The sequence below is a fragment of the Oncorhynchus mykiss genome, chromosome 3 (assembly GCF_013265735.2).
Source record: "Oncorhynchus mykiss isolate Arlee chromosome 3, USDA_OmykA_1.1, whole genome shotgun sequence".
Taxonomy (NCBI): Eukaryota; Metazoa; Chordata; class Actinopteri; order Salmoniformes; family Salmonidae; genus Oncorhynchus; species Oncorhynchus mykiss.
Window position 1 is genome coordinate 36,169,337 of NC_048567.1, and position 144,179 is coordinate 36,313,515.

Consider the following 144,179-nt stretch of genomic DNA (forward strand, 5'->3'; position numbering starts at 1 on the left):
AATCCATTTTAGAATAAGGCTGTTTGGTAAAAAAAAAAAAAAAAGTCAAGGGGTCTGAACACTTTCCAAATATACTGTAAATGTCATAGTTAAACTAAAGGCACTCTATTAGCTTCCAAAATGTATGTAGGCATTATCTAATGCATTCTGATTAAATGGCTTGTCCTGCACTTTGTAAAAACCCAGACTGCGTGTTGGGAAAAATATTGGTTCCTTTCTAAACATAGTATAGAACAAGAAGGCTTCTGTTAAAGCTCCCAATTCACTGCTTATTGACAATGTTTCGATCCAAAACGGATCTTCGTCAGGTCAAACACACATGTGTTCACATCCCAAAATATATACATTTCACCTCACATGACCATTGCGGACATGATGCATAGTGGGTGCAAAAAAAACATTTGTATATCTCTAATAATAATAGAGATTTAGAAATTATTTTGTACATTGAGACTTATGGAGTTATTTTGTCCCATAAATGATAAGACTCCAAATGTGGATTTGTCAAGTATGGGTGAGACGAGTGTTCAGACTATGGGTGACACAATGTAGAATGACATTTTCCATAGAACGAAAACCCTTTTTGAGCTAAATCCACTGTTCAAAGAGATTCACTGCAAGCTGATGTCTCTTATGGAAAGTGGAAAGAATATGAGTTCATGAAAGTAGACTATCCAATCAGGAGTATCATTCATACCTTACCAAAAATCCACAAACGACTGGATAAGCCACCAGAGAGACCTATTGTGGCCTCAATTGGCTCATTGACTGAAAATAGTTCTGCTTTTATAGATTTATTTTTAAAAACCAGTGTGGTGTGACTCCTTGCACATGTACGTGATTCTATGGACATGATTAACACCCTCAAGACAATGCACAATATCAATGGGGAGATGTTTATGGCTTGTTTTGATGTTGAATAACTGTATACTAACATCCCCCACCAGGGAGGCCTAGAAGCCATGACACACTACCTCAGTCAACGACCCACTGGCAAACTGCTATGGGTAGTAAAATGTCACAGAATTATGCCAATCTGTATGTGTTTTTTTTTTCTTTTTTAGAAGAAGAATGTGATTTTCAGCCCTAATAATCCATTCTTGCGACATATTAGACTCTGAAATGCTTAATTGATGACGTATTCGTTCTATTTCAGGGCACAGCAGAGGAACTTCATTGATTCCACTCCTTCATCAATTACAAGCAGTTAACATTTGAAATTCACCCTCACATTTGATGAAATACGTTTTCTTGACATTTTGAATAAGAGGGATGGGGTGGGGGGGTGGGGGGGGGGGGGGTAGTACGGATCTACACAGGAAGCCGACGGACAGGAATTCCCTGTTACTTGACGACAGCTTCCACCCTACTCCGCTAAAAAAGTGCCTCCCCATTAGCCAATACAGTCGCATATGTAGGATTTGTAGTACACTATGTCAAACAAACTGACCATCTGGATTAGCGTTTCAGACAGCAGGGTTACCTAGAGGAATGACACGTTTTGTATACATATTATTATTTTCTGGAACCATTACATGCACCCATCTCATTGTTTTTTTTTAACTATTAGAGATATACAAATGTTTTTTGCACCCACCATGCGTCATGTCTTCAATGGTCATGTGAGGTGAAATGTGTATATTTTGGGATGTGAACACTATGTGCTTGACCTGACAAAGATCCATTTCGGATCGAAATGTTGTCAATAAGTGGTGAATTGGGAGCTTTAACTTGTTCTATACTAGTATTCTTTATTAGCCCAGCACCTATGTTTTTAAGGATGTGCGTATGACCACAAACTTTCCTAGCAATGCGAATGCAAAGAGGACTTGGTCCACAAAATAGTTGACGTGAACTGGCAAAAGAGTTGAGTCAATGTGAATACAAAGAGAACTGAGTTATTTTGCTCTCTTTTTTTTACCCCAGAGTTCACTCTAAATAGGACTGAGATCGGTTCTTTTAAAGAGAACTATATGTGAAAACACCCTTAAGTAGCTGAGAAGTATACCAATGTGTTATACCCTCTAAAGTTCTGGGAAAGTGGTGAAAATGTCAGTTTGTAAAGGTTGAGACAAAAAGTAGTTGATGTGGTAACTAAGCTGTCTTTTTTATTGGTAGCAGATAATTATGTTCCGATTCCTGATTTGAATAGCAGATAAGTAGACCAATATGTCACACCCTAAGTTTTTGTCTAAAGTTCTGTGACAGTTGTAAAAATGTAAATTGTTTGGAAGTAGAGGTTAGATTTCATATGCTTTCTGTTTAACTTCAGTGTGGCATATTTTTGTCAAAAGTTGTGTTGTTCACAGTGAATGGTATGTTGGAAGTCTGGGAGTTGATTATATCACAACAGGGCCTTTAGACCGGTCTGCACATTTTAAAGTTTGAATGAGGTGTTTAGCTTAAAGCTGCAATATGTAACTTTTTGGGCGACCCAATTCACATAGAAATATCAATTGTAGATCTGTCATTCTCATTGACAGCAAGTCTAAGAAGAGATTGTAGATATGTTCTATGTGCTATTGCTATTGCTATGATTCACGTGATTAAGTTTCATTTTTGCATCTTTTGGTTTTATACACCAGCTTGAAATACGGAATATAGGGAAATATATTTCACAGCAGTTTAGATTGTACATTGATTTTCTACACTATACTTGCTTTTTTTTGTCACATAAACTGAAATTGGGTAAAAGTGTAAGAGGAATCGTTTTCCAGGTAGTAATTATAAGAAGTATGACGAATATTTAAAGTGGGGACTCTTGCCTTGCAAACCCCATTAATAAGAAGTATGAAGAAGATTTAAAGTTGGAACTTTTGCTTCACAAGTCCCATCTATTTAAAATGTCCTAGCAAGCCAGGCCAATGGGAGACGAGGAAAGGGGGCGGAATCGTTTTGACGTCTCGTGCGGCGGCGGCGCTGAGTGTTTGTGTAGCGCGAGATTGTGTTTTTGTTGTTCTAATCAGCTGAATGTGGTTTCGTAGTTCCAGTTTGACAAGGCGTAGGGAAAGCCCCCCCCCCCAGTTTGTTTAGTGCAAGATCTGCACTGCACACACCGCTAAGGAAATGCGGACTTCTGGCCCTTTCGCTACGGGTTACATTGCTACAGTACCCACACCGTAGCAAGCTGGTAAGTAGTGCTAAACGGTGTAACTTCACGCTATGTATTTTAGTCTTTCGAATGCTTGAGTTCGTGAATAATTTGATGCCATTATGTCCAAGCTCTATGAAATATGAAGAAATATGGTAGTTGTAGGCTAATGCTGTGAAGTATATTTTTCCAATATTTGAGCTGCTCAAGATTCAAGTTGCCTAATCTCAGTGTAAAGTGGACAGTATTATATTGTTACTGTAACGGTATTGGAACTGTGGTACATGCCGTGAATTGAATTGCACTTCCTGACTGTCAAGTCACAGAGTTTCTAAACCCAGAGTCACAACATCGCAAGACTTTCGGCAACGCTTGCGAAACAGACCAACAGACCAGTTCCAGGTTTGGTGTTTGACAACTCAATGAGAGTAATTCTTCCTTAGTTAATGTTCTTGAAATGTAAGGGCACAACCTTGATTCGAGCCAATGTCTTAAGTAGTTGAACACTCCAGCCTCTTGAAGGTGACAAACGGACGTTTTCATTTAATTCAGAAACGACTTCATTATCGAAGGAGGGCCTTTATCTGACGGCTTGCACATGCGCAATTTGGCGCGAGACGACCGTTAGACGCATTTACGTGTTTCTGCGCATGAGTTTCGCGAGCTAACATCGCCATGACATCGCTAAGTGTGATCGTGGATCTCTACTGAAGAAGCAGTTTCTGCCTATCTTCATACTGTACTGTCTTTGATCAAATTCTGAATATGTTATGTTATTATTGATAGGAATGTTGTATTTTGACATAGGATAAAACAAGAATATGCTATATATTTGACATGCGCGCAACTGTCTGTTTGCAATGTGAAAGCAAAGAATACATTCAACCAGTTTTGATTTACTGTTGATAATGAATTCTGGAGAGCGCCCAGTGCCCAGAATGAAATTACGCATAGCCTAGTGATGGGCTGCTTTGTTGGGAAACTTGAGTCGGTTCACTGTAGTGGGTCGCCTGGCTGAAAACACACATTACAATAATTTTTGATCGTGTGAGATCTCCTTATTCTGGTGATATGACATTTTCTGTGCATTGGTCATAGGACATGGTCAATACATTTTTGTTATTGTCTGCGTTTGGTGCGATGCATTCGTGGTTCCTTTTTACACACGCTAAAAGGTACTGCCACCAGGGGCATTTTAGGACAAAAAGTTAGACTATAAAAATATGTTTTGAATGAAATCCTGAAGCGTTTGCTTTGCATCTATTCCTCATTTCCTTTTATATTTTCTATTACCTAATATAGTAATGGGTCATTACTTATTAGTGTGTGTCATTTTAAAATCTGCATACATTTCTTACATTTTTTATACTGTCCTTCATTCAGAGAGAAGTAGCTCGCTCTTTTGGAAGTTTCGAATTTTCACTGTGTACATTCCTAATAATCTCATTCACAACCCATCAGTGTTTCATTACAAATAAATCTACCCATTTCAATAATCTGTTTCCTCCCTCTTTATTATTTTCCCTGTACAAGTGTCATTACAGTTTAAGTGTAATACTGACTAGCACCACCAAGACATTTTCTGACAGAATGTGTCCAAGATGCTCTCCTCTGCAATTGGTTGGTTGGTCGCTTCATTTTGTTCTTCGATTTGATTTATAATTGATTTCTGCCTCCTCTCCTAACAGCTAAGTAGAGGATGTCACTTCAATAATGTGTTGAAATATATTATTTCACTTACAATGTGTACTGTATTGAAACATAAACATTGTATTTTAATGGTATTGGTCGCATACACATACTGTATTTAGTAGATGTTATTGCGGGTGTAGTGAAATGCTTGTGTTCCTAGCTCCAACAGTGCAGTAATATCTAAGACGCACACACAAAAAAAAGTCAAATAATGGAATTTAGACATTTTAGGAGGAGGTGTGTGTGTGTGTGTGTGTGTGTGTGTGTGTGTGTGTGTGTGTGTGGTGCATTCGGAAAGTATTCAGACCCCTTGACCTTTTTCACATTTTGTTACATTACAGGCTTACTCTAAAATTGATTAAATAAATAAAAATCCTCAACAATCTACACACACTACACCATGATGACAAAGCAAAAACTGGTATTTAGAAATTGTTGCAAATATATAAAATGTAAAAAATGGATCACATTTACATAAGTGTTCAGACCTTTTACTCAGTACTTTGTATGATGCTATAAGCTTGGCACACCTGTATTTGAGGAGTTTCTCACATTCTTCTTCTCTGCAAATCCTCTCAGGCTCTTTCAGGATGGATGGGGAGTGTCGCTGCACAGCTATTTTAAGGTCTCTCCAGAGATGTTCAATCAGGTTCAAGTCCGGGCTCTGGCTGGGCCACTCAAGGACATTCAGAAACTTGTCCCGAAGTCACTGCTGCGTTATCTTAGCTGTGTGCTTAGGCTCGTTGTCCTGCTGAAAGGTGAAAGGTGAACCTTTGCCCAAGTCTGAGGCCCTGAGTGCTCTGGAGCAGGTTTTCATCAAGGATCTCTCTGTACTTTTCTCCGTTCATCTTCATCTTTCCCTCAATCCTGCCTCTGAAAAACAGATTGGGGTCCATTATGAGGATCCGGTTGGCGAGTGGCTAATCTGCCTTTGCCATCGGTACTATTGGCCAACGTACAATCGCTGGAGAATAAAGTGGACAAACTAAAAGCACGTACATCCTACCAATGGGACATTAACTGTAATATCTTATTTCACTGAGTCGTAGCTGAACGACAACATGAATAACATACAGCTGTATCGGCAGATTAGAACAGCAGCCTCTGGTAAAACACGGGGCGGGGGCCTATGCATTTATCTAAACAACAGCTGGTGCACGATATCTTAGGAAGTCTCGAGGTTTTGCTCACCTGAGGTAGTGTGGTCTACAGCTTATGAGATACTCTATCTACCTAGAGTTTTCATCTGCATTTTTTTGGTAGCTGTCTACATACCACCACAGACCGATGATGGCACTAAGACCGCACTCAATGAGCTGTATACGGTCATAAGCAAACAGGAAAACGCCCATCCAGAGGCAGCCAGGGACTTTAATGCAGGGAAACTTAAATCTGTTTTACCTCATTTCTACCAGCATGTTAAATGTGCAACCAGAGGGAAAATAACTCTAGACCATCTTTACTCCATACACAGAGACGCGTACAAAGGTCTCCCTCGCTCTCCATTTGGCAAATCTGACCATAATTCTATCCTCCTTAAATTAAAGCAGGAAGCACCAGTGACTCTAAATAAAAAAGTGGTCAGATGAAGCAGTTGCTAAACTACAGGACTGTTTTGCTAGCACAGACTGGAATATGTTCTGGGATTCTTCCGATGGCATTGAGGAGTACACCACATCAGTCACTGGCTTTGTCAGTAAGTGCATCGGTGACTTCGTCCCCACAGTGACAACGTACATAACCCAAACAGAAGCCATGGATTACAGGCAACATCTGCACTGAGCTAAAGGCTAGAGCTGCCACTTTCAAGGACCGGGACTCTAACCCGGAAGCTTATAAGAAATCCTGCTATGCCCTCAGAAGAACCATCATACAGGCAAAGCGTGGATACAGGACTAAGATCAATTTGTACTACACTGGCTCCGACGCTCGTCGGATGTGGCAGGGCTTGCAAACTATTACAGACTACAAACAGAAGCACCGCCGCGAGCTGCCCAGTGACACGAGCCTACTAGATGGGCTGAATTACTTCTATGCTTGCATCGAGGCAAATAACACTGGTGCGTGCATTAGGGCATCAGCTGTTCCGGATGACTGTGATCATGCTCTCCACAGGCGATGAGAGTAAGACCTTTTTAAACAGGCCAACATTCACAAGGCCACAGTGCCAGACGGATTACCAGGACGTGTACTCCAAGCATGCGCTGATCAACTGGCAAGTGTCTTCACTGACATTTTCAACCTCTCCCTGTCTGAGTCTGTAATACCAACATCATCTTTCAAGCAGACCACCATAGTCCCTGTGCCCAAGAAGACTAATTCAACCTCCCTAAATGACTACAGACCCATAATACTCACGTCTGTAGCCATGAAGTGCTTTGAAAGGCTGATCATGGCTCACAACACCATTATCCCAGAAACCCTAGACCCACTGGAATTTTCATACCGGCCCAACAGATCCACAGATGATGGAATCTCTATTGCACTTCACACTGCCCTTTCACACCTGGACAAAAGGAACACCTATGTGAGAATGCTATTCACTGACTACAGTTTAGCATTCAACACCATAGCTTATTGATGAGCTTTTGAGAACACTAAGGTCCCTGGAACTAAACACCTCCCTCTGCAACTGGATCCTGGAATTCCTAACGTGCCGCCCCCAGGTGGTAAGAGTAGGTAACAACACATTCGCCATGTTGATCATCGACACGGGACCCCTCGGGTGCGTGCTCAGTCCCCTCTTGTAATCCCTGTTCACTCATGACCGCACAGTCAGGCATGACTCCAACACCATTAAGTTTGACGATGACACAACAGTGGTAGGCCTGATCACCGACAATGATGAGACAGCCTATAGGGGGGAGGTCAGAGACCGGACAGTGTGCTGCAAGGACAACAACCTCTCCCTCAACATGATCAAGACAGAGGAGATGATTGTGGACTACAGGAAAAGGAGGACCGAGCACGCCCCCATTCTCATAGATGTAGCTGTAGTGGAGCAGGTTGAGCGCTTCAAGTTCCTTGCCGTCCACCTCAACAACAAACTAGAATGGTCCAAACACACCAAAACAGTCATAAAGAGGGCATGGCATAGCCTATTCCCCCTCAGGAGACTGAAATGATTTGGCATAGATCCTCAAAAAGTTCTACAGCTGCACCATTGAGCGCATCCTGACGGGTTGCATCCCTGCCTGGTATGGCAACTGCTCGGCCTCCGACCGCAAGGCACTACAGAGGGTAGTGCTTACGGCCCAGTACGTCACTGGGGCCAAGCTTCCTGCCATCCAGGACCTCTATACCAGGCGGTGTCAGAGGAAGGCCCTAGTCATAGACTGCTCTCTTTATCGCACAGCAACTGGTACCGGAGCGCCAAGTCTAGGTCCAAGAGGCTTCTGAACAGCTTCTACCCCCAAGCCATAAGACACTTGAACATCTAGACTATTTGCATTGCCCCCCCTTCTTTTACGCTGCATGTACATATTACCTCGACGAACCGGTGTCCCCACACATTGACTCTGTACCGGTACCCCCTGTACATAGCCTCGCTTTTGTTATTTTACTGCTGCTCTTTAACCTCTCTGTGCAAGTGTTCCGCTAGCGACCCACCTCGACAACATCCGGTGAAATTGCAGGGCGCCAAATTCAAAATACAGAAAGAGTCATAATAAACGTTCATAAAAATTGTTATACATCGGCTTAAAGATGAACTTCTTGTTAATCCAGCCGCTTTGTCAGAATTCAAAAAGGCTTTACGGCGAAAGCATAAGAAGCTATTATCTGATTATAGCACAACCAGTAAACAAAGAGGGTAGCATATTTCAACCCTGCAGGCGCTACACAAAATGCAGAAATAAAATATAAAACATGCATTACCTTTGACGAGCTTCTTTTGTTGGCACTCCAATATGTTCCATAAACATCACAATTGGTCCTTTTTGTTCGATTAATTCCGTCCATATATATCCAAAATTTCCATTTATTTGGCGCGTTTGATCCAGAAAAAAACAGCTTCCAAATTGCGCAACATCACTACAAAATATTTCAAAAGTTGCCTGTAAACTTTGCCAAAACATTTCAAACTACTATGGTAATACAACTTTAGGTATTTTTAAATGTTAATAATCGATCAAATTGAAGACGGGTCTATCTGTGTTCAATACAGGAAAACAACAAACCAAGCTACTTTTCAAGTCTTGCGCAACTCTCAACAGTGTTACGAAGTTCCTAGATGGCCGTACTTCTTCATTGCACAAAGGAATAACCTCAACCAAATTCCAAAGACTGGTGACATCCAGTGGAAGTGGTAGGAACTGAAAACAAGTTCCTAAGAAATATATTTTCCCAATGAGAAATAACTGAACAGACAGAGACCTAAAAAAAGAAAAAAATCTGAACGGTTAGTCCTCGGGTTTTGCCTGCTACATAAGTTCTGTTATACTCACAGACATGATTCAAACAGTTTTAGAAACTTCAGAGTTTTCTATCAAAATCTACTAATAATATGCATATCTTATATTCTTGGCATGAGTAGCAGGAAGTTGAAATTGGGCACGCTATTTATCCAAAAGTGAAAATGCTGCCCCCTACCTTAAGAAGTTAATTATTTGTTACTTTTATGTCTTTTTCCTTGGTATTTTTCTTAACTGCATTGTTGGTTAAGGGCTTGTAAGTAAGCATTTCACTGTAAGGTCTACACCGGTTGTATTCGGTGCATGTGACAAATAAGATTTGTTTTGATAAACTATACACAACAGCCGTGATGCAACATTCAAGAAGACACTCATTGTTTGACATGTGTTGATGTTGGTCGCATACACATACTGTATTTAGTGGTGCAGCAGTCTCTCTCAGTGTTAGAGGCGTCAGTACAAGCCCTGGTTCGATTCCAGGCTGTATCAAAACCGGCTGTGATTGGGAGTCCCATAGGGCGGCGCATAATTGGCCCAGTGTCGTCCAGGTTAGGGCTTGGCCGGGGTAGTCAGTCATTGTAAATAAGAATTTGTTTTTAACTGATTTGCTTAGATAAAAAAATATATATATGTTGGACATATGTTGGCCTTTTGTAGTGAAAGTGGAAATAATTGGTGATCTGACAGGATCTGGCAGCACCACTTGTTGGATATCTGGCCATGGTCTCATTTTAAGAGAGGCAGTGCTGAGTCAGACATGGGCCTTACAGCCCTGAACTAACAGGCAGATTAAGAACATACTGTGGAGTGATGTATACACTAGCTGTTTTAGTTTAGCTCTCCCTCAGCACATGCTACCTACAAATCTTATATCTGGCCTGTCTTAACAGTTGGCTGCCCGCAATCACTGCTGGATTGTGGCGGTCTTACTTTGCTGAAAAATAACACGCAGGGGTTATCATTAGGACATGCTTGGAAAAGCAGGCAAAATAAAATATAGGTGGATTTATGACTATTTAATTGCACCCCGGGTAAGGTGGCACTTTGCTGGTAATACCAGTTTAAGCTAATGAACAGAAGAAGATAAATGCACTATTAAAGGGATAGTTCTGTATTTTGGCAATGAAACCCTTTTTCTACTTCCTCAGAGTAGTGGATTCCTCAGAGTGGATACCTTTTTTTATGTATCTGTGTCCAGTATGATGGAATTTAGAGGTAGTTTTGTGAGCCAATTGCGATAATGCTAGTTAGAAACATCCTTCATACTGGACGCAGAGACATACAAATGGTATCCATGAGTTAATCTGACTCTGGGGAGGTAGATAAAGAGCCTCATTGCCAAAATCCCAAGAATAATTTAGTGGTTAAGTTTCCAACCTTCCACGATGAAGCAGCCAGTTTTCTTAAGAGAAATGATCTGGTTATGATATCATTGCCATGCTCTGATCTAGGTTGCCTATACTGCACCAACAAAACACCACCTCTAAACTTCATAGAGACAACAGTTAACCTCTAGGGGCCAGTTTCCCTGATACAAATTAAGCCTAGTTCTGAACTAAAAAGCATGGTCAATGGCCCCTAGTCTAAATGCCTAGATCCAGACCTTGCTACACAGTCTTTCCTCTGGGGCTGCAGTGAAGTCAGTGAAGTACAGTTATGCTCTTGTGCTGAGGGGGGATCAGTGTAGAGAGGCCAATATGAAATTATTTCCTCAGAGAATGGTGTTTGAGCCACTTGTGCTGGTGGGGGACAGCAGCACTAGCTCAGCATGGAGCCTGGGAGGTTTTGGGTTTGTTTCTTCGGGAAGGTCAATTGTTTGAAGTCATTGTAAAGTAAACCACTTGATCATTAAAACCATTTAGTGCTTACTCCGATAAGCACTAAATGGTTGTGGTGAAAATGGTCAAAAGTTATAGGTTGAGTTTTTATAAGTTGGCAGAAGAGGGACACCTGCTTGTGTAACCTTTTATTTTACTAGACTTGTTAAGTATGATTACTTTGATATAAAACTTCAACTGAATGTTATTGTAGAACCTCTCATAACTTTACCAGTGGGTGATTTTTTTTATAGGGGTGAATGCTAAATATACTAGCTATTCAAGATTTTGGCATTCACTGTTTGATAGGAATTTGAATAGTCCCAATATATCAGCACGCAGGCTGTGCAGCACGCAGGCTGTGCAGCACGCAGGCTGTGCAGCACGCAGGCTGTGCAGCACGCAGGCTGTGCAGCACGCAGGCTGTGCAGCACGCAGGTACATGTATTGTGTGTGTGGGTGGGTGCGTGCATCATGTGTAGCTTGTGTTTATGTTCGTGTCTGAGTAACTGTGACCATGACTCTGTGGCTGCTATTGTAGTTGTACATTTCCCTTGCTTTGGCCTGCCTGTGTTCATTAAAAGTACACACACACACACAACCTTTTCATGTCCCTGCTGCTGGTCATTAATCCTGTTCTCTGAAACACAAGGGAATAATAGAACCACTGTGGCCCTCAGAGAAGAGGGAGCCAGGAACAAGGCCCTGGACACACAGATTTTCGTGGGGGGGGCTGAAAACAAGAGACCTGGAGCACTGTTCAGGAAGCCAACTGGCCCACTAGCCTGATTATTTCAGTAAGGTCATTAATTAATTGTGAAGGCACAACATGCATCCTTAAAATGTAGACCAGAGATCATCAATTAGATTCAATTGCGGGCCAAACATTTCTAAAAACCTGTATTCACTTTGCCATTATGGGGTATTGTGTGTAGATTGATGAGGAAAGCATTTTATTTAATCCATTTTAGAATAATGCTGTAACGTAACAAAATGGGAAGGTGTCTGAATACTTTCCGAATGCCTTGTATATCCATGGCCCAGACCCATCCTAGTGTGTTGGCTACCTCAACGAATGAGTCTTCGGTAGCAGACTCGACTGATGTTATTGTGGTTGGTTCTGCAGTAAGCGTAGATGGGGAGGATGTTGTTACTGTAACCCTCCTTACTCCCACAGTAGTTAATCATTACATGTGCTCATATCTACCAACAGAACATGGGCTCATATGAGGGCTTTTGCATGGCTCAGTTGTCAAATAGCTCCCTACATGAAATGGTCTAATGGTACCCAATGCCTGTAACCACACAAGGCCTTTAGGTAACAGCTCTCCCACTGAGGTTTAGTGTGTGGAGAAAATATTGTCTGTTCTACTTCTGCCTGGGTGATATCTTTGTGTAAACTGAAGTTGGCTGTGACAATCCCTCATGTTATAGGCTCCTTTTGGGAGAGGGAATGCAGAGAAAGTATGTGTGTCTGCTTAGTCTCTTGTGCAACAGTGGCAGTGTGACTGCAGTGTCATACACCACACTTACTGTATGTCTGTAGTGGCAGGCTATTATTGGTAAGAACAGTGTTTTGGAGGGGTGTCTTGTTTTAGGAATGGATAAGAAAGCTACTGCCCATGCAGTGTCTGCTGTCCAGAGCTGGTAACTGGTCTCTTTCATCTCATTGACATGGGATACCATTGAAATGGAGGCTTACCTGTAACCTTCACACATTAACATTTTTCATGTGGATGCAGGGTCCAAATGACCAGCGCTAGATAGTGCTGTGTGGTTGGTGACAGAATCACCAGATACTCAGCAAACAGTAGACATTTGACTTCAGTTTCTTGTAGGGTGAGGCCTACAAGAATTCCCCTGGCCAATTCGTTGATATACACTACCGGTTAAAAGTTTTAGAACACCTACTCATTCAAGTTTTTTGTTATTTTTACTATTTTCTACATTGTAGAATAATAATGACAACATCAAAACTATGAAATAACACATGTAGAATCATGTAGTAACCAAAAAAGTCTTAAACAAAACTAAATATATTTTATTTTTGAGATTCTTCAAATAACCACCCTTTGCCTTGATGACAGCTTTGCACACTATTGGCGTTCTCTCAACCAGCTTCACCTGGAATGCTTTTCAACAGGAGGAGTTGCCACATATGCTGAGCACTTGTTGGCTGCTTTTTCTTCACTCTGCGGTCCGACTCATCCCAAACCATCTCAATTTGGTTGAGGTCGGGTGATTGTGAAGGCCAGGTCATCTGTTACAGCACTCCTCACTCTCCTTCTTAGTAAAATTGTCCTTACACAGCTTGGAGGTGTGTTGGGTCATTGTCCTGTTGAAAAACAAATGATAAGCCCAAACCAGATGGGATGGCATATCTCTGCAGAATACTGTGGTAGCCATGCTGGTTAAGTGCCTTGATTTTTTAAAAATTTGTTAAAATCCGACAGTGTCACCAGCAAAGCACCATCACACCACCTCCTCCGTGCTTTACGGTGGGAAATACATGCGGAGATCATCCGTTCATCCACACTGCGTCTCACAAAGACACGGCGGTTGGAACCAAAAATCTCCAATTTGGACTCTAGACCAAAGGACATATTTCCACTGGTCTAATGTCCATTGCTCATGTTTCTTGGCCCAAACAAGTCTCTTCTTCTTATTTGTGTACCTTTTTAGTAGTGGTTTCTTTGCAGCAATTTGACCATGACGGCCCGATTCACACAGTCTCCTCTGAACAGTTGATGTTGAAATGTGTTAGTTGAACTCTGTGAAGCATTTATTTGGGCTGCAATTTCTGAGGCTGGTAACTCTAATGAACGTATCCTCTACAGAATAGGTAATTCTGGGTCTTCCTTCCCTATGGTGGTCCTCATGAGAGCAAGTTTTTTTTGCCAATTTTTAACCTCACACTTGTTGTTTGTGTACATGGATTTTATAATGTATGTTTTTATTTCCCCCAACACCACTTTCCATACATCTGTATAGCAGGCCCTCATGGCAAATTGAGTCTCAAGCTTTAAAAAAAATCAACACAGCATGAGAAGACTTTGCCTTTGTTTGTTTGTTTGTCAATTAGGGTGTGCAGGGTGAATGTGGTCTGTTGTATGGTAATTTGGTAAAAAGCGTATTTGACACTTGCTCAGGTTTCTGTTGATGCATACCCCCACGGTAGTTATTTTGGTCAAATTTGTCTCCATTTTTGTGGATTGGGGTGATCAGTCCTGGGTTCCAAATATTGGGGAATATGCCAGAGCTGAGGATGCTGTTGAAGTAAAGTTGAATTTGTGGTCTGTATATTTTATAATTTAATTTAGGATACCATCAACCCCACAGGCCTTTTTGGGATGGGGGGTTTGTATTTTGTCCTGTAGTTCATTACATGTAATTGGATAATCCAGTGTGTTCTGGTAGTCTTTAATAGTTGATTCTAAGGTTTGTATTTGATCATGTATATATTTTTCTGTTTGTTCTTTGTTATAGAGCCAAAAAGATTGGAGAAGTGGTTTATCCATACATCTCTGTTTTGGTTGGATAACTCATCTTTGTTTAGTTTTACAATTTTCCCAGAAGTGGTTAGATTCTATGGATTCTTCAATTACATTGAGATTATTTCTGATGTGCTGTACCTTCTTTTTCCGTGGTGTATTTCTGTGTTATAGTGATGGCGTATTCTCAGATTTTCTGGGTCTCTGTTTTTGGTTGGATAGGTTTCTCAATTTCTTTCATAGGTTTTTGCATTCTTCATTTGTCATGGTTAATTTTCTTACGTTGTTTGCTTGACAATTGTAGATTTGCTAGGGAAGCTGAGGTCAAATATACTGTTTAGGTTTCCTACTGCCAAGTCTACACCTTCACTATTACAGTGAAACATATTGTCTAGAAGGGATTGAATTTGTTGTTGCCTAATTGTTTTTTGGTAGATTTCCACACTACTTTCCTTCTACCTATAGCATTTCTTAAAATGATTCAGTTCTTTTGGCTTTGATGCCTTATGATTGACCATAGCTCTGTTCAAGTAGTGTGATTTTTGCTGTGATCTGATACGGGTGTCAGTGGACTGACTGTGAATGCTCTAAGAGACTGGGTTGAGGTCAGTGATAAAGTAGTCTACAGTACTACTGCCAAGATATGAGCTAAAGGTGTACCTACCATTGAGTATGTACATACTGTCAAGACGTTGCCCTGTTTGGTGAGGTTTATGACCCCCCCCCCCCCCCCCAGTAAATACCATGGTAACATCAAAAGTTTTGGGAATTGAACAATATTTTCCCTTCACAACCAGTTGAAAGTGTCCGTTGGTACTTAAAGAATATGATGTCAGATCAGTTTGTTTCTGGGACATTATATCTGATGATAAGACAACATAAATTGTATCTTGGAAAGTCTACACGTTCTAATTATCAGATTCACATGGAATTGGTGTTCAATTTAAATGTTTAAATATGAAACTATTTGTGAAAAGATTAAATGTAATTTTAGCCTCCTAAATAAGATAATTGTTTCATAGTAAAACGTAGGCCCAAGTGAACAGACTTTGGTTGAGAACTATAAAACACGCCCTTCTCTCCCCCGGTACAAAAGCCTGTTGGTGGAAGTCAAACTTCGTTCCCGACGACATGAGGACTGGTGTCCATATGTTTAAAAGGGCTAATTTCAACGTGGAGGTGATGATCACCACGTTGAAATGGAGAATTTCGACAAGACTAGCCAGAATACAGCGCGAGCTGATTATGGCAACTTGGTATGAACTTTGAATGATTATTCACTGAAGAAGAAGTGATACCTCCCAGACGTTGAGATATCAGCTGTAAACGTACGTGGCCTAGGAAAGGACAGACAATCTTAAGAACGACAGGGTACTTTAACCTATCCGCTCTACAACACTACGGCCAGAAAGATTCTTCAAAAGACAATGGTGATCTCTGCTGGGTAAACCAGTCTTCCATCTTTGACCCATCTATCGAAGCACAGCTCAGAGGGAATGGGCTTATTCGAATGCGTAAGTATTATTAGTAAGTATTTACTGTAGCATAGCTTCTCAAGATCTGATAGATTCAATCCCTTTGTTCCTCAGTCTTCCCTCTCTTTCATTCAAACCCAACCCCCTTCCTTTGTGTAGCCAGCCGTCATATCGGGTTAGTCCACTAGGGGCTTTTCATGACATTATTAGTAGTGTGTGTGTGTGTGTGTGTGTGGTTATTTAGCTTATTAGCTAGGGTTTGTGCAGATAACCAAGTAATTACGACAATCAGAATGAGATCGATCGAGGTGACGATTAATAATTCACTGCTATTGATATAAAAGATCTTCAGATCTTTAAGAGTGGATTCGGGAGATAACAGCTCTATGTAAATGAATGATTCCATGGTACCCCAGGTTATTAATAGTTTAATTCAATCAAGTAATCAATTAAACATTATGTAATTGATTTGATAAAATAGCATGTCATATAATTTAATCATACTAGAGTCACGACAATACCCAGCGTCCGACAGAGCTGCAGGAGTTGTGACCCTTTTTTTGTTGGTTATGTTGATGTGTCTAGGGGGCATATGGGGGAGGGAATGCTGTCACCTCCAGGTAGGGGGTTGTCCCCCTGTGTGCTGAGAGGGTGTCAGGTTCTGGCATTTAGGTTGCTACAGAATAGTAAATCCCTGGGCCTGAACATTGATCTCCCCTTCTAGGATGGAGAAGCTGTCATCGTTAAAGTATGGAGATTCTATTGTGGGGATATAGGTAGCATACATGAGGACATTTTTCTCTGAGATTATTTCCTTATTCATTTCTAGCCAGATGTAAAATGTTCCTGTTTTGACTAATTTATTAGGTCTGATCTATACCAAATGAGCATGCCCCCTGTCTCTTCCCTGTTTCACATCTGCTCCTGTGTGAGGTGCTGGGGCTACTCTGTTGCATTGAGATCAGGCCAGATGCATTACTTGCAAATTTATTGATTGGTCTTGCAGGCAAGGCATTGCATTTCAGTGTGGGACAGACAGAGGTTTTATAGGTCCCAGGATACACAGGCCCTCAGCTGAGTGTGTTGGAGGGTACACCCTGTTTTCACAACTTCCCAGAACTTAACTTTAACAAGTCTTCATTGTTAATCTTAATTGTACCATTTAACTTCCCGACTAGTGACACGCTATTCAATGAAGATAATGGCTGAAAATCAAGTAAAGCTATTTTTTGCACAAAACATTAACTAAAAAAAGCTTGTTTCGAAGCCAAAACTTGGACACAATATGTCAGCTGTCTTGTACTTTACCTCCCTAATCTGTTCATCTCAAATGTGTTCTCGCTTTCTCTTGCTCGCTCTTCTCTTTGCCACACTCTCTCCCTCTACCCTTCTTCCCCACACCCCCTTTTCTGTCCATGTGTAGTATCTACATGTCCTCTTTAGGCTCAGCCTGGTCACACCTCAGTGGTTAAGTGAGGGAGGTATGTGTCTGTCTGTGCCTGTGCATGCCAGAGAAAAAAGGAGAAATTACCAAAACATACAGGAGCCAAGCAGACTAGGCTACACCTCCTCAGTATCTCTTTCCCGATCAAGCTTTCCACTCCTCTGTAACCTGTCTCCCCTGTGAGAGTAGCAGTGCTCTGAGCAAGGCTGTCTCTGTGTTCCTTTGTGCTTGTGTGGAAGCCGTCTAGGTCAGTGGTCCCCAACCACTGGGCCGCGTGCCGGTCCCCGGCAAATTCGCTACCGGGCCGCACGGAAAGGATAAATAATGTATTTTAAAAAATCTGTAAAATAATATTTATAGGCTATTTGTGCAGTAATTACATTGAACTTGATGCAGTCTGTTGGTCCTTTTTTTTTTACCACTAATATCTCTGTCACGTCCACAACAGTTTACAGATTTTGAACTTGAGTAATGCGGCTGGTAACCTAGTGGTTAGAGTGTTGGGCCAGTAAATCTCAAAAATCTGTCGTTCTGTCCCTGAACAAGCAGCTAACCCACTGTTCCTAGGTCGTCATTATAAATAAGAATTTGTTCTTAACTGACTTGCCTAGTTAAATAAAATGTAAAAAATGCATGCGCCGCGAGTTCATCACGGTCTGTGTGCGCTGTGTTGCCCACTGACTTTGTACTAGCTAACTTCGTTTGCTGACATGAATAAAAACAAACAATGTTGCTGGAGAGCTTCTTCGGAAGGGGTAAGGGAGATAAAAGGCCCAACAATTATGTTTACAATGCAGAGCCCGAGACTGCAAAAAAAGAGAGCCTCATTCAATAGAAAATGAGTCCTACCTAAAATATGGCTTTATTGCAACAGGTGACTCACATGCTCCACGCCCCCTGTGCATAGTATGTGGAGATCTCTTGCCAGAGTGTTTGTGTTATGAGAGACACTGCAGAGATTTCTTTCAGGAAAAAAAGTCACCACTGGCAGCACATTTCAATGACGATGAATGGGTCGCAGAAACTTGCTTACCTGTGCGACCTATTCAACCTGCTCAACAAACTCAATCTGTCACTTCAGGGGAGAATGACAACTGTCTTTAAGTTGGCAGATAAAGTGGCTGCATTCAAAGCCAAACTGGAAATGTGGGGACGGCGAGTGGACAGGGGCATATTTGACATGTTTCAAACATTAGCAGGATTTTGGGAGAGATTGAGACTGAGCCGTCTTTCTCCCAGCTGGTGCGTGATCACCTAGCTTCGCTGTCAACGGCCTTCGAGCGTTATTTCCCAACCGCCAAAGACCCACGAAGTGCGAAGGAATGGATCTGCAACCCATTTGTGAATGTCCCAGGTGAATCGTCCATGTCCGTGCAGGAAGAAGAAACTCCTTGAGGTTCCAAATGACGGTGGCCTTAAGTATGTTTGAGAACTTCTTCATCTCTGCCAACCTGGATTAAAATCAAGGCTGAATATCCCGAGAGAGCCACAAAAGCACTGAAAACGTTGCTTCCATTTCCAACATCCTATCTCTGTGAAGCAGAGTTTTCCGCAATGATGGCAACAAAAACGAAATTACTGGACTGGACATAAGGAACACCTGTGTCACTGTCTCCCATCACCCCTAGATGGAACCGTCTTGTTGCCCGGGAAACAAGCTCCCACTGATTCGGCGACATGGTGAGTTGCAATGTTTTTATTATATGGTCATTAGAGAAAAATATGCACTTAGTTTTTTTTATAGTTAGACCTACTTAAACTAAAATGTTATGAAAAAGTGTCTATACTAAACTTATAGGCCTAATCGATATTCCGGTCATGTCGGGATCTGCTGAGTGAATCTTGCTGACGGGAGACGCTCCAGAAAAGCCCCCACAGCGGATAGATGTACTTTACCATTGCCACCAATGCTCCTTATAGGACACATCACTGCACTCTATACTCCTCTGTAAACTGGTCATCTCTGTATACCTGTCGCAAGACCCACTGGTTGATGCTTATTTATAAAACTCTCTTAGGCCTCACTCTACTGCAGCCCTCATTCTCCACATACAACACCTGTTCTGCCAGTCACATTCTGTTAAAGGTCCCGAAAGCACACACATCCCTGGGTCGCTCGTCTTTTCAGTTCGCTGCAGCTAGTGACTGGAACGAGCTGCAACAAACACTCAGACAGACAGGACAGTTTCATCTCAATTTCTTCATTCAAAGATCATGGACATTATTATTGACAGTTGTGGCTGATTCTACCTTCTTGCCCTTTGTGCTGTTATCTGTGCCAAATAATGTTTGCACCATGTTTTGTGCTGCTACCATGTTGTTGTCATGTTGTGCTGCTACCATGCTGTGTTGCTGCCTTGCTATGTTGTCTTAGGTCTCTCTCTATGTAGTGTTGTCGCTCTTGTTGTGATGTGTGTTTTGTCCTATATTTATATATTTAAACATTTTAATCGCAGGATGCCTTTTGGTAGGCCGTCATTGTAAATAAGAATTTGTTCTTAACTGCCTTGCCTAGTTAAATGAAATCTCTCCAACACTACTGTCTGTGGTGCACCTTGTTCAGCCCACGGCAATGCTGTCTGTCTTGCCTGGTGTGCTTGTATGACATAAACACACGCATTCACTTTTAATTGTTGCCCCCAGGTGTGTTGGTGTGTGTGTGTGCAGCATAGGGTGGGCTGCACCAAAATGGTTTAAATTAATCTTAGATTAGACTTAGATTAATAGATTAATCTAGACTTTGTAAATGTAGGTTTATAATTAATCAGAGATGTGTTGCACAATTTAATGTTAAGCCTAATCTAAGGTTAAATCAATACACGTCATAAGGGTTCAGCATAGCAATTTGTTCTAATTATTTTTCCTATGGAAAAAAAACAGCCTTGCTCGCTTGCTTGCTTGCTAGCAAGGTGAGTTTTCACTTTGTACTAAATTCTGAAATTAATTGCACTTTTTTTGTCAAAGTAGTTAGCTAGCTCGTTGAGTTTTACAAACATAAGCTAAAGGAAATAGCATTTCAATCACACCAAAAACAGCACCTACACTGACATTTGATTAATTTAAACCCCCCATTCAGTCTTTGTAATTGTATTTTTAAATCACCACTGTATGTCTAGTAAATCTGTGTTTATTTAATGAAAATAACACCAATACACTACCGGTCAAAAGTTTTAGGACACCTACTCATTCAAGGGTTTTTCTTTATTTTAAAAATGTTCTACATCTGTGAATGATAGGCTGTTTCTCTTTGCTTATTTCAGCTGTTCATGCCATAATATGGACTTGGTATTTTACCAAATAGGGATATCTTCTGTCCCCCCCCCCCACCTTTTCACAACACAACTGATTGGCTCAAACACATTACATTTAACAAGGCACACCTTTTATAATTTAAATGCATTCCAGGTGACCTCATGAAGCTGGATGAGAGGATGCCAAGAGTGTGCAAAGCTGCCATCAAGGCAGAGGGTGGCTACTTTGAAGTATCTCAAATATAAAATATATTTAGATTTATTTTACACCTTTTTTTTGGTTTTACATGATCACGTGTTATTTCATAGTTTTGATGTCTGCACGCCGCCATGTTTGTTTTTCCGCAACCATCAAAGATAAGCAGTTACAAGAGGAGATGGGTCTGTGTGCAGTATGCATGTTGAAGGGGGTGTGTCGTCTACCATCAATAACTTACGGAAGTTTACTTGAAAGACGAGTGAACCATCCCTTCATCTCATTTTGCCAACATCTTTAGTCTGACTGATATTTGTGACAACCAGAATGCATGGCGCCACACATAGCTGGCAATCAAATCAAATTTATTTTTAAATACCTTTTTACATGAGCAGATTATGCTTACACAGAAACTCAGCCTAAAATGCCAAACAGCAAGCAATGCAGATGTAGAAGCACTGTGGCTACAAAAAACCTCCCTAGGAAGGCAGAAACCTAGAGGAACCAGGCTCTGAGGGGTGGCCAGTCTTCTTTTGGCTATGCTGGGTGGAGATAAGAGTACATTGCCATTAAATTAAGTCTACCCCCTCCTTTTTCGAACATTCTGTTAAAAATCGCGCAACTTTTCAGCGTCCTGCTACTATATAGTATATGCATATGATTAGTATGTGTGGATAGAAAACACTCTGAAGTTTCTAAAACTGGTTAAATCACGGCTGTGACTATAACAGATTGTGTGTTTCATCGAAAAGCGCAAGAAAAACTGCTCTCTGAAAGCTAAAAATAATTTCCATGCGTCACTTTCATGGGTTGTTAAAAGGGCACAAAATTAATTATGGACCTGCATGCAATTCCTACAGATTCCACACGATGTCGTGTGACCATTGTCGTCATTTTCCAGGGACTTTTTTGTTGGTGAATCCAACTAACTGGATTCAATTTCTTCCGGTCTCAGCCAGGATGTTGTGAGGTGCACATTTTCAGCCATTGATTTGAAGACGAGGAGCTATTGAATACACATCGCCCTGTAATCATTTTGATAGATTATAAACGTTTACTAATACCTAAAGTTGGATTACAAAAGTATTTCGAAGTGTTTTGTGAAAGTTTATCGTCTACTTTTTTAATTTAAAAAAATGACGCTGCGTTTTAAAACAATGTTTTTTTCTGAATCACACAGCTTCCATAGAAAGCTATTTTGGGTATATATGGACCGATTTTAAACGACAAAAAGACCCAATAGTGATGTTTATGGGGCATATAGGAGTGCCAAGAAAGAAGCTCGTCAAAGGTAATGAATGTTTTATATTTTATTTCTGCGTTTTGTGTAGCGCCGGCTAAGCTAAATCTTTGTTTACGTCGCATTCAGGCATTTTGGGGTGTTGCATGCTATCAGATAATAGCTTCTCATGCTTTCGCCGAAAAGCATTTTAAAAATCTGACTTGTTGGCTAGGTTCACAACGAGTGTAGCTTTAATTCAATACCCTGCATGTGCATTTTGATGAACGTTTGAGTTTTAACGAGTACATTTAGCATTTAGCGTAGCGCATTTGCATTTCCAGGTGTCTACTTGAGACATCTGCGTCTCAAGTAGGAGCAAGAAGTTAAGGCCATATCGTTGCGTTAGCTCATCATAATCAGTACAACCTTCAAAAAAGTATTTGCAAATCATATGAGGAGGTGGAACACACCTCAATTCAAACTGTTAGAAAATAAAACTTAGTCAGAAAATAATTTGAAATTGACAAGTTGAAACAGCCTATAAATAATTAGCAGGCAGCATGCCTTGGTTTGAGGGCAGTGGGGGTTAACTGTCCTGTTGCGTAACAATCACATTTTGGAACAGACTGCATTCTGACATCATGCGCATTAAAAAAAAACTCATGCAGGGGTGACTGTTAGAGATATTTAGAGCTCAAGCTTGAATAAGGTAAAAAATAAAACCCTGCGGAATCTCATTTAACTGCAATGACCCTTTGAACCTCCAGTGGCAGTTTTAGATTTCATCTCTAAATTATTATTTTTTAAGTTATTTTAAAACAATGGCTCAAAAAATATTACATTTGATCCTGGTTTGGATTAAATAAAATTTATTTTAGAAGTATTACATTGAACAATGATTATTTTACAACTAGGTCTATTGTTTTTCACAACATGATTGATAGCTCAACCTTGATTTAACACAGTTTAAGAGTTAATCCATGTTGGTTCTACACAATCACACATTTGTAGGGTGGGTGTGGAAGGGGGCGTGGCAATGGGCTTGGTCAGCCAATCGTCATGGCTACATTTCTTACACCCTCATCTTGGCGTTAGAGAGATGTTTGCATTTTTAAGCCATTTTCCTGCAATGCTACAATTTTCTCCATGGAACTGAGAGAATTGTTTTAAACTAAACACTAATGTCCTTTTGCTCAGTCGTGCACTGGGGCCTCCCACTACTCTTCTATTCTGGTTAGGGCCAGTTTGCGCTGTTCTGTGAAGGGAGTAGTACACAGCGTTGTACGAGATCTTCAGTCTCTTGGTCATTTCTGGCATGGAATAGCCTTCATTTCTTTGAACAAGAATAGACTGACGAGTTTCAGAAGTAAGGTCTTTATTTCTGGCCATTTTGAGCCTGTAATTGAACCCACAAATGCTGATGCTCTAGATACTCAACTTGTCTAAAGAAGGCCAGTTTTATTGCTTCTTTAATTAGAACAACAGTTTTCAGCTGTGCTAACATACTGTAATTGCAAAAGGGCTTTCTAGTGATTAATTTGCCTTTTTAAAATTATAAACTTGGATTAGCTAACACAACGTGTCATTGGAACACAGGAGTGATGGTTGCTGATATTGGGCTTCTGTACACCTATGTAGATATTCCATTTTTAAAAACTAATCTGTTTCAGGCTACAATTGTCATTTACAACATTAACCATGTCTACACTGTATTTCTGATCAATTTGATGTTATTTTAATGGACAAAACATACATTGTCTTTCTTTCAAAAACAAGGACATTTCTAAGTGACCCTAAACTTTTGAATGGTAGTGTACTTTATATTTCACACCCAAGGATTACAATGGCAGGAAAATCCCTTCATTTGCATGCCACCAATATACCTCTACCTGTAAGGCTGAAGGTTTCTAACACTGCATCTCAGTGCAAGAGGCGTCACTACAGTCCCTGGTTCGAATCCAGGCTCTATCACATCCAGCCGTGATTGTAAGTACCATAGGGCGGCGCGTTATTGGCCCAGTTTCTTACGGGTTTGGTCAGGGTAGGTAGTCAATGTAAATAAGAGTGTGTTCTTAACTGAGTTAAATAAAGGGAAAAAAATGTAACAGAACAAAAAGCAGACATTGTGGGTAGGTTAGGAATGCTGATGTGCGCAAAATTTTACGTGACGTCATACCTACGTTTATATAGGTATGCACAGCAACTTTGACATCGGTTTTTAACATTACCGTTAAACTAGACATATGGCCGATACCGATGTTGGCATTTTTAGCTAATATCAGCCGATTCCGATATGTTCACCGATATATCATGCATCCGTACTTTTAGGGGTGCCAGCTTGTCCAGTGCTGAGAAATCTACCCTGGAAGAGTTCCTATGCTCTATCGACATCAGACCAGTCTACCTGTCCTAGCAGTTTATTCAATTGTTCTATGACAGTTTGAGTGATCTGGTCCTGATGGTATTGTGACAATTTACCAGGTTTTTATTCTTACTTTCCTAGTGCAGTTTATTCCCTTATGCAATTACACCACTTAGGGATATCTTGTGATTATTGGATACCATAATGAGATCAATGGCAGTAAGACTGGTTACACAGATTCTTGTGGGCTCATTTATCAACTGAGTCAGTTTTGCAAAAGTTAGATGAGGCCTTATACAGGGAACAGCTCATTTTCAGTACATCAGATTGGTTTGCTCTTTGGTAATAATATATCCAACCAAACTGCTTCCATGTGATCCTGGTTTAAAACATATGTCCACTTTGAAATAGATGCACAACCCCCCTCTCCAGTTTCTGTCCTTTCGGTTAATTGGGATGTTTTTCACAGAAGGATCTAGCCAAGTTTCACAGAAACTTAACACCCCTGCATGCCTCTTTCTGGCGAGCAAGCAAATCATATCTATTTTTGGCAGTAGACTGAGTAAATGAACATTTTAAACAAAGCAAACCTCTGGAGGCGAGAGGCTAGAAAGAGCACCTCAAGATCAGTTTGGGGCACTTGGTTGATTATCCCGCAAGTTCTCTTCACCAAGGAAGTCTGCTGACTAAATTGATTGGTCCTCTGTCCGCTCTCCCACAAAGGGTTCAACTCTAGCCATCTTCACGCAACATTGTGCCTCTTCCTCAGATGGTGGAGCGACCACCCCCTCCACATGGCAACTGCCAGTGTTGGTCGCAGTGAGTCTCTAGCCTCACTCCCCCTCGCTCCCTTGGCTTTCCTATACAAACATGGGCTTGCTGGTGTGACTTAGAATTGATGTCTCAGAGCAGGTATTCCCAAACTGGGTTACAATGCCGTCGGTGGTATGCCAAAAAATAAAATAATATTAGCCACATTTTTCCCCTTCATTTTCAAACGGTATATTTATATTTTACAAACGAGGCTATACATTTGGGTGAGTTCCCCCCCCCCCCCCCCCCCCCCCCCCCCCCCTTCGCTTGAGTTGCCTCGTTTCACTACCAAAAATGTAATTAAACCATCTAGTGTTCAGCAAAATAACACTGTCAAGTACAGGATGCCTAGTTAAATAATTAACATCCAATCACATTAACCGTTACTCTCTCACGGGAAACCTTTACTCTTGCGCAAACATTTAGAAATGAAACATGATATGAAAAATAAGCCACAGGAGCTTTTTGAGCGAGAATATAGATGCATTTAGAGTAGTAACATGTATAAAAGCAACAGATACCATTAATAAGAAGGGGCTAGAAGCGTCTTATATAGTGAGCTACTGAGTGGCAGGACAGGCAAGCCCCATACTATTGTGGAGGACTTAATTCTTCCTGCTGCCGTGCATATGGCTGGGATAATGCTGAGGGAAAAGACCAAAAAACTACAGACAATGCCTCCATCAAACACTTTCACGACGCATAAGTGACATGGCAAGAGATGTTTTGAAACAATTACTGCTTCGCATACAAGCCAGTGAATTCTATGCGTTACAGCTGGATGAGTCAACAGACGTGGCGGGCCTGGCACAGCTCCTTGTTTATGTCCGTTATGTTTATGGGTGGTGGTCAATTAAGGAAAGTATCCTCTTCTGGAAAACAGAAAACAAATATTTGTGCCCTGGTCCTATAAGAGATCTGTCACAACCCAGCTTGTAGGACGTGACACTCACTCTTATGTTTAGATGTAGAGTGTTTGTGGCAGGCTCTCAAGTGTGCTGACCCTGGTGCTAAAGGGTGTACGCAGCTGGAGGTTGAATGTTTGAAGGGGTACAGGACTATAAAAAGTTTAGGAACCACTGTTTTAAAGGAAGTAGGCTTTCCCGTGTGTACCGTTATCTAGTTGCAACTTTAGTTCCCATGGTTCCCATAGGTGAGAAGCACATCAAAAGCAGCGAAAAATGTCTGAGTCCTTCTCATTAAATTTAGGCAACAACCGTAAGTTCCCAACAATATCAAATGTGTCCGGGGCACGACCAAAAGAGGAACGACCCCTAGGTAAATCTGGGTCACCTTCCCAGAACAAACTCCCTCCTGAGAGCTTTCCTTCCCTAACCAGCTCTAGCCACTCTTGTTGCAGCTTGATTTTAGCAAGCTCCAAATCCTGTTTAAATTCCCAATTCCTTTTCATATTTTACACAATCATGCTCTAGCTGTTCAAAAAGAAGACTACTAGGACTAACAGATGGAGCGGCCATTTGTGCCCGTTACCTGGAGACGGCGAGTCCTCAGTAGAGGCTGCCCCAGTGGTAACTTCAAGAATACCACTCTCCAGCAGATTGGCCTTCATTATTAACCTATTAGAATTGACGTTTATCACTAATTTCAACCTTGTAGTGTTCAGCAATCTGCAACAGCTGTTCTTTAGTACATCATTCTAATGGTTCCTCTTATGGAAAGCAAATGAACTCGTCTACATTAGACACCACAGTCAGAAGTAAATACAAAAAAAAATTATAATCTCACTCGTCACTGCTGAACTCACCAGACCACAAGAGAAGTGACAATCACACTGGGCACCACAGGAGGTGAGATATATATGGAGCTTCCCCAAAACCTACAGTAACTCAACCCTAGTCTTCGTGCAGATTTGCAGTGTGTAATTACACACTGGAGGAAATAAAACCACCCAGCACGCTAGCAGATTCCCCCAAGCCACAGATGTGCCCTGTCTGCTCAGTCTACAGACACCACACAAAAAAAGAAAACAAAATAACCATGCCCAATGTATTCCAAAATGAAACGCGTCGCTAAGCCTAACGGGGAAAAAGGCTATAGCGCCGGGTAGTAAGTGTCACTACCATACCCAAATATCCCACTGAGGTACACAGCCGACTGTACTCACCTCCTCGGACCGATGCCCAACAGCAAGTAGATCAAGAGTCTCCAGCCTGGGCAAGGGCTTGGAAACAAACCAATGTACTCTCTCCAATGCAGCACACAACCAACTATCCACTGCAGTGCAAATTTACCAAACAAACAAAGGTAACCAATAGTGGGCACCAAACATTACAACTCAAACAAGCTGTAACAAAAAATGCAAACAAAGAAGCTACAGAGTTTAACATTAACTCCACATTTTCTGTGCATTTATCCTGGGACACACCCGAGCCCAGAAGGCAGAATTGTCTTTCTCCAAAACGAAATATACAGTGCCTTGCGAAAGTATTCGGCCCCCTTGAACTTTGCGACCTTTTGCCACATTTCAGGCTTCAAACATAAAGATATAAAACTGTATTTTTTGTGAAGAATCAACAACAAGTGGGACACAATCATGAAGTGGAACGACATTTATTGGATATTTCAAACTTTTTTAACAAATCAAAAACTGAAAAATTGGGCGTGCAAAATTATTCAGCCCCCTTAAGTTAATACTTTGTAGCGCCACCTTTTGCTGCGATTACAGCTGTAAGTTGCTTGGGGTATGTCTATCAGTTTTGCACATCGAGAGACTGAATTTTTTTCCCATTCCTCCTTGCAAAACAGCTCGAGCTCAGTGACGTTGGATGGAGAGCATTTGTGAACAGCAGTTTTCAGTTCTTTCCACAGATTCTCGATTGGATTCAGGTCTGGACTTTGACTTGGCCATTCTAACACCTGGATATGTTTATTTTTGAACCATTCCATTGTAGATTTTGCTTTATGTTTTGGATCATTGTCTTGTTGGAAGACAAATCTCCGTCCCAGTCTCAGGTCTTTTGCAGACTCCATCAGGTTTTCTTCCAGAATGGTCCTGTATTTGGCTCCATCCATCTTCCCATCAATTTTAACCATCTTCCCTGTCCCTGCTGAAGAAAAGCAGGCCCAAACCATGATGCTGCCACCACCATGTTTGACAGTGGGGATGGTGTGTTCAGCTGTGTTGCTTTTACGCCAAACATAACGTTTTGCATTGTTGCCAAAAAGTTCAATTTTGGTTTCATCTGACCAGAGCACCTTCTTCCACATGTTTGGTGTGTCTCCCAGGTGGCTTGTGGCAAACTTTAAACGACACTTTTTATGGATATCTTTAAGAAATGGCTTTCTTCTTGCCACTCTTCCATAAAGGCCAGATTTGTGCAAAATACGACTGATTGTTGTCCTATGGACAGAGTCTCCCACCTCAGCTGTAGATCTCTGCAGTTCATCCAGAGTGATCATGGGCCTCTTGGCTGCATCTCTGATCAGTCTTCTCCTTGTATGAGCTGAAAGTTTAGAGGGACGGCCAGGTCTTGGTAGATTTGCAGTGGTCTGATACTCCTTCCATTTCAATATTATCGCTTGCACAGTGCTCCTTAGGATGTTTAAAGCTTGGGAAATCTTTTTGTATCCAAATCCGGCTTTAACCTTCTTCACAACAGTATCTCGGACCTGCCTGGTGTGTTCCTTGTTCTTCATGATGCTCTCTGCGCTTTTAACGGACCTCTGAGACTATCACAGTGCAGGTGCATTTATACGGAGACTTGATTACACACAGGTGGATTGTATTTATCATCATTAGTCATTTAGGTCAACATTGGATCATTCAGAGATCCTCACTGAACTTCTGGAGAGAGTTTGCTGCACTGAAAGTAAAGGGGCTGAATAATTTTGCACGCCCAATTTTTCAGTTTTTGATTTGTTAATAAAGTTTGAAATATCCAATAAATGTCGTTCCACTTCATGATTGTGTCCCACTTGTTGTTGATTCTTCACAAAAAAATACAGTTTTATATATTTATGTTTGAAGCCTGAAATGTGGCAAAAGGTCGCAAAGTTCAAGGGGGCCGAATACTTTCGCAAGGCACTGTAAGTGTTAATAATAGTTGGCAGGGTTCTTGTTTTTGATGTATTTCTGAAATGTAAGACTTTTTCTGGTAGACCAGAAATCAAAGCCTTTGAAAAATTGTTGAAAAATTTGTATTTGCCTTTTATTAAAAAAAAATAAATAATAATATATACATTCCACTTTCATTTGACACCCAATTTGATATGCTCCTATGAACTTCCCATGTTGGTTTTCATGGGTCCTTTTACATGGAAATTACCTACTGTTCTTAACACACCATTTTTTTTTACTGTATCCTTGTTAGCAGGTTAGCCCCAGCTAGCTCCGGCTAGCTAAGCTACCTGGCTGTCACCAGCAAAGCTTGTTTCATGTCGCGGTTGGCTCTTGTAGTTGGGACCGCTGTTTCTGACCCGAGTATATGCAGCTCGGACTCCTCTGATTTGGAATCGGATCCTGGGATGGATGGTGAAACCATGAAATGTGAGACCTCTTCACCCTAGTAAACAAGGAAGAATTTACTGATTTATACACTTGTTTATTTGCAAAAAAAATTGTACAATGGCTCAAGACTGATTCATTGAACTACTAGAGGAGTACAGGGTCCTAAGAGAATGTATTGCTTTTGCTAAGGAGATTTCAAGATTGCGTTCCGTTTTGAACGGGACAATTCTAAATTACTGAGGGGATAATCTAGGGTGCTCTATGAGATTGGGCCACTGAGGATACTATCTTGGACCACTTTCCAGTATTAACACATCCCCACCAATGAGAACCGGAGGACTACTGCGTCTTGCTCTACATCATCGGAGGCAATTTTGCATCCAATTAGAGGTAGGAATATTCCAACGTGTCCTTTCTCTGATGTCTCGTCCAGACCTGCAACTCTCTAATCGTTTTACGGCTCTGAGCCCCTTGACTTCACCAGGGCTCTCCGAGGCCGCCCTCCCGTCCTTCCCAATCCACTTCAGCACCCAGCGCTAGCTTCTCTGGATCTGGTCCTGGGTTACTGAGCCGGCCATCCGCTGGAACAGCCACAATAGCACGTCCGACAGGCTCGCAGTGACCCTCTCTTTTTCCTCCAGTGGTGGTTGTTATAGGAAGCTCCATATTAAGGATATGGTGGTCATGGGAGGTCCTTGCTGTGATGAAGAAGAACCCAAGTGCTCACACAGTAGTCATTAGTGTTGGTACAAACGACATCAATCTTCGTAAATCGTAGCAATAGCCTAGAGGTTAAGAGCTTTGTGCTAGTAACCAAAAGGTCGCTGGTTCAAATCTGGGAATCGATCCTATTTCCATGCACAAAACCATTCAAACAAAGTACGTTGGGGTTTTCCCTAAATATTTGCATAATGTCACAAACCGTGCAGCAGTGGCATCAAAATATTTTCTTTAAATAGTGGATGACTTAATAAGATATGTATCCTGAGCTACTGAAAACAGTATTTTTACCAGATGAAATCATGACGGGGAGCGTTTGATTCTTGTTAAAGAGATGGAGTCCAGACAGGGTAATTTAGGAAACTTTTTCAATGGACATATAGGCCTATTGAGAGAATCCTTTAACTCACACATGCACACCCCCGTAAAAGCACCCGTCAATCAAAGCCACCAGTGTATATCAGACACACCAGCAAATTCTTAAAAACATAGGCCTACGTTATGCTTCTCTGAAAGTAGGCTATAAGATAATGAATTGACGATTAAAGTATGAAAGCTACAGCTATGCTATAGTATGAAGATGAAATTGACACAAATGAAAATTATGTCCATAGCCCATTTGTCAGTAATGCTGATTATCTAGGGGGAGTGTGTTGGAAAATATTTTTAAATACTGTGAAACTATTATAATTTGAATGGATGTAGAAAATAAAAAATAAATACTTTGTGTGAGGTGAAGAAAAAAATGAATTAGTCCCATCTGAGTTTTGCAATGGAGGCCTTTTTGTCTGGAGAAGTACTACGCTTTTTTTGGGACAAACTGGATCACTCGAAGTTCCAATGCAGCAATTGTTTGTTTGCTGAGGTTATAGGCTTGAGATGGCTTCCTTGATCATGCAGGTCGCCAGTCTATGTAAGAAACTGGGGAAAACAAATGTTTACCATCTCTACACCGGTGGCTGGATGGCGTTCGGGCTTGTTGGATGCATCTCTGTCTTGCTTTTTGTCGTTGTCTGACTGGCCTGGAGTTCATTCACCAGGGGAGCCATCTCCTTCCTCTCCTCCCCCATCTGATAGCGGAATTGAAGGAGTACAGCAATAGGAGCATGGCAATCAATGATGGTCGCATGTCTTCAGCTCGTGACAGCGGCCTCCAGCAAAACAGGCTACACTCCCAACCAGAGGCCCGGAGTGGATACAAACAACGAATAGTTTTGCCTCCCTGTAGCCTGATCTTCCTGCACCTTCATCGCTTGGGGTACCTGTGTCTGCGGCCGCTGTGCCTACTCCTTCCCCTACGATTCCCAAGTCAACGTCGGCAACCTTCCGTCCCTGCTCGATCCCATCTGTCGGCAGCCTGCACCAGACGCCAGGAGCTATGGGCTCAAGTTATCCTGCTTCTCGTCGTCCTTAAAGGGTTCTCCGAATCCTGTGAAGCATGGGAGTGGGCGGATTTCCTCATCCTCCTTGCCAGCTTTGATTTTGGGTAACTCCATGGTAAGAAATGTCACTGTTCCTGGTGCAAAAGCACTTATCCTGGAGCTGAGTAAATTACATTCCTAAACTGCTCCCAAATGTTCTATGCCAGGACATGGAAATCGTTTTTATTGTAGTCCATGTGGGATTTAATGACATTATGAAGGGCAACTCTGAACAGTTTGAACTGGATTTTAAAGAGCTGATTGACTATCTGCTACACACTAATAAAGACCCATCAAGACCCTGTGCCCTCTCTGAATCATGGCATTGAACGCTTTAGCAGGATTATTTCTCTTCAACTGGCTACGTGATTATTGCAGCTCAATGGGTGTAACTTTTTATAAGGAGGATGGGATCCACCCAAATAATTTGGGTTGATTTCACAGCATTCCAATGCTGCGTTGACTTATCAATGACCCAAGACAATTACTTATTGACCCAAGCCCAGCTCAGTTAATCCCTTCCATTGTTTTTCTGAGTTGTGATAATGCTTGCGCAAATGTACATTATCCCAGAGGCGTTGGCAGACACAATGTAAGTAACCAAATTTACAGTGGTTCCTCAATTTAAAAGTTATGAGCTTATGCTGTGACTGTTTGTGGTAAATGGTGGCATTCTGTCATTGCACCACACTATCACAAGGGGGAGTTAGAATGATGATCTATCAGTAGTCTCAACTGCGGCAATTAATGGAGACGTTTTCAGTCTGAGTCTCTCCTCTGGCACTAGAGTCCCGCATCAAGTAAAAATAACAAACTGTCGGTGGTCCAGGAGTTATACAGTTAGCACTGAAGTGGTGTGCCCTAGTAGGAAGTCCACTGTGTGCAGCTCACCCTGCAGTAACATAAACAACCCAAGCTTGTCTACTTCTGCTAAGCTTCCCAGTAAAGCATTGAAAATGATCAAGCATCACAGAAAAGTGCTAAAAATAACCCACATTAACATATATAGCTTAAGAAACAAGGTTCATGAAATCCATAACTTGCTTGTAACAGATGACATTCATATTCTGACTATCTCTGAAACTCACTTAGATAATAGCTTTGATACAGTGGTAACAATACATGGTTATAACATCTACAGGAAAATCAGATCTGCCAATGGTGTTGTTGCTGTTTGTATTCAGAACTACATTCCTGGAAAGCTTAGAGAGGGTGTCATGTTAAATACTGCTGAAGTAATATTGCTACAGGTTTGTCTGCCTCACATAAAGCCAATTCTTGTGGGAAGCTGCTTCAGACCACCAAGTGCTAACAGTCAATATCTGGATAACGTGTGAAATGCTTGACAATGTATCTGATATCAATAGGTTTTATTTTCTGGGTGATTTTAAATATTGACTGGCTTTCATCAAGCTGCCCACTCAAGAAAAAGCTTCAAACTGTAACCAGTGCCTGCAATTTGGTTCAGGTTGTCAGTCAACCTACCAGGGTAGTTACAAACAGCACATGAATGAAATCATCAACATGTATTGATCACATCTTTACTACTGCTGTCGAAATTTGCTTTAAAGCAGTATCCAAATCCATTGGATGTAGTGATCACAATATAGTAGCCATATCAAGGGAAACCAAAGTTCCAAGAGGTCATACAAGAAGTTTTGTAGTGATGCCTATGTTGACGATGTAAAGAATATTTGCTGGTGTGTAATGAGGACCAAACAGACATTGCACTTGACACATTTATGAAATTGTTTATTCCAGTTACTAATAAGCTTGCACCCATTAAGTAAATGATTGTGAAAACTGATACATTTCTGTGGATTGATGAGGAATTGATAAATTGTATGGTTGAGAGGGATGAGGGAAAAGGAATGGCAAATACGTCTGGCTGCACAACCGATTTGGCATATGTACTGCAAATTGAGAAATCATGTGACAAAACTGAATTCAAACAATAAACTATACTATGAAACAAATATGAATGATAGTAAAAAGCTTTGGAGCACCTTAAATTAAATGTTGGGAAAAAAGGCAAATTAGTTGGCTCATTCATCGCAAAATAATGCCACCACTGGTCATGCCAATTACTTAAATGTTCATGGGCAAGATTAGCAAACTTAGGAATGACGTGCCTGCAACAAGCGCTGACACTACACATCCATGTATAACTGATCAAGTTCTGAAAGAGAAGCTTTGAAATTTTGAATTCCGTAAAGTGAGTGTGGAAGAGGTGACTTTTTGTTGTCTATCAAAAATGACAAGCCACCGGGGTCTGACAATGTGGATGGAAAATGACTGAGAATAATAACGGACGATATTGCCACTTCTTCTATTTGCCATATCTTCAATCTAAGCCTAGTAGAAAGTGTACCCTCAGGCCTGGAGAGAAGCAAAAGGCATTCCGCTACCCAAGAATAGCCCCCTTTTACTGGCTCAAATAGCCAACTAATCATCCTGTTACCAACCCTTAGTAAACTTTTGAAAAAAATGCTATTTTACAGTAAATAAATTGATAAGACTTTCAAGCATGCTTATAGGGAAGGACATTCAACAATCACAGCACTTAAAACAAATTACTGGTTGGCTGAGAGAAATTGATAATAAAAAGATTGTGGGGGCTGTTTTGTTAGATTTCAGTGCGGCTTTTGACATTGTCAATCATAGTCTGCTGCTGGAAACACTTATAACATAGGTGTTATGGCTTTACACCCCCTGCTATATTGTGGATAAATAGTTACCTGTCTAACAGAACACAGAGTGTGTTCTTTAGTGGAAGCCTCTCCAACATAATCCAGGTATAATCAGGAATTCCTCAGGGTAGCTGTCTAGGCCCCTTGCTTTTTTCAGTCTTTACTAATGACATGCCACTGGCTTAGAGTAAAGCCATGCGGATGACTCTACTCTATGCATGTTAGCTACTACAGTGAATGAAATCACTGCAAAACTTAACAAAGAGCTGCAGTTTGTTTCAGAATGGGTGGCAAGGAATATGTTAGTCCTAAATATTTCTAAAACTAAACTAACATTGTATTTGGGACAAATTGTTAACTAAATCCTAAACCTCAACTAAATATTGTAATAAATCATGTTGAAATTGAGAAAGTTGATATGACTAAACTGTCATGGTCAAAACATATTGATACAACCGTAGCTAGGATGGGGAGAAGTCTGTCCATAATAAAGCACTGCTCTGCCTTCTTAACAACACTATCAACAAGGCAGGTCCTACAGGCTCTTATTTTGTTGCACCTGGACTACTGTTTAGTCGTGTGTGCAGTTGCCACAAAGAGGGACCTATGGAAATTATAATTGGCTCAGAATAGGGCAACACGGCTGGCCCTTAAAATGTACACGGTGAGCTAGCATTAAAAATATGCATGTAAATCTCTCATTGCTCGAAGTGGAAGAGAGGTTGATCTCATCACTACTTGTTTTTTAAATAATTTTTTACAAGCTGAATATACCGAGCTGTCTGTTTAAACTACTAGCACACAGCTCGGACACCCATGCATACCCCACAAGACATGCCACCTGTAACGGGATTCTTCCTGGGAAGGAGAGGCGGACCACAATGCAGCGTGGTTATAATTCATGGTTCTTTAATAATAAAACTATACATGAATAAACTACAGAACAAGAAACGTGAAAACCCGAAACAGTATGGTACAAACACTGACACAGGAGACAACCACCCACATAACCCAACACAAAACAGGCTTCCTAAATATGGCTCCCAATCAGAGACGATGACTAACACCTGCCTCTGATTGAGAAGCATATCAGGCCCAAACACAGAAACAGACAAACAAGACATCCAACATAGAATGCCCACTCAGATCACACCCTGACCAAACAAAACATAGAAACATACAAAGCAAACTATGGTCAGGGTGTGACCCCCCCCCCCCCCCCCCCCCCAAGGTGCGGACTCCGGCCGCAAAACCTGAACCTATTGGGGAGGGTCTGGGTGGGCATCTGTCCGCGGTGGCGGCTCTGGTGCTGGACGTGGCCCCCACTTCACCATAGTCTTAGTCCGCCTCATTGTCCGCTTCCGTGGCCTCCTAACCACGGCGACCCTTCTAAATGACCCCACTGGACAGAGGGGCAGCTCGGGACAGAGGGGCAGCTCCGTACTGGCTGACGACTGGCAGATCCTGGCTGACTGGCGGCTCTGGCGGATCCTGGCTGAATGGCGGCTCTGGCGGATCCTGGCTGAATGGCGGCTCTGGCGGATCCTGGCTGACTGGCGGCACTGGCGGATCCTGGCTGACTGTCGGATCCTGGCTGACTGGCGGCACTGGCGGATCCTTGCTGACTGGCGGATCCTGGCTGACTGGCGGCACTGGCGGCTCCTTGCAGACTGGCGGCACTGGCGGCTCCTTGCAGACTGGCGGCACTGGCGGTTCCTTGCAGACTGGCGGCTCTGGTGACGCTGGGCAGACGGGCAGCTCAGGCGGCGCTGGACAGGTGGGAGACTCCGACAGCGCTGGACAGGCGGGAGATTCCGGCAGCGCTGGACAGGCGGGAGACTGGCAGCGCTGGACAGACGAGGCGCACTGTAGGCGTGGTGCCGGCACTGGTGGTACTGGGCCGAGGACACGCACCTCAGGCCGAGTGCGGGGAGCTGCCACCGGAGGGCTGATGCGTGGAGGTGGTACTGGATAGACCGGACCGTGCAGGCGCACTGGAGCTCTTGAGCACCGAGCCTGCCCAACCTTACCTGGTTGAATGCTCCCGGTCGCCCTGCCAGTGTGACGAGGTGGAATAGCCCGCACTGGGCTATGCAGGCGAACCGGGGACACCATGCGCAAGGCTGGTGCCATGTAGGCCCAAGGAGATGCACTGGAGACCAGATGCGTAGAGCCGGCTTCATGGCACTTGGCTCGATGCCCACTCTAGCCCGGCCGATACGCGGAGCTGGTATATACCGCACCGGGCTATTCACCCGCACTGGGGACACCGTGTGCTCCACAGCATAACACGGTGCCTGCCTGGTCTCTCTCGCCCTTCGGTAAGCACAGGAAGTTGGCGCAGGTCTCCTACCTGGCTTCACCATACTTCCTGTGTGCCTCCTCCCAATACATTTTTGGGGCTGACTCTCGGGCTTCCATCCACGCCGCCGTGCTGCCTCCTCATACCAGCGCCTCTCTGCCTTCGCTGCCTCCAGCTCTTTTTGGGGGCGGCGATATTCTCCTGTCTGTGCCCAGGGTCCTTTTCCGTCCAACTCTTCCTCCCATGTCCAGTCCTCCTTGCGCTGCTCCTGCTGCCGCTGCCTGTCACCACGCCGCTTGGTCCTGTTTTGGTGGGTGGTTCTGTAACGGGATTCTTCCTGGGAAGGAGACCACAATGCAGCGTGGTTATAATTCATGGTTCTTTAATAATAAAACTATACATGAATAAACTACAGAACAAGAACCGTGAAAACCTGAAACAGTCCCGTGTGGTACTGACACAGGAGACAACCACCCACATAACCCAACACAAAACAGGCTACCTAAATATGGCTCCCAATCAGAGACAATGACTAACACCTGCCTCTGATTGAGAACCATATCAGGCCCAAACACAGAAACAGACAAACAAGACATCCAACATAGAATGCCCACTCAGATCACACCCTGACCAAACAAAATATAGAAACATACAAAGCAAACTATGGTCAGGGTTTGACACCACCAGAGGTCTGATCCCAAGTCAAATACAGACTGAGGGAGGCGCACAGTACTACATAGACCCATGACTACATGGAACTCTCTTTGACATCAGGTAACTGCAATCAGTAGAATCAAATTTAAAAAACATAAAAATACACCTTATTGAACATATACACAAGTACAGACACGCATATGCGGGTGCTAGCCCACGCACTCTACACACACGTTCATTGTAATATTGTTGGAAATTGGTATTGTACATTTTCTATTGTTGATATTTAGTGGTGTAATAATGTTACATGATGTACTGTTTTTGTTTTATGTGTGATCTAAGTGCCTTAATGTTTTTGGACCCCAGGAAGAATAGCTGCTGCCCTGACCGCCTCTAATGGGTATCCCTAATAAATACAAATGCATTATCTGCTTTCCCTCGCTCATCAACCCACCCATTCTCCCGTTTTCTCCCACATTATACTTTACTTCATGTTTTTCATCTGTTGTTATGTGTGAAATTAGTTTCGGTTTAGGTTCTGTTTCGAGGCAATTATTGGGGTGATTATCAACTGGCCACTTTATCCTTCCAATGTCGGGAGAAAGAGCGGCTGCCTGGCTGTGAGCTGTGTGCACTGTGATTGAAATGAAGATACATTTGTAGAAGAGCTGCGCACAGGCATAAAAGTTGGTCTAATTTACTTAAGTTTACTAATGTGAATCTTTGTCCTTTGTGTTTCTTGGCTATTTACATTGTTTTGTTCACAATATATTTTTTTCAATGTTTGAGTGTATGCTTCAGCGACGACACATCAGCTACTGATCAGATTCTCATATGTCACTGGCCGGGACACTAACTGGCGACTCCAGCGGCTCAAGTGCCCTCATTGTCACTGTAACCTCCTGCCCTTAAAGGGGCAGCTGAAGATTTGTCTCATCTGTGATATTTTAGTTACTCTGATCACAAAAAAATGTAATAAATTGTTGCAATATATCAGGTCACTTCTTACTAGTAATACACATATTGTTTTAGAAAAATTAAAAAGCATGCTCAACCCTTTTTGTTTTTTGGTGTAATAATGGAAAAACAATATTTTGGCTGGTTGTTAGATTTTAAAATCTACCTGCCACAGTTGCTGGTGGACTAAAAAGTTTGTTTCGGTCCCTGAACTGATCTATTTTGTTACCAAAGCTTGAGTTTTGAAATATAATATGGTCTGAGAAGAACAATATTGGCAGGCCAGGCATATAGCCAATATTCTGTGATAATGTATAACACCTGCCTTCTGCATGAACCTCATTCCTTACAGAACAGTTTTTTGGTTGGTAATGTAACATTTTTTTAAGTCAGCGATAAATCTTTATTTTTGACTGCAAAAGTGATCTTTGCTCGGAAAAGATTGGTGATCCCAATGTTAAAAGAACAAAGAGTTCTACAAGCAGTTGTTACAACAAGAAAAGTGTTGTCCAAATGCTGGTGGAGACAACTAACAAAAGAATGGACGATCTGACCAGAGAGGTCCAGGACCTGAAGAACAGCTTGCAGTTCTCCCAGGGGCAGCTTGATGAGTTTAAACAGGAGCAAGATGACTGCAATATGCAAGTCATTGAGAGAAGACATCAGTTCTCTGTGAACCCATGATGACAATGACAGATTATCTCAAGAAACAATCAAGGTGGAACAGCATTCTTGTGGATGGATTTGCAGAATCTCCATATGAGATTGAGGTGAGGGAAATGATCACTGAGAAACCAAAGGAGGATTGTGGTGGAGTGCGCACACAGGACTGGAAAACCCAGCACTACCCCATAGTGGTCAAGTTCTTGAGGTTCAACGACAAGGTAGCTGTTCTCAAAAGAGCCAAGAACTTGAGAGGAATGTACATCTTCCTCAACAAGGACTATCCTGAAACTGTGCGCCAGAAGAGGAAATAACTTATCCCAGCTATGAAAGCTGCCAGAGCGCGTGAGGACATTGCTTACATCCGCTATGACAGGCTCATTGTCCAAAAGCCTGGAAGGGATGAGAAAGCCAAGCCTGTGGGTTTGTAGCGTCAACCCTGCAGCGCACACACACACACACTTACACACACCAACTGGTTGCTGAATATTTTTTTTCTTCTCTTGCTTTGTTTGTTCTTTTCCATATTATGTCTATCTCTGATAAGCTATCCAGGAAAGGGCAAAAAATAGCCCACATGAATATATATATCCTTAGAAATAAGGTTAATGAAATCAATAACGTGCTAACATCAGATAATGTTTATATATTAGCCTTTTCTGAAACTCGGTTAAATAATTCCTTTGATAAAGCAGTAGCTTGAATTCGAAATTCGGCATGTCGCCCCGGGCCTCTGCAAATACTACTGCTGCACCATCAAGAGTGTCCTGACCGGTTGCATCATGGCCTGGTACGGGAATTGCTCCGTCCAGGACTGTAAAGCACTACAGTGGGTGGTGAAGACAACCCAGTACATTATTGGGACCATGCTCCCATCCATCCAGGACATCTACACTAAATGATGCCTGAGGAAAACACACAACATCATCAAGGACCCCACAAACCCCAGCCACAAGCTGTTCTCTCCCTTAACGTCGGGCAGATGGTATCGGAGCATGAGGTTTGATACCAACAGCTCAGAGACAGTGTCTATCTGCAAGCCATCAGACTGCTGAACACTTAAACTGGACTGACCACCTGCTTTGATTCTCTGCACCTTAGCACACATGCACTCGCTCATGCACACACCCACATACACGGAGTAAACCAAACATTAGGAGTTTTGAGTTTAACCCCTCCCCCTTTGCTCTCAAAACAGCCTCAGTTTGTCGGGGCATGGACTCTACAAGGTGTCGAGAGTGTGTTCCAAAGGGATGCTGGCTTATGTTGACTCCAAAGCTTCCCACAGTTCATTCGAGTTAGCTGGATGTTCTTTAGGTGGTGGACCATTCTTGATACACACGGGAAACTGTTGAGCATTAAAAAAAAAGCAGCAGCACCTAGTACCATACCCCATTCAAAGGCACTTCCATATTGTTTCTTGCTCATTCACCCCCTTAATGGCACACATACACAATATACAGTGGGGAGAACAAGTATTTGATACACTGCCGATTTTGCAGGTTTTCCTACTTACAAAACATGTAGAGGTCTGTAATTTTTATCATAGGTACACTTCAACTGTGAGAGACGAAATCTAAAACAAAAATCCAGAAAATCACATTGTATGATTTTTAAGTAATTCATTTGCATTTTATTGCATGACATAAGTATTTGATTCATCAGAAAAGCATAACTTAATATTATTTGGTACAGAAACCTCTGTTTGCAATTACAGAGATCATACGTTTCCTGTAGTTCTTGACCAGGTCTGCACACACTGCAGCAGGGATTTTGGCCCACTCCTCCATACAGACCTTCTCAGGTTTTTCAGGTTTTGGTGGCTGTCGCTGGGCAATACGGACTTTCAGCTCCCTCCAAAGATTTTCTATTAGGGTTCAGGTCTGGAGACTGGCTAGGCAACTCCAGGACCTTGAGCTGCTTCTTAAGAAGCCACTCCTTAGTTGCCCTGGCTGTGTGTTTCGGGTCGTTGTCATGCTGGAAGACCCAGCCACGACCCATCTTCAATGGTCTTACTGAGGGAAGGAGGTTGTTGGCCAAGATCTCGCGATATTTGGCCCCATCCATTGTCCCCTCAATATGGTGCAGTCGTCTAGTCCCCTTTGCAGAAAAGCATCCCCAAAGAATTATGTTTACACCTCCATGCTTCACGGTTGGAATGGTGTTCTTGGGGTTGTACTCATCCTTCTTCCTCCAAACACAGTGAGTGGAGTTTAGACCAAAAAGCTCTATTTTTGTTTCTCTCATTCCTCCTCTGGATCATCCAGATGGTCATTGGCAAACTTCAGATGGGCCTGGACATCCACTGGCTTGAGCAGGGAGACCTTGCGTGCGCTGCAGAATTTTAATCCATGACGGCGTAGTGTGTTACTAATGGTTTTCTTTGAGACCGTGGTCCCAGTTCTCTTCAGGTCATTGACCAGGTCCTGCCGTGTAGTTCTGGGCTGATCCCTCACCTTCCTCATGATCATTGATGCCCCACAAGGTGAGATCTTGCATGGAGCCCCAGACCGAGGGTGATTTTAACTGTCGTCTTGAACTTCTTCCATTTTCTAATAATTGCGCCAACAGTTGTTGCCTTCTCACCAAGCTGCTTGCCTATTGTCCTGTAGCCCATCCCAGCCTTGTGCAGGTCTACAATTTTATCCCTAATGTCCTTACACAGCTCTCTGGTCTTGGCCATTGTGGAGAGGTTGGAGTCTGTTTGATTGAGTGTGTGGACAGGTGTCTTTTATACAGGTAATGAGTTCAAACAGGTGCAGTTAATACAGGTAATGAGTGGAGAACAGGCAGGCTTCTTAAAGAAAAACTCACAGGTCTGTGAGAGCAAGAATTGGTTGGTAGGTGATCAAATACTTATGTCATGCAATAAAATGCAAATTAATTACTTAAAAATCATACAATGTGATTTTCTGGATTTTTGTTTTAGATTCCGTCTCTCACAGTTGAAGTGTACCTATGATTTTAAAAAATGACAGACTTCTACATGCTTTGTAAGTAGGAAAACCTGCAAAATTGGCAGTGTATCGAATACTTGTTCTCCCCACTGTATGTCTCAATTGTCTAAAAGGTTAAATAATTATTTTTAAGCCACCTCCTCCCCTTCATCTACAATGATTTTTAAATGGAATTTAACTAGTGAATAAGGGATCATAGCTTTCACTTGGATTCACCTGGTCAGTCCATCTCATGCAGGTGCTGCTGCTACCAGACTCTTATTATACTGCTCAATTTATACACTTGCACCCTATCCCCCTACTTTAACGTAATGCTTTTAAAAAGTTAATCAGGGGAGCTCAATTGAGACCAGGGTCTTCATTTTCAATGGTGCCCTGAGACCATGAAGTAAAATATTAAAATGTGTTTTGTGTACTTATGACTAAGAAAACTTCAACTAGCAATACAAGGATAGAACTTCAAGGAAACAATACAAAGATATATATATACGAGAAGGTGTTTCTGTATGTATTCAGAGCCATCTGCATAGTTGTGGTTGCAGGTTGACCTGCCTCACCTAAAGTCTTCTTTTAGGGTGTTGCTATAGGCCACCAAGTGCAAACAGTTTGTAACTTTTTTTACACTTTTTCCACATCTTGTTACATTACAGCCTTATTCTAAAATGTTTCCCCCCCTCGTCAATCTACACACAATACCCCATAGTGACAAAGCAAAAACAGGTTTAAATTATATTTTTTCAATTTCAAATGAATTTATAATCATGAAATATGACATTTACATAAGTATTCAGACCCTTTCCTCAGTACTTTGATGAAGCACTATTTGCAGCGATTACAGCCTTGAGTCTTCTTGGGTATGACGCTACAAGCTTGGCACACCTGTCTTTGGGGAGTTTCTCCCATTCTACTCTGCAGATCCTCGCAAGCTCTGTCAGCTATTTTTAGCCTCCAGAGATGTTCGATCAGGTTCATGTCCTTCTTCCTGGCTGGGCCACTCAAGGACATTCAGAAACTTGTCCCGAAGCCACTCCTGCGCTGTTTTGGCTGTGTACTTAGGGTCGTTGTCCTGTTGGAAGGTGAACCTTCGCCCCAGTCTAAGGTCCTGAGCGCTCTGGAGCAGGTTTTTATCCAGGATCTCTCTGTACTTTGCTCTGTTAATTTGCAGCGATTACAGACTAGTCTCCCAGTCCCTGCCACTGAAAAATCCCCACAGCATGATGCTGCCACCACCATGCTTCACGGTAGGGATGGTGCCAGGTTTCTTCCAGACGTAATGCTTGACATGGGAAAATCTTCCAGAAGCACAACCAGAGTGACCATCGGGTTCTTGGTCACCTCCCTGACCAAGGCCCTTCTCTCCCGATTGCTCAGTTTGGCCAGGTACCCTTCCCCAGATCTGTGTCTCGATACAATCCTGTCTCGAAGCTCTACGGACAATTCCTTTGACCTCATGCACAGTCAACTTTGGGACATTATATAGACAGGCCTTTCCAAATCATGTCCAATCAATTTAATTTACCACAGGTGGACTCCTAACAAGTTATAGAAACATCTCAAGGAGCTCGATTTCGAGTCTCATAGCAAAGGGTCTGAATACTTATATAAATAAGTTTGTATATTTTATATATATTTTTTATATATACATTTGTAAAAAAAAATCTAAACCTGATTTTACTCTTCTCGTTATGGGGTATTGTGTGTAGATTGATGAGGAAAAACATTTATTTAATCAATTTTAGAATAAGGCTGTAACTTAATAAAATGTGGAAAAAGACAAGGGGTCTGAATACTTTCTGAATAAACTGTATACTTGCATGGTCATTCAGTGACCTGGTATTACCATAGAAATCATAATATGACAGGAGACCTCTAATAATATCTGTTTTCTATGCCCCCTGGTGTAGTTAAACTCTGCAGGCTCAGTTTCATATAAGCTGATAGATATGACCTCGGAGATAGCTCAGTGAGCATATGCAGTGTAGGTTTGAGGGATGCAGTAGCCCAGAAGGCTGGGGTTCAGTTCAATCTGCTTACTGCCTCAGATTAAGCCTCCAGCTCACAGTCGGTCAGTATTGGGTGGCAGATCAGCCGTGCATTCCTTGGAAAGAGCTAACAGAAAATCAATGCTTGTAACATCTCTTCTACTTCGATACAGTGCCTCACCTTCCCTACATCTCTCCCTCTCCATTTCGCTCTATCACTCAAAATGTCTTTCTCTGCAACTCAGAACTCCTTTAATGCTTAACAGAAAGAGTAACATTACAGGAAACAGTGTGTGTGTGTATGCATTTGTAAGCCCTCCATGTGTACTTGAGTATACTCAAACAACAATTGCACATGTGCAGCCTGTTGCTCTGTCAAATTCTATTTGTCAAATGTGCCGAATACAACAGGTGTAGAATTCACCGTGAAAAGCTTTATACAAGCCCTTTCCCAACAATGCAGAGCAAAAAATAAAATAATACAATAAAATAACAATTATGTGACTATATACAAGGAGTACCAGTACAGTGTCAATGCGAGGTAGTTGTGGTAATATGTAGGGGTAAAAATTACTAGGCAATCAGGATCGATAAACAGAGTAGCAGCAGCATATGTGAACAGTGTGAAAGTGTTCCTATGTGGGTGGGTGTGTGTGACGTTAAAATGTGTGGGTGTGTTTGTTGCGTCAGTCTAGAATGTTTGAGTGTGTGGGTAGAGTCCAGTGAGTATGCATAGAGCCGGTGCAAGAGAGCTAATAAAAAAAGGGTAAATGCAAATAGTAATGTTAGCCATTTATTAACTGTTCAGCAGTCTTATGGCTTGGGGTAGCAGCTATTCAGGAACCTTTTGGTCGCTCCGGTACACATGTTGCAAACACTGTCAAGAATCAATATGTGCAAGAACATTCATATCAACCTTACAGTTGCGCAATACAGGCACATGTTTATATCTTGTGATCTGTTTGACTCCGAAGATTAAATTTGGCACACATGCTCAGGGATATGAGTTTAGCTAATCCACACGATAGCTCAGACACCACTGGCCCAATTTTGACGAAACATATGTGAATGATGCGTCTTGCCATAGAAATCTGGCATTTCCAAAATTACACTGATGGTGGCCTACAACGAGATACAGTTTGAGGAGCGTGATCTTTCAAAGGTAGCATTTTCAAACTTTGAAAGGTCACGCCCCTTACCCCATTTGACCTAAAGTCATGCAATTAGGGACATGTGTTCCTCTCCTCACAAGGAACAAATTTGACTCGGGACCCATGTCTTCCATGATGGATTTTCCACCATTTTGAATTTTGTTAAAAAACAAACACTTAAAACACTACTCTTCTGGCATGGAATGGTTGATCTGCACAAAACTTCATATGTGGCATATATTTACAAAGGTCTCTCAACTCAATATTTGTCAGACTTGTACCTAAAACAACATGGCTGCTATTGAGCAATAAACATTAATGTGGGCGTGGTCTGGCACTTAAATGCATATCAAAAAATCTAATGAAATTGTATTTGTCACATGCGCCGAATACAACCTTACCGTGAAATGCTTGCTTACAAGCCCGTAACCAACAGTGCAGTTAAAGAAATAGAGTTAAGAAAATATTTGCTAAATAAACTAAAGTTAAAAAATGTAATAAAAAGTAACACAAGATTACATTACAATAACGAGGCTATAAACAGGGGGTACCGGTACTGAGTCAATGTGCGGGGGTACAGGTTAGTCGAGGTAATTTGTGCCTTTTAGGTAGGGGTAAAGTGACTATGCATAGATAATAAACAGCAAGTAGCAGCAGTGTAAAAACAAAGAGGGGTGTCAATGCAAGGTGGCGCTCCGATTCCACTTGCCGTGCGGTGGCAGGCAGAACAGTCTGACTTGGGCGACTGGAGTATTTGACAATTTTTTGGTCTTTCCTCTGACACTGCCTAGTATATATTTTCAATTACGGCCTAGGAACAGTGGGTGTTCAGCCTGTTCAGGGGCAGAACGACAGATTTGTACCTTGTCAGCTCGGGGGTTTGAACTTGCAACCTTCCGGTTACTAGTCCAACACTCAAACCACTAGGCTACGCACGTTTTGGCACGTGCACTGTAGAAAAACAGCTCGCAGTAGGCTGTGCGGGTAGGCAAGTCTGCATTATGAGAATATTATGGATAAGAGAATATTTGTATTTGTCAAATGGCAGTCAAGCATCGATTATCATGTCACCAGAATAAGACACTCAATATTTATAGGAACAGAGCATCAAGCTCATCACCATGCACTTTCAGCCCCCTGTGAAGCATCATAACTTATTTAATCTGTAACATAATAAACTGGATGTCTCGAGTTGTAGTGGGGGGACCACACACCATATCATCACGTGACATGATGGTTATTATATCAATATTTGCTCGTAAAGAAATTTCCACTGTAATTTCTTACGTAATTAAGTGGATGGCAGGAAGCTTGGCCCCAGTGATGTATTGGGCCGTACGCACTTCCCTCTGTAGCGCTTTACGGTCGGATGCCGAGCAAGTGCCATACTAGGCGGTGATGCAACCGGTCAGGCTGTATAACTTTTTGAGGATCTGGGGACCCATGCCAAATCTTCTCTCCTGAGGGGAACATTTTTTGTCGTGCCCTCTTCACAACTGTCTTGGTGTGTTTGGACCATGATAGTTTGTTGGTGATGTGGACACCAAGGAACTTGAAACTCTCGACCCGCTCAACTACAGCCCTGTCGATGTTAATGGGGGCATGTTCTGCCCTCCTTTTCCGGTAGTCCACGATCATCTCTTTTGTCTTGCTCACATTGAGGAAGAGGTTGTTGTCTCTGACCTCCCTATAGGCTGTCTCATCGTTGTCGGTGATCAGGCCTACCGCTGTTGTATCGTCAGCAAACTTAATGATGGTGTTGGAATTGTGCTTGGCCACGCAGTCATGGGTCAACGGGGAGTACAGGAGGGGACTAAGCACGCACCCCTGAGGGTCCTCAGTGTTGAGGATTAGCGTAGCAGATGTGTTGTTGCCTACCCTTACCACCTGGGGGCGGCTCTTCAGGAAATCCAGGATCCAGTTGCAGAGGGAGGTGTTAAGTCCCAGGGTCCTTAGGCTATATGGTGTTGAACACTGAGCTGTATTCAATGAACAGCATTCTCACCTAGGTGTTCCTTTTGTCCAGGTGGGAAAGGGCAGTGTGGAGTTTGATTGAGATTGCATCATCTGTGGATCTGTTGCGGTGGTATGCAAATTGGAGTGGGTCTAGTGTTTCCAGGATGATAGTGTTGATGTGAGCCCATGACCAGCCTTTCAAAGCACTTCAGGGACACCAATGTGAGTGTTACGGGTCGGTAGTCATTTAGGCAGGTTACCTTCACATTCTTGGGTACAGGGACAATGGTTGTCTGCTTGAAACATGTAGGTATTAGACTCGGCCAGGGAGAGGTTGAAAATGTCAGTGAAGACACTTGCCAGTTGGTCCATGCAAGATCTGAGTACACGCCCTGGTAATCCATCTGCGGCCTTGTGAATGTTTAAAGGTCTTGCTCACATCGGCTACGGAAAGCTTGATCACACAGTCGTCCGGAACAGCTGGTGCTCTCTTGCATGCTTCAGTGTTGCTTGCCTCAAAGCGATCATAAAAGGCATTGAGCTCGTCTGTTAGGCTTGCGTCACTGGGCAGCTCGTGGCTAGGTTTCCCTTTGTAATCTGTTATAGTTTGCAAGCCCTGCCACATCCAACGAGCATCAGAGCCGGTAGGATTCAATAGTAGGATTCAATCTTAGCCCTGTATTGAAGCTTTGCCTGTTTGTTCGTTCGTCTGAGGGCATAGCGGGATTTCTTATTAGCGTCCGGCCTTCACCTCTCCCTAGTCCGTAGGAGAGTTGCAGCAATAAGACTAACTACCAATTTGATGTCACGAAATTGGAGAGAAAATGGGGTACAAGTTCTTTTTTTAAATCTATATATAAAATAATGTAATAATCAATGTGTGAGGACGTGGTGCACACAAAATGTACTTTTTTTGCTTAAGTTTTCATGTACCGAATAAAGATCTAAGTTCAATGTTTCTCCATCACTTTTTCAACTCTACCGATAGTTTAGTCACAAAAACTTTTGCGTTAAATAGCAAATGTGCCTACTATGTTACCTTTATTTAACTAACCAGTTAAGAACAAATTCTTATTTTCAATGACGGCCTAGGAACAGTGGGTTAACTGCCTGTTCAGGGGCAGAACGACAGATTTGTACCTTGTCAGCTCGGGGGTTTGAACTTGCAACCTTCCGGTTACTAGTCCAACACTCAAACCACTAGGCTACGCACGTTTTGGCACGTGCACTGTAGAAAAACAGCTCGCAGTAGGCTGTGCGGGTAGGCAAGTCTGCATTATGAGAATATTATGGATAAGAGAATATTTGTATTTGTCAAATGGCAGTCAAGCATCGATTATCATGTCACCAGAATAAGACACTCAATATTTATAGGAACAGAGCATCAAGCTCATCACCATGCACTTTCAGCACCCTGTGAAGCATCATAACTTATTTAATCTGTAACATAATAAACTGGATGTCTCGAGTTGTAGTGGGGGGGCCACACACCATATCATCACGTGACATGATGGTTATTATATCAATATTTGCTCGTAAAGAAATTTCCACTGTCATTTCTTACGTAATTAAGTTTACAGACACAAAAACATCCCACCATGTCGAACAAAAACATTATCTGTCTGCATTTATAAAATTGTACTGAAACTTCCAGTTTCCATCACAGCTGTCATAAAAAAATGTTTTATACGATATGACTTTTGTGGATGGAAACGTGGTTATGAGTAAGACATGGAATCCAAACAAATGGACAAAACCCACCCACGGACACTCCACTCCAATCCGAACCCAATAAGTATGCAGTGTCAGTTCTCTATGTCTGACAAGTAGTATGGAGCTGCGGCTCGGAGTATTGTTTATTTATCCTATGTAATGTATTCTCATTGAATTTCGGGATAGTTTTTTTATCCATGTTCAGAGTTGTTAGGTTTATATCCCATCAAGCATCCTGGTATTACCAGGTTCTGACCACTAGATTGTACTGTTAAGGACATAGGAGAATATCTCTCCCTAACACTATTTCTGCATTATGGCAATGCAGTGTACTGGCCTGGGCAGAGCGGGAACAGAGGGGAGGCTTTTGTCAACTGTAAACCAACTCTGGGTCTGAATGGAGGTGTTTGTCGCTATGGGCAGAGAGTTATTACTTAGATTGGCTGGGCGGTGGTGTGGGTAAACTCCTTCCTCAGCAGGCTGCCTGCCGTGGCAGACTGGGAGGGCTGTTTACCACCGGAAGACCCCTGACATCCAGCAACCTGTTGCCCTAGTTTGAACACATTTAAACGCAGCTCCCACCTGTTGACTCTCCCCTGAGCCTATGTTTGTGCCCAACGGGTTAGACTTCATTAGCATAGTTTAACATAGTCACAGCGGTTACAAAGATCCGTTGATATGGTGCCTGGTTACACTCCAATAGTGATGGCAGGCCTGGGATTTTGCTATACGAGGGTAGCTCTGGAGGGAATTTGAATGGGTCTTTCCCTGCCTTTCATAGTGTTGCTTCAACCACTCGGTTCCTGATGTCTTGTCGGGTTTTGGATTTTAGTTGTGGGATGTGATGGGATGTCTTTGCTCAGTTGTTGAGTTGTACTGTGAGTTATTCCATTTTTCATATGACTCCCTCTCTATTTTCAAATTCCCATTCACCTCAGATTATGGTGACTTTAGAAGGACTTTATTGGCTCTGTGGGACTATAGGCTGAGTGTGAGTTTTCTCTAGACTGAGAGAGTGTAAGTAGAGGAGTGTGAAAGATGGGGTGAAAGTGTACAAATATTTGCATGCTGTCCAGACGCCTACGCAACAGCAGCGAAACCTGTGGGTGGAGGGGGGGCGGCGGTGTCTATAAATGACACTTCCTCTTTCTATTTTTGTGTTCTGTTTTTCCCTCATGCCATGATGCGTCACATTTTCTTTCTTTCCTTTGTGTATCTCTTTTGTCAGTTCTATGTCTCTGGGTTGTTTTGGGTTGGTTTCAGACAGCTACTGTGGCAGTTGAAAAGACTTAGACCGACACTAAGTGTTTGGTTTACTTCTGTTTGCTTTCAGTGTGGGCCTTCTTTGGTTGTCTGCCAGTGCATGGGTCACAGCTGGGTCGTTTCACCAATTCAGTGCCTTTTGAGAAGTGTAATTTGGTCAAATTCTGTCATAAAGAGCACATGTTCAACTTCATAAAAAAGGCATGTTTTCCCAAATAAAGAGGTTAAATAAATAAATGTGGCTATTAAGTGGCAAATATAGTAACAGGATTGACAGTAAAGGGGTTGACTATTTCTTCTTAAATCAGTCATAAATTCCCTTGTAACAAGGGGAATGGAATCTTGTTGAGGTCATACAATAAGTTTTGTAGTGATTCTTATGTTGATGATGTAAAGAATATTTGCTGGTCGGTGGTGTGTAATGAGGAGCAACCAGACACTGCACTTGACACATTTCTGAAATTGCTTATTCCAGTTACTAATAAGCAATAATGACTGTAAAAACTGTAAAATCCCCTTTGATTGATGAGGAATTGAAAATGGTATGGTTGAGAGGGATGAGGCAAAAGGTATGGCAAATAAGTCTGGAAGCCCAATTGATTGGCAAACGTACTGAAAATTAAGAAATCATGTGACTAAACTAAATAAAAAATAAACTATACTATGAAACAAAAATAAATAATATAAAGAATGATAGTAAAAAGCTTAGGGGCACCTTAAATTACATTTTGGGGAAAAGGCAAACTCGGCTCCATCATTCATTGAATCAGATGGCTCATTAATCACAAAACCCACTGATATTGCCAACTATTTTAATTATTTTTTCATTGGCAAGATTAGCAAATTTAGGCATGACATGCCAGCAACAAATGCTTACACTACACATCCAAGTATACCTGACCTAATTATGAAAAATAAGCATTGTACTTTTAAATTCCGTAAAGTGTGTGTGGAGAGGTGAAAAAGTATTGTTGTCTATCAACAATGACAAGCCCCCGGGGTCTGACAATCTGGATGGAAAATTACTAATAGCGTGCGATATTGCCACTCCTATTTGCCACATCTTCAATTTAAGCCTACTAGAAAGTATATGCCCTTAGCTTCCCTCCAGGCCTAAAGTCATTCTGCTACCCAAGAATAGTAAAGCCCCCTTTATTGGCTCAAATAGCCGACTAATCACCCTGTTACCAACCCTTAGTAAACTTCTTGTGTTTTGTGTGTTCTTGAGTCAATGCTATTTTACAGTAAACAAATTGATAACAGACTTTCAGCACGCTTATACTGTAGGGAAGGACATTCAACAATCACAGCACTTACACAAATAACTGATGATTGGCTGAGAGAAATTTATAAGAAAAAGTTTGGGGGCTGTTTTGTTAGACTCCAGTGTGGCTTTTGACATTATTGATCATAATCTGCTGCTGGAAAAACATAGGTGTTATGGCTTTATACCCCCTGCTATATTGTGGATAAAGAGTTACTTGTCTAACAGAACACAGAGGGTGTTCTTTAATGGAAGCCTCTCCAACATAATCCAGGTAAAATCAGGAATTCCCCAGGGTAGCTGTCTAGGCCCCTTACATTTTTCAATTTTTACTAGCGACATGCTTTGAGTAAAGCCAGTGTGTCTATGTATGCAAATGACTCAACACTATACACGTCAGCTACTACAGCAGCTGAAATGACTCCAACACTTAACAAAGAGCTGCAGTTAGTTTCAGAATGGTTGGCAAGGAGTAAGTTAGTCCTAAATATGGGACAAATAATTCACTAAACCCTAAACCTCAACTACATCTCGTAATGAATAATGTTGAAATTAAGCAAGTTGTCATGGTCAAAACATATTGATACATTAGCTAAACGGGGGAGAAGTCTGTCCAAAATAAAGTGCTGTTCTGCCTTCTTAACAACACGATCAACAAGGCAGGTCCTACAGGCCCTAGTTTTGTCACACCTCGACTACTGTTCAGTAGTGTGGTCAGGTGCCACAAAGAGGACTTAGAAAATTGCAGTTTGCTCAGAACAGGGCAGGACGGCTGGCCCTTAAAAGTACACGGAGAGCTAACATTAATGACATGCATGTCAATCTCTCATGGTTCAGTGGAAGTGGAAGAGAGATTGACGTCTACACTACTTGTTTTTGTAATAAGTTTTGACAAGCTGAATGTACCTAGCTGTCGGTTTAAACTACACAGGTCGGACATCCATGCATACCCCACAAGACATGCCACCAGAGGTAACTTCACCCCAGGAAGAGTAGCTGCTGCCTTGGCAGCAACTAATGGGGATTCCTAATAAATACAAATACAAACTGGGAGTGGCAATTGAATGCAAGCTCCACAAAAAAATGAAATTGCTAAAACAATTTTAGCCTGTCTATCTATGCTCGACCCGCTCAGTTTCCCACCAGAAACACCAGAAAATTGCCAAAAACAGTAGAACCAGCTCACCTGCTTTTATTTAGAAAAAAAGAATTGTATTGTTTTATATTGTGGTGGTACAACAATACATAATGTGTAGTGCATTTAATGTTTTATTTCGAAACCCTTTTTTTTTTACAGAACCGATCTCAAAAGCACTAATTAGCCAGCACTAGGGAGTTTTAAATACTATTATTAGTCTATTTCTCCCTATTTCTGTTTGTCATTCTGTAGGAGTGTAGGAATCCTCTGCAGCATAGAACTGCCCCAGTGAGATGGAAATGAGAGTGGGGTCCCCAGAGGGTGATAATGATAGTGAGAGAAGGGGAGAGAGAGAGAGGCAGGGTGGTCAATCTGTGTTTTACCAGATCAGATGTCAGATCTGGCTGAGAATAAGTATCGATTGGAATTAATAACAAAAGACTCACATGCAGGACTCCATTAGTTGCCAGAGAAGCTAGTCAGCTTGAACCTCTCTTTCCTTCTCACTGGAGTGGAGCTGTGTGTTTGTGTGTATTCATAGGTGTGTGTTTACTTTTGTGCTTTCTACCTACTTAGTTAAAGCAATACTTTGCCCTGTAGGCCTATGTGTTATGAAAAGCTATGACATCCCTCAGTGGCAGTTCCTTGAGGATAGTCTATCTGCAGCGTTGAGGTAGGCCTTCTTGTAAGGGGTATCTGTTTTTCACCCCCAGCCTACACAAATACAAAGAACAGGCAGAAAATGGGACAGACCCAGGCAGTGGCCCTCATGTAAATGTAAACTAGGTGGGCACAGTCTAAATGGATCCTGTTTTTATCATAACACAGAGAGGGTCGGTTTAACGTAAACACACACATCTTAAATAGGCTGCCTTCTGGATTGGAGGAATTCTTCAGTCTGCTCCTTTTTGGCCCTTTTTACGGTCTATGTCTCCAGTTTACGGGGTGCAAGTCCGAAAATATGCCATCTGTATTGCTGTCTGTCAACAGACAACAGGATAAACAGTAATAGCAGCAGCATAAGTGATGAGTCAAAATAGTTAGTTCAAAAAGGGTAAATCCAGATAGCTACCTGGACTGTTGGTTAACTATTTAACTAACCATTTTGCAGTCTTATGGCTTGGGTGTAGAAGCTGTTCAGGGTCCTGTTGGTTCCAGACGAGGTGCATCATTACCACTTGCCAAGCGGTAGCAGAGAGAACAGACTATGACTTCGGTGGCTGGAGTCTTTGACACACCGCCTGGTATGGACGTCCTGGATGGCAGGGAGCTCGGCCCCAGTGATGTACTGGGCTTGTACGCATAACCCTCTGTAGCTTTTTCCGGTCAGATGCCTAGCAGTTGCCATACCAAACGGTGATACAGCCATTCAAGATGCTCTCAATGGTGCAGCTGTATAACTATTTGAGGGACCATGCCAAATCCTTTCAGCATCCTGAGGGGGAATAGGCGGTGTTGTGCCCTCTTCGCAACTGTGTTGGTGTGTGTATGGACCATGATAATTCCATAGTGATGTGGACACAGAAGAACTTGAAGCTCTCAACCTGTAGGCTGTCTCATCATCGTTGGTGATCAGGCCTACCACTGTTGTGTTGTCGGCAAACTTAATTATGGTAATGGAGTTGTGCGTGGCCACGTAGTCATGAGTGAACAGGGAGTACAGGAGGGGACTAAACACGGACCCCTGAGGGACTCCCGTGTTCAGCGTGGTGGATGTGTTATTGCCTGCCCTCACAATCTGGGGGTGGCCTGTCAGGAAGTCCAGGATCCAGTTGCAGAGGGAGGTGTTTAGTCTCAGGGTCCTTAGTTTAGTGATGAGTTTGGAGGGTGCTGTGGTGTTGAATGCTGAGCTGTAGTCAATGAACAGCATTCTCACGTAGGTGTTCCTTTTGTCCAGATGGGAAAGGGCAGTGTGGAGTGCAATGGAGATTGCGTCATCTGTGGATCTGTTTCACTAGCACCCCAACAGTCTTGTAGCTTAGCATCCCATTCATCAGACAACTTCCGTATTGAGCATGTAACTGGTACATTCTGTTTAGAGTTTTTGCTTGTAAGCAAGAATCAGGAGGATAGACTTACGGTCAGATTTGCAAAATGAAGGGTGAGGGAGAGCTTTATATGCATATCTGTAACATGCTGGTAGAAATGAGGTACAATGGATTTCAGTTTTTTCTGATCCACTAGGATCGCCGCCTCTGGGTGAGCATTGTCTTGTTTGCTTATGGCCCTTTTCAGCTCATTGAGTGCGGTCTTAATGCCAACATCAGTTTGTGTTGGTAAATAGACAGCTACGAAAAATATAGACGAAACCTCTCTTGGTAAATATACTGGACAAAAATATAAATGCAACATGCAGCAATTTCAGAGATTTTTACTGAGTTACAGATCATGTAAGGAAATCCTTCAATTGAAATTAATTAATTAGGCTGTAATACAGTGCCTTGCGAAAGTATTCGGCCCCCTTGAACTTTGCGACCTTTTGCCACATTTCAGGCTTCAAACATAAAGATATAAAACTGTATTTTTTTGTGAAGAATCAACAACAAGTGGGACACAATCATGAAGTGGAACGACATTTATTGGATATTTCAAACTTTTTTAACAAATCAAAAACTGAAAAATTGGACGTGCAAAATTATTCAGCCCCTTTACTTTCAGTGCAGCAAACTCTCTCCAGAAGTTCAGTGAGGATCTCTGAATGATCCAATGTTGACCTAAATGACTAATGATGATAAATACAATCCACCTGTGTGTAATCAAGTCTCTGTATAAATGCACCTGCACTGTGATAGTCTCAGAGGTCCGTTAAAAGCGCAGAGAGCATCATGAAGAACAAGGAACACACCAGGCAGGTCCGAGATACTGTTGTGAAGAAGTTTAAAGCCGGATTTGGATACAAAAAGATTTCCCAAGCTTTAAACATCCCAAGGAGCACTGTGCAAGCGATAATATTGAAATGGAAGGAGTATCAGACCACTGCAAATCTACCAAGACCTGGCCGTCCCTCTAAACTTTCAGTTCATACAAGGAGAAGACTGATCAGAGATGCAGCCAAGAGGCCCATGATCACTCTGGATGAACTGCAGAGATCTACAGCTGAGGTGGGAGACTCTGTCCATAGGACAACAATCAGTCGTATATTGCACAAATCTGGCCTTTATGGAAGAGTGGCAAGAAGAAAGACATTTCTTAAAGATATGTTGTTTAAAGTTAGCCACAAGCCACCTGGGAGACACACCAAACATGTGGAAGAAGGTGCTCTGGTCAGATGAAACCAAAATTGAACTTTTTGGCAACAATGCAAAACGTTATGTTTGGCGTAAAAGCAACACAGCTCACACCATCCCCACTGTCAAACATGGTGGTGGCAGCATCATGGTTTGGGCCTGCTTTTCTTCAGCAGGGACAGGGAAGATGGTTAAAATTGATGGGAAGATGGATGGAGCCAAATACAGGACCATTCTGGAAGAAAACCTGATGGAGTCTGCAAAAGACCTGAGACTGGGACGGAGATTTGTCTTCCAACAAGACTGATCCAAAACATAAAGCAAAATCTACAATGGAATGGTTCAAAAATAAACATATCCAGGTGTTAGAATGGCCAAGTCAAAGTCCAGACCTGAATCCAATCGAGAATCTGTGGAAAGAACTGAAAACTGCTGTTCACAAATGCTCTCCATCCAACGTCACTGAGCTCGAGCTGTTTTGCAAGGAGGAATGGGAAAAAAATTCAGTCTCTCGATGTGCAAAACTGATAGAGACATACCCCAAGCGACTTACAGCTGTAATCGCAGCAAAAGGTGGCGCTACAAAGTATTAACTTAAGGGGGCTGAATAATTTTGCACGGGCAATTTTTCAGTTTTTGATTTGTTAAAAAAGTTTGAAATATCCAATAAATGTCGTTCCACTTCATGATTGTGTCCCACTTGTTGTTGATTCTTCACAAAAAAATACAGTTTTATATCTTTATGTTTGAAGCCTGAAATGTGGCAAAAGGTCGCAAAGTTCAAGGGGGCCGAATACTTTCGCAAGGCACTGTATGTGGATTTCACATGACTGGGCAGGGGCACAGCCATGGGTGGGCCTGGGAGGACATACGGCCACCCACTTGGGAGCCAGGCACACCCAATCAGAGTGAGTTTTTCCCCACAGTAGGGCTTTATTACAGAAATAAATACTCTTCAGTTTCATCAGCTGTCCGGGTGGCTGGTCTCAGATGATCCCGCAGGTGAAGTACCTGGATGTGGAGGTCCTGGGCCTGCGTGGTTACACGTGGTATGCGGTTGTGAAGCCGGTTGGACGTACTGCCAAATTCCCTAAAACGATATTGGATGCGGTATATGTTAAAGAAATTAACATTCAATTCTCTGGTAACAGCTCTGCTAGACCTTCCTGCAGTCAGCATGCCAATTGCATGCTCCCTCAAAACATGAGACATCTGTGGCATTGTGTTGTGTGACAAAACTGCACATTTTATTGTGCCATTTTATCGTCCCCAGAAAAAGGTGCACCTGTGTAATGATCATGCTGTTTTAATCAGCTTCTTGATATGCCACACCTGTCAGGGGGACCGATTGGTCCACTCTCCAATGTAATCTCGTCAGGTATCCTGCACGCCGGCTTCTATAGCTCCGTCTCCTCCTTCGAGTGTCTGGTGATTTGGGCCTGGTCCAGGATAATCCATGTCTTTTGCCTCCGATTCATTGTCCTCGGCCAAATTCCTTTGTCATTTGTGGCATTATTGAATTTCCTACTTTCCAGAGTGTCACTGAGCTTGCAGCCTGGTCCCCAGCCCTTCTCATCATCATGCCAATGTGTTGCAGCTTCCCTGTCAACAGAGGCTGTATTGTACCTACCTACCGCCCATCCACTGTAAGCCCCACTCCTTCCCCAGTTTGAAGAACAGAGGACAAAAGGATGGGTGAAACCCCCTCTCTGGGAAGTACAGTATGGGAGGTGTGTGCTGGGGCTGCCGTACGTCGGCCACAAAGATCACATTCATCTCAAACACAATACAGTACAATACTATAGAGGCCCTTCGGCCAGGACAGGACAGGACCGGCCCCAGGCCACCACAGCACCACAACGCCTGCCTGCTACACAAGAGTTTGGGGTTAGGGTTGGCATTGAATGGGACTAAAAATAGAGAGTGGGACAACGAAAGGGTTGAGGGGAATGTGAATAAAAAGAGGAGAGTAAGAGAGAGGGACAAAGATGGGTGAAGAAAAGGTGGATAATGGAAAACTAGCAAGGGGACAAAGGATATAGAGAGAGAGGAAAATTTGTTTTTTCCAAGGATGAGAGACTGTAGAAACAACCGTAGTGACCTGCACTGTCTTTCACTGTATCTCATGCCTGCCGCCCAATAAGGAGAATGGCAATGGTCCCACTGGGTAATAATTAGCCGACAGCGCTCCCTCCCTTGTCTGTATGTGTGTCGGTTGGGCTCGCGGCTCGCTTTGTGCGACTGTTTATGTTCGAGTGTGACTCACATTTCCTGTGCCTTGCCAGTAAGGCAATCCTCAATGGATCAGCAGGGCCTCCTCTCATTCTCAATTCCACACGGAAAAACTGTGCGGGGGCTTGAATGGATGAGGTGGCTCTGTAATTCATTTACTAGTGCACAGGCACCGCAGTGGATTTCTTTGGAAGGTACATTTTTTTATATGTTAAAGGAGAGGGCACAGTCTTATGACTGATGTTTTGTTAGCAGGAAAAGACTGCCGTTAGACGCAGTCATTGTACGTTCCAGTGTTTCTTGAGTGAAATCTTCTGGGAATTCATCATGCCTTCATCACTTCATCGCTTACTTAGTCAATAATGGTAGGCGATGATGACGGGTTGCTAGGTTTTTCCCCAGAATCTGTCTCCCTTCGGTGTCCTGCTTGTGCTCTGCTCCGGGGAAAATACCTTTTTGAGACCTGTTTGTAATGGAGTCCACAGCCGACTGAGCCACTGTGCCAGTCTGTTTATTAAAGGTGAAAAGAGGAGTAATTGTGAGGAGAGGTCTCAGACCTGGTTTGAATGAGTGTGTGTGTTTTCATTCATAGTCCTGGCACAATATTTATTTTCCTCATAAAGTCTGACCACAAACGTTAATATTAGGGATGCAGGGTATATCAGTAAGTATATCGGAATCTGCCAATATTAGCTAACAATCTAGTTTAACACCGATGTGCAAAAGCGATGTTTTGATGACATAATGACTCCACGAAAAATACAGTGCTACACGTGCAATACAGCATTCCTAACCTAGCCCACAATGTCTGCTGTGTGGATCTATTTTGAAGTTTCAAAGGAAGATAACTAAAAGGCCATATGCAACGTTTGTGCTGCTATTATTTCTCGAGGAGGGGAGAAGGTGAAATCATTCAATACCACAAACCTAATTACTCATTTGAAAGTTCATCACCCCCAGATGTTCAGCGACTACAAAAGCAGAAAAAAGTGCACACTTCTAACAACTAAACAAGTTCAAGTCGAGCAGTCATTTGAAAGAGTAAGAACATTTCAGTGAGACAACTCAAAGGCGAAATCCAGTAACGCCAAGATAATGGAATTCATTGACCTTGACAATCAACTGCTCTCTGTGGATGATGTTGGCTTTCGCCGACTGATTGAGCACCTCGAGCCCCGCTACACACTACCAAGTAGGCGCTATTTTTCAGATGTTGCCTTACCGGAGTTACACTGTATTATTGAAACACACATCCATGAGCTACTTGCTATGGGCGTCACTGCTATTAGCTTCACAACTGACATTTGGACCAGCTGTGTCAGCCCCATGAGCATGCTGGGTCTGACAGCACAGTGGGTCGACGAGGATTTCGTACTGAGGAAAGCCTTATTGCATGCTCAAGAATGTGCTCGTTCTCATACCGCTGCTGCCATTTCAATGGCATTTGAGAACATGTTTGAAACTTGGGAACATCAACACACTCCTAGTTCCATTCAAACTGACTCGATAGTAAGCTCATCAACTGCGTCTGCAGCAGATGTGATACCCTCTGTCATGGTATTGAAACGCCTGCTCAACAAAACTGCCGACAGACCGTGGAGTTAAAACTTGTAAAAGTACTCTACTAGAGGCTGTGAACAAGCGATTTGGTGGCATTCTCTCTGAGCCTCTTTACTGTGTCGCCACCATGCTCGATGCTAGGTATAAGGACCGCTACTTCGATACAGACAAGAAAGAGGGTTGAATGGAAACGGACATAGTGACATTGTGCACTGAGGAAGAGAGGCCATGGACAGACAGACAGCTGAAACTTCACTGCTTGCCATGTATGATGAAATCCTGGTTGAGAATGAAACGACTGGGCAACATGAACAACGAAACAGCACAGCAAGTAAGTGAAAGAAATAGGTTTTGATTATGTTTTACTGGTAATGGGGACATACGTAAATGCCAACAAAAAATATTGGATATCGGTATCGGCCAAAAATGTCATAACGGTGCATCCCTAGTTAATGTGCTTCGATGTTACAACAATGATGATGATCTTGATAATGTTTGTAATGATGATGGTTATTCTAAGGTTGCAACTTTGTAGGTCCCTCCTAGCTCTCTATTAGCTATTTAAGTGTTTTCATCCCTATTCCCTCTACCTATTCCCTCTACTTCTCTCCATCACTCTCTTTTCACCTCACCCCCTCCCTCTCTAAGAAACACACCCACTCAAGCACACATATCCGCTCATTCTCTCCCCGAATGTCTCTCAGTGACTCTGAAGCTCCTCTGAGGGGTGAAACCAGACTACTCTCTCCCAGGTAAACTGCTCTCCATCCTCGCTCCCTCATTCTCTCTCTCTCTCTCCTTCCTCAATCTCTCTGTCCTCTTTCACTATCTCACTCTTCTCTCTCACTCTCCTCTCACTCGCTCTCCTCTCTCACAACTCCCTCTCTCTAAGGCTAAATGGTCACTGTAATGGAATTAGTCTGTTAGATTGGGATTGATAGTCCTCATAACTGTCTGTTGTGTGATCTGCTGCTGTACCATAGGTAGTGTTTCTATTTGTGTGCTTTCTCTGAATGGGTTGCCTGATTGTCTTCTTTATTCAAGTTTGCTTGAGTGTATTATGTACTGGATGTGAGTGTAGCAGCTACCTGAGTTCTCATTCTTCCTCATGTTTGAGTGCAGCTAAATGGGAGTGAGTTTATTAAAGGGCATCTCTGAAAAACAAAGTCCTCAATACTCTCCATTTGTTTTTGGAGGGTTAATGGTGGATAGAGGGAGGATGACTAATCAGTGTGTGTGTGTGTGTGCTCACGTGTATGGGAGTGTGTGATGAGTCGTCTACATATGCATGATTCACAGTTATACAGGCATACTCCCTCCACTTCCTGGTGTGGGTGGGCTCTTTGCCTTTCTTAATACGTTCAAAGGGCAGTAAAATAAGTATTGACAGCTTCTATGGGCTAATCAGCCTGGTCCCACTGGATTGGGTTCAATCCTTAGACTTTGTGAAAATATGAGAGCAGCACTTCGGTTAGAGCTTTGGTCAGTTCCTCTTCTTATAATGTTACCTGAATACATGATCAATCACCTTCATCCTAGCCCCTCGTACATTTCTGTCAAATCCTCCTGGGCTTTTCTTGTGGTTTAGATTAGGGGTGTGAACGTGTAAACTAAATTAGGATTTTTAACATGACGCGAAATCCCTAACCGAAATAAGTTTTTTTTTTTCCTCACCAAATTAAGTCACATTCTTTGCATTTATCACAAAACTCCTCGCGCTGGCTCCCCTGCTCTTTCTCTTCGCTAATGATGAGTGTGTGTATCCAGTTTTCCGTCTGTTGCGTGTTGAATATCCTAGCCTATTAATTGATTCTAAGCCCGCTTTACTGGAGTTGCGAGACATTGCATGCCACAGCATTCCATTGCGATATACAGTTGAAGTCGGAAGTTTACATACACCTTAGCCAAATACATTTAAACTCAGTTTTTCACAATTCCTGACATTTAATCATAGTAAAAGGTCCGTCTTAGGTCATTTAGGATCACCACATTATTTTAAGAATGTGAAATGTCAGAATAATAGTAGAGATAATTATTTATTTCAGATTTCATTTCTTTCATCACATTCCCAGTGGGTCAGAAGTTTACAAACACTTCATTAGGATTTGGTAGCATTGCCTTTAAATTGCTTGACTTGGGTCAAACGTTTCGGTACCCTTCCACAAGCTTCCCACAATAAGTTGGGGGAAATTTGACCTATTCCTCCTGACAGAGCTGGTGTAACTGAGTCAGGTTTGTAGGCCTTGCTCGCACACGTTTTTTCAGTTCTGCCCACACATTTTCTATAGGATAGAGGTCAGGGCTTTGTGATGGCCACTCCAATACCTTGTCTTTGTTGTCCTTAAGCCATTTTGCCACAACTTTGGAAGTATGCTTGGGATCATTGTCCATTTGGAAGACCCATTTGCGACTAAGCTTTTACTTCCTGACTGATGTCTTGAGATGTTGCTTCATTATATCCACATAATTTTCCTGCCTCATAACGCCATCTATTTTGTGAAGTGCACCAGTCCCTCCTGCAGCAAAGCACCCCCACAACATGATGCTGCCACCCCTGTTCTTCACAGTTCGGATGGAGATCTTCGGCTTTCAAGCCTCCTTCTTTTTCCTCCAAACATAACGATGTTCATTATGGCCAAACAGTTCTATTTTTGTTTCATTAGACCAGAGAACATTTCCAAAAAGTATGATCTTTGTCCCCATGTACAGTTGCAAACTGTAGTCTGGCTTTTTTATGGAGGTTTTGGAGCGGTGGCTTCTTCCTTGCTGGGCGGCCTTTCAGGTTATGTCGATATAGGACTTGTTTTACTGTGGATATAGATACTTTTGTACCTGCTTCCTCCAGCATCTTCACAAGGTTCTTTGCTGTTGTTCTGGGATTGATTTGCACATTTCGCACCAAAGTACGTTCATCTCTAGGAGACAGAACGCATCTCCTTCCTGAGTGGAATGACGGCTGCGTGGTCCCATGGTGTTTATACTTGCGTACTATTGTTTGTACAGATGAACTTGGTACCTTCAGATGTTTGTAAATTGCTCCCTAGGTTGAACCAGACTGTTGGAGGTCTACAAAAAATGTTTGGTGGTCTTGGCTAATTTATTTTGATTTTCTCATGATGTCAAGCAAAGAGGCACTGAGTTTGAAGGTAGGACTTGAAATAAATCCACAGGTACACCTCCAATTGACTCAAATGATGTCAATTAGTCAATCTTCTAAATCCATGACCTCATTTTCTGGAATTTTCCAATCTGTTTAAAGGCACAGTCAACTTAGTGTATGTAAACTTCTGACCCACTGGAATTGTGATACAGTGAATTATAAGTGAAATAATCTTTCTGTAAACAATTGTTGGAAAGGTTACTTGTGTCATGCACAAAGTAAATGTCCTTACCGACTTGCCAAAATTATCGTTTGTTAACAAGAAATGTGTGGAGTGGTTGAAAAATGAGTTTTAATGACTCCAACCTAAGTGTTTGTAAACTTCTGACTTCAACTGTACAGCTTTTGATTGCCGATAGATAGGCTTAGTGCACAGTTCTGACCCTGTCTGCCTGGTGGTCGACCTGCCTATACTGTGCCCCTCCCCCTCGCAATTAAAGATGTGAGTGTTTGTGTTCTCAGAAGTACGGCGACTAATCAGTCTCCTCTGTTCCAAAAATACTTAATCTTAGGAATCGATTTCTAGCGGAATCGAATCTTGACCGTCAGAAATGGGAGTCAACATGCAAGGAGTTGAGGAATCAACTATTTTGGAGTCTACTCTCCACCACTTCGTCATCAGCAGCAAAGTCCTGTATGGCAATACTTTGAGAAGTTAAATGAGAACGAAATGCAAACTTTGCGAAGTGAAAGTGAGGTACAGTAATGGTAGTACAGATGCAATGCATAACCATCTGAGACATAAACCGTTGCTGGTAGCAGCTCAGCTGCATTGTGAATTCACGTGGATATTATAGTTTAAACATTGAGATTTTTTTTCTCCATTTGTCACATCCCTAGTTTAGATGTACATTTCGATAATACCTTTGTGCTGCTTGTGTTTGATTTGAAGGGTAGAATTGACCTAGTCCAATCGGCTTGTGTTTAATGAAAGTGAACATGGTGATCGCTGTGAACTGCCTGTCTTATCAAAGCCCTCTGAAATCCTGCTCTGCCTGCTCACGGCCTCAGAGGCACAGCAGAGCAGACCTCAAAGAGACTGCTTGTATGCAGTTTAAGAAAATTCCCTCTGTGGGTGTGTACATCTCCTACTACTAGACACAGTGGGAGTAACCCTAGGTGGGTCTGGGGCACGTTGGTTTTACATGCCATCTGATTTTTAGAGCTTCTGTTCTCTGGGTTTATTTAATTGTAAGTTCTTGTAAAAAGAGCTTTATTGTGTTTTCGCCCCTTGGTTACAAAAACACCCTCAGGTTCAGGTTTGGGCATTTGATCTGGTAAAAGTGCTTACACTCTCTCTGAGAAAGAAAACCAAGAACATGGTTTGAGCTAATGTCACTTCCACAGACCTAAGTAATGAATGTTAACAAGTTGCCCCAGTGTTGCATTGTCATGACCTGATGGTTACGATGACAATTTGGTGAAGGTAAGCTAGATCTGCAGGCTGCTTTCTACCTTCAGCGACCCTCAAGCACAGGGGTCAGGGGTTAGGGGCTGTTCTGCATGGATGCAGAAGTCAGGCTGTTCCACCACTTCCTCCTGCCAGCGTGCAATTGTACCCAGAGAGGATGCTGGTTGATAAATGTAGCCCTCCAGCTCTCTCTCTATCTGCCGTAGCTCAGAGTAGACCCGTTTCCATGGAAACCAACAGCACCAGGCTGGAGCAAGGAAAGGAGAGGCGGAAAGAATGACAGACAATTTTTATTTTTTATTTTGTTTAACTCACTTAAGAGGGTTCGCTTCTCCAGGCACAAGCTAATTTAATGTTTGGCCCATATTTTCATCCATAATTACCAGGCGTGGAAAGACCTGCCAAAATGAACACATAACCTGGACTGCTCTGTATTCTTAGTGTCTATTCATATTAATATGAAAAACAGTTCTGATATTGTACTAGTGCAGCTTTTTGTATATTCATATTGAGTGACTGAATGGTGATTGTGATGATGCCCCATGTTATGTGACCTCAACTTATCAAAGTTACAGTATATCAAGATTTGTTGCTGTGTCTCAATCTTCAGATGTCAAGGTTAACATAGCAGGACTTGCAGCAGACCCGGTTGCTCAAAGAACTCTTACAATGTAATCGCAATGTTGCGAGCTGTCATTGGCATGATCAGGTTTCCTCTGTCTTTTACAAACATCCCACCAATGTCAGAATAATCTTGCTGTCTAAAGAAGGGTTAGAACATTAGATTGGAGCCTGAGTGAACATTTTGCTTAAATAGTCAGCGCTGTTCCTCTCATGTCGTCCACACATTACAACCACTTACGATCAACGTGTTAAAATAATTTTAACAACATTTCCTAGCAGTTTTATCAACAACGTTCCTTTCACCTGGAAATGTCTAGGAAAATAAATCTAGTCAGGTGTCAGTCTATTTTATCTGTTTTAATCTCCTCCTCAAGACATGAAGCAAGGTATCAAGCAAAGTGCTTCTGTTATCAGTACTGAATAATAATGCTCTGATACATGTAAGCTGAGCCCTAACTTCGTGGCTGCCATGTTGATAAGGCTGATTGATGCCCTACGAAGCTTCTATCTTTTGTGTTGATGAAATTCCTGGAAATTCAGGGGTAACCCCTCAGGTCTTTGTGAGGACATTTTAAGGCATGACACATATCCAGAGTGAAGGGATATTTAACTTGCCCTGCATTTAAATACTGTATGTCTCTGCAGACTCACTGCAAGTGTTCCATGGAATAAATAAGAGAGGAAGTCTCAGAAAGCTTCTTCCTGGGTCTCCTTTCCCCTGGGTACCTTCACCACTGTTTGTGTTTCTGCTGACGGTGCACCACACTCACACTCCCCCTCCTCCACCCACACCCCCTCTCCTCTCTTCCTAGTTTGCGCTAGGCAGGAGCTAGGCAATCCCTTTCACACCATGATATGCACGCCTCACACGCATGCACACACACACAGACATAAAAAGACACTCACACCACACCCCAAGTCTAGTCCAACTGATGACAGCAAAGGAATGTACTGTACAGACAAAGGTTAAAGATAGACACTAAGCAGAGAGGTGTGTCCCATTACAGGTTCCCATACAGAAGGACCTGATTCTGCAGAGTACAGGATTAGCCGTTTCATTTCCTGATACTAATATTAGCTCTGGAGTTTTGCTTGTGACAACTCCTATCAAAGGAATGTGTCACTATAAGAAAAGAGAACAGAGCTGCATCATCGGCTTCACTAACAGTACATTCACACCCCATAGACTATAAATAGATCTTTGTGAATGAGTGAATCAGCAACCTTTCCCCATCTGCATTCATCCACAGTATACTTCTAATTACCATCCTGAGGATCCAGCATTGAAGTGTTTGGACTGTCAGCCTTCAACTGCTGTAAATTTTTAGTCTCACTTCCTTCATATGGTTCCTTCTACCTGGTTATCGTAAAGCATTAATGTAAGGTAAGGGGGTCAGTGGGAAGGAAACAACAGGAGGTGAAACAACAGGAGGAAACGTTGAGAGCAACTAGAGCCACTGGGGAATGGCAGGATCTCTATACCTGATCTGACAGTCAGAATGGATTTGAGACCGACAGGCTACAGAGGAGGGTGTTCTGGGCAGTGTAACGTGTGAGCGAGTTGGTGCGTGCATGTGTTTCAAGAAAATAACATGACCAATAACCATATCTCCCCTACCCAAGGTGATTGTTCTGTGTGTAGCACAACCATTAGGAATTAGCCTATTATTTCTAAACAGTGTAGTTTCCTATCCCTATCTCAAATAATTGTGAAAGGAATACAATGTAGCCAAATTAAATTAATGTTATTAATACATTTAATTAACTCAGTCTGTATAGGATTAGTTGTTTGATTCATCTCTTGTTGAACAGCAGTAACCAAATGGAGTTCCAAGCTCTAACCAACCATATATTTGAGCCAATTGAGATGAGTTTCCAGGTGATTCATTGCCTCTCCAATGGTGTGCCTGCCTGACTAGTAGCCATTGGCAGTATGGTTGTTGAGCTTATGCACCATTAAAATGCCTCATCACCGGACTCATCTTTTGAAAGTTGAAAGTAAAAGTTGCCATTCCCAGTCGGACTCAAGTTGTACGCTGACATTTTTTAAGTTAAATGCTGTCAACCAAAGGATTTAAAAGCTTGCTATCTCTGTAGGTGAGAGTATGCTAAGGTAGAGGGGAATCTGTGTTTAGAATTATAGAATGTTATTGCTGGTATCTATGGCAATCCAAACTTCCTTCTCTTGTGATGTACACTACAGTTCAAAAGTGTGGGGTCAATTAGAAATTTCACAAGTCCTCAACTGGCAGCTTCATTAAATAGTACCCGCAAAACAGCAATCTCAACGTCAACAGTGAAAAGGCAGCTCCGGGATTCTGGCCTTCTAGGCAGAGTTGCCTCTTCACTGTTGGCGTTGAGACTGGTATTTTGAGGGTACTATTTAATGTAGATGCCAGTTGAGGACTTGTGAGGCGTCTGTTTCTCAAACTAGACACTCTAATGTACTTGTCCTCTTGCTCAGTTGTGCACCGGGGCCTCCCACTACTCTTTCTATTCTGGTTAGAGCCAGTTTGCACTGTTCTGTGAAGGGAGTAGTACACAGCGTTGTACGAGATCTTCAGTTTCTTGGCAATTTCTCGCATGGAATAGCCTTCATTTCTCAGAACAAGAATAGACTAGACTGATGAGTTTCAAAAAGTTATTTCTGGCCATTTTGAGCCTGTAATCGAACCCACAAATGCTTATGCTCCAGATACTCAGCTAGTCTAAAGAAGGCCAGTTTTATTACTTCTTTAATCAGTATAACAGTTTTCATAATTGCAAAAGGGTTTTCTAATGATCAATTAGCCTTTTAAAATTATAAACTTGGATTAGCTAACACAACATGCCATTGGAACACAGGAGTGATGGTTGCTGATAATGGGCCTCTGTACGTCTGTGTAGATATTCCATAAAAAAACAGCCGTTTCCAGCTACAATAGTCATTTACAACATTAACAATGTCTACACTGTATTTCTGATCAATTTGATGTTATTTTAATGGACAAAAAATTTGCTTTTCTTTCAAAAACAAGGACATTTCTTAGTGACACCAAACTTTTGAACTGTAGTGTATGTGAAGTCATTATGTTGCTTTGTGACATACATTCTGTTTACTTTTAGATGTTTTAGTATATTCCAATTTTTACCATGGCAACTTAACCTGTTGTGCCCCTATCTGCCTCTTTCCCCATCAGAGAACTCTATCTGGGCTGCCTAGTCTCCCTTGGCCCCCTCCTGCTAGTGGGAAAGGACCCATACTCTCCAAATTTGTCCAGGATTTTGGGAGTCGACTCCGTCTCCTGCTATCGTCGTTGTAGTCGAATCTCTCTCTCGAAGCCGACTCCAATTTGACCAAACTGACAAAAATTTGCAAAAATTGTCAGTGTGTGTGCTTGCACGCTAATGAACTGGGTGATTGATTAGCAATGCATATGTAGCTGTCTGACAATCTACTGACCAAAATATTGAAAGCTAATCGGTAGCCTACGTCAGCCTTTTTTGTATAACTCCATAATTTTTGGAGTCAACTCCAACGCTTGTGGTCAAGGAGTAGACTCTCCACGACTATTCATTAGTAAATAACGAGTGTGTACACATGCTTTAGTGTGTGTGTGTGTGTGTGTGTGTGTGTGTGTGTGTGTGTGTGTGTGTGTGTGTGTGTGTGTGTGTGTGTGTGTGTGCACATACATACTGTAGCATGCTTGTTAAAATGTGTGTGCTTGTGTGAGAGATTATGATGTGCTTGCTCACTCTGGCAGGCTTTCCCCTTAACTTCCTTGCAAAGCCCTAATGCGTGTTTCCCTGCTCTGAGCTAGAGTCTAGACTGCACTGCTATGCATAATTCAGACGGATCTCTCCCCCACCCTAAAACCGCCTAATCACTCTGGTTAAAGATTGCATAAGTACTATGCCAGAGATTATTAAGCCTTACACTGTGATGGCCAACTTGTGCTCAGGTCAAACAACACAAGTAGGACGGGGGAAGACAATTTCCGTTCTACTTTTTTCTCTCTCTCTCTCTCTCTCTCAATTTTTTTCCTCCCCTCTCTTTATCTTCGTTCTTCCTCTCACCGGTATATTTCTATATACAGTATGTATCGCCCTCCTACGCACTCTGACTTCATAGTGCCTTATTTTTTCTCCCCATTCATCTTCTCACTCTTTACCTGTCTTTTCCTGTCTCTCCCACTCATGCCTTTTTTATTTCTCAGTCTCACACTCCTGTAGTATTCTCACCCTCACTTTTCTTTCTTGGGAATTGTGTGTGAGGAGACCACTTTGGTACATGACCTAGCTACAGCATAAAACCAATCCCTTTTCTAACTATTCTAGCTAATTCCCAAGGCAAACACCACAATGTAGCTGGACAGCTCAGAACATTTTCTCGTCTGCCTCTCTTACTGTGAGGCGTTTGAGTTCATTTTAATGTCTGTTATTCTTAATAATTGCTACTGCTAATAGTACTCTGCTGTAAACAAAGTTAACCCTTGTGTAGTCTTAACATCCTATATACTCCCCTTGTCCTAAGGGTAAAAAAATGACCCGCCTTCACTACACCACTAAAATAAAGCAGCTTAATTGAATTTTAAAGCCCAAATCTATTTTGCATGAAGAAACAACCTGTCATTCATCACAAACATTGAATATCTGTGTTTTCCCTTCTTCACAATGTAGAAAGACTGCATTTAATCAGTGGACACCACTCGTTTTTATTACAACACACCTATCATAATTGTTTCCTTTACTAAAGTAAAGGTTTATTTGTATTGTTATTATTATTATTGCTAAAGGTCCTGCATAGGTGTAAACATACATTTTCTCGCAAGAGATAGCACTTGTATAGCCTAAGAAAGTAGCAGAAATGTGCAGAAAGTAGTTTTGATTGCATTTTATTGAAGGGAAACAATGACAGTCTTGAACTTTTTTGGCAACATAGCGATATATTCTTATATACTGTACAATGAGGAATTCAACTACAAAATACTAGTCTTCTCCCATTTTTTAACCATTGCCCCCACCCACAAGGTGTATCAACAACAACAATAAATAAGAAAAAAATAAGATAATAGATACAAAACAAAAATGTGAAGAACATAAATCAATCAACTCTAATTAGCACATGTAGGACAGTATGCAAGTGTGTGTGCATGGACTTTGCAGATGTATTTCTCACATGTGCAGCACATAGTATTTGTTTTACAGTCATTCTTTGGGGGGGCAGAATATGCATCTCCTCCTCTTGCCTGCCCCAACTGCAGCCTCAGGTGGATCAGGACAAGATTCACCCCCCTGAACAGCTTTCACAAGCGCTGCAGAGGCTGCTGTGCGGGGTAGGCGCTCCCTTATTTGAATGTGTGGGGTTACAAGTACCTTTCCCAGCTGCTCCAGGAACACCCTCCTCTTGTTCCGCTTATCAAGCATCCAGGTAGGGTTGATCTTGTTCCGTATCACAAAGGCATTGTATGAGGACACATCAATGATGTTATGGAAGATGACCAGGGGCCAGCGGGCAGTCATCCTCCTGCAGCTGTAAGTTCCAATCACCTTGACCAGGTTGTCCACGCCTCCTTTGTTGTGGTTGTAGTCCAGGATGATGGCTGGCAAACTTTGATGAGAAGTCCTCTCTGCCCCTTGTTGATGAGAAGACTTCCCTCCCTCTCTGCATCCCAGAGACTACATGTAGCCTTGCCTCGGGACCTATACACACCCGCTAAGATTAGCAGCCCTATGAAGGTACGCAGGTCAATCTCATCCACCCTTTTCCAGGTTTCTCTATATTTACAGAAACCCTCCAAATTTGTCATCTCCAGGATGATTTTCTTGATGGCTGGTGTGATGAACATGTAGAATGTTGAGGCAATGTCCTGGGCATGGGAAACTGCATGTCTTGTGGGCCCTGGGGTCATCCTTATGACATTTTGTGCTGCCATTCTGCCTTGGTTATCATATGGTGACAAGGACCATGTTATTTAGCTGTTCTTTGACAAAAATGTCTCTCTTTCAGTTTGGGGGATTTCTTCTTCATCTGAAGATGATGCATTGTGCTCTGGGTTGTATTCTTCCCCATCTTCTTCTTCATATACCTCCTCCTTCTAAATAATTGATCTCTTGTTCCTCCTGGGCATCTGAAAAAATCAGATCTACGACCTGTTGTGCACTGAAAAGTGCACTCATGGCTTCAGCAAAGAGAGAACTGGGGGGGACTGTCATCTGCATCACCTTTATAGCCTCTGACTGCATTTCCCATTAGTAAACAATGCTTTCAATAAATGTATTTTGTCTGAAATGTTTTTGTTTTGTCTGTGAACTTGAGTCATGTGTGGGGTTGTGGAGGGGAGATGCTGCACATGCACAATAACGTTTTTGTTTTGTCTGAGTTCAATCAGTAGCACACAATCTCAATTTCTCATTGTGTGTGTTTTTTTTGTGGTGTGTAAATTATTTTATAACTGCTGGTTAACCACCCTAAGAAAATGTTTGTACCCTGGTGGTGTACAGCTTTCATTTTTTTTTAATTATTATATATTTTATTTTACCTTTATTTAACTAGGCAAGTCAGTTAAGAACAAATTCTTATTTTCAATGACGGCCTAGGAACAGGGGGTTAACTGCCTGTTCAGGGGCAGAACGACAGATTTGTACCTTGTCAGCTCGGGGATATGAACTTGCAACCTTTTGGTTACTAGTCCAACGCTCTAACCACTAGGCTACCCTGCCGGAAAAGTCATCAGATTTCAAGTTGAAAAAATATAATTTAGGGGGTTTTCTCTGCTATTAAACAGTGTCGGGTCATGTTTGACCCTTGAAACAACACAAGGGTTAACTTCTGTTCGGGGGAAACCTAGGTGTGACCTAGGTTTCTGTACAGGATTGTTACATATACAGTGGGGCAAAAAAGTAGACTAAATGTATGATCATCAGATGTAGGGGAACATGGAAATGGAGCCGAGAATCTGTCAATTCACTTCCAAAAAGGAAGTGTTATTCTCTGTTTTATTTTCCACTGTTAAGAAGCCAGACTGTGCTGTGTTTTTCAGGAACATATGGAGAACGAGTGAAACCCGGGCTCATTAAAAAACCTGTCACCGCTGCCCCAGCTGGAGTCAGTCAGACTAGTCTTCTGCTAGGCCTGTTTAGCCAGCCGCTGGGACACTGAATGACTCCACACAGCCTCTCTCTGAGAGTAATCTCTCTCTCTCTCTCTCACTCGCACACTTACTCACCCTGTCAACTTATCAGTCTCTACCTGCCACTGCTTTTGCCTTACCTAGGGAAGGTGGGAGGGAGACAGTGTTAAATGCACTAGCTTATAACCCCTACATCTATTCTCTCCCTGAAAAGTGGTATTCTGAAGTATGATTTACTGAGACGTGTGTGTTGATGGCTCTGTTCTGATGATGGATGTCAGTGGATGGGCCTCAGCTCGGACTGTCAGCAATTGGCTACGACAGCTCAGTGACATTTTTTGATTGGCCCTGGCTGCTCCCAGAATGTGTTTTAATTGGCTGCAGTACAATAATTCTGTGTGTGGAGTTGAGACCTAGGTTTTTCCTAAAGTGGGAAATATAACATCAGATATGTCTTGATAAAAGAGGGGAGGTACACTTCCCCATCTTCCTACAGTCTTTTTTTCTATCTTCAACTACTTCACCTGGCATCTCATCCCTGCCATGCTGCACCCTAGTGGCTGTACATGACAGTGCAACACAGGGGGAGACGCTGAAGGCCTGTTGCTGTCATCTCATCTTTACTCATTACAAGAAGATAGCCCCTCTTCCCCCAGCTTGAGAACAAGATTGAATAAGCTCAGGCTAAATTTAAAATGTTTGTTTTGACTTGAGTCACACTTTTACCCTCTCTGTTGGCGCTGCTGCCCTGGATGTTGACCTGGCTTGGCCTTCTCAGAGCAGTGGTGTCTCGTGCAGACTGCTCTAGCCAGATGGTTTGTAGATAGATACACAGTGGTGTGGTAGAGTTTTCTCTCTCACTGTGTCTGAGCTCTTTTTGGAACCAGGAGGTATTATGTTGGATGTTGCACGTTACAACATTACAGGGTAGAAGTACACTGAAATAGACCGTTTCTGTATGTGGCAGAGACTCCAGCATACAGGTAGAGCAAGAATAGATCAGAGCAATAACACGGTGTTACCGCAATTACCTCGCTAATGTGATCATTAGAGCACTTCCTCCACTCATCAGGCCAAGGAAATGTGGCCTTATTTGTCAGGGTATGATTTGTGGCAGCAATATCAACGTGAGAGTCAGTGTTTGGTCACAGGGCTTTGACTAGGCCTAAACACCATGACAGTCTGTTTTGGGGGTCTTTAGGGACTGGCCACCTAGTCATCGATAGTGTCACTAACTAATAATGATGAAACTAATGCCGAGGTGTATTTTGTCAGGTCTGCCTAAGCTCTGTGATTCACTTCTGCTTATTTCTGTGTTTCTGCAGATCCAGTGAGGTACTAGGTTTGACCAGAGACGGCCTAAGAGGAACAAGAGAAGACCCAGAGGTTTCTACTCACCAGAGCCACAGGTGTCAGAACTGTCCAGCAGTATGCCAAGCCAGACCCTCATCTAGCTCCCAATCCACAGTGAAGACCTATCAAAATGGCTCAGACTTACTCTGTGATGAGAGCGAATCTATGTTTACCTACATCCTCTATGCTGCTCTGGGGCACTTTTTAATTATGTCTTATTTGGTCCTCTTGAAAGACTTTTGGCCTGCTCATAAAAAAGGTACTCCGTTAGATGTTCCCTCGTCCCAGGCATCCCTGCGGCACTGTGGCTAGCCCCATGAGGCTGTGTGGTGCACTGCTCCCTGAGGCAATCCCTGTGTGTCTGTAAGGCCTCCTCCCCACTCTATGGAGGCGGAGCCCAGCCACCCTGCTGATGGGGAGCGATCCGGAAGGCAACAGCAGCCTCTTTCTCCTGGGGCCACTGAGCCCCCCACAGGGTCCCGTCCAACTCAGCCACAGCAACCGTCATCCAACCCCCGCCCCGTCCACGGTGGCCTGGGATGTCTCCACCACCGCAAGCCTAAACGTAGCGACCTGCTTCTCAGGCTTCAGCATCAGCACAAGACCCAAGCAGCATGTCAGCTCTCAACAGACACCCCAGGTCCTTCAGGAGGTAGCTTCTCCTCCCCCTCCACCTTATCCCTACAATCCTCCTCTACCCAAGGCCACAACACTCAGGGGGTGCAGTCCCAGCCCAACCAGGAAGTCCTAGAGGGCAGCCCATCTAAAAGAGGCGAGAGGAAGCTCCAGAAACCGGGGAAGTACGTGTGCACTTACTGCGGCCGTCCATGTGCCAAACCCAGCGTTCTCCAGAAACACATCCGCTCTCACACAGGGGAGAGGCCTTATCCTTGCGTCCCCTGTGGCTTCTCCTTCAAGACCAAGAGTAACCTGTACAAGCACCGCAAGTCCCACGCCCACCGCATCAAGGCAGGCCTGGCATCCAGCCGGGACGAGCTGAGCCTGAGCGGACCCGAGATGAGCGCCCTGGGAGAGGATCCCGAGGAGCCCACGGAGGGGGAGAGCACAGACTCTGAGGAGGAGACGGGTCAGTACAGGAAGGAGAGGCTGAGCAAGCAGAAGAGCAGCAGCAGTTTGGCGCTGTCAGGGCAAGAGGAGGGCCAAAGGCCTGACGACTCCCAGGCCGTGAAGCAGAGACTGGCCATGAGGCTGAGCGAGAGGAAGCGTGGCCCCATGGCCTCCCCGGACGACCCTCCCTCCACCTCCTCCTCACTGGGCCCCAGCAGTAAAGGCAGCCAAGAGTCAGGCTACTTCTCCCTTTCGAGGAGCTCTGAGATGAGCCGAGCTGACTCCCAGGTAAGCCCTCCCAATGCCAAAACCTATGCCGAGATCATCCTGGGCAAGTATGGGCGGCTTGGAGGGCAGCAGCGCGGTCCCCATCAGCAGCGCGCCCACTCTTCTTCATCGGGGATGGAGGAGAAGAGCAGCATGCCCTTCAGCATGCCCAAGACGCAGGTCATCGAGCACATCACCAAACTCATCACCATCAACAAGGCGGTTGTGGACACCAGCGAGATCGACAGCGTCAAGCCCAGGCGCTCCTCGCTCTCCAGGAAGAGTAGTCTGGAGTCACCCAAGTTCTTCTCCCCCAAAGACCCCTATGTGTTTGAGCCTAAGGGAGAAAGCCCAGGTCCCAGTATGACAGGCCAATCATTCCATCCCCATATCCAAGACGTGGGCCCATCGGGGGTCCAGAAGTCCTCCTCCTCATTGCCTCTGCTGAGAAGCCACTCCATGCCCACCTCAGCAGGCCAGGAAAACCACTCCACCACCTCTCCCTGGGGGTTCTCTGGTCAGAGCCACTCCTTTGATGAGCAGCAGGCCGTGGTGGCCAAGATGAGGGTGGGCGGGCAGTACCGTTTGCTGAGGCGCCAGCCCGCCATCGAGTTGCCCCTCGGCACTGAGCTAAGCCTGGAGGAGGCTGGCCCCTCCTCCTCCGCAGCTACAGAAATTGGCCTAACCAGGAAGCAGCAACGCAAAGGTCCAAGGCTGTATGAGTGCGAGACCTGCGGCATCCGCTGTAAACAAAGGGAAAGTTACGAGGCCCACAGGGGTTTCTGCACAGGCAAGCCAATAAAGGAGCTGGAGAGAGGAGAGGTGGATGGGGCGTTCCGGGATGACCGCCCCCAGATGATGCACTATAAATTCCGGGCACTGGCCATGGCAGTGAGGAAGAGGAGGAAAGCGGATAGTCTGGAGGAGGATCCTCCCAGCCCCAGGCCTACAGCTGTTGTGACCTGCAGCCCCGCAACCACCACTGCAGTGCCAAATCGGGTGCAGCAGAGTGAGGCCTTCTCAGGTGCTCCCTCACAGGCTGAGCAGCAGCAGCAAGATAGGAAGGGCATCTCGGTCATCCAGCACACCAGCTCCTTCGAGAAGCAGAAAAGTATATCCATGGAGAGCCAGGAGTCTATAGAGCTCAGAGAGAGCCAGTTAACACCGCAAAAACAGCCGCAGCCAAAATCATCTCCCTCCATGTCCCGCCTGGTCCGCCAGCACAACATCCAAGTGCCAGAGATCCTAGTGACGGTGGAGCCTGACGCTGATATGGTGTCAGTGTCGCCCATGGCGGCGGCATCCTCGTCCAAGGAGCCAGAGAGAGTGGTAGAGGAGTTCCAGTGGCCTCAGCGCAGCCAGAGTATGGCTCAGCTCCCCGCCGAGAAGCTGCCACCAAAGAAGAAGCGTCTCCGTCTAGCCGAGGCTGCTGCCCAGTCTTCTAGAGAGTCCAGCTTTGAGTCGGTATCGCTGGGGACCCAGAGCCCCAGCCAGGAGAGCAGCATTTCCCATTCACCCAGCCGCTCTGCCTTCTTTGAAGACATGGGGGGAAAACCTGCTGAGCCTTCCCCCTGGGGCTCCAGCAGCACCCAGGGCTCCCACATGCTAACAGTGCCCTCGGGCCCCCACCAACAATACCAACCCCAAAGAGAGATGCGGCGCTCAGCCTCGGAGCAGGCCCCGGTCAGCCCCCAGCACACGGATGAGATCGTGGAGACCAGGAGCAAATCCTTTGACTACGGTTCCCTATCCCCGCAGGAGTCTGCTTCAGCCTGGAGGGAGAGGAGGAAGTGCCTACTGGTAAAGCACACCACCCTCGGTGAGCCAGACCACGAGGAAGGGGCCGTGGCTAGCCACTCAGGCCGACCAGGGAGCACCAAGCCGGACCCGTCCTACACCAGCCACCCTTCCTTCCACCCAGCTGAAGCCAGCACCTCGAAGCTCAGCCTGGGGGCCATAGGGAAGACCGTACAGCTGTTCCACCAGCCCCGGATACTCCCATTCCCCATGCGACCAACTGGGCATGATCGGTTCCCTCTTGGCCAGTTAGCCCAGCTCCATCCGGTCACCACTGCCATCTCAGATGTCCTCTCCACCCACATCATCCACAGAGCCTTCTTACACACACACCCTTCCCCTCCAACCATACAAGTTCACCCAGGGCAGCTTCACATGGCAGAACGCCTAGGCCTGCCCCTCCATCCTATTTCAGCTCTGCTTTCCCTGCAGTACCCCACTGGGGCTGGCCAGGCTGTGTACCTCCCTGTTTCTCCTGGGCTCACCATCCAAGTCCCCACACAGCCCCCCATGCCCTCCACCGTGGTTCTCCCTACCCCAGCTCCTCAGTCCTTAGTCCCTCTGCCCTGCCGCCATCCCCCGCTTGTCATCGCAACGTGCCTGGCACAGCTGACGCCAGTCGTGTCACTGATGGTGCCAGTGCGCCTCCAGACCAACATGATCACCTACGCCAGTGCCCTGTACACCACCCTCTCCCAGATCCTGGCGTCAGCCCGCTCCCAGGAGCCCATCTGCTGCATGGCCATGGTCATCATGGGCCAGCTGGAGCAGGAAAAGCTGCAGAGGTCCTACCTGAAGATCCCCACCCCGGACTTCAAGAGCTACCTGCCCCTGTCTCTACCCCTGGAGCTGGGCTCTGTGTCCGGAGAGGGCTATGAGCCACTGGGGGCTGGAGGGAGCAAACGCATGCTCTCTCCTGCAGCCAGTCTGGAGCTCAGCACAGAGGCCCAGCGCCAGCAGAAACGAGTGAAGGAGGAAGAGGAGGAGGGAGAGAAGGTGGGAGAGGAAGAGGAAAATACGGGTTCTGGGAGAAAACTGGAAATCAGGGAAGACAAAAAGAAAGAGCCGGAAAGGGCCCAGATAGGAGTAGTAACTGTGAAAGTCGAGGAGGAAGAGAATGTACGGGACACAGAAGGGCACAGGGAAGAGAGGGAGATGCAAGGGAAGGCTGGACCTAAGAAAGAAAAGGGGAATGAGGGCCAGGGAGTGAGTGCGTCCTTTGTACCCCAGAGTCCTGAGCGAGTCAAAGCCCCCTTGTATCCCAGCCTCCACACCACCACCTCAGTCAGCTGGTGCTACTTGAACTACGCGAAGCCCAACCCTTCTGCCCAGAGGGAGCCACAAACCTCCGTTTACACCTCCTGGAGCATCAGCGTGCACAACCCCAACCTGCCAGGCCTGTCCACCAAGCTGGCCCTGTCCCTGCTGCACTCTAAGCAGAAACACAGCTTAGAGACCTACACCATGGCCACAGCTCTAACCCCGGCGACAGGCAAGGTGGTCCCTGCCAGCAGTAGAAAGCCCCACATTTCAGAGGTAAATATAACAGCAATATTCAATATGTAGCAAACCACAGCATGGGCACAAATTAGACCAAAACTACCAAAACCGCTGATTCAGTTTTAGTTATGAATTATATAGAATAATGCATACCCCACAACTTCACAGCTGGAAATTACCAGACACTATGCTGTTAGATTATACACAACCAATACATGAAATGTTTGACATTAATTGTTGTTCCAATGTACTGTATATCATCAATGCCAACCAAGATGTTGGTGAATTTGCCCGTATCTGTCTTTGAGTGTAGGTACATGCTACCCCACCCAGCACCCCTGTCGAAGTGAAGGAGCCACCACAGCAGCCTGAGAAGGAGGAGAAGAAGGAGAAGAGAGAGGTGCAAGGGCCCTCCACCTCCAAACAGAGCGAACCTCTCCGTGTCCAAATCTTCGAGGGCGGGTAAGCCCTGATCAACTAATACTAGTGGAGTTTTCTATGAGCAGATAGATTTTTCTGCAAAATTAATCATGCAGATATTCAACGTTACTGACAGATAAAGGCAGTAGAGATGTAGCAATACAGTAGATGTGAGTCATTGTATTCAGATACGGTAGCAGTACCAGAAAGCACAGAGTTGCCACCAAATGCTGAGTCTCAAAATATAAATGACACATAAGGGGAAACAAAGCAGTAACAATGGAGAATGTTTTACACTTCAGTCTTCCAGAATAACAGAGAAACAGGTGAGCTAGCCCCCAGGGACTTCATTTATACCGACAGCAGAGCCTTTCCCATTCACAGCTGGTAGAAAATGTAGAGTGTTGAATGGGGTTGGGATTTGTGCGGTGCAGCAGACAAGCAGAAAGCATCTCACCAGATGTGTTTTATGAGATTCTCATGGGTGTTGGTATACCTTCCTCTCAATGACACAAGAGCAACTGAAGTTTAGCTGCTGTACTGTACATACATATGTAGGAAAGAAATCACCTAAAGTCTCTTGAGTAAAGGCAATAATTGGGTGTGGGTATTGAACACGACTAATTGCTGTGAGGTGTGTGAGAGTCTTCCCACTGCAGAATATGCTCTCACTGTTGCTTCTGATCGCAGCTCACAAAGCTGCCTTTTCCTGTGGCAGCTTCTGCAGTCTAGCCAACAGATCGTGATCTGCCAAGAGCACAGTAAAAGATAGTGTGATAGAGATGGAATTGAAAGGGAAAGATGGAGGGGAAATGGTGGATAGAGGGAAATATAGAAGGAAACATTAAACATTTAGTTTCCTTATGACAGACAAGGACATACATGCATGTGTGCGAAAGAGATGGAGACAGAAATACAAACCGATAGGTGTTGATAGAAAGATGTGTGATAGAGAATTTTTACAACGAATGACAGATGGACAACATAAGAGGTGTGTGTGTGGGTGGGGGGTGAGTGATTTAAGCTTATACAATGCTGTTTGTGATCTAATTATTGACACTTTTAGGATATTAATAATGATTTCTCATAAAATTGTTACTTATACATTGATTTATTATAACATTTGTGAAGAATGATAATTCCAGCCAAAATAATATATAGGAGTAGAGCTTTCCACAAATCACCATATCATTTTCAAATATAGAGAGCTTGCTTTGTTATAATTAGCAAATCTGAAAAATTAGAATTCCATATAGTTGGTTCCGAACACATCTACATGAATGAATCATGAATGAGTAATGAAAGTTAGAGGCATAGAGTAAATATCATACCCCCCGAAAATGCTAACCTCCCCTGTTATTGGTAATGGTGAGAGGTTAGCATGTTTTTTGAGGTATGATCACACAGTTTTGGAATATAAAAGGAATGAATCCATTAAATATAATAAAAATAAGTTATGCGTTTAATACATACAGATAAAATCAGGGTTCCCCAACTGGCGGTGGTTTTATATGATCAACCAATTTGTCTGAGGAAAATAAATAATATATTTTTGGGAGGGCATGAAAGACACAAGGAAATCAGCTTCAAGTGATTTTAATTTTGGTAATCTGTTTCCAAGTATTCCCACGCATAATAGGTGGGTAGGCTGTTTGGCTGGATTTAGGACCGCGCCGACGCCACAAAGCGGACGGACAGGCTGTGTGAAGGCAAAGCTTCTGGAGGGCTGGCTGGACCAGCACGGGAGAGTTGAACATACTGGTGCAAGACTCCAGGATTTTTGGGGTTGTAGGAGTCGTGTTTGGAGTCATAGGAGTCGACCCTTGCTCGACTCCCAAAACACGCTGAAACAGATGCGCACACACATAAACCTCATTGTTGCAGAGTCCTACTGGAAAGACTACATTTGTATTCTAGAGGACTGACATGAGCATGATTCTGCCCATTTGCCTATAAAAGGGCTATTTTGTTTGAATATAGAAGGTGATGTGTAGGAACTCGAATATTTCTGTGATATTTCTGTTGTGCACCGCCTTGACTGATCCCATGGGATGATGCGGTGCACTCTGCTCATAACTTTATTCTTTGCCATGTTATTGCCCTATTCGAACGGATATTACTAGATACGTTGGTTTTATAGTTATTATCCAAGCATGTGCTTTACTCCAGAGGAATTCACACAGGATTCATTTTTTCAAAACTGCCCCCTGTAATTCTTAATTTTTCTAATTGAATCGACTCTTATGACGGAAGCCTGGAGTTTTTTTTATTTTTGGCGTGAAGATATTACAAAGTCATGTCCAGACGATAATAGGCTATACTGATAACTCGTGCTAGGCTTCCAAATGTGGTTGGCTTCCAAATGTATAGGTCTTCCCATAATAATTCAATGTATGAATTGTGATCGTAATCATTATTTTAGCGATCCATCTATGGTGACTTCCTTCCTGCTGATTTGAGCTGCTGAATCATATTTGCACTTGACCGTGTTTATGGATGAAAAAGTGAACTTGCCATTTCCAAAAAGTTTAGTGGGGATTCTGTTTTGCGATCTATTTCCTAAGACAGGACTCTTCAGCCCTGTTCGTGGAGAGCTACCATCCTGTAGGTTTTCACTCCAACACTAATCTTGCGCATCTGATTCAATAGTTAGCTAGTTGATAAGCTGAATCAGGTTAGTTACAACTGGGTTTGGAGCGAAAACCTACAGGAAGATAGTTCTCCAGGAACAGGGTTGGAGAGCCCTGATCTAGGACATCAATAGCCAGCCAGGGTTTCATTAAATAATAATACTTTTTATTGCCTAATTTAATTTATGCATTTGGCGATGTTCAACTTCAATTCACTTCCACTATGAAGAATATCTTAGCCGTACTCATTGATAGCCTAATATATACTTGAATATACTTTTGGTGAATATATGAGGCATTGCTAAATGGAGATTGCCAAGGTATAGCCTATGCGCACAGTTCTGACTGGCTGTCTGCCTGCCTCAAACTTCTCTCCCTCACTTGCTCCTCTTTCTCTTCGCTATGAAAATGCTAGTATGTGTTTGGTCTTCAGTTGTTGTGTGTAGAATAGCTCAGCTTACTTATTGATAGCCCCTACTTTGGTGAACTTGCACAAGACATTGCAAGCCAAGGAATTGCGAAACAGCATGCCTATAGCCGACAGATTTTGATCACCTGCACGCTTCTGACTGTCTGCCTGGTAGCCGACATGCCTACCTATGCCTGGCTGTGCAACTTCCATCCCTTTCTCTCTCCCTCAGTAGCTCGCTCTTTCTTTTCTGTGAAAGATGCTAGAGTTTATGTTCTCTTAGTACACTACAAAAAAAATGTTTCCTCCGTTGCAAAAATACTGAATCTTAGGAGTCGAGGAGTCTATTCTAAGCTTGACACCCAGAAATGGGAGTCGACGGGCAAGGAGTCGTCTCCCAACCAATAGCTGAACATTGGCAGCTGCTATCGGAAACTCATATGTTATGCAACTCTAGAAACTCATTATGGTCTTATTATGAAGGCTGTTTTATCTCAGCATGTCTACAGATTCTCCCTTCTCCCTGTTTTTGTTTGCTTGGAAATGTTGATACTTGATACTTAACAAAAGAAACTGTAACCAATCATTTATAGCGGCTAAGAAATGCATTGCCATTAATTGGAATGTCACAATGGATGGCAGAAATATCAAGTTATGTATCACCAGATTTGATTTATTACAGGATTAAGGGTATACTGGGCACTTTCATGAGGTCTGGATTAGGGCTGGGCGATATGACGAAATATATCGTGTGACGATCGAAAAACGTCTATCGTTTCATATTATGCTCTATCGTTTATTTTGTTGTTGCAAATCAGTCTTTACGGTAATATTTTGCAACACAAACAAACATGGAGGAGAGGGGACACCAGGCCTGGTTTTCATTGTTGGTTTTAAAAAGGCTTTTGATAAAGTACAACTGGAGTTTATATATAAATGCCTAGAACATTTCAATTTGGGGGAATCTCTTATAAAATGGGTTAAGGTTCTGTATAGTAACCCTAGGTGTAAAATAGTGAATCATGGCTACATCTCAGAAAGTTTTAAACTATCTAGAGGAGTAAAACAAGGTTGTCCACTATCGGCATATCTATTTATTATTGCCATCGAAATGTTACCTGCTAAGATTAGATCAAACAATAATATTAAGGGATTAGAAATCCGTGGCTTAAAAACGAAGGTGTCATTGTACGCTGATGATTCATGTTTTCTTTTCAAACCACAATTAGAGTCTCTCCACGGCCTCTTAGAGGCTCTAGATACTTTTGCTATCCTCTCTGAATTAAGACCAAATTATGATAAATGTACCATACTGGATCACTAAAAAATGCACATTTTACATTACCATGTAGTTTACCAATTAAATCGTCTGACGGAGATGTGGACATACTCGGTATACAAATCCAAAAAGAAAGAAATGATCTCACTCCAATACATTTTTATAGAAAGTTACCAAAAATAGATAAGATCTTGCTACCATGGAAAGGAAAATACATGTCTATTTGTGGAGAAATCACCCTGATTAACTCTTTAGTTAATCACAGAGTACCTATCTGTTTACCTATTTGCTTATGGTTTTGCCTACACCCAGTGACCCTGCTTTTGAAATTATATGAACAAAAAATATTCAGTTTTATTTGGAACGGCAAGCCAGATAAAATTAAAAGGGCCTATTTATATAATGAATATGAATTCGGTGGGCAGAAATGATTAAATATTAAAGCATTAGACCTCTCACTAAAGGCATCAGTCATACAAAAGTTATAGTTAAATCCAAACTGGTTCTCTAGTCAATTGGTACGAATGTCTCATCCTATATTCAGGAAGGGCCTTTTCCCCTTTATTCAGATTACACCTGCTCACTTTCGGTTGTTTGAAAAAATAAATAATCTCCAAAATATCTTTATTTTTTTAACAAGCCTTAGAAAGTTGGTTGCAATTTCAGTTTAATCCACCTAAAAGGACGGAACAAATAGTACAACAAATATTGTGGTTAAATTCAAATATACTAATTGATAAAAAAAAACTGTATTTATTGAATAAATGTTTAAAAAGGTATATTTTAGTGAATGATATCATAAATAGGACTGGTGGAGTTATGTCACACATGCAGCTAACACAGACATATGGAAAGGTCTGCTCTACCCAAAATTACAACCAATTAATTGCAGCATTACCACAAAAATGGAAGAGGCAAGTAGAAGGGGAAAAAAGTAAGGAACTTGTATATCGGCCCTGTATTAAAGAACATAAATGTTTAAAGAAAAGTGTGATAAATAAAAACATACACCAATTTCATTTAAGGACCAAAAAACTGACAGCTGTGCCATATAAATTGCAAAATAGTTGGGAAGAGATTTCATGGCACATGGTTTATGAATTGATACGCAAAACAACGCCGGATTCCTCTTCAATTTAAATTACTATACAATATTCTTGCAACTAATAGAATGTTATACAGTGGGGCAAAAAAGTATTTAGTCTGCCACCAATTGTGCAAGTTCTCCCACTTAAAAAGATGAGAGAGGCCTGTAATTTTCATCATAGGTACACTTCAACGATGACAGACAAAATGAGAAAAAAAATCCAGATAATCACATTGTAGAATTTTTTATGAATTTATTTGCAAATTATGGTGGAAAATAAGTACCATAATTCGTAGTCACATTCATGCCCAGCATCATCACAACCAGAAACAGATTGAAATTGTCAGTGTGATGTAATTTTAACACATTTTGTCCAGTTTCTCCTGCTGGGTGTATGCCGTGTGCCTGCACTCACAATAGTGACTCAAAACGCTGTTGCATTCCATCAATGACATTATCACAATCAGTTGTTGCTGCTTTGATTTGACCATATTAATGACCTAAGGCTCGTATTTCTGTGTGTTTATTATATTATAATCAAGTCTATGATTTGATATTTGATAGAGCAGTCTGACTGAGCGGTGGTAGGCAGCAGCAGGCTCGTAAGCATTCATTCAAACAGCACTTTCCTGCGTTTGCCAGCAGCTCTTCGCTGTGCTTCAAGCATTGCGCTGTTTATGACTTCAAGCCTAACTCCCGAGATTAGGCTGGCAATACTATAGTGCCTATAAGAACATCCAATAGTATGTATTGTCTAACCTAAAACTTCTTAACTAGGAATATTGAAGACTCATGTTAAAAGGAATCACCAGCTTTCCTATGTTCTCATGTTCTGAGCAAGGAACTTAAACGTGAACTTTTTTACATGGCACATATTGCACTTTTACTATCTTCTCCAACACAGTGTTTTTGCATTATTTAAACCAAATTGAACATGTTTCATTATTTATTTGAGACTAAATAGATTTTTTTATGTATTATATTAAGTTCAAATAAAAGTGTTAATTCAGTATTGTTGTAATTGTCATCATTACAAATATATATATAAAAATCAGCCGATTAATCGGTATCGGCTTTTTTTGGTCCTCCAATAAATCGGTATCGGCGTTGAAAAATCATAATCGGTTGACCTCTAGTTCAAAGTACTGTTGTTGCCTCATTGGAGCTCAATGCGAATTCTGATCTTTATTCATGTTGATTAAGTATACTGTATAACAAATTCTGTATTTAAAGATAAGTGTACATCAGGTTGGGTAGTGCATAGTATTTCCGTAAGTTTTAAAAACAAAATATAAACTAGTCTTTTATAGAGGAGTAGAGCTAAATGTAGAGGTGGATTTTGTATGTATTGTCTATTTGGCTAAAGCCAGGCTTCCCTCTCTGTAGCTACTGATGTTGTTGGCCAAGTCACCCAAACTTAGGATAAAGGTTGGGTTCTCTACCTACCTGCCTGCCTGCCTGCCTGCCACGGGCATAGACAGGCTGGAGAGAGAGAACTACAAGGGGACTTAGAGGAAGCAGGGGTTTGGTGGGGCTACCCCGCTCTGATGTAAAGAGTGCCTTGTGTAGAGTAGGCCCAGGGAGCAATCTTTACCTACTTTTAACTCTATGTATTTTGTTTTTCTTTTCTCATTCCCTCTCCCCCCACTTCCTCTCTCTGTCCCTCTCCCCCTCTTTCCCATCAGATACAAGTCTAATGAGGAGTATGTGTATGTGCGGGGTCGTGGCCGAGGAAAGTATGTGTGCGGAGAGTGCGGGATCCGCTGTAAGAAGCCCAGCATGCTAAGGAAGCACATTCGAACACACACAGACGTCCGGCCCTACGTCTGCAAACACTGCAACTTTGCCTTCAAAACCAAAGGTGAGGAAGAGGAGGAGGAGGTGTGACCTTTCTAAATAGGACCCAAGTCATACAGCATCAGTGTCGCTCTGTCTTTGTATATGGTTGAGCAGTTTAGCTATACTCCAAGTTGATATTCACATCATAAGAAGGAATTCCTCTTGACCATGCCCACAAATTGGGGAAAACAAACATTTTTCCCCATTGACCCCCATTGTAAAAGAGCTAACTGTCAATTGTATTATTATACAGAAATAACAAAACATGCCGGAAAACTGCTGTGTTGTTCAATATACAAATAACCTGGTAAAAAATCCCGAACTGCGGTTCGCAATGCTCCAACATAAGGAAATGGAGCCTGCGAGAAGAGCCCTGTGGCTTCAGGCAATTTGGCGTGGAAAATATGGGGTCTGGTTCCCAAGTAGGCGACATGTACAGTGCATTCAGAAAGTATTCAGTATTCAGAAATTCTCCTCATCATTCTACACACAATACCCCATAATGATAAAGCAAAAACAATTTATAAAATAAAAGTTTAAACTGTTATCACATTTTACATAAGTATTCAGACCCTTTACTCAGTACTTTTTTGAAGCACCTTTGGCAACGGTTATAGCCTTGAGTCTTCTTGGGTATGACGCTACATGCTTGGCACACCTGTATTTGGGGAGTTTCTCCCATTCTTCTCTTCAGATCCTCTCAAGCTCTGTCAGGTTAGATGGGGAGCGTCGCTGCACAGCTATTTTCAGGTCTCTCCAGAGATGTTCGATTGGGTTCATGTCCGGGCTTTGGCTGGGCCACTCAAGGACATTCAAAGACTTGTCCCGAAGCAACTTCTGCGTTGTCTTGGCTGTGTGCTAAGGTTTGAGGTCCTGAATGCTCTGGAGCAGGTTTTTTTTATCAAGGATCTCTTTGTACTTTGCTCCTTTCATCTTTCCCTCGATCCTGACTAGTCTCCCAGTCCCTGCCGCTGAAAAACATCCCCATAGCATGATACTGCCACCACCATGCTTTACTGTAGGGATGGTGCCAGGTTTCCTCCAGACATGACACTTGGCATTCAGGTCAAAGAGTTCAATCTTTGTTTCATCAGACCAGATAATCTTGTTTCTCATGGTCTGAGAGTCCTTTAGGTGCCTTTTGGCAAACTCCAAGCGGGCCGTCATGTGCCTTTTACTGAAGAGTGTCTTCCGTCTGGCCACTCTATCATAAAGGCCTGATTGGTGAAGTGCTGCATGGTCGTCCTTCTGGAAGATTCTCCCATCTCCACAGAGGAGCTCTGTCCGAGTGAACATCGGGTTCTTGGTCACCTCCCTGGGCGGCCAGCTCTAGAAAGAATCTTGGTGGTTCCAAACTTCTTCCATTTAAGAATGATGGAGGCCAGTGTGTTCTTGGGGACCTTCAATGCTGCAGAAATGTTTTGGTATCCTTCCCCAGATCTGTGCCTCAACACAATCTTGTCTCGGAGCTCTACGGACAATTCCTTTGACCTCATGGCTTGGTTTTTGCTCTGACGTGCACTGTCAACTGTGAGACCGTATATAGACAGGTGTGTGCTTTTCCAAGTCATAAGGCTGTAATGTAAATAAAATGTGGAAAAAGTCAATGGGTCTGAATACTTTCCGAATGCACTGTAGCTATGTGTGTGTGAAAAACATTTAATCACATTTAAGACATTAAACTTGCTTAGTATAGTCTGTTTGTAACTCCACTCACTACTTGTAACTGTATTGTCTGTTTGTTTCTGTTGGTTTTTGCTATCTTATAATGTTCCGGTCAGTAGGTAGCTAGTACTCACTAACTTGGCTGCTAGCACCGTCATTTTTTCCCCAAATGTTTGATTTATTTAACCTTTATTTAACTAGGCAAATAACAGTCAGTTAAGAACAAATTCCTATTTACAATGACGGCCTACCAGAAGGCAAAATGAAAAGGGGCATGAGGGATGTCCTACAATATTACTTTTAGTAATGAGAATGCTTAGGAGTAGGCAATGTTGAAAAGTAATCTTTAGACATGTTGTACTTTTCTTAAATGTAGTTTTGTAATTGACTAAAACAAGCCGACAAGAAAATTCAGTTTGAAAAAGGTCAAGTTTTTTTGCTGTGAGCCAAAGGGGGTAGGTAACCTAGGTAACAACAGGTGGTTTTCCCCATCGGCGGGCTGTGATGTTCTGTCTAAAAACGACTCGGACTTAGTGTTGCAAAATGCAGGTAACTTTCAATAAATTCCCTGGTTTTACAGAAATCCTGGTTGGAGGTTTCTGGATTTCCTGCTTATTCCCTCCTGATTCCGGGAATCTTCCAACCAAGATTTTGGAAAAAACAGGGGATTTATTGAAAGTTCCCAGAATTTTGCAAACCTAGTTATGCTCGGCTATTTGGTTGTACTCCGGTCTCTCTCCCCACCATCAATTATTCCTCATCTACCCTGCTCTGGTTCAGTCTAATGTGGCTTTGCTGTTCTTGTTTTCCTTGTCTTCATAGGGAACCTTACCAAGCACATGAAGTCCAAGGCTCATGGGAAGAAGTGCCAGTCAATGGGAACGTCTGGGTCTTCACTGGACGAGCCGGAGACCGAGGAAGCAGGTACAATACCATCGGGAGGAAACTTCACTCATCAAACATCTTTCCTCAAACCTGACACGATAGCTAACCTTGTATCTATATGTAAGCTATATGTAAGGCTATATGTTGCTATTCTCCTTACTCTTGTGCTGAAGAGAAATTACAAATATTAAATTAATACATGAAGAATACATGGCCAAATACATTCCATAGAGTCTGTTTCTGGTGCAGGATGGGAGAGATGTACAGTGTTGTTTTCAAGGCGGCAGTCCTGGCCTATAAAGAACAGCATTCCAGACACTCACATCCACCCCCTCTCTGTGCAGGCTCAATGCCACCCATCCCTCTCTCCATCCCTCCCGGTAGCAGACTGCACTCAACACTGAGCCAAGGACAGCCCATTCAAACAACCCTTCCATTCAAATGCCAGCTGTTAGACTTCATGAATGGGAACAGCAGCACGATTCCATTAAATCAAACCTTGCCAATCTGCTCGCTATTTATAGCATCAGGTTGATAGAATGTTATGTTAGGTAGGAAGTCACCCTGTCCTGGTCCTTGTGCCCATTTCATGTGTTTGTGTGTATGAGTGTGTGTTTATATACAAAGGTATTGGGGTGTAGTGCCCAATTTTTTTATGTTTTGGCTCTGTACTCCATCACTTTGGGTTTGAAATGATACAATGACTATGAGGTTAAAGTGCAGACTGTCAACTTTAATTTGAGGGTCATTTTATCCAAATAGGGTGAACCGTTTAAAAATTACAGCCCTTTTTGTACATAGTCCCCCCCCCATTTTCAGGGACCAAAAGTATTGGGACAAATTTACTTATGTATTTTAAAGTAGTCAAAAGTTTAGTATTTGGACCCATGTACCTAGCATGTAATGATTACATCAGGCTTGTGACTCGTGTGACTACAAACTTGTGACTACAAACTTGTTGGATGCATTTTCTGTTTGTTTTAGTTGTGGTCAGAATTTCTTTTGCCCAGTAGTAAGGAATGGTAAATAATGTATTGTGTCATTTTGGAGTCACTTTTATTGTGAATAAGAATAGCAGTTTCTAAACACTTCTACATGAATGTGGATGCTACCATGATTAGGGATAGTCCTGAATGAATCGTGAATAATGATCAGTGAGAAAGTTAGATGCACAAATATTATACCCCAAAAACATGTTAACCTCTCACAATAGCACTGGAGGTTAGCATATTTGTGTGTCTAACTTTCTGTAACTTTCTCTTTCTCTTAATTATTCACGATTCATTCAGGACTATCTGTAATCATGGTATCATCCACATTTATGTAGAAGTGTTTATAAACATATTGTATTTTTATTGAAGCTCGTAGTCCAATCCAAAGTGCTGGAGTACAGAGCCAAAACAACAACAAATGTGTCAGTGTCCCAATACTTTTGGAGCTCACTGTAAGTCCATAATGACTTAGGTGAACTCAGTTTCTGTAGAGCTGCATTGTCTGCTGGTTTTCAGTCTTGCCTTTCAATCTGGAACTAGTTTAGACCAAGTGTTCCGTATTGGACAAGTTCAGATAGTACCTCCCCGTTTCACTCTGTTTCTGACTGCTTTCTTCCATTTCGTGACTACTGAACACAACTGTGTTAATTTAGGTGCATTCTGGAGGACTGGAGTTTGGAGAATTAGGCTTAGTGTAAGTTTTCCCCTTTTCTCATCAGGAGATATTGAAGAGCATTTATCTGGCTCCGAGGACCAGGATGAGCACCAGTTCTCTGACGTGGATGATTCAGAGGAGGACGATGACGAGGATGATGAAGAGGAGTACTCATCTCACAACGAGCCGTCCTCCTCACCCGACCGCCGTCTGTCCACATGGGGGCACTCCAGCAGCGGAAGACGGTCCCAGCAGGGCACGCCTGACCCCTCAGCCCCAGAACCCCAGCCAGATCCCTGCCTCAGCCAGGAGCCCTCTCCCACCCATAGACTGTGGCCCAGCGGGCGTGCTTCCTCTCCAGAAAGCCGGAGGGCACTGTTCTGGGACGCCTCCCCCAGGGCCTTCTCCCCTAGCAGTGAGAGCTGCTCTCCCATCCGAAGCCTTTCCCCCAGACTGGAGCTGGCCTCCCCCAACCGACACCTCTCGCCCTCTTCCAAGAGAGAACCATCCCCCATCAGAGCTCTATCCCCCATCAGAGCTCTATCCCCCCTGTACCCCCTGCGGCCTCTGTCCCCTAGCCAGTATCGGGTGTTGTGGGCCCGGGCCTCTCCCTCGTCCCTGGGGGTGCAACATAGACCTCGCAGGTCTCCCAGTCGTTTGCCATGGGACATCCCCAGTATGATGGCCAGCGATCGCAGACAGGTGGGTTCAATGGTAAGTTATGTATATAATTCACTTGGTGATCCTGTAGTTTTGTCAGTTACAAAATGAGATGTAATTAGCCATCCCTCCACATAACTACATTGTCAGTAATGGTCAGTAGTAAACACATCTTATTGCAGAGTAATTTCCCTTTTGGTACTAAGCTAACACTCACTATATGAGAATAGCAGAGACCTAAATACATAACTATGCAACACTTTGTAAATGTACTTTTGAGAGTTTTTTTCCTATCATCAGGCTGGCGGCTGATGGTGTTTAATGCCTGTGGTTGCGTCTTGCTTGCTCCCCTCCACTGTGTTTTAAAATCTGCATTGGAAGCCCAGTTTAGCCAAAGGCAATGTGAAAACATGTTCAGTGTTTTGTTCTACTGTGTGAAGTAATGATGAGGTAATTGCTCCCCGTACAGGAGAGGATAGGAACACCAAGTAAAGGGCAGATTGGTCCAGAGCCCTGCCTGTCATTCCCCCCAGCTTTCCGTCTTTCCCCCACTGACAGCCCTAAAGCCCAGTCCCAGTCCAATGACCGCATCTTCAGCCACCTGCCTCTGCACTCCCAGCAGGCCAGGGTGCCCTACCTGATGATCCCCATTGGGGGCATTCAGATGGTGCAGGCTCGTCCCCGTTCCCACCCCACTGCCCCCACCTCGACCTCCTCTCCCCCAATGGAGGGGCTTTTACTGGGCCAGACCAGGAGGGAAACCCCCTGGTGCAGGACCCCCATAACTCAAGGGCTCAGAACTCCTGGGGACCACTGGTCTGACAGCCAGGAAGTAGTAGGAGCCAGCCAATCAGGGCTATGCATTCCCAGTATAACCCCACCCATATGTTCCAAACCCTCCACCTCGCACCAGGGTAGGATGGACCCAGGGATGATAAACACAATGCAAAAGGACAGCTTACACAGCTCCTCCCACTCACACAGGTCTGAGGGAGAGACCAGAAAACGACGGCCCTCACACAGCCAGGCAGGACCATCCCCCTAGTCAGCCAGTCCCCCCTCCCACACACGGGATTGGATAGCTGTCTGAGAGGCAGGAGCCACCAGGGTTGTGGTCCAGAACGACTGGTTCAGAATTGGTAGAGGAAGAAGCTAAGGTGGAGACTCAACCAATCAAGGCCAGAGCACTTTGATACGTCATGCATCCTTTACGCTTTTTGTTGCAACTCTTGTTTTTGGGTTTTGTATTGCTTTGTTTTTACACAGTTTTCAATTCAATTGTTAACTTAAATGTTAGTTCTTCTGCAATATTCAGGTTTGTTATAAAATGCACTTTTTCATTTTTGGCGATTTCTTTAAATCTCTTGATCTTAGCAGTATCAATAGAGATACAGGTATCTTAATATATATTTAAATATATATGTCAAATAAATATGAATACATTTGTAAATGACCAAAATCGTTAATGAACAATAAATTCACATTTATTTGTTTTGTCTCTTTGTCCACTATTACCCAAACTGTAGTTACTTGTGCCTTTTCTTTCTGTGTTTGTCTTGAGATGACGACAAAGAAAAAAGGCTGTGAAGTTTTGATTTACACTCTGTGTTTCCAGGAAGGGGGTTCCTGTGTGGCGTGATGATTGATTGTTTGTATCCTTAAAGGGATAGTTTGGGGTTAGAAGTAGTTTCGTGAGCCAATGCTAACTAGCTGTACCCGAAGACTTCCAGTCTTTGCACTAAGCTAGTTAGCATTGGCTCACAAAACTACAGCACCTCTACCTTCCTTCATACTGGATGCAGAGACATAATAATTAATTGCCAAAACACCAAACTATCCCTTTAAGGCCATTGCATTGATGTCAGGGTATTCTAAAATATGGAATATGAGGTGGTATATTGAAGGAACAGTGAGCGCTTTGCAAAGAAAATGCACTGAAGTCATATTTTTTATAAAAAGATAGTCAATGTTATGTCTCTGTACAGAGAAGAGTGCTCCATATTTATTATTTTGTTAAACTATGTAAGTTATTCTTTAAGTTTTTTTACTTGACATTTTTGGAGGAAAAAAACATGCCATTTTTATTTAGTCATGTGTCTGTCTTTTTCATAATGTTCTCAAAAGACTTGAGATGGAGAGGAAGTTCTCTTTTAAGATTGGATATGGAACAAGTGCCCAAAATATTTTCACACAGGACATTTTTTTTTCTCTGAACCAATAAAAATTGCACCAGACTTCTGTGAGGTTATTTTACTTGTTTTGTTTTCTTGTTTTTAAAAAATGTCATAATTTTTTTAATAGGTCAACCACAATACTGATTGATTAATACATATAGAATGCTTCTGTTTGAATTCCACAAAATAACAACGAGTTAATATCAACAAAATTCAATAAATTGTTATTTGTCACTTGCTTCGAAAACAACAGGTGTAAACTAACAGTGAAATACTTACTTAAGGGCCCTTCCCAACAATGTAGATAAAAATAATAGAATCAAATTATAACACAAGGAATAAATACATAATGAGTAATGATAACTTGGTTATATACACGGGGTACCAGTACTGAGTGTCAAGTCCTGATCGTAGAGTGTCAAGTCCTGATCGTTTTATTCTCTATGTTTGTTTAGTCAGGGTGTGACTCGAGTGGGAAAGTCTATGCTTTCTGGTTCTTTGTTTTTGGCTGGGTATGATTCTCAATCAGGGACAGCTGTCTATCGTTGTCTCTGATTGGGAATCATACTTAGGCAGCCTTTTTTCCTTTTCTCATTTGTGGGTTGTTGTCTTTGTTAGTGGCATGTATAGCCTTACAGAGTTTCACGTTCGTTTTGTTGTTTATTGTTTTTGTTGGCGACTTTTAAAATAAAATAATGTACGCTTACCACTCTGCACCTTGGTCCGGTCATTTCCTTGACGACGATCGTGACAGAACAACCCACCACAAACGGACCAAGCGGCGTGGCCGGGAGGAGCAGACAAAGTGGACATGGGAAGACATTGGAAGGAAAGGGATCCTTGACATGGGAGGAGATCCTGGCTGGAAAGGATCGCCTGCCGTGTGGAAGCAGCGAGGAAGGCGGAAGCAGCTAGTAAAGGGGCCCAGTGTTACACAGGGTCACGGCTGGCAAGGAAGATCGGGAGGCCACTCCCCAAAAAATTGGGGTGGCATATGGGGAGGTTGGCGGAGCTAACTCCCCATGCTCACGGTAGGGAGCGTGGTACTGGTCAGGCACCATGTTATGCGGTGAAGTGCACATTGTCTCCAGTGCACGTTCACAGCTCTGTGCGCTATATTCCAGCTCCTCGCATTGGCCGGTCTAGAGTGGGCATCCAGCCAGGATGGATTGTGCCACCTCAGCGCTCATGGCCTCTAGTGCATCTCTTCGGCCCAGGGTATCCCGCGCCGGCTCTGCACACTGTGTCTCCAGTGCATCTGCACAGCCCAGTGCATCCTGTGCTAGCGCCCCGCATTTGCCGGGCGAAGATAACCATCCAGCCAGGACGGGCTGTGCCAGCTCTACGCTTGAGACCTCCAGTGCGCCTCCATGGCCCAGTGTATCCGGTGCCTGCTCCACGCCCCAGGCTTCCAGTGCATCTCCCCAGTCCAGTGAGACCTGATCCAGTTCCACATACAGTGCCTTGCGAAAGTATTCGGCCCCCTTGAACTTTGCGACCTTTTGTCACATTTCAGGCTTCCAACATAAAGATATAAAACTGTATTTTTTTTGTGAAGAATCAACAACAAGTGGGACACAATCATGAAGTGGAACGACATTTATTGGATATTTCAAACTTTTTTAACAAATCAAAAACTGAAAAATTGGGCGTGCAAATTTATTCAGCCCCCTTAAGTTAATACTTTGTAGCGCCACCTTTTGCTGCGATTACAGCTGTAAGTCGCTTGGGGTATGTCTCTATCAGTTTTGCACATCGAGAGACTGAAATTTTTTCCCATTCCTCCTTGCAAAACAGCTCGAGCTCAGTGAGGTTGGATGGAGAGCATTTGTGAACAGCAGTTTTCAGTTCTTTCCACAGATTCTCGATTGGATTAAGGTCTGGACTTTGACTTGGCCATTCTAACACCTGGATATGTTTATTTTTGAACCATTCCATTGTAGATTTTGCTTTATGTTTTGGATCATTGTCTTGTTGGAAGACAAATCTCCGTCCCAGTCTCAGGTCTTTTGCAGACTCCATCAGGGTTTCTTCCAGATTGGTCCTGTATTTGGCTCCATCCATCTTCCCATCAATTTTAACCATCTTCCCTGTCCCTGCTGAAGAAAAGCAGGCCCAAACCATGATGCTGCCACCACCATGTTTGACAGTGGGGATGGTGTGTTCAGCTGTGTTGCTTTTACGCCAAACATAACGTTTTGCATTGTTGTCAAAAAGTTCAATTTTGGTTTCATCTGACCAGAGCACCTTCGTCCACATGTTTGGTGTGTCTCCCAGGTGGCTTGTGGCAAACTTTAAACAACACTTTTTATGGATATCTTTAAGAAATGGTTTTCTTCTTGCCACTCTTCCATAAAGGCCAGATTTGTGCAATATACGACTGATTGTTGTCCTATGGACAGAGTCTCCCACCTCAGCTGTAGATCTCTGCAGTTCATCCAGAGTGATCATGGGTCTCTTGGCTGCATCTCTGATCAGTCTTCTCCTTGTATGAGCTGAAAGTTTAGAGGGACGGCCAGGTCTTGGTAGATTTGCAGTGGTCTGATACTCCTTCCATTTCAATATTATCGTTTGCACAGTGCTCCTTGGGATGTTTAAAGCTTGGGAAATCTTTTTGTATCCAAATCCGGCTTTAAACTTCTTCACAACAGTATCTCGGACCTGCCTGGTGTGTTTCCTTGTTCTTCATGATGCTCTCTGCGCTTTTAACAGACCTCTGAGACTATCACAGTGCAGGTGCATTTATACGGAGACTTGATTACACACGGGTGGATTGTATTTATCATCATTAGTCATTTAGGTCAACATTGGATCATTCAGAGATCCTCACTGAACTTCTGGAGAGAGTTTGCTGCACTGAAAGTAAAGGGGCTGAATAATTTTGCACGCCCAATTTTTCAGTTTTTGATTTGTTAAAAAAGTTTGAAATATCCAATAAATGTTGTTCCACTTCATGATTGTGTCCCACTTGTTGTTGATTCTTCACAAAAAAATACAGTTTTATATCTTTATGTTTGAAGCCTGAAATGTGGCAAAAGGTCGCAAAGTTCAAGGGGGCCGAATACTTTCGCAAGGCACTGTACCAGGCCTCCAGTATGTCTCCCCAGCCTGGTAAGCCCTGTGGCAGCTCCACGAACCAGGCTTCCAGTACGTCTCCTCAGTCCGGTGAGACCCGTTCTGGCTCCACGTAAGAAGCCTCCAGTGATGATCCATGGCACGAAGCCTGTAGTGATGATCCATGGCACGAAGCCTCCAGTGATAATCCATGGCCCGAAGCCTCCAGTGATGATCCATGGCCCGGAGACTCCAGTGATGATCCATGGCTCGGAGCCTGTAGGACGATCCATGACAAGGAGCCTGCAGCGACGGTCCCCAGTCCGGAGCCTGCAGCGACGGTCCCCAGTCCGGGGCCTGCGGCGAGGGTCCCCAGTCGGGGGCCTGCGGCGAGGGTCCCCAGTCGGGGGCCTGCGGCGAGGGTCCCCAGTCCGGGGGCCTGCGGCGAGGGTCCCCAGTCCGGGGGCCTGCGGCGAGGGTCCCCAGTCCGGGGGCCTGCGGCGAGGGTCCCCAGTCCGGGGGCCTGCGGCGAGGGTCCCCAGTCCGGGGGCCTGCGGCGAGGGTCCCCAGTCCGGGGGCCTGCGGCGAGGGTCCCCAGTCCGGGGGCCTGCGGCGAGGGTCCCCAGTCCGGGGGCCTGCGGCGAGGGTCCCCAGTCCGGGGGCCTGCGGCGAGGGTCACCAGTCCGGGGGCCTGCGGCGAGGGTCCCCAGTCGGGGGCCTGCAGCGAGGGTTTCCGCACCAGAGGCGCCACCAAAGTGGGGCGAGCCAGAGGTGGAGCGGGGTTGTGTCCCGCACCGGAGCCGCCACCAAGATAGATGCCCACCCGGACCCTCCCCTATAGTGTCAGGTTTGCGGCCAGAGTCCGCACCTTTGGGAGGGGGGGGTACTGTCACGCCCTGACCGTAGAGATCCTTTTATTCTCTGTTTGTTTGGTCAGGGTGTGACTCGGGTGAGGAAAGTCGATGCTTTCTGGTTCTTTGTTTTTGGCCGGGTATGGTGACATTTAAAATAAAATAATGTACGCTTACCACGCTGCACCTTGGTCCAGTCACAGCTGTCTATCGTTGTCTCTGATTGGGAATCATACTTAGGCAGACTTTTTTCCTTTTCTCATTTGTGCGTTGTTGTCTTTGTTAGTAGCATGTATAGCCTTGCAGAGTTTCACGTTCGTTTTGTTGTTTGTTTTTGTTGGTGACATTTAAAATAAAAGAATGTACGCTTACCACGCTGCACCTTGGTCCAGTCATTTCCTTGACGACGATTGTGACACTGAGTCAACGAGTCAGGGGTACGAGGTAATTGAGGTAGATTAGTACATATACACTCAGAGGCCAGTTTATTAGGTACACCACCCTGTTCATGAAAATGGTTCTCTCCTACAGACAGTGAGTCACATGACTGTAGCTTGCTATATAAAGCAGGCAGACAGGCATTGAGGTATTCAGTTACTGTTCAGTTGAATGTTAGAATGGGCAAAACAAGCTTTTCACGCACGGCAGTGTTTAGAGTTCACCAAGAATGGTGCGACAAACAAAAAACATACAGCTCGTTGACGGATGAGAAGTCAAAGGAGAATGGCAAGAATCTTGCAAGCTAACAGGCGGGCAACAAACAGGCAAATAATGGCGCAGTCCAACAGTGGTGTACAGAACGCCATTTCGGAACACACAACTCATCGGCCCTTGTCACAGATGGGCTATTGCAGCAGATGACCACACCGGGTTCCACTCCTATCAGTTAAAAACAAGACGAATAGTCTCCAGTATGTTGTGCGATCACCAACATTGGATAATTGAGGAGTGGAATCGCCTGGTCCGACAAATCCCGGTTCCTGTTGCGTCATGCTGATGGCAGAGTCAGGATTTGGCCCCTCCTGCCTGGTGTCAACGGTTAGGTCCTTTGATACCAATTGTGCAATGTTTTACATTCCCTGAATAATTTGGGTTGTTCTTTGAAACAAAGGGGTTCCAACCGGGTAACTAATAAACTGGTCACTGAGTGTAGATAGGGGTAAAGTAACTAGGCAACAAGATAGATAATTAACAGTAGCATCAGCATATTTAATTAGGCAAAATAGTTATTGCAAAAAAGATCAATGCAGATAGTCTCGGAAGCTATTTGTTTAACTATTTAGCATTCTTATGGCTTGGGGGTAGTTGTTTAGGATCCTATTGGTTCCAGACTTGGTGCATTGGTACCGCTTGCAATGCAGTAACAGAGAGAACAGTCTATGATTTGGGTGGCTGGAGTCAAATTTTTAAGGCCGCCTTCTGGCACCGCCTGGTGTAGAGGTCCTGGATGGCAGGGAGCTCTGCTCCAGTGATGTGTAGGGCCGTACGCACTACCCTTCTGTTGCGCCTTGCAGTCGGATGCCACGCTTTTGCCATACCAAGGCGACGATGCAACCAGTCAAAATGGTCTCAATGGTTCAGATGTATAATTTTTTGAGGATCTGAGGGTCCATGCCAAATCTTTTCAAACTCCTAAGGGGGAAGAGGAGTTGCCGTGCCTTCTTTGTGACTGTGTTGGTGTGTGTGACCATCTTAATTCCTTAGTGTTGTGGACACCGAGGAACTTGAAGCTCTCGACCCGCTCCACTACAGCCCCGTCGATGGGGGTGTGCCCGGACCTTCGTTTCCTGTAGTCCACGATCAGCTTCTTTTGTCTTGCTCACGTTGAGGGAGAGGTTGTTGTCCTGGCACCACAATGCCAGGTCTCTGACCTCCCTATTATAGTCTCATCGTCGTCTGTGTTCAGACCTACCAACATCATGTCATCAGCAAACTTAATGATGGTGTTGGAGTCTTTAGCACTAAATGGGAAATCGTGAACAGGGCGGGACAAAAGAGCGTGAACAAGGTTGGACAAAAGTTGGGGAAAGCTGAATATGCAAATACTCGACACTATTGATCAATCGAAGCTCAATATAGCTTCCAGCTACGAGTGGGTTGGCTGTTGATACCTAGCACTGCCTAGCCTGCTTCCTAGCACCAACATGAGGGCAAAGCTAGAGTGGCTATCCGAACTATCGTGCTATGTGGAAATCCACCATGACGAGAGGGCTAGCTTTAGCTAGCTTTAAACTCTCTAATCTCACTTTACATCATTATTTTCTGCAAAATAAACATTCCAGTCAACACTGACTTTGCTCCAATTCTATATTTGGTGAGGTTTGTTCATTTCTGACACCATGTTAAGATGTTAGGACTGAACAGGGGGGCGGCAGGTAGCCTAGTGGTTAGAGCGTTGGGCCAGTAACCCACCCAAGCTCATGTTCTGTCTTCACTCATGTTCCCGGCATTCCTGTAAAATCCCTTTTGCAGGATTAGACACCCCATGTCCCTGTAGGTTGACCCAATAATTAATTACCAGCTGCTGTCTCCTAATCTGCAATGGCATATCCCCAATCTCCACCTGTAGTGCAGCCATTGGGGACGTCCGAAATGCCCCACAACATATTCTGAATCCTTGTCCCTGTATGACATCTAGCCTTTCCAATGATGTCCGGGCTGCCGAACCATACACCATAACCATACTGCCGTAGTCTATTACAGATCGGATCAATGCAACATACATGGTCCTCAATGAGGAATGCCCAGCCCCCCACCCCTTCCCCGTCAGACAGAGCATCACATTTATCACCTTCTTACACTTTCCCACCACTTTCTCAATGTGTTCTGCCCAGGTCAGTCTAGTGTCAAAGTGTACCCCAAGGAACCTGAAGGCCCCCACCCTCTCCAAGTTTCTCCTATATTACATCAAGTATACAGTTGAAGTTGGAAGTTTACATACACCTTACATTTACACTCAGTTTTTCACAATTACTGACATTTAACCTAGTAAAAAATCCCTGTATTAGGTTAGTTAGGATCACCACTTTATTTTAAGAATGTGAAATGTTGGAATAATTATTTATTTCAGTTTTTATTTCTTTCATCATATTTCCAGTGGGTCAGAAGTTTACATACACTCAATTAGTATTTGGTAGCATTGCCTTTAAATTGTTTAACTCGGGTCAAACGTTTTGGGTAGCCTTCCACAAGCTTTCCACAATAAGTTGGGTGAATTTTGGCCCATTCCTCCTGACAGAGCAGGTTAACTGAGTCAGATTTGTAAGGCCTCCTTGCTTGCACACACTTTTTCAGTTCTGCCCACACATTTTCAATAGGATAGAGGTCAGGGCTTTGTGATGGCCACTCCAATACCTTGACTTGGTTGTCCTTAAGCCATTTTGCCACAACTATGGAAGTATGCTTTGGTTTCATTGTCCATTTGGAAGACCCATTTGCGAATAAGCTTTTACTTCCCGACTGATGTCTTGAGATGTTGCTTCGATATATCCACCAAATTTCCCCCCCTCATGATGCCATCTATTTTGTGAAGTGCACCAGTCCTTCCTGCAGCAAAGCACCCCCACAACATGGTGTTGCCACCCCTGTTCTTCACGGTTGGGATAGTGTTCTTGGGCTTGCAAGCCTCCCCCTTTTTCCTCCAAACATAACATTGGTCATTATGGCCAAACTTCTATTTTTGTTTCATCAGAACCAAATATTTGCGCGTCTTGACAAATTGGCTTGCGAAGGTGGGTGCACATATCCAGATTAGATTAGATCCAGATTAGACCAAAAAGTGCTTGTTTCATTTTCTCCGGTTTTGCCTGGCAAAAACCGTTCAAATTATCCATATAAAATGCAGTTTAGCAATCTGTTACAAAGGCATCTTTGACAGCTACCTGGCAATGTCTTTGATAATTTACATATTTCAGATAGGCCTAGTTTGGGTGGGTTAATTATATACCTCAGGTGGGGGGTAGGCCTACTGGCTATATGTCTAAAGGTAGCTAGCTGTAACATTGTACTGCCTTCAATATTTATGGGATGAATATGTAACATATTCTGGTGAATTAAATACAATATTTGTGAGGAAGAAAAAGACTACAGACCGAACATGCTTTCCAAGCGTGTCAATCACCCATTGTTTTAGAGGGGGCACGAAGTATGTTATGATGGATGGAGGGGGGGACAGGTGGTGGTTTATGTAAGCATACCTCTTTACCTGTTAAATTGCATTTTAATGAGGGTGTCATTCTGACTGTTGTCATCCACACATCTCATACTGCACTAACATGTCTAGAATATTACATCCAAATTACAACAGTACATGGGACAATACCACACATCATCAACACAGGCACATATCATGGCATTATGATATTGCAGGGGTCTGTTTTGAGACCTGTTATCTTTACTATTCATATAAATAATATTGGTCTATCTATTAATATAGATAGACCAATGTAATATTAATCAGTATGCAGACGATACGGTTATGTATGCCATTGCACCAACTGTTGACCAAGCTATGTTAGAGCTGCAATCTGATTTTGTTACATTACAGAATGCCCTTGTTGATTTACAATGTGTACTTAATGCGGGCAAAACTAAATATACTGTATGTTCTCTAATTCACAAAATAATTTATTTGATGAACTACATGTTTACTCATTGGATCGTTCTCTCATCGAGCGGGTTCCTGCCTATAAATATCTGGACATTTGGAGAAGAGCTTGTTAAAAAGCTAAGATTTTTTTTTTGAAATAGATCTTGCCTCTCTCTAAACAGCAGGAAGCAGATTGTACAATCAACATTCCTTCCAGTTTTGGACTATGATGACACTATTTATAAAAATGCAGCAGGATCACTCTAAAACCCTTGGATGCAGTCTACCATAGCGCACTTTGCTTTATCACAGGTGACAGGTTTAATACTCATCACTGCATCCTGTATCAGAAGGTCAGCTGGCCATCACTAAAGTCTTGTAGATCACTTCATTACTCCTTTTTTGTTTACAAAGTTCTGCTGAAAAAGCTTCCAACATACTTCACTGTTAAAATAAGACACCAAACCCGTTCACAGGGATAGATAACTCTCGAGGTTCCGCTAATCCATACCGATCTAGGTAGATCGCTTTCAGTTTTAATGCCCCCCATTCCTGGAATAGCCTGCAGAAATCCTTGCATCTTGAATCCCAGAGGCCGCCCGGGCAGTTTAAGACTAGTATTACTTTAGATGTGTTGAATGAGATTTGCAGTTGGTTTGATTAAAATAAGAGAATTTTGTGGTTGCAATGTTGAATGGTATACTGTAACTTGTAGTTTTTTTGTTAAAGTGATAATTTTGTATTGTTGTATAGTTGTATAGCCGTGCTCAGGGCACCTTTGAAAATAAGACGCTGGTCTCAATGGGTTTCCCTTAACTAAATAACAGTTAAATAAATCAAATCATAATTAATACACAAATATGATATTATCATTAGGTGCTAGATTACATTTAAACCTCTTGAGCTATCTGTATCCTTCTGACTGGTCCAGTCAGTGTGCCCCCTCTGCAAAATATTGTTGACAGGTCTTTTTTATAAATAATTATGATAAAAAGTGGGCTTAGAAATTCTGTTTAGTAATTAATTTAACATCTGATTTTTTTTTTTAAACAGGACAAATCTGAGGGGGCACGTGCCCTTGTGCCCCCTATGGGTATGACGCCTCTGTCTTCCATCCGATCCTGCAACCTCCCTGCCTAAATTATTACCCCCCGTAGCACTCATGTTGGTAGCCATGAAGTGCTCACATCAACACCCTCATTCCGGAAAACCTAGACGCACTCCAATTTGCATACCGCACCAGCAGATCCACAGACGACGCAATCTCAATCACACTCCAAAACTGCCCTTTCCCACCTGGACAAAAGGAAACCTATGTGAGAATGCAGTTCATTGCCTACAGCTCAGCGTTCAACACATCTGCCACGCTGATCCTCGACACTGAGGCCCCTCGGGTGCGTGCTTAGTCCCCTCCTATTATTCCCTTTTCACCCACGACTGCGTGGTCAAACACGACTCCAACACCATTAATAAGCTTGGTTATTTTCTGTATACCAGGGAGCTAGTTTCTTGTGACAAATGTATTTAGTTTTTAGGGGTTGCAATTGCATCTAGGGTATTGCGCAAGGTTAAATTGAGTTCCTCAGTTAGGTGGTTAACTGATTTTTGTCCTCTGGCGTCCTTGGGTAGGCAGAGGGAGTCTGGAAGGACATCAAGGAATCTTTGGGTTGTCTGAGAATTTATAGCACGACTTTTGATGCTCCTTGGTTGGGGTCTGAGCAGATTATTTGTTGCGATTGCAAACGTAATAAGAGGGTGGGCCGATAGTCCAGGATTATGAGGAAAAACATTTAGATACACAATATTTATGTCACGGGACAAAACTAGATCCAGAGTATGACTGTGACAATGAGTAGGTCCGGAGACAAATTTGACAAAACCCATTATCTGCTATAATTACAAGGTTCGATAGGAATTCAGGGAACTCAGTGAGGAACGCTGTATATGGCCCAGGAGGCCTGGAAACAGTAGCTATAAAAAGTGACTGAGTAGGCTGCATAGATTTCATGACTAGAAGCTCAAAAGACGAAAACATTTTTTTTTTTTTGTAAATTGAAATGTGATATCGTAAATGTTAGCAACACCTCCGCCTTTGCGGGATGCACGGGGGATATGGTCACTAGTGTAACCAGGAGGTGAGGACTCATTTAACACAGTAAATTCATCAGGCTTAAGCCATGTTTCAGTCAGGCCAATCACATCAATATTATGATCAGTGATTAGTTCATTAACTATAACTGCCTTTGAAGTGAGGGATCTAACATTAAGTAGCCCTATTTTGAGATGTGAGGTATCACAATCTCTTTCAATAATGGCAGGAAGGGAGGAGGTCTTTATTCTAGTGAGATTGCAAAGGCGAACACCGCCATGTTTAGTTTTGCCCAACCTAGGTCGAGGCACAGACAGTCTCAATGGGCAAAGCTGAGCTGACTACACTGACTGTGCTAGTGGCAGACTCCACTATGCTGGCAGGCTGGCTAACAGCCTGCTGCCTGGCCTGCACCCTATTTCATTGTGGAGCTAGATGAGTTAGAGCCCTGTCTATGTTGGTAGATAAGATGAGAGCACCCCTCCAGCAAGGAGGGAGTCTGTCACTCCTCAACAGGCCAGGCTTGGTCCTGTTTGTGAATGAGTCCCAGAAAGAGGGACAATTATCTACAAATTCTATCTTTTGGGAGGGGCAGAAAACAGTTTTCAACCAGCAATTGAGTTGTGAGACTCTGTTGTAGAGCTCATCACTCAATTACTCAAGACAATTACTCGATGCCGACACATCTTTCTAGCTGATTTACAGGCTGAAGCTATGTTACGCTTGGTGACCTCTGACTGTTTCATCCTAACATCGTTGGTGCTGACGTGGATAACAATATCTCTATACTCTCTACACTCGCCAGTTTTAGCTTTAGCCAGCACCATCTTCAAATTAGCCTTAACGTCGTTAGCCCTGCCCCCTGGGAAAAAGTGTATGATCGCTGGATGATTCGTTTTAAATCTAATACTGTGGGTAATGGAGTCGCCAATGACTAGGGTTTTCAATTTGTCAGACCTAATGGTGGGAAGCTTCGGTGTCTCAGACCCCGTAACGGGAGGAGTAGAGACAAGAGAAGGCTCGGCCTCTGACTCCGACTCGCTGCTTAATGTGGAAAACCGGTTGAAAGTTTCTGTCTGCTGAATGATCGACACTGGTTCAGCATTCCTACAGCATTTCCCTCCAGAAGCCATGAAAACGTGCGAGGGGATTTGTACTACTATCTGTACTTACTGGTGGCACAGATGCCGTTTCATCATTTCCTACACTGAAATTACCCTTGCCTAACGATTGCATCTGAAGCTGGGCTTGCAGCACATCTATCCTCGATGTAAGGCGATCGTTCTCCTGTATATTATGAGTACAGCGACTGCAATTAGAAGGCACCATGTTAATGTTAGTACTTAGCTTCGGCTGTTTGAAGTCTTGACGAACCATGTCCAGATAATGCGTCCGGAGTGAAAAAGTTGAATGAAAAAAAGTTGAGTGAGGGAAAAACTAAAAAATATAAACGGTAATTAAAAAGTAAAAACCGTAAAGTTGTCAGGTAGCAAAGTAAGGTTTGCAACAAAATAGAAATGGAAATTACTGGTCTATTGAGGTAAGGAGGAGGAGGAGGAGAGAGAGTGACAATTTTGTTGCTTGTCATGTTTTGTGTTTTTTTGGTGGACTCCAGCAAGAGTAGCTGCTGCTTCTGGAAAGGCTAATGGGGATCAAAATAAACAGACAAATATACACTCAGTGTTTAATTTGATTTTAGCAGCTGGTAATGGGCAGGAATTATGTTTGCAAATTCATTTTGATTAAGCTATGTAGCCTATTTATTTCTTCTTGATGAATAAATAAAACAAAAATGTTTTGTTTCTCTGTAAAACTAGCCACCTAGCAATTTTATGATGTTGGCTTTAGCTAGCCAGCTAGATAAATTCCCAATCTCCCAACCTCATAACTAGCTACCAAGACATTTCAAGCTATCAATCAAGTTAGAGTAGCTTGTCTAACTATCATAGCTGGCAAGCCTGCTGGCAAGGTTGCTAGACTTTAGAAAAGCAAGCAATATCTACATGTATTGAATAAGACTTCCATTCATTTAAATATTTTACCCAGATTTTTAGCAGAGATGCAGAGAAACATATTTAGTTTCATTAAAAAAATAACCACTTGTCAGGAGGATACAGACATCTCAAGCGGTATGATTCGATAGGCAGAAAGGTGCTTCCCATTCTTAAGTTTTGTTTTTGCTTACTTTCAGATTTGTACACTAGTCTAAAACAGCTGAAAAATACTATATTTATTCTTCTTAAAAATATATTTCACAGTGGTTTAGATGGTACACTTGTTGCTTGTTTTGTCACATACAATTAGGTGAACTATTAGAATTTTAGCAACCAGGAAATGGAGCTATTTCTGCACACTGCACCTTCAATATTAATATTCTACTCCCCTACTTCTTACTACATTTTTTAATTTACCTATAACCTCTGGGTGACTGTTGTTCTCTGATAAAGCGGTACCTCTAGATGTCACTACTGATTCACATAAAGATAAGAGATGGTTGCACTTCACATTTCTAGCTGCCTTTTTTGCAATCTGTACAGCAGCATGGGTCTGTCTGAGTTGGGCTGTTTTACTTCGAAAGAGACACCTTATAGTTCGATTTTTATCGAAGTGCAGGAGCACAGTAGAACAGAGCTCACTAGGGCTCCTCATCTACCTTCAATCTGCCGTCAAAAGGAGATTATGCTTGTCATCCCTGAGCCATAAAAAACATTCAAGATTTAACAGAATAATACATCTCAGTATCTCTGTTAGTGTATGGGTAATGTGCAGTGCATGAGAGCTGGGTGCCATCTCCATTTGTGTTTTATTATGTCAACACATGTCTATCATTATGTCTATCACTCTGTCTAAAAATTAACACTCATCACTGTAGCTAATATCTGATATGACAATCATTTAAAAAGGCATTTCTAAATGCAGTGACTGTGAACTGGTTTTGTAAACCATTTATCATTCCATGTTATTTGCGGGAATGTAAAACCATATTTATATAAAACTATATTCACATAAAACAGTGCCTTTTAATGCCCCCCATTCTTGGAATAGCCTGCAGATCTCCTTGCATCTTGATTCCCTGGTGCCGCCAGGGCAGTTTAAGACTGTAGTGTTAGATGTGTTGAATGAGATTTGCAGTTGTTTTGATTGAATGAAGAGATTGTTGTGGTTGTAATGATAAAAGTTGTAACTTGTTGTCGCCCATCTGTAGTCAATGAGTATCATTGTCCAGGTGGGAAAGGGCAGTGTGGAGTGCAATAGAGATTGCATCATCTGGTGGGGCGGTATGAAAATTGGAGTGTGTCTAGGGTTTCTGGGCTGATGGTGTTGATGTGAGCCATGACAAGCCTTTCAAAGCACTTCATGGCTACAGACGTGAGTAGTACGGATCGGTATTCATTTAGGCACCTTACCTTAGTGTTCTTGGGCACGGGCAATATGATGGTCTGCTTAAAACATGTTGGTATTACAGACTCGGACAGGGAGAGGTTGAAAATGTCAGTGAAGACACTTGCCAGTTGGTCAGCGCATGATCGCAGGACACGTCCTGGTAATCCGTCTGGCCCTGTGGGCTTGTGAATGTAGGCTGCGGACAGCATGATCACACAGTCTTCCGGAACAGCTGCTGCTCTCATGCATGTTTCAGTGTTATTTGCCTCGAAGCGAGCATAGAAGTAGTTTAGCTTGTCGTGTCACTGGGCAGTTCTCGGCTGTGCTTCCCTTTGTAGCCTGTAAGGGTTTGCAAGCCCTGCCACATCTGACGAGCGTCGTAGCCTGTGTACTACGATTCGATCTTAGTCCTGTATTGACGCTTTGCCTGTTTGATGGTTCGTCGGAGGGCATAGTGCTATTTCTTATAAGCTTCCAGGTTAGAGTCCCGCTCCTTGAAAGCGGCAGCTCTACCCTTTAGCTCAGTGCGGATGCTGCCTGTAATCCGCGGCTTCTGGTTGGGGTTTATACGTACAGTCACTGTGGGGACGACGTCCTCGATGCACTTATTGATGAAGCCAATGACAGATGTGGTGTAGTCCTCAATGCCACCTGAAGAATCCCAGAACATGTTCCAGTCTGTGCTAGCAAAACAGTCCTGTAGCTTAGCATCTACTTCATCTGACCACTTTTTTATTGAGGTAGTCACTGTGGCTTCCTGCTTTAATTTTTGCTTGTAAGCAGGAATCAGGAGGATAGAATTATGGTCAGATATGCCAAATGGAGTGTGAGGGAGAACTTTGTATGCGTCTCTGTGTGTGGAGTATAGGTGGTCCAGAGTTAGTTTTTCATCTGGTTGCACATTTAACATGCTGATAGAAATTTTGTAAAACGGATTTAAATTTCCCTGCATTCAAGTCCCCGGCTACTAGGAGCATCGCCACTGGGTGGGCATTTTCTTGTTTGCGTATGGGGGAATACAGCTCATTCAATGCTGTCTTATGGTATGTAAACTGTGGTGGTATGTAAACAGCTACGATGAATGAAAACTCTCTCGGTAGGTAGTGTGGTCTACAGTTTGTCATGAGATATTCTACTTCAGGTGAGCAATAGCTCGAGACTTCCTTAAATATCGTGCACCAGCTGTTATTTACAAACATACATAGTCCGCTGCCCCTTGTCTTACCAGATGCCACTGTTCTATCCTGCCGGTACATCGTCTAACCAACCAGCTGTATGTTGATATTGTTGTTGTTCAGCCACGACTCTGTGGAGCATAAGATGTTACAGTTTTTAATGTCCCATTGGTAGTTTAATCTTTCGCTTAACTCATCGATTTTATTCTCCAAGGATTGCACATTTGCAAGCAGAATGGAGGGAAGTGGGGGGTTTAGTCGATCTCCTACAAATTCTCAGAGGGCAGCCCGCTCTTCGGTCCCTCTTTCTCCACCTCCTCTTCACGCAAATCACGGGGATCGAGGCCTGTTCCCGAGGAGGCAGTATATCCTTTGCATCAGACTCGTCAGTCGTGAAAGAAGAAATGGATTCTGCTAGTCCGTGGTGAGTAATCGCATTCCTGATGTCTAAAAGTTATTTTGGGTCATAAGAGACGGTAGCAGCAACATTATGTACAAAATAAGTAAAAAAATATATTTCAAATAAACAAACATAAAACACAATCGACTGGGGGCACGGAAAATGCCTGCCTTCTTCTACGGTGCCATCTAACAAACGGTGCCATCTTACATATAGTCGAGGTAATATGTAAATGTAGGTAGAGGTAAAGTGACTATGCATGGATAATAAACAGAGAATAGCAGTAGCGTAAAAATGGGGGGTGGGGACAATACAAATCGTCCGGGTAGCCATTTTATTAACTGTTCAAGAGTCTTATGACTTGGGGGTAGAAGCTGTTAAGAAGCCTTTTTGACCTAGACGTGGCGCTCCGGTACCACTTGCTGTGCGGTAGCAGACAGCACAGTCTATGACTAGGGTGGATTGAGTCCTTGGCAATTTTTTGGGCCTTCCACGGACACCGCCTGGTATAGAGGTCCTGGATGGCAGGAAGCTTGGCCCCAGTGATGTACTGGGCCGTACTTAATACCCTCTGTAGTGCTTTGCGGTCAGAGGCCGAGTAGTTGCCATACCAGGCGGCGATGCAACCATTCAGGATGCTGTCTGCAGCATCTGCAGCTGTAGAACCTTTTGAGGATCTGAGGACCCATGCCAAATCATTTCAGTCTCCTGAGGGGGAATAAACGTTGTCGTGCCCTCTTCACAACTGTCTTGGTGTGTTTGGATCATGATAGTTTGTTGGTGATATGGACACCAAGGATCTTGAAGCTCTCAACCTGCTCCACTACAGCCACGTCGATGAGAATTGGAGCGTTCTCTGTCCTCCTTTTTCTGTAGTCCACAATCATCTCCTTTGTCTTGATCACGTTGAGGGAATGGTTGTAGCTAGTGATACGAGTTGAGAGATAGGTTCCCTATCTTGATGGATAGCTAAAGTCAACTTCATAAAATGGATAGCTGGCTAGTATGACAGAGAAACAATAGTACATTTTTGTCCAGCCCATCACCGGCAGCTAAAATCAAATCAAACGATGTGTGTCTCTGTTGCTTGGTGCACCTTGGAAGGAACCACTTACTAGGGAGAACAAGGGATGGGTCCTCTTTGCCTGGTCCAGTCAGTGTGCCCCCTCCGCAAAATACAGCTGACAGATCTTTTTATCCACTCTTCATACCCCTGATACCTCCTTTGTCCCACCTCCCACACATGCGGTGACCTCACCCATTACAACCAGCATGTCCAGAGATACAACCTCTCTCATCATCACCCAGTGCCTGGGCTTACCTCCGCTGTACCCGCACCCCACCATACCCCTGTCTGCGCATTATGCCCTGAATATATTCTACCATGCCCAGAAATCTGCTCCTTTTATTCTCTGTCCCCAACGCTCTAGGCGACCAGTTTTGATAGCCTTTAGCCGCACCCTCATACTACTCCTCCTCTGTGATGTGAAGGTAAACCCAGGCCCTGCATGTCCCCAGGCACCCTCATTTGTTGACCTCATTTGTTGACTGTGATCGAAAAAGCCTTGGTTTCATGCATGTCAACATCAGAAGCCTCCTCCCTAAAGTTTGTTTTACTCACTGCTTTAGCACACTCTGCTAACCCTGATGTCCTTGCCGTGTCTGAATCCTGGCTCAGGAAGGCCACCAAAAATTCTGAGATTTCCATACCCAACTATAACATTTTCCGTCAAGATAGAACTGCCAAAGGGGGAGGAGTTGCAGTCTACTGCAGAGATTGACATTACTTTGCAGGCTTACTTTCCAGGTCCATACCCAAACAGTTCGAACTACTAATTAAAAAAATTACTCTCTCCAGAAATAAGTCTCTCACTGTTTCTGTTTCCCCCATCTAGCTTCAGAGTTTGTTCTGTTAGGTGACCTAAACTGGGATATGCTTAACACCCCGGCAGTCCTACAATCTAAGCTAGATGCCATCAATCTCACACAAATCATCAAGGAACCCACCAGGTACAACCCTAAATCTGTAAACCCTCATAGACGTCATCCTGACCAACTGGCCCTCCAAATACACCTCCGCTGTCTTCAACCAGGATCTCAGCGATCACTGCCTCACTGCCTGTATCCGCTACGGAGCCGCAGTCAAACGACCACCTGGCTAGCTCCCTAAAACACTTCTGTGAGCAGGCCTTTCTAATCGACCTGGCCCGGGTATCCTGGAAGGACATTGACCTCATCCCGTCAGTTGAGGATGACTGGTCATTCTTTAAAAGTAACTGCCTCACCATTTTAGATAAGCATGCTCCGTTCAAAAAATGCAGAACTAAGAACAGATATAGCCCTTGGTTCACTCCAGACCTGACTGCCCTCGACCAGCACAAAAACATCCTGTGGCGGACTGCAATAGCATCGAATAGTCCCCGCGATATGCAACTGTTCAGGGAAGTCAGGAACCAATACACGCAGTCAGTCAAGAAAGCTAAGGCCAGCTTCTTCAGGCAGAAATTTGCATCCTGTAGCTCCAACTCCAAAAAGTTCTGGGACACTGTGAAGTCCATGGAGAACAAGAGCACCTCCACCCAGCTGCCCACTGCACTGAGGCTAGGTAACACGGTCACCACCGATAAATCCATGATTATCGAAAACTTCAACAAGCATTTCTCAACGGCTGGCCATGCCTTCCGCCTGGCTACTCCAACCTCGGCCAACAGCTCCGCCCCCCCCCCCCCCCGTAGCTACTCGCCCAAGGCTCTCCAGGTTCTCCTTTACCCAAATCCAGATAGCAGATGTTCTGAAAGAGCTGCAAAACCTGGACCCGTACAAATCAGCTGGGCTTGACAATCTGGACCCTCTATTTCTGAAACTATCCGCCGCCATTGTCGCAACCCCTATTACCAGCCTGTTCAACCTCTCTTTCATATCGTCTGAAATCCCCAAGGATTGGAAAGCTGCCGCAGTCATCCCCCTCTTCAAAGGGGGGGACACCCTGGACCCAAACTGTTACAGACCTATATCCATCCTGCCCTGCCTATCTAAGGTCTTCGAAAGCCAAGTCAACAAACAGGTCACTGACCATCTCGAATCCCACCGTACCTTCTCCGCTGTGCAATCTGGTTTCCGAGCCGGTCACGGGTGCACCTCAGCCACGCTCAAGGTACTAAATGATATCATAACCGCCATCGATAAATGACAGTACTGTGCAGCCGTCTTCATCGACCTTGCCAAGGCTTTCAACTCTGTCAATCACCATATTCTTATCGGCAGACTCAGTAGCCTCGGTTTTTCTGATGACTGCCTTGCCTGGTTCACCAACTACTTTGCAGACAGAGTTCAGTGTGACAAATCGGAGGGCATGCTGTCCGGTCCTCTGGCAGTCTCTATGGGGGTGCCACAGGGTTCAATTCTCGGGCCGACTCTTTTCTATGTATATATCAATGATGTTGCTCTTGCTGCGGGCGATTCCCTGATCCACCTCTACGCAGACGACACCATTCTATATACTTCCGGCCCGTCCTTGGACACTGTGCTATCTAACCTCCAAACGAGCTTCAATGCCAAACAACACTCCTTCCGTGGCCTCCAACTGCTCTTAAACGCTAGTAAAACCAAATGCATGCTTTTCAACCGTTCGCTGCCTGCACCCGCACGCCTGACTAGCATCACCACCCTGGATGGTTCCGACCTTGAATATGTGGACATCTATAAGTACCTAGGTGTCTGGCTAGACTGTAAACTCTCCTTCCAGACTCATATCAAACATCTCCAATCGAAAATCAAATCTAGAATCGGCTTTCTATTCCGCAACAAAGCCTCCTTCACTCACGCCGCCAAACTTACCCTAGTAAAACTGACTATCCTACCGATCCTCGACTTCGGCGATGTCATCTACAAAATTGCTTCCAACACTCTACTCAGCAAACTGGATGCAGTTTATCACAGTGCCATCCGTTTTGTCACTAAAGCACCTTATACCACCCACCACTGCGACCTGTATGCTCTAGTCGGCTGGCCCTCGCTACATATTCGTCGCCAGACCCACTGGCTCCAGGTCATCTACAAGTCCATGCTAGGTAAAGCTCCGCCTTATCTCAGTTCACTGGTCACGATGGCAACACCCACCCGTAACACGCGCTCCAGCAGGTGTATCTCACTGATCATCCCTAAAGCCAACACCTCATTTGGCCACCTTTCGTTCCAGTTCTCTGCTGCCTGTGACTGGAACGAATTGCAAAAATCGCTGAAGTTGGAGACTTTTATCTCCCTCAACCAACTTCAAACATCTATCTGAGCAGCTAATCGATCGCTGCAGCTGTACATAGTCTATCGGTAAATAGCCCACCCATTTTTACCTACCTCATCCCCATACTGTTTTTATTTATTTACTTTTCTGCTCTTTTGCACACCAATATCTCTACCTGTACATGACCATCTGATCATTTATCACTCCAGTGTTAATCTGCAAAATTGTAATTATTTGCCTACCTCCTCATGCCTTTTGCACACAGTGTATATAGACTCTCCTTTTTTTTCTACTGTGTTATTGACTTGTTAATTGTTTACTCCATGTGTAACTCTGTGTTGTCTGTTCACACTGCTATGCTTTATCTTGGCCAGGTCGCAGATGCAAATGAGAACTTGTTCTCAACTAGCCTACCTGGTTAAATAAAGGTGAAATAAAAATAAAAAATAAAATTATAAAGAATTATGATACAACGTGGGCTTAGAAATGAAGTTGAGTAATTGAAGTAATGAATTTAAAATGAAAAATCTGAGGGGGCATGACACCTCTGCAGACAGAGGTTATGAGTTCATCCCATCAGGAGCACAACCCCTCTCAGTCTCTGCAGCAGAAGCAGCAGCAACACACCACAACACAACACATGCCAAAAGGCAGCAGCCGACTTCATATCAATAACAATGGAGTGTCTGCAAGTCAGGGAAAAGCAAGATAAGCAGTTTATACACTAACCCCCTTCTGTTTAGAAAGTAGAGTAGAGGGCTGAGTCTCTGAATAGTCTTCTCTCCTTGCTGTTGGTATTTTGTTTTTAATTTGCTACCACACCCCCATGCACAATTAGTAATCTTTAATAAACTCCACAACCCAACATCCCCTGCTTCCCTGTCGGTCTCTGAACTTTCACCTCCTCTGCACACTGCCGTGTAGGAGGTATGGAGTAATTCCAAATCACTTCCTCTATACTTCTATTTGGGACATGAAACTTACAAAATAGGGTGTCTCCAGATGTTTTGTGTGCAAGTCACTAAAGTATTCCCCTTTTTTCCCTTTGATGTGCTCTGACTGCCCACAGTCTGTTTGAAGTGTAGATAACCCTACTGATGTCTCTATGTAGATTTGTGAGTGACCATCATGAAGAGTGGATGGATACAGTTGGGGATGTAGATAAATACACAACGCAGAGACAGAGGACGAGAGGTCAAGAGGATGAGAGTCAATAGAGTACTAACGATAAATGGAAATAGTGTTCTTTCTTCTGTAATAGGGAATTATTGATCAATGGTTCAGAGACATGGGAGGAATATGTCTTCTGAAATAGAAAACCACTGAGAGAGCATCAGTGATGACAGGGGAGAATGACCATCTACCTCTCAGCATAGCATCTATGGTTTCTCCTCTTTGAATAAACCTATTTTCCTACCTCTGATTTTCTTTGGGTTTTGTGTTATTGAAGAGTAACATCAACTGCTAACAGGGACAACAGGGGTTGGGTGGGCAAGCAGTGGTGTAAAGTACTTTAGTCAAAATACTTTCAAGTACTACTTAAGCTGTTTTTTGGTATCTGTACATTACTTTGCTATTATATTTTTGACAAATTTTACTTTTACTTCACTACATTCCTAAAGAAAATGATGTACTTATTACTCCATACACTTTCCCTGACACCCCAAAGTACTCGTTACATTTTGAATACTTAGCAGGACAGGAAAATGGTCTAATTCACACACTTATCAAGAGAACATCTCTGGTCGTCCCTACTGCCTCTGTTCTGGTGGACTCACTAAACACATGCTTTGTTTGTAATTATGTCTGAGTATTGGATTGAGGCTCTGGTCATCAGTAAAAAAATTAAAATGTGGGTATCTGCTTTGCTTAATATAAGCAATTAGAAATCATTTTTACTTGTACTGTAAGGGGTGCGTACTGGTTGCAGAGAAGTCAGACTCATTAGAGCAAAAACTGTGTTTTCAACGGCAGTTTCATAATAAAAACCACCGGAAAACAGGACAATATATAAATGGGTACAAAACCCGACACACACCAGACATAGCGTCCACAAGCACTTAAAATAAACAATACCGGACAAGGACATGTGGGGAACAGAGGATTAAATACACAACATGTAATTGATGGAATTGAAACCAGGTGTGTGGGAAGACAAAACAAATGGAAAATGAAAGGTGGATCGGCGATGGCTAGAAGACCGGTGACGTCGACTGCCGAACGGCGCCCGAACAAGGAGAGGGACCGACTTCAGAGGAAGTCGTGACATATACATTTTAGAGAAATACATTTACTTTTGATACTTAAGTATAAGTATATTTAAAACCAAATACTTTTACTCAAGTAGTATTTTACTTTGCAACTTTTAATTTGACCTGAGTCATTTTCTATTAAGGTACGTATCTTTACTTTTACTCAAGTAGGACAATTGGGTACTTTTTCCACCACTGTGGGAAGGCACAGTTTTATGTGAATATAAACATTGTTTTATATTCCTGAAAATAGCATGTCATGATAAATGGTTTACAAATCAGTGCAATTACTGCATTTAGAAATGCATTTTTAAATTATTGTCATGTCAGATATTTGCTACAGTGATGGAAGTGTTCATTTTTAGACAGAGTGATAGAAAAGTATGACATAATAAAACATTACTGGAGATGTCACCCAGCTCTAGTGTACTGCACTTTACCCATAAACTAACAGAGATACTGACATGTATTATTCTGTTACTTAAATCTTGAAGGCTCTTTATGGCTCTGGGATGACAAGCATAATCTCCTTTTGACAAGGCAGATGAGGAGCTCTAGTGACCTCTGCTCTACTGTGCTTTTACACTTAGATAAAAACCAAACCATGAGGTGTCTCTTCTCGAAGTAAAACAGCCCAGCTCAGATAGACGCTTGCTGCTGGACAAATTGCAAACAACTGTAGCTAGAAATGTGAAGTGCAAACATCTCTTATCTCTATGTGAATCATTAGTGACATCTAGTGGTCCTGCTTTAGCAGAGAACAAGCAGTCACCCAGAGGTTTTAGGTAAAGTAGGTGTTAAAATGTATTAAGAAGTAGGGGAGCCGAATATTAATAATTCAGATACAATATTAACATGCTGTCATTACGTTGGCCTCTGAGTATAGCAACCCCATCGACCTCTCCCTGCCTCCCCCCTTTCCTCCTTCAACTATGCTGCTGTGGTCAGAGGTCGTAAATTCATCAGAAGACCCTGCCTCATGGCCACACAGTATTAGAGATAGGGTAAACTTTCATAGAGGACAAAGGAAATCCTTCCACCTCACAGAACTTGAGGTACGAACAAATTTCATGTTCCGGAGAAAGTGTAAAAGATCGATGAAGAATCCAGCTACGAACTGGTCTGTTTGTCACAACTTGGGAAGCTCATGGGAGACGGTGTGGCCACATTGCCATAACGCTGTTTATATAATAGCCTCAGATATGAGGTTTACATCTAATTGTTGTATAAGATTAATGAATGAGTATGATACTGTTTACACAATTTCACAATGTGATTTTTGGACTGTTTAATGAAGGAAAACTCAAAGGGAATTGGATTTTAACTAAATCAGAGGACCGCCCCTGAGCCCAGTTAGGGTCAGACATCCTGGGATGACAGTTTTTTCTGCCAAAAAAACTAAATGTGGGTTTTGACACTTACGTAGGTGTCATAAGCAGCCATAAAATAACGCAATATGTGTCACAACAGGTGTAAATATATAGATCATGACAGTGTTATGACCATATTATGACAGGTTACGACAAGTTATGTCAGCTGTTATTACATATTATGACATTTGTTTCTTAAATCCTTTGTTGTTGTAATGAATTCTTTACGAACATGTTTTTTTTCATCATATTTAAAATACACTTTATGACACTGTCCTGAAGCATTATGACCACTCTATTTCACTTTACTTTGACTAAGAAAATACAAGTTTAGTAAAAGATGTAACATCTGAAATTTTTAAACTGGACAATCTCAGGGGGCATGTGACTTGGTGGGCATGACGCAGCTGTCTGTCTGATCCAGGAATGTTTTATTTAAATATATATATATGGGCATGACGCAGCTGTCTGTCTGATCCAGGAATGTTTTATTTAAATATATATATATTTCACCTTTATTTAACCAGGTAAGCTAGTTGAGAACAAGTTCTCATTTACAACTGGCCAAGATAAAGCAAAGCAGTGCGACACAAACAACAACCAAGAGTTACACATGGAATAAACAAGCGTACAATCAATAACACAATAGAAAAAGAAAGAAAGTCTGTATACAGTGTGTGCAAATGGCATGAGGAAGTAAGGCAATAAATAGGCCATAGTAGCGAAGTAATTACAGTTTAGCAAATTAACACTGGAGAGATAGATGAGCAGATGATGATGTGCAAGTAGAGATACTGGTGTACAAAAGAGCAGAAAAGTAAATAAAAACAATATGTGGATGAGGTAGGTAGATTGGGTGGGCTATTTACAGATGGGCTATGTACAGCTGCAGCGATCGGTTATCTGCTCAGATAGCTGATGTTTAAAGTTAGTGAGGGAAATATAAGTCTCCAGCTTCAGCGATTTTTGCAATTTTGTTCCCGTCATTGGCAGCAGTGAACTGGAAGGAAAGGCGGCCAGAGGAGGTGTTGACTTTGGGGATGACCAGTGAGATATACCTGCTGGAGCGCGTGCTACAGATGGGTGTTGTTATCGTGACCAGTGAGCTGAGATAAGGCAGAGCTTTACCTAGCATAGACTTATAGATGACCTGGAGCCAGTGGGTCTGGCGACAAATATGTACTGAGGGCCAGCTGACGAGAGCATACAGGTCGCAGTGGTGGGTGGTATAAGGGGCTTTGGTGACAAAACGGATGGCACTGTGATAGGCTGCATCCAGTTTGCTGAGTAGAGTGTTGGAAGCTATTTTGTAAATGACATCGCCAAAGTCGAGGATCGGTAGGAAAGTCAGTTTACGAGGGTATGTTTGGGGACGTGAGTGAAGAAGGCTTTGTTGCAAAATAGGAAGCCGATTCTAGATTTCATTTTGGATTTGAGATGTTTAAAATGAGTCTGGAAGGAGAGTTTACAGTCTAGCCAGACACCTAGGTCTTTGTAGTTGTCCACATATTATAAGTCAGAACCGTGCAGATGTCACGTCCTGACCTTATTTCCTTTTTGATGTCTCTATTTTAGTTTGGTCAGGGTGTGAGTTGGGGTGGGCATTCTATGTTTTGGTTCTGTGTGTTATATTTCTAGGTGTTTGGCCTGGTATGGTTCCCAATCAGAGGCAGCTGTCAATCGTTGTCTCTGATTGAGAACCATACTTAGGCACCCTGTTTTCCAAATATGGGTTGTGGGTAGTTGTTTTCCATTTGTACCATATGGGACTGTTTCGGTTTTCATGTATTCTCTTGTTATTTTGTATTTAGTGTTCAGTTAATTAAAGGAAATATGAACACGTACCACGCTGTGCTTTGGTCTACTCCTTCTTCCTCAGACGAACATCGTTACAGAACTACCCACCACAAAAAGAACCAAGCAGTGTGGAGTGGACTCCTGGACATGGGAGGAAATCTTGGATGGCAAGGGACCCTGGGCACAGCCGGGAGAGTATCGCCATCCGAAAGCGGAGCTGGTGGCAGCTAAAGTGGAGCGGTGACACTACGAGGAATTGGCTCGAGGTATCGTACACGAGAGGCAGCCCCAGAATTTTTGGGGGGAGGAGGCACACGGGGAGATTGGCAAACTCAGGTAGGAGACCTGAGCCAACTCCCCGTGCTTACCGTGGCGAGAGAGTGACCGGGCATGCAGTGAGGCGCACAGTGTCCCCAGTGCGCACAGCGCAGCTCCTCGAATCGGCCGGGCTAGAGTGGGCATCGAGCCAGGAGGGATGAAGCCGGCTCAGCGCATCTGGTCTCCAGTGCGTCTCCTCGTCCCGGGTTATAGGGCACCAGCCCTACGCACGGTGTCCCCGGTTCGCCAGCACAGCCCAGTGCGGCCTGTTCCAACCCGCCGCACTTGCTGGATACTCCCTGTAGCCCGGCAAGGACATGTTGTGCAGGCTCATTGCTCGAGACCTCCAGTGCGCATCCAGTGCCTCGGTCAAGAACGGTTGAAAAGCATGCATTTGGTTTGTGGTGGAATCAAATCACAAGCCCCGAATAAAATAGGTGAGTGAAATGCTTACTTTCAAGCCCATAACCAGCAATGCAGTTTTAAGAAAATACAAAAAGTTAGTTGAGGTAATTATGTACACGCAGGTAGGGTTAAGTGGCAATGCATAGATGAAAGCAGAGAGTAGCAGCAGCATGGGGGGTGCAAATAGTCTGGGTAGCCATTTGATTAGCTGTTCAGGAGTCTTATGGCTTGGGGGTCGAAGCTGTTTAGAAGCCTCTTGGACCTAGACTTGGCGCTCCGATACCACTTTCTGTGCGTACGCAGAGAGAACAGTCTATGACTAGGGTGGCTGGAGTATTTGACAATTTGTATGGCCTTCTTCTGACATCGCCTGGTATAGAGGTCCTGGATGGCACGAAGCTTGGCCCCGGTGATGTACTGGGCCGTACGCACTACCCTCTGTAGTGCTTTGTGGTCGGAGGCCGAGCAGTTAAAAAAATAAAATAATTCAACAAGGAACACAGACTGAGACCAAGGTCTCTTTTACAGCTGGGCCCTGCATATACATGTTTACACATACAGTTTAGGTACAATGATTAAAAAACTAAACAAGACAAACAAAACGATCACAGATAATACAAAAAAAAAAAATACAGCAACAGATTTCATTGACACATAGTAGAATAATCTAACAGCACATGCATGAGAGCATGCCATACCAGGCGGTGATGCAACCAGAGGATGCTCTCGATGGTGCAGCTGCAAAACCTTTTGAGGATCTGAGGACCCATGCCAAATCTTTTCAGTCTTCTGAGGGGGAATAGGTTTTGTCGTGCCCTCTTTACGACTGTCATGGTGTGCTTGGACCATTTTGGTTTGCTGTGGACACCAAGGATCTTGAAGCTCTCAACCTGCTCCACTACAGCTCAGTTTCCTGTAGTCCACAAGCATCTCCCTGGTCTTGATCACGTTGAGGTTGTTGTCTTTGCACCACACAGCCAGCTCTCTAACCTCCTCCCTATAGGTTGTCTCATCGTTGTCGGTGATCAGGCCTACCACTGTTGTGTCATCAGCAAACTTAATGATGGTGTCGGAGTTGTACCTGGCCGTGCAGTCATGAGTAAACAGGGAGTACAGGAGGGGACTGAGCACGCACCCCTGTGGGGACCCATGTTGAGGATCAGCGTGGCGGATGTGTTGTTACCTACCTTTACCACCTGGTGGAGGCCTGTCAGGAAGTCTAGGATCCAGTTGCAGAGGGAGGCATTTAGTCCCAGGGTCCTTAGCTTAGTGTTGAGCTTTGAGGGTGCTATGGTGTTGAACGCTGAGCTGTAGTCAATGAATAGCATTCCACATACGTGTTCCTTTTGTCCAGGTGTGAATGGGCAGTGTGGAGTGCAATAGAGATTCCATCATCTGTGGATCTGTTGGTGCGGTATGCAATTTGGAATGGGTCTAGGGTTTCTGGGATAATGGTGTTGATGTGAGCCATGACCAGCCTTTCAAAACATTTCATGGCTACAGACGTGAGTGCTACGGGTCGGTAGTCATTTAGGCACGTTACCTTAGTGTTCTTGGGCACAGGGACAATGGTGGTCTGCTTGAAACGTGTTGGTATTTCATAATCAGACAGGGAGAGATTGAAAATGTCAGTGAAGACACTTGCCAGGATAATAGAGGGGGGAATAGAGGAGGTAGTGTTTTTTCTTGTTTCCTCTGGTAGATATAGATGAGCTCTGACAGTTGATACTATGAGATCCTGATAGATAAATCTGTTAATCTCTCATTCCCAACAGTCTAGCATTTGGATCTCATGATTCACCCCATTATTCTTCCATGATTGTAAATTCTACAATTAGAATAGTACCAAACATTGTTTATGTCTCATTAATGTGAATGTCATACTTGATATATGTCTTTAGTTTACCCAGGAAATGTTGTCTGTTGTGGCATAATACATGTCTTCATGGACAATTTGTCTAATGCAAAAGATGCCAAGCATCCTTGTGTAGGAAAAGTACCAGTTTAAAGAACTTGTACTCTGTTATATTCCATCTTAAGGTGCCAATTCTCACTGAAGTAATTTCCCAGCAGGCACACACAATTTCACCAAAACAAAGTACATGTAGTACTCACAGAGAGTTGCCATCCCTTTGACTCTGGGAACATATCTAGGAATATTTGCACAATTAGGTGAGGCAGTATGTAGCCTAGATGTTAGAGGCGGAGGGTTGCGGGTTCGAATCTCTGCACTATACTGTGGCTGACCATGTGCTCCTCTGAATGTGTATGTGTGTTATGTCATGTTATATTTGTCAACAGACTGCATACTAGATACAGTACTGTTGAAGAATAGACCATTTGAAAAAGATAACATACATTTATTCACATCCACAAGAACCACAGTATAGTATACGTATATTATTATCATAAATGATCAGCAATGTTCAGAAGAGCGTCGAGACTCCTATGGTCATACATTACACAAGTAAAACTGATTCAGATTTACACATGCCTGGATGAAAAACACACTCAACTCTTTTTCTCTTTCATCATACTCTAGATGTGTGTGTGTGTTGTCGAGACACGTGGCCCCCAGTATCTACATCTGACAGAGCTCATCACAGCCCACACTGATGCTGATGACTGACAGCTGTATCCACACAGCATTTCCATACACATTAGCCATATTTTCCTATCAGATAATTGACCATCTATTCATCGGCCATGCCCCGGTGGCTTTAACGAACACCTAAGTTACTTTATGGAGTTAGCGATAAAATCCCTATTGATTAACCTGGCTAATCTGAGTGTGTGGGGAGATTAACGCCACAGTTCATTTGCATGAGTGAGTGCTAGCATTTGGCTATCTGCATGGCAGTGGTAAGATTCCCCCTTGGCTCCTGGGCCAGTCACTCACCGCGCACTGTGTGGGTGGCACAATGCACTGGGGGCACCACTACCCTCAGGCAGGGAAGAGAGCTGTCGGTTTATCTGTGCATGGGCTAATTCCAGCCATCACAGAACAAGAGATAAAGGGATATTTGTTCTCGGGAATGCACCAAGAATATTTTGGTCAAATGTAATTCCGGAAACAGTTTAGCTACTTCTGTGACAGTGCAGTTGTCAAAACAACGACAATGTAATAGCTGGCAATGGAAGTAGAGATATTGCTGTTGGTCTGTAGCCTTCATTTTCAAAACACTGCTTCTGTATTGCATGAGATGTTTTGTGTGGTACGTTGCTGACTTTGAGGTAGTGTGTCATAAGGGTTGTCTTATGATTTACTGTGAGTATTGTACCTTGGCCTTAGCCTCACATCTATTGTCTTTAACTCTCTTCAACCCAATTACCATTATTAGGTGAAGTGTTTATCATAACCACATCCTTTAGATTAATTGACTGAATTGGTTGTATAATTAAAAGTAGTAAATTGCTCCAGCTGGAGACAACATTCAATACATCAAAAATGATAGAGGATTAAAAAACAAAGCCCAGAGCTTATTTCCATACTGGTCTTCAATTTCCCCCATTTATCTTGTTCAATGACTAATCAGATGAACGTAATACTCACAGACCTCAAAATTACGCATCATGTTCTCAAAACACATCTTGCCTGAATTATTTAATGTTCAGTGCCTTTGGAAAGTATTCAGACCCCTTGACTTTTTACACATTTTGTTAGGTTACAGCATTATTCTAATGGATTACATAAAACATTTTCCTCAGCAATCTACACACAATACCCCATAACGACCCCATAACGACAAATCATAAACAGGTTTTTAGCCATTTTTAGCAATAAAAAAAACATACCTTATTTACATAAGTACTCAGACCCTTTACTATGAGATTCTAAATTGAGCGCATGTGCATCCTGTTTCCATTGATTATACTTGAGATGTTTCCACAACTTGATTGGGAGTCCACCTGTGGTAAATTAAATCAATTAGACATTATTTGGAAAGGCACACACCTGTCTATATAAGGTCCCAAAGATGACAGTGCATGTCAGAGCAAAAACCAAGCCATGAGGTCGAAGGAATTGTCCACAGAGCTCCGAGACAGGATTGTGTCGAGGCACAGATCTTGTAAAGGGTACCAAAAAATGTACGCATTGAATATAATTTAATATCCCCAAGAACACAGTGGCCTCCATCATTCTTAAATGGAAGAAGTTTGGAACCACCAAAACTCTTCCAAGGGCTGGCCGCCCAGCTAAACTGAGCAATCGGGGAAGAAGGGCCTTGGTCAGGGAGGTGACTCTGATTGATGGTCACTCTGACAAAGCTCAAGAGTTCCTCTGTGGAGATGGGAGAACCTTCCAGAAGGACAACAATCTCTGCAGCACCACCAATCAGGCCTTTCTGGTAGAGTGAAGAGATGGAAGCCACTCCACAGTAAAAGGCACATGACAGCCCGCTTGGAGTTTTCCAAAAGGCACCTAAAGACTCTCAGACCATGAGAAACAAGATTATCTGGTCTGATGAAACCAAGATTGAACTATTTGGCCTGAATGCCAAGTGTCACGTCTGGAAGAAACCTGCCACCATCCCTACGGTGAAGCACGGTGGTGGGAGCATCATGCTGTGGGGATGTTTTTCAGCGGCAGGGACTAGGAGAGTAGTCAGGTTTGGGAAAAATTGAATGGAGCAAAGTACAGAGAGATTCTTGATGAAAATCTGCTCCAGAGCCCTCATAACCTCAGACTGGGACGACAGTTTACCTTCCAACAGGACAACGACCCTAAGCACACAGCCAAAACAACGCAGGAGTGGCTTCGGGACAAGTCTCTGAATGTCCTTGAGTGGCCCAGCCAGAGCCAGGACTTGAACTCAATCCAACATCTCTGGATAGACCTGAAGATGTCTGTGCAGCAATGCTCCCCATTCAACCTGACAGAGCTTGAGAGAATCTGCAGAGAAGAATGGGGGAAACTCCCCAAATACAGTTGTGCCAAGCTTGCAGTGTCATATCCAATAAGACTCAATGCTGTAATCGCTGCCAAAGGTGCTTCGACACAGTACTGAGTAAAGGGTCTGGATACTTATGTAAAAAAATATATATATATATTATCAAACATTTCTAAAAACTGTTTTTGCCTTGTCATTATGGGGTATTGTGTGAAAGCTTGAGGGGAAAAAAACAATTTAATACATTTTAGAATAAGACTGTAATGTAACCAAATGTGGAAAAAGTAAAGGGTTTTGAATACTTTCCGAAGGCACTGTAGACCCAAAACTGTGTATGAGTGAAAATCTTATTCTGTGGTGCACGCATGGCCTAGTGGTAACACTTCCAGCAGTATTCAAACAGTACATGTTACAACTGCAATCTTCTGCACTGTCTAGACTATAAATACAGCTTGAGAAAATAAGTAGCGTATGGAGGGTGGAATTACACTTAAATAATATTGTTCGGTCAACACCCCATGGGGGAATTAATTTGATCTGTCAATCAATGCCGAATTGAGTCAATTGTCACCCAATGCACATCTGCACATCTGCGCCATCACCACATGCCACCACCATCTGCCAACTCCCCATTATTGGATAACGTTCCCCCTGAGCATTGTTTCCACGGCACCCTGGCCTTCTCTTGCAGACTCCATGTAAAGCAGGCAATCAGGAGCCATCTCTCTCCTTTTCCTCATGGTCTTCCACTCCCTTCCTCTCTCTCCTTCCCTCCTACCCTCCCCCTCAAGGCTCTCGCAAAATGTCAAACATCACTCAAAATATGACAGAAAAAGTATATGTCACACAACCAAATTGCATGTGGAAAGTGAATGCAACATGCTACAGGTGATAAGTGAACTGTTGTCTGTCCAGTGACCTGCAGGTTGGGGAGTTGTGGTGGGGTGGAGTGAACATACCTGTAGATTCCTGAAATTTTCAGCAGAGGCTCAAACCCTCTGGAGGAGTTGTGTAACATTGTAGCAGCAGGGGGCAGGGCTTCCAGTGTGACATCATGGGGAAAGAGCACTATAAATTGAAGGCTACGACTCAGACACCTGCAGACAAACAAGCAAGCAGCAAAGCAGAAGACAGCTGGGATAATTTGCCAAAGCGCATTTAAGGGTATTATACTTCACCATGAGCTCTACAAACAGACCAACAGCAACCATGTCAGCACACGCCAGCCTGCTCCTTCTCATCACCGTGTGTGTGTCCATGCAGGAAGGTAAGTACTACAGCGCTATTATTATAATAGGATTTAGGATTTGTTATTTCCTCCACAAGCAAACACAGACTTAATCATGTCATTGAAGTATTGAAAAATAATGGTCAAGTGTCTTCCACTGATCATTTTCTGAATGCATAACTTAATACAAAATATCCCAAAAATATTATTTTGGAATGACGAACTATACAAAAAAAATATGACATTATATTGATGTTCTATGCTACTGTCTTGCATCAATAAAACACTAGCTGACTTTCCATTTAAACTAATTATTAGCCCTATAAAATGGTGACATGGTGCAGCATTGACTACATGTTTTCATTGTCTAGAGCAATGTAAAGACTTACTCATAAGCACACTCATTAAATTCAGTGACAAGATATACAAAGCAACAAAGAGACACGTTTCAGCAAGCCCCGTTCCAACTGTCACGTCATCAATGAAGATTTATCGTTAACACATTAAAACCAATGTTGAATCTCACTTCAACCTTGCTGACTAGCTCAGGGGTACACATTCTCAAATGTTGATTATCTGGAGAAACTCTTCATCTCACACAACAAATTAATGATCTTGTATTTGAGTGATCTTGGTTGTCAAAAGCACCTTAAACTTGAACTTGTGAGAGCATGACAATGTTTGCTTGCTGTTTGTAGACTTGTCATTGTACAGTCAGAAAATACCAGAGGCTGTATCATCATACTCTGGTCATCTCTGTATAGGGACAAATGAGATGATATGACTCCACTGAGTCAATAAAGAGGTGAAGTTTCCTCTAAATGTCTGCCCTTCACTATTTGAATGTTTGAACAGACAGATGACAGAGATTACAGATGATTACTAGCTTTCCACGGAAATGATTGATTAGACAGACTGTTGTGATAGATCAAGGAAAATAGCTGAGTACTGGTAATAATACACTTGTATAGTGTCGCTTTATGCTGTTGGCTGGGTTGGGGAGTAAGGGATTACGACAAAAATGTTTTAACTGTAATCCATTACATTACCAGCATTTTTAAATAATGTAATCAGATTACAGATACTTTTGAAAAACTAGATGATTACTTTGAGGATTACTTTTAAATTCAGAAAGGATGTTTGCGGGAAAAAAAATATTTGACACCTCTGTTTTCTCAATGACATTCAAATCAGCATTGAAAAAAGGCGCAAATTTAAAATTGTTCCACCTGAGTGAGTCTGACCACAAGTCAGAGACCACTATGATGACGCACCAAATGTGTTTGATGGATCGTGGGAAAAGAGAACGAATAGGGTTTTGTAGGCTACAGTCTAAGCTTTCCAATAATGCGATTGTTGTCAGCATTCAAAGATTATCCAACTTGAATAAACGCTTGGAGGTAAGGATGAAGCTGCCTGTCAATCATTGTTTTTGAAACCAGCTTGTGAAAAATGTGCAACAGCCCCATAGTGCGGATCCCAGCCTACGGAATGAAAGTGGGGCTTTTATTGCTCAATCTAATTCACGCTGATAAAAAAACTAAAAATCCATAGGCCTAATGGACACATGCTCAAACTCACACACTTTTGAATAGACCTAAAGGGGCAGTCTGTAGTTGCTACATCCATTTTTGGATTTATAAATGATAGATATATATATATATATCCATTGATTCTTGAAGAATATAACTTATAAATGCCTCATGAGCTTAGTTCAAATGTCACACTCAACCCAAAAGATAAGCTTGTTTTTCTCCATTGTAAATGTAATCAAACACTGTATAGCCTACATATGGTTAAAACAATACTTTTTATATCATGATTGGTCAGTCCTTGCATCCATAGCTCTGTCTATTAATCTGAGAGTGGTTACATTTCTCCAGGCCCATCCCTCAGTTTTTTACCAAAACAGAGGCGGGGCGATTTGTTTGGGTATTGTTTCATCTGTGGATTTGCCTTTTAAACAGCTGCATATTATCAAGATATCAAAGTGTCAACAACAAAAAGGTAAACAATACGCATATAGCAAATGCAGCATATTGCATTCATTTTTCACATGTATATAGTACTTTTCAGTAGTGCCCAAAACATACCATTTAATGAGAGCAGCATTTATTTTTCAACTCGAATCAATGAGCACAATCAGTACTCCATGACAACAAAATCATGAACAACAGAGTGAGGCTGGCTAATACGTCCTTAGTTTTGGGTTTGTGCTCAGGTAAAACAATTTGGCTAATCAATACTTCCATATTTTTGACTGGAATTCTGATAGACTTTGGTTTGTAAAATTATAATTTAATCGTATTATTATATGTATTTGAAAGAGATGGGTTAGAAGAATTCTACATAATCAAACCATAAAGTAAAATTTAACATCCTTATAAACTTTAACATAGATTTATCCTGCAATAGATGTTGTTCAATTGGTAACATGCATTTTTGTCTTCTTCTAATGTCTCTTAAGAGGAAAGTAATCTAAAAGTAACGGAATGTAATCAGATTACGTTACTGAGTTTGGGTAATACAAAAGTTACGTTACTGATTACAATTTTGGACAGGTAACTAACTAGTAACTGTAACGGATGGTGGATCGTATGGTCTTGATGCACCAGGATTGGTTTCTAAGCTATATCCTTGTCTGTCATGTAGGTTTTGGACATCCACTGTCAGAGAGGCCTAAGTCCAGTGATCTGGCTCCACCTCACAGAGTGCGGACCAAACGCTGTGCCTGCAACAACCAGCTGGACTCTGAATGCCACTACTTTTGCCATCTTGACATCATCTGGGTCAACACACCAAGGTGGACACACATACCTCACAGAAAAAATATGCATTTCTAGAGCGAAACACATGCACATACACTTACTTACACTACACACCAAGTACGTCAAACAAATACCTACTCAGCTTTGCAGACATGTACTTGAGAAATTAACTTATGTGGGTCAATTACATCCCTGTGTGATGATATCAACATTATCGCTCAACGTTAATATTTGCATCGTTTTTTATTTTAGCTGTGCATCACTATTATCAATATGCCATTATTCTGGCAATCCTCCCTGTCTGGCATCACTACATTTTAATTTTATAAATGCCAAGGAACAAAGTCTATAAACATTGTGGTTATATTTTGAGGGTGACTGATAAAACTGATATTCCCTTTCTTTCTTTCCCCTTCTGCAGTAAGACCACTGTTTACGGCTTGGGCAGCCCTCTGTCACGTCGCCGTAAGTCTGCCGGTCCCTGTGTGTGTGCGGACTCTGACGACCACACCTGCACCAGCTTCTGTCTGGACAGGTGAGTTGGGGTCAAAACAATGGCCAAGACACCTTCACACACACCACCACCGCAGACAGACAGATACTCAGTCACTGTGGAATGTAATTACTTTTATTAGTCAGCCATTTGAGTACACAGAACAATAGGGACTCCCCGTTGGAGCTCTTCAAGGTGCACAAGGCGTGGTAGTCTGAGAGCATAGCTCACTTCTCTGGGATGCTATTATTAGCTTGACCAAGTGTTATTGTGTGTATCACACAGGCGTTCCCTCTCATGGTGGAATGAATCTGCACCACAATGTTACGGAGTGCCCGAGGGGGCAGTGTAATCCCAGGCTGCTCTAGCATCCCCACTGCATGTTTTGATTGGCTGAGGGGACAGGGGAGTGAAGTGTGTAGGAGTCTCACGCATTGAAAGGCTGAGATAAGGATTAATGGTTCCTAAGGATGAAAGAGAAACAAATACATGCACCTAGAGACACCCAGAGACTCATTGCACTCATTGTTCCTCATTGGGAGACAAACAGGGGCTGTTTTTCCACTTAGGGACAGATAGGGCTCTATTCAATCCGTTACGTTACAACTGGATTGAAATTGAAAGACAATGTTCCCGCGTTAGCGGAGACTGCATTCACAGTAAACGCTGCATACAGTATGTCGGCTCAAATCCAAATGACCTTGACATTTCTAGCACGCAGTCTGTAACGCTTCAGCAATCCAGATTGGATAGAGCCCTTAGATATTATATTGTAAATACATTATTGTTTGGTCTATGACCTTGCAAAGATGTCAGTAAAACTTTTAGTGTACAATAAAGTACAATAAAGTTGTCTTTAGATTACCAAATTGGCACAAAAAAAGAGGCAACAGTTTACACACCTGATTCTTTGATCAAAGGTATTGTGAGAATTCACTGATATGAGTTTGTTTGAGGGGTATCTACAGTGCCTTCAGAAAGTATTCATACCCCTTGACCTAATCTACTTTTTGTTGTGTTACAGCCTGAATTCAAAATGGATTAAATAGAAACATGTTCTCACCCATCTACACACATCACTGTTGGCAAGCTTCCTGCCATCCAGGACCTCTATACCAGGCAGTGTCAGAGGAAGGCCCTAAAAATTGTCAAAGACTCCAGCCACCCACAGCAAACTGTACCGAAGCACCAAGTCTAGGTCCAAGAGGCTTCTAAACAGCTTCTACCCCCAAGCCATAATATTCCTGACCATCTAGTCAAATGGCAACCCAGACTATTTGCATTGCCCCCCCTCTTTACACCACTGCTACTGTCTGTCATCATCTATGCATAGTCACTTTAATGACTCTACCTACATGTACATACTACCTCAACTAACCGGTATCCCCGCACATTGACTCTATATCGGTACCCCCATGTATATAGTCTCGCTATTGTTATTTTACTCCCCAGTCCTTTAACGATAACAAGCATATCTATAACATGATGCTTGAAAATATGGAGAATGGTACTCCGTAATGTGTTGTATTGAATTTGCTTCAAACATAACACTTTGTATTCAGGACAAAAAGTTAATTGCTTTGGCAATTTTTTTTGCAGCATTACTTTAGTGCCTTGTTGCAAACAGGATGCATGTTTTGGAATATTTTTATTCTGTACCAACTTCACAACTTCCTGTCAATTAGGTTAGTATTGTGAAGTAACTACAATGTTGTACATCCATCATTCGTTTTCTCCTATCACAGCCATTAAACTCTGTAACTGTTTTAAAATCACCATTGGCCTCATGGTGAAATCCCTGAGCAGTTTCCTTTCTCTCCAGCAACTGAATTAGGATAGACGTGTCACGCTCGTCGTAATCACATTCAGACCAGACGTGATCTGGGTTCCATATGTTTATTGAGTGAAACGCACAAAAGAAACAATAAAGATTGAACGAAACATGACGTTCTGGAGAGCTCACAGGCAACAACACAAAAACAAGATCCCACAAAATGGCTGCCTAAATATGATTCCCCCCCCCCCCCCCCCCCCTAGTTACACCCTAACCAAAGTAGAGAATAAAAAGGCTCTCTATGGTCAGGGCGTGACAAGATGCCTGTATCTTTGTAGTAACTGGGTGTACACCATTGGGTGATACACCATCCATTGATACACCATCCAAAGTGTAATTATTAACTTCACCATGCTCAAAGCGATATTCTATATCTGCTTTTTTATTTTTATTGTACCCATCTACCAATAGGTGCCCTTCTTTGAGAGGCATTGGAAAACCTCCCTGGTCTTTGTGGTTGAATCTGTGTTTGAAATTCACACTGTGTGTGGTACAGAGATGAGGTAGTCATTTCAAAATCATGTTAAACTCTATTATTACACACCATCCGAGTCCATGCACCTTATTATGTGACAAAAACGCTTTTATTCCTGAATTTATTTAGGCTTGCCATAACAAAATGATTAAATACTTATTGACTCAAAACATTTCAGCTTTTTAATTTTTTTTAATCATTTGTGAAAATGTAGAAAAACTAAATTAATTTCAACATTATGGGGTATTGTGTGTAGGCCAGTGACCAAAAAAAAACTAAATTTAATACATTTTTAAATCAAATCAAAGTTTATTTGTCACATGCGCAGAATACAACAGGTAACTTACAGTGAAATGCTTACTTACAGGCCCTAACCAACAGTGCAACTGAAGTAAATAATAGGTATTAGGTGAACAATAGATGAGTAAAGAAATAAAAACAACAGTGAAAAGTAACAGTAGCGAGGCTATAACAGTAGCGAGGCAATAACAGTAGCGAGGCTATATACAGGCATCGTTTAGTCGGGCTAATTGAAGCAGTATGTACATCTAGGTATGGTTAAAATGACTATGCATATACAGTACGATAAACAGAGAGTAGCAGTAGAGTAAAAGAGGGGTTGTAAATTCAGGCTGTAACACAACAAAATGTGGAAAGAGTGTGTGAATACTTTCTGAACGCACTGCATCTTTGTTTTCACAACAGTAAAATTCCACCAAAATTCAAGGTTCGCAACACTGAGGCAAATTGCTGTGTCATTTTATGGTTTATTCCATAGCTTTTGGAGAACTCTTTCACTGATCACCGTTTTATGATGTCATGTTCAAAATGTCTGCCCCATCTCTCTCTCTCTTGTGTGCAGCTCAGATAACTCTTCACCCCAGACTGCCATTAAGAGCTCCCGTGCCAACCTGTTGACTTTCCTTAGGTGAGCTTAAAATAAATCCTGGAACAGCTGTTTGCTATTCTGGTTATCAAATTAAGCATAGGCTGTACACATAATTATTTCATTTAGTACCACAAGATGACCTTTGTGATATTGTTGCTGACCAGTGTCTCTTTCCTCCATAGATCTATGGTCAGAGCCTCTGAGAGAACCAGGGGATGGGCTTTCCCACCCAGGAAGGAAGCAACCAGGGCCCCTGGGCTTGATGAGCGCTAAACGACATGGCATGGCAGACAGAGTGAGAAGAGAAGAGCGAGTACCAGAACAAATTACACTACTCTAACATGGAGAGGAGCAGAAAAAGGGCTGCTGGTAGAGAGATGTGTCACATGCAGGAAGGCCACAGACCGGTGGGACTGCCTGTTTGTTTGTCGGTTTGTACCCATAAATAGAGGTTGGAAAACAAAATGTGACAGAGGCCTGAAGACAGAGAATAGATGCTAGATCTATCTTGAGGGATGGATCAGGCATGATGCATACAGGCTATTTGTGCAGCAAAATATTTATGTTAGGGGCAGGAGGGACAAGAGTGGTCCATGCTACTGGCAGACTCTGGCCAGGTAGCCGTAAAGGAGAGAACACTTGATGTGTGTAGGCTGGTTGTCTGTGTTCAAAACAGTGGCAGACCATTGCTGTCATGATGGAAAGAACGTGACAGGGAGAATATGACTGACAGGCTACTGATACGATCATCAAAATGATGTATGAGAGAACCAGTGTTTTACTCTTTCTTTTGCAAACATATTTAATCTCTCCATTATTTGATTGTATAATAACAACATATTATGATTGCTATGCAGGTTATTCACCAGGGGAAATGACTGAGGTCATTTAAAGGTGCAATGTTTAGGATTATACACTTAGTGTACTTAACATTAAGAATACATTTCTAATATTGAGTTGTAAAGTTGACTGGATGTCTTTTGGGTGGTGGGCCATTCTTGATACACATGGGAAACTGTTGAGCGTGAAAATCGCAGCAGTGTTACAGTTCTTGATACAAACCGGTGAGCTTGGCACCTACTACCATACCCCGTTCAAAGGCACTTAAGTCTTGCCCATTCACCCTCTAACTGGCACACATATATAATCCATGTCTCAAATGTGTCAAATCTTAAAAATTATTCTTTAACCTGTCTCCTCCCCTTCATCTAGAATAATTGAAGTGAATTTAACAAGTGACATCCAATAAGGGATAATAGCTTTCACCTGGATTCACCTGGTCAGTTTGTCATGGAAAGAGCAGGTGTCCTTAAAGTTTTGTACACTCAGTGTATATGTGTGTGTGGGTGGGAGTAAAAAATACATAACATCGAAACATACGATATGATATATCATTGACTATTTATTCAATTCTTGAGATTTTGATTTAGACCACTTCTGTATTGAGTGACTGTGTGAAGCAGTGTGTAATAATAAACTAATTAATGCTTGAATTATACAAAATACTTGACTTATTCTCCTTATTTGATTGCTTTGACTAGATGATGAACTCTACATTTACATACAACACAGTGTAATAGTTCCATTGCAAATTTTCTGATGGGTCAAGGAGTGCAGCCGGAATGGACTTGTCAGTCTTTGGTTTATAAACCTGCAAACGAACATATTATAAAGGGAATGTGAAGGGACAAGGAATTGCACCAAAGTCACATGTGGCCAATTCTCCTGTGTTGTTTTATGGTGTGATACAGAACAAATCAAATCTATTTATATAGCCCTTCGTACATCAGCTGATATCTCAAAGTGCTGTACAGAAACACAGCCTAAAACCCCAAACAGCAAGCAATGCAGGTGTTGAAGCATGTTGGCTATGAAAAACTCCCTAGAAAGGCCAAAACTTAGGAAGAAACCTAGAGAGGAACCAGGCTCTGAGGGGTGGTCAGTCCTTTTCTGGCTGTGCCGGGTGGAGATTATAACAGAACATGGCCAAAATGTTCAAATGTTCATAAATGACCAGCATGGTCAAATAATAGGTCTGGGACAGGTAGCACGTCCGGTGAACAGGTCAGGATTCCATAGCTGCAGGCAGAACAGTTGAAACTGGAGCAGCAGCACGGCCAGGTGGACTGGGGACAGCAAGGAATTATCATGTCAGGTAGTCCTGAGGCATGGTCCTAGGGCTCAGGTCCTCCGAGAAAGAGAAAGAAAGAGAGAATTAGAGAGAGCATACTTAAATTCACACAGGACACCGGATAAGACAGGAGAAGTACTCCAGATATAATAAACTGACCCTAGCCCCCCGACACAAACTACTGCAGCATAAATACTGGAGGCACATCTAGCCTGTGGGATAAGAGACAGGAAGCATATTCAAGTTGCCTGGATTTAAACAGTTTTTTCCTGGTGTATACTTGGGACAGAAAGGGAAACACCTAATAAGCAATGACTGAGCACTTTGAATTTACTGAATCATATAAATTATCACTCCACATCATACTATATGTACTGTTAATTGATGAGGTTGGTGTGGAAAAACAAAAGGTCACTTTAGTGTTGTGTGAAGAGTGGACTTATTAATGAAAACTCATAGGTGAGATTGAATGGGCCATTTCTAAACTATGTAACGTACAGTATATGATTACTAATTTGGCAGTGGTGTAGAACCACACTTTGAACAGAGTGTCCTGAGTACCAAGCCACTGAATCTCACCAGAATGTGAAACGTTGAAAGGATACCATTAGCTTATTAGTAGCTTATTGATGATGTAAACATGTCTGTAGTGAGGAGCAACATGCTATAATGTTGCATTGTTACGTAAATATGGGTAATTGTAGCTCTCCACAGACCTATACATTAGGATTCTCCATTCACTTCACTAGGAAACAAACTAATAACTATAACTGTTTTGAGAAATACTCTCACATGCTGATGTATGCCACGTGGAGCAAATAATCGAGAAATATAATATTATTTTTCTATTTCTGTACAGTAGTTTCACCTTCTCCCAGTCTCTTAAGCCAGCGCAAACACTGCTCAAACGGAGGCCCAAGGTAGATAAATGGCCAAGGAATTAAAAAGCTCAAATGAATTTAAAAAAATAGATTTGCCCTTCAAAAGCAGGCCAGTTTGTATTGTTATAAGGATCTCTTGGCACATTTCCTATGACCAAATGTGTCATTGTGGTAGTCTCCTGCACCACCCATTCTTAGTTATCATGACCCCTTGCTGACCTGTAGGACATAGGCCTATTGCTGAGACGATGAGTAACACTGGGAATTGTCTTTACTGGGGTTTTTAATGAGATGACTTTTAAATAATCAAATCTCCCCTTTGGCAGTGTGATGCAATCAGCCCAATTTCAGTCATACTTGTTGTCATACATCTACTGTAGAGTACTCCTGCGGCCAGGCTCTCCAGACAGGCCCCAGCATAGTCCTCGTGTTTCCTCGTGTCACCACAACAATAATAGACCAGAGGGCAACAAGGTCACACCATGTCCCATAATGTTATCTTATACTGTACATTACTCAGATAATTGTGAATCCACCTACAGTTCTGCATCAGAAATCTATCCTCTGCCAAAACCCTGCTCTATTTAAAGTAACCTGCTATGCTCAAATCTGCTCTACGGCAACAAGGGTTGCAAAACTCAGATAATTTTAATTTCCATAATTCTGACAGGAAGTGTTTAAAATGTACCCTGGATTTTTCATTTCCAGTGTTACTCATCGGCTGGGTAAACCTTTCGGTTTTCTATGAAATGGTGTTGGGTTCTAAGAATATGAAATGTCACTGAGGGAGAGAGGGGAATGTATAATGTTTACATTCTGTACAGATATATTATTGTTAGCCATCAGGGATCCTATGGGAGGAAAAAGACACAGTCTGGTACGAGTCAACATGACAGCCGTGAGTTGGGGAGGAGTGAGCACTTTGGGGCAGAGGTCAGGTCGGATGAAGTGAGGTAGAACAGATATCACTAAGGTTCTGTCTAGCAACAGAGATACATTGGCTGTTCAAATGTGCAGGAGGAGACTCAGCCTAGGAGAACAGGTTAAATATCAGTGCTTGTGTGAATCTGTCTTTTGTCTTATGCAGCTGTATCGGCCCAATGGGTGAATAAACTTGGTTTGAGCTTTATTAAGCGTCCGTGATGTTTTAATAGGTTCATTTAGAACCTAACAGTTGGCACTGCAAGCAGGGTTCATCACGATTTACAGTTGAACTAGAGATTCCGAATCAGCGAAACAGGAGCCGGCACCAGAAACAAGGTAGGCACAGTTTCTACACCTGTTATCACTAATTCTGACATCTTGGGGAGATGAAAGTCGTAGGCTGAACCAATTATAGGACACGGACCTAGAAAGCCTGAGCTTATTTAGTAGTCCAATTGTATTACGACAGGTCGTAGCTTTAAAGAGGGTAAGTCCCTAGCAGGATAGAATCCAGTAGTAGTAACTTTCACTGTGGCCATATTATTAACCCTTCGCACATTCGCACACGTAAGATTCATAGCTTTAAAGAGGGTAAGTCCCGAGCACGATAGTTCCTGTGGAGGGTAAATCTCTTAGAGACAATCGATTTACCCCGATTCTCCCTGTAAAGCAGGGCTAGAGGATTTTAGTAAAGCCATGGAGGCGCTGAAAGAAGCGCACGAGCATTCTAGCAATTTGGTTCGAATATGGGAGAAATTTAGCAAACTGGATAAAATTGGTCAGCATTTCCCGGCTAACGGAAGTTCCAATCTAATAGAGCAAGATGCGTTGAGAGTGGAATATAACTCTGAGCACTTCACATATGTGCGAAGGGTTAATAATATGGCCACAGTGAAAGTTACTAACTATGGTTTCAATGGCCAAGGTAAGACAAAGAAATGTAGCGAAAAAACATCAAAGTGTAGGGAGTGTCACGACTTCCGCCGAAGTCGGCTCCTCTCCTTGTTCAGGCGGTGTTCAGCGATCGACGTCACCGGCTTTCTAGCCATCACCGCTCCATTTTTCATATATCCATTTGTCTTCTCTTGTTTCCATACGCACCTGGTTTTCATTTCCCCAATCAATCTACTTGTATTTAACCCTCTGTTTCCCATCATGTTTTGTGTGTAATTGTTTCATGTTATGTGGTGTTAGTTTACGCGCTTTACTTTTATGGTCCGTTTTTTGAGCGCGTTTGATTTATGTAGTGCTCTCGTTATTTGGAACTATAATAAAGTACGCCTGTTCATTATACTCTGCTCTCCTGCACCTGACTTTGCCTCCAATACACCATTGACAGTGAGGTAGATCCCTGTTTTAGATGTGGGGCCGTTGGTCATTGGAAGAATGAGTGTAGAGTGGGAATGGAGTCTGCTGCATTCGGAGGAAATGCTGCCATGCAAGCGTTTGCATCTTTTTCAAAGGAGCCGCAACAAATCCCCTTGAAAGCAGCGGGACAGGAAAATAGCAGAGCATTGCCTCTGTTAGAATAGTGGGTCAAAGAGATTGTTTTTTTATGTGAGGGGAGATGTAGGAGACCACGTTTTACACAACTTTTTAATAGATGCCAGGGATTAAATATTGCAGATTCCTTATGATGAGAAATTGGCTAACTTTGCCACAAGAAAAAAGTATTTTGGGTTGAATAATCTAGACGAAATGCCAGGGGAATGGATTCTAAAGAGGTAATAAATTAAAATGATCTGGCCAAACACTCCTTACAAACTCAGAAAACCTTGGGAGTGTTTTTAATCTCATGAGAAGTTTTCTGTCGTCTTATCCTGAAATAGATTTATAGAATGGACAAAAGGGAGGAACGGTCACGAGAAATTAGCATTGGGGTTACCAAACCTAAAATGAACATTTGTTTTTGTACATGAACATGAAGGGCATTGTGGTGCATAGTGAATGCTAACGAAATGTACACTTTCTTTTCCAGAAGAGGGGGTTTCATTATCTCCCTTTGGAATGTTTCCTGAGGACATGGTCTGGGGAGAGCAGTTAGTGAAATTCTGCAGTTTTATAAGTATAAAGGTATCTGGATTAGGCCATAAACAGAGTTCCCTGATAATTAAGGCCTGGTCATGTGTGTGTCTTTGACCTATGGTTTACCACACCCACACCAGCATGCACACACAACTCACCAGGTATGAGTATTTGTTATTGGTGTTCATCCCATGGGATTTATTGTGTGGGGTTTTATCAATCTTGGTTTAAATTTAGTACGTAGAATGATGGAAATGTTTTAGATGTCTGGGTTGGCGCCCCCACCCCTTGGGTTGTGCCGTGGCGGAGAACTTTGTGGGTTATACTCGGCCTTGTCTCAGGATGGTAAGGATGGTTGAAGATATCCCTCTAGTGGTGTGGGGGCTGTGCTTTGGCAAAGTGGGTGGGGTTATACAGTGCCTTGCGAAAGTATTCGGCTCCCTTGAACTTTGCGACCTTTTGCCACATTTCAGGCTTCAAACATAAAGATATAAAACTGTATTTTTTTTGTGAAGAATCAACAAGTGGGACACAATCATGAAGTGGAACGACATTTATTGGATATTTCAAACTTTTTTAACAAATCAAAAACTGAAAAATTGGGCGTGCAAAATTATTCAGCCCCCTTAAGTTAATACTTTGTAGCGCCACCTTTTGCTGCGATTACAGCTGTAAGTCGCTTGGGGTATGTCTCTATCAGTTTTGCACATCGAGAGACTGAAATGTTTTCCCATTCCTCCTTGCAAAACAGCTCGAGCTCAGTGAGGGTGGATGGAGAGCATTTGTGAACAGCAGTTTTCAGTTCTTTCCACAGATTCTCGATTGGATTCAGGTCTGGACTTTGACTTGGCCATTCTAACACCTGGATATGTTTATTTTTGAACCATTCCATTGTAGATTTTGCTTTATGTTTTGGATCATTGTCTTGTTGGAAGACAAACCTCCGTCCCAGTCTCAGGTTTTTGCAGACTCCATCAGGTTTTCTTCCAGAATGGTCCTGTATTTGGCTCCATCCATCTTCCCATCAATTTTAACCATCTTCCCTGTCCCTGCTGAAGAAAAGCAGGCCCAAACCATGATGCTGCCACCACCATGTTTGACAGTGGGTTCAGCTGTGTTGCTTTTACGCAAAACATAACGTTTTGCATTGTTGCCAAAAAGTTCAATTTTGGTTTAATCTGACCAGAGCACCTTGTTTGGTGTGTCTCCCAGGTGGCTTGTGGCAAACTTTAAACAACACTTTTTATGGATATCTTTAAGAAATGGCTTTCTTCTTGCCACTCTTCCATAAAGGCCAGATTTGTGCAATATACGACTGATTGTTGTCCTATGGACAGAGTCTCCCACCTCAGCTGTAGATCTCTGCAGTTCATCCAGAGTGATCATGGGCCTCTTGGCTGCATCTCTGATCAGTCTTCTCCTTGTATGAGCTGAAAGTTTAGAGGGACGGCCAGGTCTTGGTAGATTTGCAGTGGTCTGATACTCCTTCCATTTCAATATTATCGATTGCACAGTACTCCTTGGGATGTTTAAAGCTTGGGAAATCTTTTTGTATCCAAATCCGGCTTTAACCTTCTTCACAACAGTATCTCGGACCTGCCTGGTGTGTTCCTTGTTCTTCATGATGCTCTCTGCGCTTTTAACGGACCTCCGAGACTATCACAGTGCAGGTGCATTTATACGGAGACTTGATTACACACAGGTGGTTTGTATTTATCATCATTAGTCATTTAGGTCAACATTGGATCATTCAGAGATCCTCACTGAACTTCTGGAGAGAGTTTTCTGCACTGAAAGTAAAGGGGCTGAATAATTTTGCACGCCCAATTTTTCAGTTTTTGATTTGTTAAAAAAGTTTGAAATATCCAATAAATGTCGTTCCACTTCATGATTGTGTCCCACTTGTTGTTGATTCTTCACAAAAAATACAGTTTTATATCTTTATGTTTGAAGCCTGAAATGTGGCAAAAGGTCGCAAAGTTCAAGGGGGCCGAATACTTTCGCAAGGCACTGTATATGATAAACAGAGAGTAGCAGTAGCATAAAAGAGGTGTTGGGGGGGGGGGGGGGGGGGGGGGGGGGGGGGGGGGGGAACACAATGCAAATAGTCCGGGTAGCCATTTGATTACCTGTTCAGGAGTCTTCTGGCTTGGGGGTAAAAACTGTTGAATAGCCTTTTGGTCCTAGACTTGGCGCTCCAGTACCGCTTGCCATGTGGTAGTAGAGAGAACAGTCTACAACTGGGGTGGCTGGGGTCTTTGACAATTTGTAGGGCCTTCCTCTGACACCGCCTGGTATAGAGGTCCTGGTTGGCAGGCTGCTTAGCTCCAGTGATGTACTGGGCTGTACGCACTACCCTTTACCCGCACTACCCTCTTATTCATGTCACTGAGGGAGATATTTAGTTTGAGCTGTATTAAGCATCCATGAGTTTTAATAGGTTCAACCTAAAAAGTCATTTTGGTTCTACACAGAAAAACAGGATACTTTCTCCCATTCTTTTTCATCCAAAGTTGAGGAGGGAGAAATGACAGGAAGTAGCAGGCTAGTTGTTGGTCAATGAGAGGAAGTTTTATGAAGTAGTGGAGGGTTGATAATGAGGTAATGTTTTTCTCCCCGTTTGGCTGTTGCCAAGGTGCACCTTTGTCATACCCCAATACGATCTGTTAGCAAAAGTACCCAACCATATATATTTACCATATTTATTCCAATATGCAGTAATGTCAGATAGACGATCACGTCAGATTGTCCTTTTCAAAGGGGTCTAGCATATCGGTTAGGAAATAAAGAGAGATTGTGAAATAAATTTATGACAATAATATAGTCAGACTTCTCTAAAAGAAAAAGATTCTGAAAGAAATTGTGACATGAAGGTTCATTATGGAAAAATGAACATTTCATGACTGCAATGACGAGATAGAAAACAGTGACAAACTATTGGTATTCATTTTAGATCCTCCAATATAATGTTATCAAAGCTTGGATAAGGAAGCCTTGTGAGAGAAATTACATATTTACCTGATTTATTTGATATTAATGGTTAACAATTTATATTTAGCTTATAGTAAGACATTTCTGTCCCTGCTAGTGTTTTCATGGGCTCCACTCTAGTTCCCTGCAGCTAATCTGGGCGTATGGTTACCAGAGATGGCTTGAGCTGACAAATTAGTTGAATACTGCATTACATAGACAGGAAAGTTTTTTACTAGAGATAGTTTAGGAGTAGAACAGTCCCTCATTGTCTCAAAATCATCCTTGCATCTGGGAAACTAAGCCAGGGTGGGGTTAAGACAACAACCCACGTGCAGATAATGACAGGATGAAGCCAGAGTGGCTTATGATGCCCCAATCTGCATGAGGGGGGTTGAACCAACCATGACTGAGCATGGTTAGTATCAGCTATATATACTACTCTATATACTACTCGGTCTAACACTCAAGGGTGGTGGGTCGACCAGCCTCATTATTGCAATAATAATAAGATGATTGTTTGAAGAAGTGACCAATTTTTTTTTTTTTTACCTGTTAATTTAACTAGGCAAGTCAGTTAAGAACAAATTCTTATTTTCAATAACAGCCAGTGGGTTAACTGCCTTGTTCAGGGGCAGAACGACAGATTTGTACCTTGTCAGCTCGGGGATTTGAACTTGCAACACTTCGGTTACTAGCCCAACGCTCTAACCACTAGGCTACCCTGCCTGCCACCCTGCTACCCTGCCGCCCTCTCTCAGTACTGAATTTCCACGACAGCCTACAGTAAGTACAGTTGGCTGGACCTCTTTATTTCCATTCTATCCACCTCCTATCCAACCCCAGACAAACTCTGTAACTTTGCCTTTGCGTGGTGGTGTCCAAAACAGGAGGGACTGTTTCCTCAACAACCCAAACAGTCACTTTTGCCCCCCTACTCCCCCTGATAAATGCCTCTCACTCCTATTGTCCCCAAGTGTCTGCTTTGCAAAGCGACCCCAATAACCCCGTAGAAAGTCTTCTGTAGCTGCACAAGTGCACGTGTTGTCCCTGGGAATGTGTCGTTGTTGGCTGATTTACAGTAGGTACGTCATTAGTGCAGAGCATCTAGGAAGGCGGCATCCAGTTGGTTGCTGTTTTTCGGACAACTGTGTGATCTCGCTCTCCATAACCAATGTGAGTAAGACCTTTAAGGTACAGGTCGAGAGAAGGATTATAAAATTACAACATTTTTATCCAGTTTAATTGAGGCCCTAACCCCCTACTGTATCATTTCAGTGTTTGACCTGATGGGGCTTGGATAGGTGTAGCAATATGGTGATGACTCCACCCTGCTGGGAAATGGGCTCTGGGACACTTCTGCCATATTACTTACACAAATCTAGAACCTCCAGATATGCAAACACTAACTAGAAACCAATGTCCAATTCCAAACCAACCCTGCCCTAAAGTTTGATTTGTAATTGGGCACAAAATATTAATTGCTAGGGAGAAGGGTTTTTAAGGACCAGTAGGGAACTGAACAGTCAATTTCAGTCAATATATTTTTTACTTGCAATAAATATATTTACTATGCAAATTAAAACATTTGCAGCCAATTCTTTCAAATATTTACCAGAAAGCACACTCATTAAACTCACAGAAAAAAATATACAAATATGTACATGCTTGAAAACGTTACTTACAATACAAGACCTGTGCTATATACTTACCAACCAACTTACCAGCTTTCACACTGCCAATGTCTGCAAGAAAACACATCTTTAAAGAAATGAAAACATTATTATTACAACATGATTAAAGTTATTTACAATATCATGCAATTTACAAAAGATGTAGGAACACAATTCCTAACACCTTGAGGTGGGGAGCCGGCCAAGCAGTGTCAACAAGGTTGGAGAAAACAACAGACAAAACAGATTACAGACGACGGACCCCATGGACAGACAAATTCACGGACATTGACAACATGAGACAAACAAGACACATGAAAATGCTTGCATCATCTCCTGCACCGGCATAGGCGGTAAGGTTGCTGCATCACCCCTGATGAATCACAATTTTAAAAAGTATTCATATTTAAAATAAATGCCCATCAAATTATTTCGCTAGGGCTTCATTACGCCTGTATGAGCAGAGACAAATACTCAGCAGAGCAGGGAGAAAAATACCCCCATGGATTTCAGGTATCGTGTCATGGAGGGTTCCTCACCTCTGCAGAGACTAAGACTGTTTCCAATAGCAAACCGCCCACAATCTGTGCCCCCTTTCTGCTGCTCGACGGCCGGCAACATGTACAGTACCAGTCACATCTACAGTTTGGACACTCCAACTCATTCAAGGGTTTTTCAGTATTTTTACTATATTCTACATTGTAGAATAATAGAGAAGACATCAAAACTATGAAACACATATGGTTTCATGTAGTAACCACATTTTTTTTTAAACAAATCTAAATATATTTTAAATTTTAGGTTCTTCAGAGTCAGAGCCCTTTGCCTTGATGACAGCTTTGCAAACTCTTGACATTCTCTCTACCAGCTTCACTGGGAATGCTTTTTAAACAGTCTTGAAGGAGGTCCCACATATGCTGAGCACTTGTTGGCTGCTTATCTTTCACTCTGCGGTCCAACTCATCCATAACCATCTCCATTGGATTGAGGTCGGGTAATTGTGGATGCCAGGTCATCTGATGCAGCACTCCATCACTCTCCTTCTTGGTAAAATAGTCCTTACACAGCCTAGAGGTGTGATGGGTCATTGTCCTGTTGAAAAACAAATGATAGTCCTACTTAGCGCAAACCAGATGGGATGGCGTATTGCTGCAGAATGATGTGGTAGACATGCTGGTTAAGTGTGCCTTGAATTCTAAATAAATCACACAGAGTCACCAGCAAAGCACCCCCATACCATCACACCTCCTCCTCCATGCTTCACGGCGGGAAGCACACATGCGGAGATAATTTGTTCACCTACTGTGCGTCTCACAAAGACACAGCAGTTGGAACCAAAAATCTCAAATTTGGACTCATCACACCAAGAACAGATTTCCAGCGGTCTAATGTCCATTGCTCATGTTTCTTGGCCCAAGCAAGTGTCTTCTTATTGGTGTCCTTTAGTAGTGGTTTCTTTGCAGCAATGAAGGCCTGATTCACACAGTCACCTCTGAACAGTTGATGTTGAAATGTGTTTGGTACTATCACGTGTGGTCCCACTCCCCCTCTCTGGCACCCGAGGTCGCCAGGTTGCTTATCATTACGCACACTGTCATCATCGTTACGCACATCAGCACTTCATCAGACTCACCTGGACTCCATCACATTATTAATTATCTCCCCTATATCTGTCACTTCCTCAGTTTCTTTCCCGAGTCAGCATTAATGTTATGTGTCCCTTGTCTAGATGCTGTTTGTGTTTTGTTTCCTGTCTGTTAATTCATTAAATATTCTCTCCCTGTACTTGCTTCTCATCTCCCAGCATCTGTCCTTACAGTTACTTGAACTCTGTGAAGCATTTAATTGGGCTGCAATTTCTGAGGCTGGTAACTCCTGAGACTGGTACCTCTAATGAACTCTGGGTCTTCCTTTCCTGTGGCGGTCCTCATGAGTCAGTTTAATCATAGAGCTTGATGTTTTTTGCGACTGCACTTGAAGAAACGTTCAAAGTTCTTAACATTTTACCGTATTGACTGACCTTCATTTATTAAAGTAATGATGGGCTATCATTTCTCTTTGCTTATTTGAGATGTTCTTGCCATAACTTGGACTTCGGCTATCTTCTGTATACCACCTCTACCTTGTCCCAACACAACTGATTGGCTCAAACGCATTAAGGAAAGACATTCCACAAATTAACTTTTAACAAGGGACATATGTTAATTGAAATGCATTACAGCTCATGAAGCTGGTTGAGAGAATGCCAAGTGTGCAAAGCTGTCATCAAGGGTAGCAATTTTGAAGAATTTCAAATATAAATTAGATGTTGATTTGTTTAACACTTTTTTGGTTACTACGACACTTTTTTGGTTATGACTCCATATGTGTTCATTCATAGTTTCGATGTCTTCACTATTATTCTACAATGTAGATAATGGTAAAAATAAAGAAAAACCTGGAATGAGTAGGTGTATCCATACTTTTGATTGGTACTGTAAATTACCAACTTCTTATTTTATT

At 42.9% G+C, this 144,179-nt stretch overlaps 2 protein-coding genes across 7 annotated transcripts; both read left to right on the forward strand.

Annotated features, from left to right (window-relative positions):
• Nucleotides 1–2,856: 2,856 nt before the first annotated feature.
• Nucleotides 2,857–92,631, forward strand: LOC110519702 (transcription factor HIVEP3). Of its 6 annotated transcripts, none has more exons than XM_021596673.2 (7): nt 2,857–3,130; nt 73,217–77,912; nt 78,190–78,338; nt 85,387–85,562; nt 88,028–88,129; nt 89,802–90,451; nt 90,867–92,631. In XM_021596673.2, exons 2-7 carry the CDS (start codon nt 73,629–73,631, stop codon nt 91,440–91,442), a joined length of 5,937 nt encoding a protein of 1,978 aa, XP_021452348.2. In that variant the 5' UTR covers nt 2,857–3,130; nt 73,217–73,628; the 3' UTR covers nt 91,443–92,631. The 6 variants fall into 6 exon arrangements, with proteins under 6 accessions (XP_021452348.2, XP_021452371.2, XP_021452363.2 ...); XM_021596696.2 differs by having other exon boundaries at nt 91,382–92,631; XM_021596688.2 differs by having other exon boundaries at nt 89,802–90,439.
• A 31,856-nt stretch (nt 92,632–124,487) lies between these two features.
• Nucleotides 124,488–132,233, forward strand: LOC110519762 (endothelin-2-like). Its single transcript, XM_021596703.2, has 5 exons — nt 124,488–124,653; nt 127,267–127,417; nt 127,804–127,917; nt 131,047–131,112; nt 131,256–132,233. The coding sequence occupies exons 1-5, from the start codon at nt 124,566–124,568 to the stop codon at nt 131,344–131,346; spliced, it is 510 nt and encodes a 169-aa protein (XP_021452378.1). The 5' UTR covers nt 124,488–124,565; the 3' UTR covers nt 131,347–132,233.
• Nucleotides 132,234–144,179: the final 11,946 nt, after the last annotated feature.

Excerpts from the sequence above, each read along its gene's own strand:
- LOC110519702 (XM_021596673.2), top strand. The coding sequence starts at position 73,629 with ATGGAGGCGGAGCCCAGCCACCCTGCTGATGGGGAGCGATCCGGAAGG. Across the intron at positions 77,913-78,189 it reads GAAAGCCCCACATTTCAGAG|GTACATGCTACCCCACCCAG; the intron begins GTAAATATAACA and ends CTTTGAGTGTAG. Across the intron at positions 88,130-89,801 it reads GCCGGAGACCGAGGAAGCAG|GAGATATTGAAGAGCATTTA; the intron begins GTACAATACCAT and ends TTTTCTCATCAG.
- LOC110519762 (XM_021596703.2), top strand. The coding sequence starts at position 124,566 with ATGAGCTCTACAAACAGACCAACAGCAACCATGTCAGCACACGCCAGC. Across the intron at positions 124,654-127,266 it reads GTGTGTGTCCATGCAGGAAG|GTTTTGGACATCCACTGTCA; the intron begins GTAAGTACTACA and ends TCTGTCATGTAG. Across the intron at positions 127,918-131,046 it reads ACCAGCTTCTGTCTGGACAG|CTCAGATAACTCTTCACCCC; the intron begins GTGAGTTGGGGT and ends TCTTGTGTGCAG.